This window comes from Podarcis muralis, chromosome 10 (assembly GCF_964188315.1).
Source record: "Podarcis muralis chromosome 10, rPodMur119.hap1.1, whole genome shotgun sequence".
Lineage (NCBI taxonomy): Eukaryota > Metazoa > Chordata > Lepidosauria > Squamata > Lacertidae > Podarcis > Podarcis muralis.
Genome location: NC_135664.1, coordinates 8,676,655 through 8,798,550, shown reverse-complemented (window position 1 = coordinate 8,798,550; position 121,896 = coordinate 8,676,655). Strand labels below are relative to the sequence as shown.

Here is a 121,896-nt window from a genome sequence, read left to right as displayed (position 1 = left end):
CTCCCAGATGTTGCGCCCGGTGCGGCCGGCCCCCCCTGCACCCCCCACGCTACGCCACTGATTCCATCCCCTATGAGGTGCCTCTATCACAGGTAAATCCTGGAGACTAGAATTTATCCGTAATAACCTTCAGCAAATTTTCACAAAATATTCAGGCTGAGAAAAGTTTGCCTTCTTTCCGGCGGTGATTCACTATTGCATTCTTGGAAGAACTATTAATTGAAGCAATAATTGAAAAGACCTTTGCAGGAGAAAGCTGATGGCGGTGTGACGAGTCAGGCTGCCCCAGGATCAGTTACTCATCCAGCTGGCTGGGCAATTAATATCTCTGAATTATGGAGAACACCTAAGGAAGCTTTTGTAGCAAAACTGAGAGTAAAGGAAACCTCTTCCCCCCCATTACTGTCTGTGAAGATTAAATAAATCCAGATGAGTTCCCTACTGCATCCAGGGTATGACTTAAAGGAGAATAGTGAAAGGAACTCTTTTTCATGTTCCAAAACAAATAGTCATCTCTGTAGCCTGGAGCAGGAATGAGGAATGCTTTCTTCTCCAGCTTTGAGGGACAAGGCAAGAGGGAGAATGTACCATATGACACTGCCATTCATTGCACTTGTGATATTTCTTTTGTCCTCTGTTGAAGCAGAAGCAGACCTGTTAACCGAAAGGATTGCTTCCATTAACTTTGGGCACAGATATGAATTTATTTAATATTTAAAGACTGCTACTCTGCCCGCTTTTTCACTACAGCCTCAAGGTGCCTGGCTAAGAACAATAAATATAAAAATAATCAAAATCAAATCAAAATCAGCAGTATCAAAAACTGGAAAACAACAGATAAAACACAAAGCAAAAGGGAGGTATCCACATAAATGGTTCCGCTAGGGGTCAGCCAACTTTTTCAGCAGAGGGCCAGTCCACTGTCCCTCAGACCTTGTGGGGGGCCGGACTATATTTTGAAGGGGGAAAAATGAATGAATTCCTACAAATAACCCAGAGGTGCATTTTAAATAAAAGCACACATTCTACTCCTGTAAAAACACCAGGAAGGCCCCACAAATAACCCAGAGATGCATTTTAAATAAAAGCTGTTTTGGAAGGATATGAAAGGAGCAACGCTGGGAAAGTGGTAAAGCAAAACGTGGCACATTGCCTTAAGAGAAAAACTTACTCAGATGCTTTGCTTATTAGAAGAACAAAAACACTTTGACATCTTTACAGTGGATTGGTCTGACTTTAGTGCACATATAAATAAGAAAGAATACAACAGAGGAGCGTCCTCACATTATGCAGAAGAAGTGTGGGACCTCTAAGTACCATTCGGGATGCCAGTTCTTGGCTTCGCTGGATAAAACTACTTTTCCAGACCAAAGAGAAAATAGGATAATAGAACTGTGAATGTACTTTTCTTCTGGTATTTATGGGTAATTTTAGTATACAGTCTTACCTCGGGTTACATACGCTTCAGGTTGTGTGTTTTTCAGGTTACGGACCCGCCGAAACCCGGAAGTACCAGAATGGGTTACTTCCGAGTTTAGGCGGTCGCGCATGCGCAGAAGCGCCAAATCACAACCCGCGTGTGCGCAGATGCACCACTGTGGGTTGCAAACATGCATCCCACACGGATCACGTTCGCAACCTGAGTGTCCACTGTACGTTAACTTTGTATTAAGTTTTTTAAAAAAATAAAATAAAGCATGTACTAACAGTCAAAGGGGGGGGGGGAAGCATCTGAAAAATGCTAGAACTTTAGGTAAAGGTAAAGGGACCCCTGACCGTTAAGTCCAGTCGTGGTCGACTCTGGGGTTGAGGCACTCATCTCGCTTTACTGGCCAAGGGAGCCGGCGTACAGCTTCCGGGTCATGGGGCCAGCATGACTAAGCCGCTTCTGGCAAACCAGAACAGTGCATGGAAACACCATTTACCTTCCCACCAGAGTGGTACCTATTTATCTACTTGCACTTTGACGCGTTTTCGAACTGCTAGGTTGGCAGGAGCAGGGACCGAGCAATGGGAGCTCACCCCGTCACAGGGATTCGAACCACCGACCTTCTGATCGGCAAGTCCTAGGCTCTGTGGTTTAGACCACAGCGCCACCCTCATGTACTAATAGTCAAAGGGGGAAAAAGCATCTGAAAAATGCTAGAATGTTACAGATGTGCTAATGCTTCCAAGTTTGTCAACATGGGAGATTGCCCTTCCTTTAGATGTCAAGGACATTAAGAACTATATAGCTTTTAGAAGACACCTGTAATGGGAAGTTATTAATGTTTGGTGCTTTATTGTTTTATATATTTATATATATATATCAGAGTGGTTGGGGAAACCCAGCCAGATGGCCTGGGTATGAATAATAATAATAATAATAATAATAATAATAATAATATGATTAAAACGCACCAAGTAGCCTTCCCACTAAGACTGTGTGACCATCTGTAGTGACCTTGAAGTGTTTCTGCCAGTCAGAATCTTCTATGTATTTTGGAAAGTTGTTTTGTTTGTTCACTATGCATTTGGAAACTGCCAAGAAAATTGTTCCCTAGCTTGGGTCTCTTCTTTTGGAAAGACGCTACTTCCCAGTAATTGGGATAATCTCATCGAGTTGAAGCACCTGTGTTCTCTGGGCTTCAAGGCCAGGGAGGAAGCCTACTAATTGGGGACTCATTTCTGTGGAAAAACAGTCTGCCCAAGTGCCAGAAAGTGCTTTTTACAATAAAGCTAGCTTTCGCCTTTGTCTCCTTTGTCTCTTACCTGTTTCTATGCAACCCCTGGGAGATTATATTTTTGTGTGTCACAGATTGATTCTTACACCCAACTGTCATTGACAACTGTATTTTAGATCTGTAGTTTTTGTGGGCCTTTCCGTCGCCTTACATGCGGCTATCTTTATTCGATCTTACTCCTTTCTTTAAAAATAAATCTATCTCATTTAAAACTGGCTTCCATTTTGGGTCAAGCCTTGGTACTGGGCCCACGTCTTCTAACTTCTTTATGATTTGTTACTGCGTAAGTTATTTACCTGAGTTTCAGGGAGACGCTAGCTCTTTTCTGGAATCTTAGGGGTGTCTGGTAAGGCCTGGGAGTCTCCTGTGTCAGGAGCTCATCCTACACTTGAGTAGGACCCTGGGAGAGACACACACCCGACTGGCATGTTCCCTCCCTCCTGGTCGATCATTCGGGAGCTTCATAAGCTTTCTTCAGCCCTACCATCACAGCGACCGATGCCAACCGACACCGGCACACTTAGGGATCCGCAGAGTTTGTGCATCATGCGCGTGACAGACCTGAGCGACTCAGCATATTGGCTAATCTACTTTATTTACATATAAACACACACGGAGCACTGCAACATGGCTCCCTCTCTCTCTAGCATCAGACAACAAAGAGAAAAAGGACAATAGTCCCACTTCAGGAAACACAGTAACACACAAACATCCTGTCTCCATCACTTTCCACTCTGTGGAGTCAAAACATACACCGTCATGTGATAGACAACAATCCCATTGCTGCAATCATGGAGCAGGAATTCTAACATCCTGGCCTAGGCTGCTTGGATTTGAGGAGTAGGGGCAGTGTGCTACCTTGCAAGGTCGGTACTAGACCCTGGACATTGTATGGCAGCCAAATCACCAAGGTCTGAGTTTTAGGGGTTTGGGGACAGAGGGGCCTTTCGCAGCCATCCCTGGAGATGTTGGGGGCTGAAACTGGGACCTTTTGTGTGCAAAACCGATGACCATTGAGCTATGGTATAATTGTATCCCCATTCCAATTAATCTTTGATTAACATCTTTCCCCTGCAATCCCATACCGCTGTGCTGCAACTCTAAGCTCAGCAATCAAACGTTTTGTTTTTGGAAGCTTCATAATTGTTTCCCTAGTGCTCCATATCTCTCTGTTCCTGTCCACTTTTGCCCCCCGACTGCATTGCGGCATCTACCGGAGAAGAAACCATGCTCTGACAGATATTAAAATCGTTCGTTATTCCTGCTTTTAAAAACAACCTATTGTCTTTGTCGAAAGACAGATCTGCAAGGTAGTGGATGAGTTCATGAATCATAGGCTGACAGTTAAGCAGGTAAGAAACAAAGATAATGGCAAAAAAAGAGTCATGTGTCAGTCAACTCCCCTACAGATCATTTTTCAAACGCTGCTGCTGGCAGGGTTTGAGGGGTAGATGTCAGGATGGCTGCTTCAAACTTTAAAATGTTCCTCCAAGTCCCAATGGGGTAACCTTGCTTCAGTGCCTGCAAGAGCTGCCAAACCAATCCAGTTTGCAGAAAGTTATAATGAAAGCCACAAATCTTGTCGGGAAGATCTGGGACCCAACAGCCGACACTACATGCCTGCAAATCTTCCCGGTAAACGAGCCAACAGTTCTCAGACATGGGCTATGAAGTCACTTACAAAAGGACAGCGAAACAGAAATGGAGAGGGAAGTGTTATCTGTACTGCTTTATTTAACATTTACAGCTTGCGGACAGCTAGAAGGTTAGGAACAAAGGCAGCCATGTTGGTTTATAAGGAGAAGGAAAATATTGGGCGTTTGTGGTTACGGACCTTTGCCTATCATTAAATCAGTAATAGTTCTCAAGATTACCTTCAAGGCTTGTTCTTAAATTCCAGCCTACATATCACATTGACTAGATACTTCCTGTTTCTAGATAGATAGCATACATCCCAATTTGTTTGTAGGGAGATTTGTTGTTGTTGTTTAGTCGTTTAGTCATGTCCGACTCTTCGTGACCCCATGAACCAGAGCATGCCAGGCACTTCTGTCTTCCACTGCCTCCCGCAGTTTGGTGAAACTCTTGCTGGTAGCTTCGAGAACACTGTCCAACCATCTCGTCCTCTGTCGTCCCCTTCTCCTTGTGCCCTCCATCTTTCCCAACATCAAGGTCTTTCCCAGGGAGTCTTCTCCAAAGTATCGGAGCCTCAGTTTCACAATCTGTCCTTCCAGTGAGCACTCAGGGCTGATTTCCTTCAGAATGGAGAGGTTTGATCTTCTTGCAGTCCATGGGACTCTCAAGAGTCTCCTCCAGCACCATAATCCAAAAGCATCAATTCTTCGGCAATCAGCCTTCTTTATGGTCCAGCTCTCACTTCCATACATCACTACTGGGCAAACCATAGCTTTTACCTTTGTTGGCAAGGTGATGTCTCTGCTTTTTAGGATGCTGTCTAGGTTTTTCATTGCTTTTCTCCCAAGAAGCAGGCGTCTTTTAATTTCGTGGCTGCTGTCACCATCTGCAGTGATCATGGAGCCCAATAAAGTAAAATCTCTCACTGCCTCCATTTCTTCCCCTTCTATTTGCCAGGAGCTAGAGTTGGAAGGGTTCCCCTCCCCAGGATCATCTAGTCCAGCCCCTGCAATGCAGCAATATACAGTTGTCCCATGTTGGGATCGAACCAGCAACCTTGGCATTATCAGCACCACACTCTAACCAATGGAGCTATCATTACTTTCCTCCTTGCAAAATGACCAATGAGGCAAGGTCTAAAGGCAGTTCAAAGTTCAAACACAGGCCAGGGATGGGGAACTTGTGTCCCTCCAGATTGTCTGGACTCCAGCTCCCAGCAGTCCTAGCCAGTATGGTGAGGGATCATGGGAGTCGTTGTCCATCAGCATTTGGAGGCCCACAAGTAGACGGCTTAAAAAATCATGACACTGATTGAAAAGACATGGTTCCACTGCTCCAACTGGAATGGAAGGCTTGTCAATCTAAGCCTTCATAGACCCACACAGAACACAACCGCAGGCTATCTGTGCTCCTGGCAGTTCTGGTCTGCTAATATGCAGTAGATTATTTATGAATACAGAGGACACTCAGGTTGCAAACTTGATCTGGGTTGCGAACGTGTCTGTGCATGCGATTCAGCGCTTCTGTGCATGTGCGACCGCCAAAACCCAGAAGTAACCAGTTCCGGTACTTCCAGGTTTCGCCGGGTCCGTAACCCGAAAAAACGCAACCTGAAGCGTCTGTAACCCGAGGTATGACTGTATCCCTTTACTCCTCAGGAGTCCTTGTTCCTCAGTGCGGTGCCAGTGTGGTGTAGTGGTTAAGAGCGGTGGACTCGTAATCTGGGGAACCGGGTTCACGTCTCCGCTCCTCCACATGCAGCTGCTGGGTGACCTTGGGCCAGTCACACTTCTCTGAAGTCTCTCAGCCCCACTCACCTCACAGAGTATTTGTTGTGGGGGAGGAAGGGAAAGGAGAATGTTAGCCGCTTTGAGACTCCTAGGGTAGTGATAAAGCGGGATATCAAATCCAAACTCCTCTTCTTCTTCTTCTCAGGATGCTAATTGGGCATCTGGTGGCTGACTGAGTCTGTATCTTTAGTCATTTGCTCTTCCTAGGGCTTCGTGGCTGCTTGACATTGACCTCCGATTCCAATAAGAGGTTATCTATGTCTTGAAGGGGACATATTTATTTGTACTGGATGGAAACTTAACTGCAGGGGTAGCCAATATGGTGCCTTTCTGATATTGTTGGGTTATGTAAAAAGGTAAAGGACCCCTGGATGGTTAAGTCCAGTCAAAGGCGACGATGGGGTTGCAGCACTCATTTTGCTTTCAAGCTGAGGGAACCAGCGTTTGTCCACAGACAGCTTTCCAGGTCATGTCGCCAGCGTGACTGAACCACTTCTGGCGCAACGCAACACTATGACAGAACCCAGAGTGGGTGGAAACGCTGCTTACCTTCCCGCCATAGTGATACCTATTTATCTACTTGCACTGGCGTGCTTTCGAATTGCTAGGTTGGCAGGAGCTGGGACAGATTAATGGGAGCTCACCCCATCGCAGGGATTCGAACTGCCGACCTGATTGCCAAGCCCAAGAGGTTTAGAAACAGCGCCACCTGCATCCCTACTATTGTTGGGTTACATCATTCCTGGTCCTTGGCCATGTTGTCTGGGGTAGATGAGAACTGGAATCCAACCATGTCCAGAGTGGATCACTTTGGCTACTCCTGCCAACCTAGCAGTTCAAATGCATACCAGTGCAAGTAGATAAATAGGTACCACTGCGACAGGAAGGTAAATGACGTTTCCATGTGCTCTGGCACTTGTCATGGTGTTCTGTTGTGCCAGAAGTGGTTTAGTCATGCTGGGCACATGACCCAGGAAGCTGTCTGTGGTCAAACGCCAGCTCCCTCAACCTGAAAGCGGAGATGAGCACTGCACACAAAGGCAAATTCGACTGGACTTCACCGTCCAAGGGTCCTTTACCTTTATGTTGGATAAATGGAGTGACATCTTTTCACATGTCAAAAAAGAACAATTTGCTTAAGTGGGCAGGTGCTAAATCAACTTTCACTTTATTTGAAGAAGAAAAAGGAAATCAGCTGATTCTCACTGCTCACTATGAGAGTGAACTCTGCCAAACACCCACGCCTTCAATCTGGTACAGAGGCTAAGGATAACTTGCTCTCCTCAGAAATCAGGCTAAATGCCTATAATTCAAAAAGGAGGGAAAGAAATAAAAATAGATGTTTAAAAATGGATATGCAGTAACAAAAAGGGGGGAATAGCCAAGGACCAAATAGGAGGACATTTCAGATGGCTTATGAGAGAGAGTGAATGGAAAGTGGGTTTTTAAATATCAATAAACACTAATTACACATTTGGCAGAAATTTCTTTTTTCCTAACATTTCCTAATAATGGAACTAACATCCTGCTCCAGCCAGACTGCCAGCCCATGGGATGCTAAGTAGGGTTTGGAGGTGACTGGCATTCATTCATTCATTTATTCGTTTTACTTGTATGCTCCTTTTCCACACACACAAATAATAATGCTCCAAGTGGCATGGGTTGACAGTTGCTCGTGCTCAAAAAGTCTTACAACAAAGAAACAGGGATCCATTTCAAGCAAACACTACAAATCTGATTTCATAATACAGTGATACCTTACAACCATAATCCGTTCTGGAGGTCCGGTTGTAAACCAAAACAGGTTGTAACCCAAGGCGCGCTTTCGCCAATGGGGCCTCCCCCCCCCCCCCAAAAAATTGGTTGTCATCCAAAAAATATGGGTTGTCAACCAAAAAAAGGGACACACACTTCAGGGTTTGACATGGTTGTAGTCCAAAACGGTTGTAATCCAAAACGGTTGCAAACCAAGGTACCACTGTATAGCACAGAAGGAAAACGATAAAAAGAGGACTAACCAATGGGAACCCAAGGGGCGGAGCTAACTGTGTATAAGGTTTTAAGCACAGAGGCTTTTTGGAGGGAGTTAGAGTTGTTGAGAAGACAGTGTAGAGTTAGGAGAGACAGAGAAGATAAATCTGCGGGTTGGGCTAGTCTGGTGTGAGAGAGGGAGAGAATTTGTTAAGAGGAGTCAGTCTTTTGGGGCTGTGTATGTGATAAAGGGGAGCCATACCGGGGTAAAGGCGTCTTCTTCTGTTTGTCCCCGTGTCAGTTTCAGTTTATTGGTTAATTTTTCTAGTAGGGCTGTTTCCCATACTATTTGGTACCACTGGTCCATGCTTACTCCTGACAGGTCTTCTCCAGTGTCTGGTTATGGTGTTTCTGGCTGCTGAACGTAGGTGGGTTATGAGCTCTTCTCACCACCAAAGAACAGCACCACAAATGAACAGCAGAGGACCTGCACGAGCAACACTGACACCAAACCCTACATACATTAAGCAAAATAGAAACATCGCCACCCGACCCCACCCCCACCCATCTTCCCCCCTCCCCCCTCCCCCCCTTCCCCTTAATGTCTCAACAAATGAAACTGATTTGTAAAAATGTTACATGGAAAAAATACGAGAGACATTGCACATACTTCTGTAGAACAAGAAAATCTTTAATAAAATAAATAATAACCTAAAAAAAAGAGGAGTCAGTCAAACAGTTGAGATAATCAGTCAGAAGGTATTAGGAAGGTATAGGCCGGTAAAGAAACTAAAGTTAAGATACTGACAAGAATATTATCTGAGAAACCATAAACTTGTTAAATAAACTTGGTTTTTTGGTTCACTTTTAACAGCTGACTGGACTTAGTGTTTTACCAGAGAGTAACGGGTTGGTGGCAGCGGGGAAGCGATCACAGTGGTGGCACAGGGATCAACAGACCGTTAAACGTCCGGGGATCCTGTGTGATCACCACACCTGGTATTCAGAAGCATACTACCGTCCAACAGTGGAAGGAGAACTTAGCCGTCAGGGTTAGTAGCCAATCTGGATTCAGCTGAAAGAAATATCTCCTGTTCCCCATCAGCTGAGCTGCTGAAGTTACAGGGCGATTCTAAAAGTGTGAACAATTACTGCTGTGTTTGCTATATTATAAGGAGAGATATAGGGATCGGTGGGGCTGTTAATAGGAAAGGATGCAGAGGAGGGAAGCATCATCGTCACAGTGGTAGCCAGCTATTAGTTTGTGTGGGTTGTGTGTGTGTGTGTGAATGAATGTATGAGTGGGATGTGAGTAGCAGCCGAGGGTAATATGCAATTAAAACCATGGTTTCCTGGCCAATACAGTGGCCATGGGGGGTCCCACTGAATAAGATTCTGCTGAATCATAATTCCTACGCTGATCCAGAATGGGGCTAGAGAGCACAGCACCCCCTCACTCCGGCTTTCATAAATGTGTAGCATTGAAATTGGATTTGTGACTATCTGCTGAATCAGAATTTCAGTGGTGTCATGCTCCAAGACATTTCTCAATTGGGGGTTCGGGAGGTTGTGTGCCATACCTTTTTTTGCTGAAGTACAAATAGCAGCTATTAAATGTACAGTGGTACCTCAGGTTACAGACGCTTCAGGTTACAGACGCTTCAGGTTACAGACTCCGCTAACCCAGAAATAGTACCTCGGGTTAAGAACTTTGCTTCAGGATGAGAACAGAAATCGTGCTCCGGCGGCGTGGCAGCAGCAGGAGGCCCCATTAGCCGAAGTGGTGCTTCAGGTTAAGAACAGTTTCAGGTTAAGAACGGACCTCCGGAACAAATTAAGTTCTTAACCCAAGATACCACTCTCCTTCGGTGGGTGTCATGGGCCCCAGTGTCCAGCAGCAGTCAAAATTCTGAGTCTGGGGTCAGCTAAGGAGAGTTACAGGGGTCTGATCCTGCTGCTGGAGATGAGGAAACACATGAGGAATACAAGGCCCTAGAACATGGGTAGGCAAACTCAGGCCCGGGGGCCGGATCGGGCTCAATCGTTTTCTAAATCTGGCCCACGGACGGTCCGGGAATCTGCGTGTTTTTACATGAGTAGAATGTGTGCTTTTATTTAAAATGCATCTCTGGGTTATTTGTGGGGCACAGGAATTCGTTCTCCCCCCCCTTCAAAATATAGTCCGGCCCCCCACAAGGTCTGAGGGACAGTGAACCGGCCCCCTGCTGAAAAGGTTTGCTGACCCCTGCCCTAGAAGAACCCCCTGGATCTATAGGGCCAGAGCCTGAACCTTCTCAGGCACCTTCCTCTGAGCCTAAAGAATTAACCCCCACACCCGCTGAGACCTCACCAATCCAGTGATGAAGGGAGGGCACCAGGCAGGAGGTTGAGAAGTAGAGAAGTCCCCAGCTCCGGGCACAGTAGTTACAAAAGGGTGGAAACAGGGAGGTGTTTTATGAGCAAAAGAGGCTCAGTGTGCGCTCAACCTGTCTTGAAACAAGTTGCTCACCTGGAGCTATCTGTGGTGCTGAAATTTCTAAGCATCCTCAATAATAAAATAATCCAACTGTTGTAATGTGCAGAACAAGGATTATGCTTAGTTTACTAAGATTGCACTATAGCACTACTGGGATCACTGGGTTTATTTCTTTGCAATAAACAAACGAATAAAAAATGGAGTCTTAGTAAACTGACTAGGTTGTACCCCACAAATTGTGATAATTGTATTGACTCTTGTTATAGAGCCCAGAAACTTGTTTCGGCTTATAAAACTGTTTCCTTTGGGAAGGATAACTTCCCCGGAGACAATCTCAATATGGGAACATTGCACCAAATGCCATTAGCTCCACCACCACCCCAGTGTGAATGTGTGGATCGTACATGTGAAGGAGCAAAGAGGATATGGGCACAAAGAAGGGATTGCAAAAGGCAAATGATATCTGCACACATCTGTGGGTCTGCAGCTATACAAAGATAGTGAACAAGTCAGGCGCTAGATCATAATATTGCATGTACTGTAAGATGTTATTGTCAGCTCACAGTCATAGTAAATGAGCAACTCACAAGGTTGCAGTCTTTAATAGTGTTATCTACCATTTCAGAGACATCTTTAAAAAAGCATCTTTAAAAAAGACATCTTAAAAAGCAGAGACATCACCTTGCTAACAAAGGTCCGTATAGTTAAAGCTATGGTTTTCCCAGTAGTGATGTATGGAAGTGAGAGCTGGACCATCAAGAAGGCTGATCGCCGAAGAATTGATGCTTTTGAATTCTGGTGCTGGAGGAGACTCTTGAGAGTCCCATGGACTGCAAGAAGATCAAACCTATCCATTCTGAAGGAAATCAGCCTTGAGTGCTCACTGGAAGGACAGATCGTGAAGCTGAGACTCCAATACTTTGGCCACCTCATGAGAAGAGAAGACTCCCTGGGAAAGACCCTGATGTTGGGAAAGATGGAGGGCACAAGGAGAAGGGGACGACAGAGGATGAGATGGTTGGACAGTGTTCTCGAAGCTACCAGCATGAGTTTGACCAAAGTGAGGGAGGCAGTGGAAGACAGGAGGGCCTGGCGTGCTCTGGTCCATGGGGTCACAAAGAGTCGGACATGACTAAACGACTAAACAACAACAACCATTTCAGATAGCGGATGGATTATTCAATAGGGGCAGTCTGACTTAGGCCCTATCTGCACTACACATTTAAACTTGCCACTTGAAATAGTTATAGCTTCCCCCAAAGGATTCTAGGAACAGTAGTTTGTTAAGAGTGCTGAGAGTTGCTATGAGGCCTCTTGTCCCCTCCCAAAACTACAATGTCCCAAGTTCCCTGATAAACAGGGATTATGCAACTCTATAGCTGTGTGTGGGGAAGAGATATGCGGATGAAGGGCGGTATACAAATTTAATAAATAACAACAATAAATAATTTGTAGTTTGCCACACAAAGGAGCTGCACACATACCCAGAACTTCAAAATAGGGAGGTTGATGGTGGAGGTTAAGGTGAGCAGGGCACAATTTTGGATGCAGAAATATTCCATGGAACACGGCATTGTGCTCAGTCTGAGATTTCTCTGGCATTGCTTCAAAAAGGCAACACTGCTTGTTTTCGTACGAGCCCTGGCTGATGTGCTTTTCTCATTGCAATTGATTTCCCAAGCTGGGGTGAACTTACCTAATGAAGTCATTATTCATGACTTCTAATGTTTATTACTTCTAATCTTCTGGTAATTCCAGGGTATTTAATGCATAGCAAAATAGATTTTCTTCTTCTATTTCTATGTAAGGAATTGATCTAAAGTTATTCACTCAGAATAATATTAAGCCTTCAAATAGGATAAACTTCAATGAAGAGAGAGTGGAGGGTGGGGAACACTACGGGTATATTGTGCTGGTAGGTTCTAAATATTATTAGAGTATAGGGATGTCCTACTTAAAATCTGGGAGACATCCACGTCTTGCCCTTACTGGGCTCTGAGCTCCCAAGGGAATGGGCTTTATTTGTGGTACCTCTTAATAGAATGGTGTTGCAGCAGATACAGTGCATTAAGGCCTAGGAGAGGGATTAATGCAGCCTCATTGACACAAATGCACTATAGTACAGTGCTTAGTCAACCAGGTTTTCAGGGGATGCGAAAACCAGTGGCATCTCGGTATGTGCTCATGAGTTATTGAAACGGCACCATCATAGATTCTGTGACTGGGAAGGAGGTTCCCCTCTGGTCCCTAGCAGTCCCATTACATTTACCAGGTTCCCAGCTAGGTGAAATTATAAATTCAAATACGGGGTGTTGGGCACATGGAACAGAGGTACAGTGGTACCTCAGGTTGAGAACTTAATTCGTTCTGGAGGTCTGTTCTTAACCTAAAACTGTTCTTAACCTGAGGTACCACTTTAGCTAATGGGGCATCCCGCCGCCGCCGCCGCGCGATTTCTGTTCTCATCCTGAAGCAAAGTTCTTAACCCGAGGTACTATTTCTGGGTTAGCAGAGTCTGTAACCTGAAGCATCTGTAACCTGAAGTGTCTGTAACCCGAGGTACCACTATATAGATGCTGGAGGTGTAAAACAAAAACCAGATGCAGCGGAAATGTATGGAGACTTACATTTTGGATAAGGCAATGACCCCATTTGGACCAACAGATATTGGTTTTAAGGTAAAAGGTAAAGGTAAAGGACTGATGGACAGTTAAGTCCAAAGTCAAAGATGACTATGGGGTGGTGGCGCTCATCTCTCTTTCAGGCCACAGACAGTTTTCCGGGTCACGTGGCCAGCATGACTAAACTGCTTCTGGCGCAACGGAACACCGTGACAGAAACCAGAGTGCACAGAAACACAGTTTACCTTCCCGCCGCAGCAGTACCTATTTATCTACTTGCACTGGTGTGCTTTCGAATTGCTAGGTTGGCAGGAGCTGGGACAAAGCAATGGGAGCTCACTCCGTTGCGGGGATTTGAACCGCTGACCTGATCGGCAAGCCCAAGAGGCTCAGTGGTTTAGACCACAATAGGTTGAAATACACATAAACCTTTTGGTTGTGTATGCTGCCCCTTCTTTCCTCCTTTTGTGTGTGCTTGAATGTAGTATTGAAGTGTTCAGTTCGCCATAGTTTCTCATTTACGGTAATTGAAACCAGTAAACAATGGTCACCAGGTTCTAACTAAGCCAGGCTCTTTTACCACAGCTACCAATGTGCAAGAAATGATGTCAATTATATGTTAGGTTTGTTATTGGCTTAATCCCTGTGGTTTGTTTGGGGGTAACAAACCATGGCCCCAGGCTCACACATAATACTAAACCAGACCGTGGTTTGACTCCCAGCAGCAGGAGTAGCAAAGTACTCACAATTTCAGTGGTGTGAACTAGCATGCTGCATATTCACCTATAAACCATAGTTTAGTTTAACTAATGTTTGAAATGGCGTATGAACATGCGTGTTTGTGTATGGGTTTCTAACGTTATCCAAGGATGTGTATTTCTGCATATATATATTTATTGCGCATTTGTAGGTCGCATTTTCTCTGATGAGTCGTACCCAAAATAAGTGATTAAGACAGAAATAAAACATGTATAAAGCAAAAGCATCAAAAAGAACATTGACACAGCAGTAAATTGCAGATAAAAACAAATAAGGACAAATTAAAAGTCTTAGCAGCCTATCTGCCAAACCCAAATAGGCTTCAAGTAAAAAAACCCAAACAAACAGAACAATAACTATATACTAAACACCCCCAAAGTCAAATAATTAGGGTGGACTTTTCATAGTGCTTAAGGCAAAATAAAGAAGGTGCCAGTCAGATCTCTTGTGCGAGGAAGTTTCAGAGAATAGAACATTAACTGGATTTTCTTGTATAAACTCAATATATTCTGTTCCAATATTAACAGACAAACATCATGACGTATAGCAGGCGTCAGCAAACTTTTTCAGCAGGGGGCTGGTCCACTGTCTCTCAGACCTTGTAGGGGGCCGGACTATATTTTGAAGAAAAATAAATGAATGAATTCCTATGCCCCACAAATAACCCAGAAATGCATTTTAAATAAAAGCACACATTCTACTCATGTAAAAACACGCTGATTCATGGACCGTCCGCGGGCCGGATTTAGAAGGCGATTGGGCCGGATCCGGCCCCCGGGCCTTAGTTTGCCTACCCATGACGTATAGATTCCACATTAAAAATATTGCACACATGAAACACTAGATGTCACTCTAAAGTAAGACATATTCATAGACACAATGAAGAGAGAGGAAATGTGTTAGCAGTAACTTATATATATATATTTAAGAAAGATAATATATTTAATTACCTTTTCCAAATTAATTCTTTTGCAGCTAAAACACATTCTACTCTCTCTCTCTCTCACGTGCGTACACACACACACACACACACACACTATATCTATCTATATATCTATCTAATTTTAAAATATCAAGTATAAAAGCACTCATAGTTCAAACTACAGTCTGATATATTGATATATCCTGGTTTAATTTTTGAGGGCAAACATATTTGTGCTTGCTTGCTGAAGTGACCTAATTGCAGCACATTGTACAGTACAAGGATTGTTCCCTGCAAAATAAAACCTTGCATTACTGCTTCCCAAACATTCCACAAGAGGTACTTAAACAAGCATCTTTATAGGAATCATTGGCTTAAGTGCTGTAAAGTCATGTTTCTCTTCCAGCGCTTGGACAACTCACTGCATCAACAATCTGAAATATGTCACAGATAGATTTAGTCACAGTTTATGGCCTCTAATTGTGAAACGAAGACAAGAGTTTCTTTGTGGAGGAAGCCTTATAAAATATGTGATAATGACAGAAGCAAAGTGTCCCACTTTTCAGAAATTAGAGGACGCCACTTATGCAACGGCGTTTGCACATTTAAGCAGTCATTAGCCATGTTTTCAGCTGAAAAAGAATCCCAAACTGTTATGTGCAGGTGGATTTCTCACAATCAGATGTCTTTAAAGAGCAGATTCATGACTTGGGCTAAAACTGCATTGTAAAGAAATAATCCAGAACTTTACATGCATCATGTACTTTGCTCTTTTCAGGAAACCAAAGCAGGGAAAATAGTGTATGATTGTAAATATAGGTATTTTTTACAGGTGATTTCCTCCTAGCTCATATTTTATGCTGCTAAATTTAGATCACTTTGTGACCAAAGTGTTACATTGCTCCCAGGTTTTGCAATCACACGCATACTATACCCTGGCTTTTGACACCTGAGATGTGTGTTTTCAAGGGCCAACCTAATACTGTGGTTGTAATCTGTTTCAACTGTTTTTCATTCTGAAATTTAAATTGCTGTAACCCACCCTGGGACCTGCTACGGAAGAATGGGACATGGGTGGCGCTGTGGGTTAAACCACAGAGCCTAGGGCTTGCCGATCAGAAGGTTGGCAGTTCGAATCCCCGCAACAGGGTGAGCTCCCATTGCTCGGTCCCTGCTCCTGCCAACCTAGCAGTTTGAAAGCACATCAAAGTGCAAGTAGATAAATAGGTACTGCTCCGGTGGAAAGGTAAACGGCGTTTCCGTACGCTGCTCTGGTTCGCCAGAAGTGGCTTAGTCATGCTGGCCACATGACCCAGAAGCTGTACGCTGGCTCCCTCGGCCAATAAAGCGAGATGAGCGCCGCAACCCCAGTCGGTCACGACTGGACCTAATGGTCAGGGGTCCCTTTACCTTGGGTTACAAACTTAATTTGTTCCGGAGGTCTGTTCTTAACCCGAAACCATTCTTAACCTGAGGTGCGTTTCGCTAATGGGGCCTCACTCTGCTGCCACGCCGCCGCACGATTTCCATTCTCATCCTGGGGCAAAGTTCGCAACCCAAGGTACTACTTCCAGGTTAGTGGAGTTTGTAACCTGAGGTGTTTGTAACCCAAGGTACCACTGTAATACATAAAATGACACCATCCCCCATAAAATGGTCTTTTATAAGAACCATAGAAGTAAATGGAGCCACACAAGAGCGCATTTACAGACCCTCCAAGTGTCCCTACTTTCCAGGGACAGTCCTGGATTTACAGAAGCCATCCTGGTTTCTGATTTGATCCTGGAATGTCCCACTTTTCCTTAGGATGTCCCAATTTTAATTGGAGAATGCTGGAGTATATGGAGTTATGCAACCTAAGGAAGTTAGATTGGCTTCAACCAGAGGCAGGGCCTTTTCAACTCTGGCTCCAGCCTGGTGGAACGCTCTGCCTCATGAGACCAGGGCCCTGCAGGATCTGATTTCTTTCCGCAATGCCTGTAAGACAGAGTTCTTCTGCCTGACCTTTGGCTTGGAGCCAATTTGATTCCCTCCCTCTCTTTCTTTTTATTTTCCTTCTCCTCCTGCGATGAGGCATTTTAATATTTTAATTTTTCAATATTTTAATGTTGTATTTTAATTTTGTTTTAAGTTGTAATCATTCAACTTGTTTTTATTATTGCTTGTTAGCCACCCTGAGCCCGGCCTTGGCTGGGGAGGGCGGGGTATAAATAAAAAATTATTATTATTATTATTATTATTATTATTATTATTATTATTATTATTATCTTCCGAGCCAATGAGATAAGTAACTATTCAACCTTTAGAGGACATCTGAAGGCAGCCATGGACAGTGGTACCTCGGGTTACAAACACCTCGGGTTACAGACCCCGCTAACGCGGAAGTAGTACCTCGGGTTGCGAACTTTGCCCCAGGATGAGAACAGAAATTGCACACCAGTGGGAGGCCCCATTAGCTAAAGTGGTACCTCAGGTTAAGAATGGTTTCAGGTTAAGTAAGAACAGACCTCCAGAACGAATTAAGTTTGTAACCAGAGGTACCACTGTATAGGGAAGTTTGTTTAATGTTTAGTGACGTTTTTATATATGTTGGAAACCACCCAGAGTGACTGAGGCAACCTAGTGAGATGGGTGGGGTATAAATAATGAAATTATTATTCTAATTATGGAATAGGATGTCTCTGTTTTCATTGGAGATATGTTGGAGAGTATGCATTTGTATTATTGCACAGCTTCTATTACTTGCACAGGACAACTTTCCAGACAACTGTGCTTTTACTTGGAAGTAAGTCCTATTGAACTTAGTGGGCTCCTCCTTCTGAGTAAGGAGTAGACATGTTTAGGATTGAGCTAAACACACAAACAGAAAATAGTGCTTAGGACTGGGGCAAAGTGACAGAATGAGATTTTTTTTTTTAAACTGGCAAAGTAATAATGTCATTGCAATTTTCTTGCGGGCAAGTATCCCAGCTTAATGTTTAGGACCATTGAGGCAATTACGGTATATAACATTAACAAACAGAGCTTTCATATTAAGAATTCCCCAATAGATTGGTCTTAAGATCAAAGTCAATAATATACAGACTCTTTGTTAAAAAACAAGCGAACCATTCTATGTAATATCTAGTCTATGGAGGAATATATTACAGAATATTAGCAGGCAAGCTCGTTCACATAAGAAAAATACAACAATAAGCCAACAATTTTTCTGTTCCCAAGTATAATCTGCTCCTCTTGATCTTTGATCATCAGATTCCTTGACTCCTGGACCGTCTGACCACTTGAACTGCTGTTGTCCGATCCTAGGACTGGACCTGACTCTGGATATAGACCCTGCGTGCAGGCAAGTGCCCCTCTGACACTCTGTTGGTTGGCTGGTTTCCCACTCCCCTTAGCTTGCTCGTTGTTTCTTCAGCACGAAATTGTGACACATTACACTTTACCCAACCCGCAATAGCTCCTTCAAATCCCCAGCACTGTTGCCAATCCTCATTCCCTACAATTTGCCAAAATTTCCCCACACTTCATCTATAAATTCTCCCTCCTCTACGCAGATTGGCCCAGGCCCAAGATCTCATGGCCACTTAAGGAGAGGATGATGAAGGGCAGAAAGTATTGGATGGATTTGCAGCTAGCCGACTGACCGAACCTAAAGAACGCTCACTAATGGTTCCTCATCAACTTGGGGAAAATGGACCCGTTGTTGTTCAATGTCTTTATAAATGACGTGGATGAAGGCATTGAGGGGATGCTCATCCAATCTGCAGATGACACCAAGATGGGAGGGTTAGCCAATGCCGTTGAAGACAGATGTCTCAACAGACATGCACAAGAATGCACACCTACACACACACACACACACACACACACACACACACACACTGATTCAGGTGTGTTTTGAACTTTCCCACAAATAAGGTATTGGGAACTGGTAACCAACTTCAGCATTGTACTGATGATGATGATGATGATGATATTTGTATACCCCACCCTTCATCCAAAAGATCACAGGCTGGTTCACAGCATAAAAATACAAAATGAGAATATAAAATATAAAATAAATGTTTACTTGTAGGTAAGTTCCACTGTGTTCAATGGAGTTTACTACCAGGTAAGTATGCCTAAATGATTTCAACTTAAAGATCTGAAATCACAACTTTGAACATGAACAAGGCTTTGTCAGCAGCCTGGATGCCACGTTCTATACCAGCTGAAACTTCCAAAGCCTTTTCAAAAGTCACCCCATGTATACCGTAATTAGTAGGTTCACCAACCCCCGGGAACAGGAGACTAGAGTTATGCACTGAAATACATTGTAATTGTTAGAAGGCCCAGGAGAAAGGTATTTAAATATTATCCTACGATTCTGGAAAAGCAGAGCAGCTCAGTAACATCTACATAATGTGTTCCTTGTCTTCTTTCCTGAATGCACCCGTTGTCCAGCATAACTTGACTTCTCATAATTACATATAATTAAATAAAGTAAAATTAAGTGTGACTGGCAAGATAGAAGACTAGGGTAGTAGCGGGAAAATGCACGGCCTCTGTATGTGCAAATGTGATATTCGCTTCAGAATATGTTGTTATTAGAGTGCAGCATAACGCGTACATTTGAATGGTCGCACAGGGGTGTAGGAAGGGGGGGCGCCCCAGGTGCCATCATGGGGGTGTGTGTGACAATTTGTCAAGGAACAATTACTGCCCTACTAGGGCGGTTCATAAAAAACTTTTTTTAAAAAAATGCCTGCTGCGAAGGTCTTATCTTACTACAGTATATAGCTATATATGAAATTTCATGCATATCAGTTAATATATTGACCCTCCTCCATGAAAATAGCTGTTTACTTGGCTGTTTTCCTATGTCGTGAAGGCTGAAATTTCAATTCAGTGGAGCAGGGTTGAGATATTAACTGATATGCATGAAATTTCAGATAGAGGCTTTGAGAGTATGTTGTCCCTTACTCATGAAAAAGAACAGAGACTAAATCTCAAACACCTTATCCCCTTTTGACATGCCCCTGATAGCCATACATAGATAATTAGTGGCTCTGATTTGCTTTTCCAGGGACGAGCAACGGCCAGTTATGCTGTTGTCAATGAAAATAACATTTCCCCATAATTTTTGCACTGTATTGCAGGCCCACTGTGCATGGAAAGAGGAACCACAATTCCCAAAGCCTTTTCAACACAATGGGGACATTGATGAATCATTGTATTTTAATATTCTGCTGGAAGCCGCCCAGAGTGGCTGGGGAAACCCAGTCAGATGGGCGGGGTATAAACAAACAAACAAACAAACAAACAAACAAACAAATATTATTATTAAGACCACCACCTGAAGGAAGGCAGAGGATAATTGGGGGGGAGGGAGCAGGACCACATCCCCTCCCATTTGTTTTCAACAATTGCTTTTTAAAAAAAAAGGACAAGGGGAACACAGATTTGCCGAAAATGTGCATACATTTGCTAACATACATACATATATGCACATTTAGAAATAAATGCTATAATTTAAATAGCCAAGTACATATATTGCATTTCTATCTGCTGTTTGGGTTTTGTTTGATTGGCAACTTCAAGACCTCTGCTCTCTTTTTGGTCCTAAGCTGGGACTGGAAAGGCCTTTAAACTGAGAACATCTTTAAAAAGAGGATTGTCCTTTGTACAGTAGGACATCTGGCCACTTTAAAACAGTTGTGTGTGCAAATTTTATACCAAAATTTGCAGATGGTAGAGAAGAGGAGGTGATGTAATTCTGTTTCCTCATTCAGTATATACATGGGTGGGGAATAGCTGAACAAGCTATGAGTTTACAGGGATTGCTATGAGTCACATTTTACTGTGTCATGAGCCCTCTGATATATTTACCAGAAAACTTCTGGTATCTGCTACAGCTGGATGTTTAATGTGAAGTATTTGTTCTACTAATAAGCTGACCTTAGAGCAAGCATAAAAAAGAAATCATTAGATGGGTAGACACTGTCCGCTGAAGACTGAACTCAGTCCCTTTTCTGCGATAGTTCTTGCATAATGACATCAGAAAATGAAAAAGGGTAATGCCTAGGACTTTCCGATCAGAAGGTTGGCGGTTCGAATCCATGCAGCGGGGTAATCCCTGCTCCTGCCAACCTAGCAGTTTGAAAGCACGTCAAAGTGCATGTAGATAAATAGGTACCGCTCCGGCGGGAAGGTAAACGGTGTTTCCATGTGCTGCTCTGGTTTGCCAGATGCGGCTTAGTCATGCTGGCCACATGACCTGGAAGCTGTATGCCAGCTCCCTCGGCCAATAAAGTGAGATGAGCGCTGCAACCCCAGAGTCGGCCGCGACTGGACCTAATGGTCAGGGGTCCCTTTACCTTTTAAGCAACTCTCTCTCGTGAAATGATATGTAATCTGATATCAAAGTGCAAAATAAATATTTATCCATCTAACACTCAGGATAGATGTATGTCAGACCCTCCAAGTGTCCCTATTTTTCAGGGACAGTCCTGGATTTACAGAAGTCACTCCCAGTTTCTGATTTGATCCTGAAACGTCCCACTTTTCCTTAAAGGTAAAGGGACCCCTGACCATTAGGTCCAGACGTGGCCAACTCTGGGGTTGTGGCGCTCATCTCACTTTTTTGGCCGAGTTTCACGGGAGAAATGTTGGAGGGTATGGAGTTATCTGACCCATTGCAGCCATCTGAAGGCAGCCCTGTATATGTTTTTGTGTGGTTTTTTTAAAAAAAGTTTTATTATGTTTTTATATATGTTGGAAGCTGCCCAAAGTGGCTGGGCTAAGTCACTTAGATGCATGGGGTATAAACAGTAAAATGATCCCTATTTTCACCAGAGAAACGTTGGACGATATGGTAAGGCCTTCTGGCGGTAGATGGCCTTCTCGGTAGTGGCACCCGCCCTGTGGAACGCCCTCCCATCAGATGTCAAGGAAATAAACTATCTGACTTTTAGAAGACATCTGAAGGCAACAATGTTTAGGGGAGTTTTTAATGTCTAATGTTTTATGATTCTTTTAGGTGCTGTGTGCCACCCAGAGTGGCTGGGGAAAGCCAGCCAGATGGGCAGGGTATAAATTAATAATAATAATAATAATAATAATAATAATAATAATAATAATAAGTGTCGAACTGGCCATGTCCTCCTTTGTACTACCATCCAAAAACCCCACTTCCCTCAGCTTCATTCCCGTCAAGTTTTGGCAACAGCCTACTATCATTTTAAGCTGGGTTTCCCAATGGTTGCCTTCCCCTCAGATAAGAGGCACTTGCTGACAATTTGGCGCAAAATGGAAAGAAGTCCCAGCAAAGGAAGACTGGATATAAAAACTTATGGAATATACAGAAATGGCGAAACTTACTGGAAAAATCAAAAATCAAGATAACCAACTTTTTATAAAAGAATGGAAATGGTTTATTGAATATTTACAGATAAATTGCAAACTGATAAAAACATTGGCAGGACTATTGTAACAACCGGCAGTTTCATTAAGAGCGTATATGTAAAGCAGATAATTAAACGAGCAAATTAAATGAATTTGGATATGCAGAAGGTATTAAAAAAACAAATTTAAGGACCTGCAGAAAGAGGGGAAAGGAAGTCAAGCTTGGAAATGTTAGAATGAGTGTAAAATGAATGAAATGTATAAATCTGAAAAGTGTATATATAGAGATAGAGGGGGAGAGAGAGAGAGAATTTGGCGCAAAAGACAACAGCCTTTTGGAGGAAAGGAAATTAATAATAATAGTAATATTATTACTATGACCGGGGATATTTTCCCCTCAGCTCGCCTTCGTCAACTCATTACCACGCTAATGATAACTTAAGTTGGAAATGTAAAGAGAAGGAAGGCACTTTTTTCATATGTGGCGGACGTGTCCCAAGGTGAAAGACTTCTGGGAAAAGATTTATAATGAATTTTAAAAAAATGTTGAAAAATACATTTATTAAGAAACCAGAAGCCTTTCTACTTGGAATAACAGGACCGGAACTGCCCAAGAAGGATGTCAGACTGTTTTTGTATGCCACTACAGCAGCAAGACTTTTATTAGCCAAAAATTGGAAATTGCAAGAAATACTGACATTAGAAGAATGGCAGATGAAGATGGACTTTTTGGAGCTGGCTGACCTGACTGGAAGAATCTGCGACCAGAAAGAGGAGGAAACACAAGAAGACTGGAAGAAATTTAAAGAATATTTAGTGAGATACTGTAATATAAGATAATTAGGAAATCCCTAGAAGTAACAGACTAAGGGATAGAAAAAGGTTAATAATAAAGATTATCATGGATGACAATTGGAAGTAAGGTTGAGAAGTTTGTTATGAAAGAAGATACTTATGTTATAAATATGAAATTGGGAACTGCTAAATATGTAATATGAAATCCAGATTGGAGGGTGTCGGGGAAGCCTTTTAGCAATGTAAATACACCAGGGAATAAGAAGAAAAATGTATTCTTTTATTTTGTGTGTTTTTATTGTTGATAATTTTTTATGTTGTGTCAAATGTAATGTTTTTCTTTTGTGTTTTTGTCTATGCATTATAAGAGAAAACGACTAAATTTTCTGGAAAAACAGAACAAAACTCTGAGGCGGGAGGGCGCCTCGAAACCGCCTTTTCCTCCCGCCTCACACAACCACGCCATGAGGTCGCCATTTCCCCCGTATCCCGCCCTCAGGAGAGCCGCCTTTTTTTTGCGCGGGCCAGGGCCACTTCGCCGCCCCCATCCCCTCACCCCGAGCTGCCCAGCCATCTCCCTCCGTAAAAATCCCTTTCCCCGCCGCTCCCTCGCTTTCGTTTTCGGCGCCTGCGCCTCCTCCCGCTTCCCTCCCCTTGACGAGGCTCGGGAAAGCGAAGCCGCCAGGCCGGCCGAGCTCATTTCCCGCCTCTTTTCTCCTCCCCGCCTCGAGCCCGGCGGGGCAAGCGGCCGCAACGAAAGCGCCATCTACGGGCATGGGGCGCGCACTGCCGGCTCCCTTCGCCGCCGCCACCCCTCCTCCTCCTCCGTCGCGGCCGAGCGGGCAGGAGGGAGCCTGCCGCGGGGCTGCGGGGTTTGTGAGGGGGGATCCCTCCGAGCTGCTCTCGCTGAGGGAAAGTTTGTGTCCGCCGAGGGAGACATGAGCGGAGGCCGGAGGGGGAGCAGCAGGAGCTGCCGGGGCGACGAGGCGGAGGAGAGGGAAGCGGCTCTCCAGAAGCTCATCGTCCGCCTGAAGAATGTCCAGGAAGGGAAGCAGATCGAGACCCTCGTCCAGATCCTGAGGGATCTCCTCGCCTTCGCCTCGTCGCCCAGCGGTAAACTCCGGAGAGCAGCCTTCGCCTTTCGGGGTTTTATTCTTGCTTGGCTTTCCGAGCTGTTGAGTAACGTGGCAATAACTTTTTCGCTCTCTCTCCCCCCCCCCCCCCCGGCATTTTCCTATTCCGCTTTTCCTTTTTATTTCTTTTCTCTCTCCCTCTTTGGTCTCGCTCAGGTCCTCCCTTGCTCGTCGGGAAGAACGTCCACGTGCCTCTGTTGTTGGTGCTGGCCTCGTACATGAGGGCGGCGAGCGTGCAGCAGGTAAATAAAGAAAAGCACGTTTAAAAGAAGAACGGGAAATGCTTGCATGGGTGAAAAAATGTGTGCGTTTCTAAAAAAAACCCGCTGGCAGCACTGAGATGATAAATTCAACGGTGTAGATCAGTTTTGATGGATGCAACACTGAATGGTTTCACGTATATAAAATAGGCAGGGATTTGTGGTATGTAAAATGAGAAAGAAGAAGGGAAGCTGTTGGTTTAAGGTGCTTTAAAAGAATACAGCGGTACCTCGGGTTACATACGCTTCAGGTTACATACGCTTCAGGTTACAGACTCCGTAACCCAGAAATAGTGCGGGATTTGTGGTATGTAAAATGAGAAAGAGAAGAAGGGAAGCCGTTGGTTTAAGGTGGTTTAAAAGAATACAGTGGCACCTCGGGTTACATACGCTTCAGGTTACATACGCTTCAGGTTACAGACTCCGTAACCCAGAAATAGTGTTTCAGGTTAAGAACTTGGCTTCAGGATGAGAACAGAAATCGGGCTCCAGCGGCAGCAGGAGGCTCCATTAGCTAAAGTGGTGCTTCAGGTTAAGAACAGTTTCAGGTTAAGAACAGACCTCCGGAACGAATGAAGTACTTAACCCGAGGTACCACTGTGTTCTAAAATGTAAATTAGAAAAACTTAATAAAAATCCTACAAAATAAAAAAGAAAGAACTGTTTGTTGGGTCGCAGAATTGAGCACTTGGAAGGGGACCCCCCCACCGGTCATCTCGTCCAAGGCAGGAAGAAGCAGGTGGCCCAAATGGCAATCAGACCCCTTGGCTTTATCAGCGACATGCTCTAACCCACTGAGCTATCGGCTCCTCTTTTTTTATACTTCTCCCACCCCTGCTCCCAGCCCAGCGCATAGAGAATTGTGGAGTCAGAACCACAAGGGTCGTCTCTAGGCCAACCCCCTGAGATGCAGGAATCTTTTGCTCGAACCCAGAACCCTGAGATTAAGAGAGTCGTGATCTACTCACTGAGCTATCCCAGCAGATGAAGAACAATTTGACTTTGTTTTCTCCAACCTCACTTTATTGCAGGGTGATGTCTACTGCAAAGTTTAATATGATATCAGGATATAGAAAGGGATGCCCAAATAGAAATCCTAGGTCCGAAGATGCTCTTTGTGGTGATTAGGGATGTCTCAACTCAATTTGTACCCATTTCTAAAGCAAATTTGGGTTCAGTTCATCTCTCTGAAAGGCGCATGTGTGAGTTACTTGAAAATGGGGAAGCAAGAAAAAACGTGCCATCCTGAAGACAAACTATTAGGCTCATGACATAAGCATTCATCCTTAAGGGGCCCTAAGACTTGATGTTTCAGCTGCTAGTGCATGAGACTATTATGTCTACCCTTTGAAAATGAGAGTACTGCAAAAGTAAGTGACTTGAATGTTCAAGTTCAGCCATCATTCCAGTTCCGTAAATCCAATTGACCTTGTCTTGAAGCTCTTCCCCTGGGGCATTTCTACCTTTTGTAAACCACCCTTTGATGCTTGAATGAAGGGCAATATAGAAATTTAATAAATAAAAATAATACATTTGAACAATTTGATGACTGGCAATGGTGTAACCCATGAAATTCTTGACATTATTTTCATGTCGGGAAAAATGTTAACTGTAAAATATGTGCTGCAGGTATAGACTTCAGCATGCTGTCTCATTTTGGTTAAGTTTAAAAGCAGCGCAAGTTGAAAGGAAATGAACCCATCTATTATATGTCTTAAGATTTGACCTGGATGTTCTAACAGGCTAGCCCACTTTAAAACAACAATGTGAAAAGTATTATTTAAAGGAGTTATTCAAATTTGCTTAATTTGCATGTATAATTTTAATTGAGATATGTAACTATAAGTATTTTCAAACAACGTTCTTAGGAAACATGAATACAAAATAGTTAGAGACTACATGTCAATAAATTTACATATCTGTTCCATCCGGCTGATATAAATGGTTCCTGCTTTAAGTGCATGACATATTGTATAATAAGCAGAGAATATCACACCTCAAGCAGTAATTTTAAATAAAGGAAACTTCTTGGAATGTGAACCATACATTTTAAAAAGGAAATTATGTGGGTGTGTTTAGTTATCATAATAATATGAGTGTTTTTCAGGCAGAAATGAACAAGAAGGCAGCTGGCAGCCTCTATGTCCTATCAAGTCTGGTTCTGCTTTTGTGGGAGGATACCTGTGAAGATCTCTCCATAATTAAGTTATCATACACTCAAATTAAATAAGAAGTGATTTCCCCCCCTGTTCTGTTCAGGGTTTGATCCTTCTGCATAGTCAAAGAAATGGATGCTTTGGACAAAGTTGATGATTATGGACTCTTTGCACTGCTGTGGCCTTTTTTCATCAGGGCAAATCAACATGCTAGTTTATTATTGGCTTCATGACTGCAATACAAGCAGTGGCTTGTGCCGTAAAGCCAAATGTGCATCCTACACAATGCATTTCTGGAAATAAGTGATTTGCTATGTTTTTATAAAATCTACCAAATCAAGTGGTTAAAGCTTTTCCTTCAAAGTGTGAGGGGAGGAGTTTTAAAGAATGTGGACGAGGAAATATTTGATCTTTGCACTCTTGGGGGGAAAAGTAGAATACAATGGATGCTTGGGTTGCAAACGTGATCCGTACGGATCTGCCTGAAATGGTAGATTCCATGATAATTCCTCCCATTTTGATTCTGCTGATTATTTGAAGTGGCTTTTAGTTATGTTGTCACTTGTGGAACAGGGCTGCCCTGAGGGCCCTTATACACAAGCACAAGGCATTTCTGGCAGCTCTTGTCTTTTCACTTTCATGCCACTCTCCAAAAGCCCTTGAAGCAACACTCCTAAGAGACGCAATGACTTTCCCCCTACTTGCTTGTAGTTCCATGTTCAATGCTTGGACTGTTGCTGGGTAGCAAAGCACCGGATGCTGCTGTCACTGTAAAGGATTGGATCAGGAGAGAAATAACAAGAAAAACTTGGGCCAATCTCATCATATTTTGTGCCTTGTTAACTTGTATGCTGCGTCCTATTAATTTGTTGGACTAGATGACCCTTGGGATCCCGACTCTACAATTCTATGATTCTAGGAAGTGAAAACCAATTTCAGATCATCATGACAGCGTTTTATCTCTTGAAATTGACAGAAGGAGAAGTACCGTATTTTTCGCTCCATAAGACACACTTTTTTCCTCCTAAAAAGTAGGGAATGTGTGTGCATCTTATCGAGCGAATGGCGCTGCACAGAGAGAGAGAGCTGCGCAGCGCCCCTTCAGCAAAGCGGAAGGGAAAATGGAAGGGGCTCCGTTCCTTCTCCCGCTTCGCTGGAGAGGCGCTGCGCAGAGATGGAGAGATTTTTTTTCTTGTTTTCCTCCTCTAAAAACTAGGTGCATCTTCTAGAGCGAAAAATACGGTAATGTCCTTAGGTGATTTGCCTTTACTATCTTAATGCCTTTAGGGTAAACTAGAAGTTTATATTTCAGACCTCAGTTTCTGAATTTGACTAAATAAGTAATACAGTTAAAATACAAATATGTACTTGTGTTGCGAATTGGTCACATGGCATGCATAAATTGGCAGGACGCCTCTGGAATCCTTTCAGATTACCACTTCAATGTTTATTCTGCAGAGATCTGACCTTTTAAGTGTGTATTATTCACAGTTGAAAGTATATTCCATGTAGTTTACCATTTAAATGGATATTCTTTGAACTGGAGTGATGTGGGCATTGCTTCCACATTGTCTGGACATGCAGTGCATTGATAACACATTAATAGACTGCGTCCACAATGCCTATCTCACTATGTATGATGCATACATTATCAGTGAATTACGAAGCTGAAGTCTCTCTTATGGAAGCTTGAGTAATGTTGGGAAATCCCTAAGCATGTGAATGAGGCTCCAAAGGTGTCTTGTGACAATAGCAGTAGCTGTCAACTTTTTTTTGACTGGCAGTTGGAATCAAATGCAGAATGAAAATACCCAAATTGTGCCATAGGAGGAAGTGTTTATGTGTATCTGTATTTAAATAGCAATTGTGTGTGAAAGAGAGATAATATTTTTGAAGCAAAAAATCAATAAAAATTCCCCTCAAACCAGTATACGTTAAAAACTAGTATCTCAATCTGAATAGTGTAATAGCATGTTTTGAAAGTTGGACTAAATCTGCCATTGTAACAGTCCATCCTCAGAACTTTGTAGTTGTAAAGTCTTGTGATGGTGCAAAAAAGAGCTTGATGTGTGCTTTGAAAACTAGTTGTGTTTTTTGCTTTTAAGGTGGGATGGTCGCTTCTTTGCAAACTTATTGAAGTTTGCCCAGACACGCTTCATGACTTAGCAGCTCCTCAAGGTGTTGGGAAGGATTGGGAAGTGCTTGGTGTTCACCAGTAAGTACATTAATGTTTTAAAAATAGTGTAATGTGTATGTACAATTCAGTGTTTCCACAAAATGGAAATACATAGAAATTACTATTATTACTGGAGAAATGTGATACTCTTCTCTAAACCTTTGTTAACTATTTCAATTTCTGGGCAAAATCAAGCAAGCCTTACTTTTATCACTGTTTTGGGGCAAGAGTTGTGGGGGTTGGGGTCTTTTTTACCTAATAATTTCCCATTTGAGATTGTGGGGCTGTTCGCTAGGTTTGGAAAGAAACAAAATATGGAAAGAAATTCCTAGAGTGGTGTGCCATTTTAGCTTTTCTAATGTATAAATGTATTGTTGTGTTTGGTTTGGTTTTATTCTTTTTTGGCAGGGTGACTTTAGTGTAAATGTTTATGTTGTTATGTTTAAAAGCTGTTTATCACCTAGTGCGTTTGTATTGTTTTAAAATATGTGTTTTGACAGAGTTCCCTGCAAGAATATTGATAACTTACACTAAAAACAAGTGAATAATAAATTGTCACTAACAGTTGGCAGAAGATTTGCTTCTTCTCCTTTGACTCAGTAACCAAATGTATGAATCGTTCTCAGAAGAGAAGAAAGAACAGTTGTAAATATAATAAGTTGGTGTTTAATTTTGCATGTTGTTACTATGGACCAGAATATAATATCTGATGTCGGGGATACCTGATTGTCTCAGCCTCACTATGTGAAAAACACAGGTTTAGACATCTGCCACCAATTCTCTCAGAATGTTTACAAAACCTGCTGGTAGCTAGCTTAGATGTGAAGTGGATGCCACCACTAGACAAAGGACAATATTTTAACTAAGATTGTTTTATTGAGTGGAAACTATGTACATAAGGAAGCAGCATTACAGTATTTACATTAAGGTCTTAAAAGTGCTTGACAAGAGTTTCTATAGCCTCAAGACAATGTTGCTGACCCCAGCCTTTTAGTGGCTTTTACCTCAGGCCAAATTCCATTATCTTCCACCCTAGCCACAACCCACCACTCCCACAACCCAGTCTAGCCGCTGCAGACAGTCTGCCTCCTAAATTTCCTTCTCTGCTTGTACAGTGGTACCTCTAGTTGCAGACTTAATCCGTTTTGGAGTGCCGTTTGCACCCCAAAAAGTCCGCAACTAGAGTGCCTCTTTCTGCACATGTGCGCTGCACAATCGATCACTTATGTGCATGTGCACGCCGCGTTTGTAAGCTGAAAGTCCATAACAAGAGCGGAACACAACTTGAGGTACCACTGTACTGGCTGCTTGGACAGGTTAGGCCACTTGTGTAATCTCAGGAGAACTTTTCAGCCCAACTCAATCACCAGGTCTTTTTCAATCTTGACCACACAAGTATTAACAACACACAAAGTATTAATATCCAGGCCTTAGCTATTCTCCTCAGCTTTTCTCTCTGCTCACTCCTTCCTTTTTTATTATGAATTTATTTATGATTTTCAATTTTACACATTTCAATAATTTTATAATCATTTTAACATTTCAAAACTTGTCTTCCTTCCCCCTCTTTCTGCAGTTCCTTAAATTTATTTTTAATATTTTCAGCATATCCAAATTAACTCAATTTACTCATTTGTTCATCTACTTTAAATATATACTTTTATAAAACTGCAGGTTATTACAATAATCCTGCCAATGTTCTTATCTGTTTACAATTTATTTGTAAATATTCAGTAAACCATTTCCATTCTTTTATAAAAAGTTGGTTATCTTGATTTCTTATTCTTCCGGTAAGTTTCGCCATTTCTGCATATTCCATAATTTTTTGTATTCATTCTTCCTTTGCTGGGACTTCTTTCCATATCTGGGCAAGTAATGTTCTTGCCGCTGTAGTAGCGTACATAAATAAATTTCTATACAGTTTGGGCAGTTCTGTCCCTATAATCCCAAAAGGAAATTGCTCACTCCTTCCTCGTCAACTCCTTTCTGTTCCACCTCCTCAACTGCTTTTCCTTAACTGACAGTTGACTTCCCTGCGACATATAACTCCCACCTGACTGGACCTTCAGCCAATCAGATTCTTTTCTTAACCACACCAGCCAGACTAAGAAGGTAAAGGACCCCTGCATGGTTAAGTCCAGTCAAAGGTGACTGTGGCGTTCTTCAGGCCCGAGGAAGCCTAAATTAACCTGATTCAGGACCCACTTAATAAAATCTGAGACTGGCTCCCTCTCTCCTCTGTTAGAACCAGTCACCAAAAACTGCTGCTACACAAGGCTGTGGCATCTTAACACAAGGGGTCCTGCCCAGATGGAACCACTGTTCAGATTATATTCCCCTCCAGTTTATATCATTTTCCTTCCAACAAGCCATTGTACTGCTTATAGGATCTGTGCATAAGCTTCAAAGAAGCAAATGGGTGGGGTATAAATATTTTATTACTATTATTAGGTTTCTTGCAGAGGAAATTGATTACAAATGCGTGAGGTTGGGTAGAGCTAATTTGGGCAACAACTTCTATAGCACAGAAGGGGCCTGGGTGGAAGGTTTGGAGAAGATGGGCTTTTTCTCATTACATTCTTAGTTTTACCTAAGTGTCTCTAGCTTTTGATGAGTTTTTAGGGTGGTAATAAGTCCATCTCTCTTTCTTATGAGCTGAGTAAAAAATCACGGAAATGTGATATTAATGCCTATTTTGTCTATTGTGTATATTTGTATATTAATATCAAGCGGATGGCCTGGATATGCTAAAGGAAATCTTAAAAATGTACACGCAACAGCAGTGCTGTAAGATGATTAAAACTTTCAGAAAAATATCTGTCCCTTTTTAGAGAACAGAAACTTCTGTAACTGATGAATTTTTCATGAAAGCTTTTGCCATAATGAATGTGTTAGTCTTTAAGATGCCACAGGACTCTTGGATGTTTCTGTTGTAGAACTAGGCTAAATCTGCCCAGACAGCCTACCTTGTCCCTTGGGTCTGATGACTAATGTTGTGGTAAATAGTACCGTAACCATTTTCAAGGAGGAAAAAAAGTAAAGTCTTCTAGTTACTTTCTGAATATTTCAACATCTGTTTTGTCACAGAGCTTTCAGGAAGTAGGGGAGGTGAAAACATTTCACTTCTGTCTTTAAACAGCTTTTGAGGTTGTGAATACTGGGAGAGAGGTTTCCGCAATAAGTTTTACTGTTGATCTGAGTAGTGAACTAATAATTTTCTGCGTGTGTTTTTTACCCCACCTTCGTATTGGTAGCTGTTTCTTACTATATTAGTTCATAGGCTTACACATATTTCCTACTCCTAATTTTCATGATGTTTGTCCCTTGATAAACACAGAGTTGGAGTTACATGTGTGGAGTTCTGCCTATTAAATGGGGTGTTGCAGCATCTCGATTTTGCCTTCTTCCTGTACCCTTAAACAATCTGCCTTAGGTAGGTGGGTAACCATAGCAGCAAGTGAAATTATACTTGGGGATGAGGGGGGTTTGGAAAAAATCCCCCCCCCCTTCTGTTCACAGGGGCCTCTTCTGGGCTCAAGCCCTTTCATCGGCAGGAGGACACTTGGATCCAGCCAAAAATGTTTTGTAAGGTCACATAAATGTATACTTCTCCAGAAATTGAGAAGAAAATCCATCATTTGATAGACCTGTCAAACTGTAGCAGGTTAGCTCCTGTCCCCTCCTGCTGTTTCCAGCAAATGGTATTCAGACGCATACTAGCTCCGGCCATGAAGGCAAAGCGTAACCATTGCAGCTGGTAGCCACTTATCTTCCATGAATTTCCCCAATCCTTCTTAAAAATAATCAAACACTACTACTGTACTTTTGGGAGTGAAATCCACAGTTTAACTCTGAATCTTCCAACACTCAGTTTCACTGGATAGCCCTGAGTTCAAGTGTTAATGAGAGGGAGAAAAACTTTTCTCAATCCATTTTCTCCACACCATGCATCATTTCACACAACTCTTTCTCCCCTTACTCACCTTTTCTCTAAAATAAAAAGCCGCAGATTTTGTAACCTTTCCTTATAAGGGAGTTGCTCCATTCTCTTGATCATTTTGGTTTCCTTTTCCCAAACCTTTTCCAGCTCTACAATACCCTTTCTGAGGTGGGGTGATGAAAACCGTGCACAGTATTCAAAGTGTGTTTACACCATATATTTGTATAATGGCTTTATGATACTGATGTTTTTATTTTCAGTTCCTTTCCTAATGATTCCTACCATGACACTTGCGTTCTTTGCAGCTTCCATGCACTGGCTCAACACCTTCATGGAGCTATATCTGACACTATACACTACAGTTCCAAGGTTTCACTAGTTTAGACCCCATGAGTGTTTGTGTGAAATTACAATTTTTTTGTCCCAGTGTGCCAACACATTGAATTGCATTTGTCATTGAAGTGCATTGTCCATAAACCCAGTTTGGAGATATCCTTTTGGAACCCTTCACAATCTCTCTTTATTTTAACCACCCTGCATGATTTAGTATCGTTGGCAAACTTTGCTATCTCAATGCTCACCATTGACTCTAAATAATATACAGCTCTAAGCTGCATATGTGGCATTAGCATTTAAGTTAAATTGCAGTACTTGAACACAGCATGTGCAACTGGGAAGATAAAAAATTCTGATGTTGATCTTAAGGAATAACAATACAGTATATAATATAAAAGCAGATGTGCCACATTAAGAAAGTGGGAAACCCACCTGACACATTAAGGGAAGAATAAGATTGACAGCAAAACCAGCTGTTCTCTGTGTGTTTGTGTTTATACACACATGTATAAACTGACACCAGGTAATTGCCTTGGTGCCTGCTAAAAATATTTTTGTTCAGTTCTATTTGATAAAAAAAATGACCACTGAGCATATGCAGAGTAACTTTCATCACTAAGAATACGTTGCCGTTGTCATCCTCTTAAAATTAATTATCCCCAGGGCAGACAGCAAGGATGTCACATAGATCTGAGCCGTCTTTCTTGTTAGAGATTAAGCACTGCTTGCCCTCCCTGGATTATATTCTGAGAGCAATCCATTTTTTTCTCTTATGAAACTGATAGGGCTCCTACTTTCACTACTACCAAATGACATGAAAGAACTTCATATCTGACTATATCTTCTTATTCTTTTATCGCTGTACACAGTTGAATTTGGGATGAGTTGAAGGTATACAGCACTGCTGCCTAAGACATTGTATTCCATAGCCTGTGGAGCCATTCTAAAAGTTTGGAGGAAATTTGCCCTATCCCTTCATTTCTGCATATCTTTGAAGCTTATTTACATGCACTGAATGCAAAGCTAATAATTAGACCCTTTGGGGAAATATCACCCTGGTATGTGACAAGGTTTTAAGCTGATTTGAATCTTTCCTTGGAGTCTGTCAGTGCAGAGTTTAATGATACAAGGCGGTTGCACAGGAGACAGTTGTGCCTTGGAGTACCCTGTGCAGCATAATAAATATTGACAATGCACCATGGCAGCTTAACAAGTATCATGCTTAATTAGTGTGTTAAGCTGAATCTTCCTTTCTAAATGTCTCAAACTTCTTCAACAACAGCTAAATCACTCTTCCTATAGTTAGTGCAAAAAGCTGAGGATGCTCTGTCTTATTGGCAGAAGTTCAACAATGATTTGAAGTCATTGCAGGACCATGTTTGTATCATGTAGATGCTTTCAGCTGCATTGCATTTCACCAGTGTACATTGGTACCTCAGGTTACATACGCTTCAGGTTACATACGCTTCAGGTTACAGACTCTAACCCAGAAATAGTGCTTCAGGTTAAGAACTTTGCTTCAGGATCAGAACAGACATTGTGCTCCGGCGGCGTGGCAGCAGCAGGAGGCCCCATTAGCTAAAGTGGTGCTTCAGGTTAAGAACAGTTTCAGGTTAAGAACGGACCTCCAGAACGAATTAAGTACTTAACCCAAGGTACCACTGTACCATAAATATCTTACGAATACTTTGCTATATGAGCACCTCCATGCATTTGTATGCAAAGGGGCAGCGGTCAAGGTCATTTGGTCATTGTTTGCCTATGAGCCTTGCTATATCCTCAGCAACAATGCCAGTCCCTTCAGCCAGAACTCATTTTGGTTCAAGTGTATGCACGGAGTGGGGAGAATGCATAGAACCTTCCTCTGATAATCCAGGAGATCCTTATTTATTTTATTACACTTGTATCCCATTCACATCCCCACCACCACCTTAGGGCAGTTCTATCCCCTTTTCATTCTTGGAACGCTTTGAGGTAGGTTAGGCTGGTTTGATAGTGACTGGCCTAGGGCTTTTGAAATTCATGGCTGAGTGAGTACTGTATTTGAACTTTAGTCTCCCCAATCTAACACTCTAACCCAGGGCAGTCCAACACGCAGTCCTCAAGCCCTTTTTTAGCAGCTCTTGGCAACATTTCATGCCCCTTACCCTCCTGTGAAGTGCTGGACTTTGGCAAGGAGGTGTGAGGGCTCTGACAGGGTCCTCCATCCTCTTTCCCCAAGCCTAATTCGTGCTTTCTCAGTTTTGGGAAGGAGGTGGGAGGGTTCTAGGACCCTGTTAGAGCCTCACGCCTCCTTCTCAAAGCCTGGCTCCTCACCTATCCAGCTTTGGAAAGGCAGTATGAGGGTGTGGGTGTGTGTCAAATTTTGACTGTGCTCCCCCCACCTCTGCACAACAAGGCAGTGTGCGGCCTGTGGGTTATGTGTCGAAGTACTTTTGGATCCCATTTGGTCTGAAAAGTTGGGCTGCCCTGCTCTAATCAATTTGGCTCCCTTTGATTATTTGGGTGATGTGAGAGGGTCCCTAGAGGTCTGAATGCTCAGTGGACAGGCAGATATTTGATGACAGCCACCTGATATAGATAGTGAGATTTGTGTTCAGAGGTGCATGGATATACATCTGGATAGTCATCCATGTTGTGATATCCACTCAGATTCCATTAGCTAGTTGTGTCTTTTGAAGCATATGTCCATCTCAATTGGTAGTTATTCGTTGTTGCACGCAACTAGAAGCATCTATGTATGTCATGTGATTTTTATTCACTCTGATGTGGAAGGAAAGTACTTGCTTTCTTGAAACTTAATGTGAGTGTTTTGTTCTGGTATCAAGTTCATTTTTTCTGTTTCCACTTCAGGCACATTCTTAAGATGCTTAAAAACCACAATGTGAACATACACCTTTCAACTGTTGGCCTCAAAGCATTAAATATGCTTCTCTCTTCAGGTATTGCCTTTTCCAAATGTTACAATTACTTAGGGTTAGAATACTGTACAGAACACTGCCAGTCTTGCATTTACCTTAACCTTTTACCTTTACCTTACCTTTAACAATTGGTCCTGGTGGCTGTTTAATCTATATTGCATTAGTTAATGCATAAGCACCTTCTATCCCAGGAGAAAAAAAGTGTGCATGTGTGCAATCAGTATCCTATTCCTGGATTGAGCAGGCAGCTGTTCTAGTGTGGCAGAAGCTGTTCAAACATAGAGCCAGAAGCATAATTGAAAATGGCACAAAACTCTCCTATCATTCTCCAACAATTATCTGTGGAAGCAGGGAGGTAAGCAGCCACCCACTTTATACTCTTAAGAGGGTGGGAGAGATTGATTGTTAAATCACATTTCGGCATGAAACCAAGGTGTCACCCTTCCTAGTAAAAGGATTCAAATTATTTTACACCATGAGAATTCTGGTCCTGGGGACTTCAAAGCAAACATGTTACCTGTTGCTTTGCTGAGGGACACAAACTTTACTTGTATTTTTTTGCACATCGGTAACACAATTATGTTTTTTGCTTGAATCTTGCATTGCCTATTATCAAATTATATGGATGCAGAAAATGTGTAAAACGGCTGCTAACACTTTTACTTTTGAGGACATTGCCATTTTTTATGATAACGGTAATGGATTGATAGTAGGATTAAGGATTAATGCTGTTCTAGTACAATATTTATTTGGAAGTAAGTAGAGATGGGGAAGAAATTCAATTCAGTTTGCATGTAAAGCTGAATTTATGTAATCCATAAACAGTGCTGTAAAATAATTCACACTTCTCAGAATTTTCCAGTGCCAAGCATTATGTACAAAAGTGTGTATACTAGGTTAAAGTGTGTGTATAATTGCATATGTTAGTGAAAATTACATACAAAATGCATTACAGCATGGGAAATTGCTTTACAAAATATGTGCACAGGCAAAATTGCACACAAAAATGTGTTTTATCAGGAGAAATGTGCACTAAAATGGTGATAAATTATCCTGGTTTTTATTTTTAATCACAAACTGATGTGGAAATGTGGAGGACTGAATTTAAGATTGGAAGAATCTGACAAATTGCCCATTCCTAGTAGGAAGTCATATCAAATGCAGTGCGTTGTACTTCCATTCTACATAAACATGCATCAGATTGTTGTGTAATTTAGGCGTGCAATCTACATGCATACCTGGGAGTAAGTCCCATTGAATCTTTGTGGCTTATTTTTGACAATCCAATTCTGAGATAATGTATTTTTAAAGTGGTTTGTGACTGCAGAAAAAAAGAAATATTTTGGTAAACCTGCAACTTCCCTCCCCCCCCCCCCCCCATTTGTAGATGTAATAACACTTCTTCTCTTGGAGGAAGGAACAGACGTATTTTTACTGATATTTGATGCCATGGACACATTTTCTGATAATGAGGAGATCCAGAAATATGGATGTAAAGCTTTGCACATGCTTCTTGAAAAAGGTAAATTGTGAGAACAGGTATTTTTTCTCTTCAAGTTCTTAGTGTTGCCTGATGAAACACGAAATATGTTTGTGAAATAAGGTGTTAAGGAAGAAAATACTTTGTAGTTAAATTCTCAGCTGAATCATTTAAATTACTCATTTTCCTAGCACTGTTTTGGAAAATAAAGTGACAGCAGTAGTTCTGGGTGGGTAGCAATGATAACCTGCAATTGTAAGCTGCTTCTTACAAGAAGAGTTAGCCAAGGTGATATTAATTAAAGAAACCACCTCTTCCTAAGATTGACAGCCGCAGGAGTATGTGGATATCTGCATCATCACTGGTGCAGGGAGCTGCAGACTGTCCAGTAAATAAGGACACATATCCCAGATCACTTGATGTTGAATTGGTACTTTTATAGTCTTTAATTAACCAGTCTGTCTACTGATTGGTGTCAAAGCAGATCCCACCATTCCTTTAAATACATTCCTTGCCCTGCCAAGCACTGGAAAACCCAAGGCATAAAAGAGGTGCTATGCAGTTGCCTTTAGTGCTCCTTTGCTTGTGTTTGGGAAATTTTGTGACTGCTGTGGCCAGCTGCAAATCTTCTGTGACACAGCAGCAGGAGTGGTAATGGCATACGGTCAATACACAAATGCTGTATCTGGATCATGGGTATCTCTTGGATCTTGTGGCAGAGCTTGGCCTGTTAAGCATCCACCCACAGTTTTTGTGAATTTAACATTTAGTTAATAGCACCAAAAACTGATCAGTTCATGCCGAAAAATCTATTTTAACCTTGGAAATCCTCTTCTGAAAATGGTACAGTTTTGTTTTTTAAAAAAATCATTTTCTGTAAGCAGATCGAACTCAATAAACTTGTTTGATGCCAAAAAGGTGTTACACATTATTCTTCCCACAATTTGCCATGTACAGTAGGGATTTCAGAACTTCCTAGTAGACTTTTATTTTTAAAATCTTATTTTCTTTGGAGATTGTCTATCTACTATCCTTTAATTATACAACAGTCCAAAGTCCTTTGTGTCTGACTTGTGTTTTGTTTGGAAGACGATGATAAAAAGAAAATTGTATAAAGTTGGTTCATCAGTAAGGACTGCAACTCAGTGATAGAGTGCGTGCTTAGCACACACAAGGCCCCAGGTACAATATCCAGAATCTTCAGGTAGGTCTAGGAGGGACCTTGGTCTGAAAACGTGGAAACCCGCTTCTAATCAGCATGGACAATACTGATCTAGATGGACCAGTGGTCTGACTCAGTATATGGCAGTTTCCTGTGTTCTGTGTTCAAAAGCCTCCTGCATGCTGCTATGTGGAAAGTAAATAAAATAAAAAGTCACTTTTGTACAGTGGTGCCTCGCAAGACGAAAACAATCCGTTCCGTGAGTCTCTTCGTCTAGCGGTTTTTTCATCTTGCGAAGCAACCCTATTAGCGGATTAGCGCTATTAGCGCTATTAGCGGCTTAGCGGCTATTAAAGGCTTAGCGGCTAAAAGGCTATTAGCTGCTTAGCGGCTTAGAAAAAGGGGGGGGGGGAGCGAAAAAAATCGCAAGACTTGCAAGACGTTTTCGTCTTGCGAAGCAAGCCCATAGGGAAAATCGTCTTGCGAAGCAACTCAAAAACGGAAAACCCTTTCGTCTAGCGGGTTTTTCGTCTTGCGAGGCATTCGTCTTGCGGGGCACCACTGTAGTTAATGGTCTTGTTTTTGTTCACCAGAGCTCATACCCAACAACTATTATTAGTATCAAGGCAATAGCTAGAGCTAGAAAGAATTCCTTAGGGAGGGGAGTTGAAATACAGTGGAGTAAATACATTTGGTGTGTACAGGAAGAATCAGGCATTCATGAAAACTATATTTTGGACCAGAGAGGAAATGGAAATGTGTCACTCTTCCTATTCCTTTTCCTCTCTATCCTGTACAAAATTCCTATTGTGCAGACAACCAGCACACATTCTAAACAAGGGGAAATAATTCTCTTCCTGCTGAACCCCCCCCCCCCCAAAAAAAAACCAAAAACCTGTGGCTTCCACTGCCTAGGAGATGTGCAGACTGTGCTCCTGTCCCGAGTTGGCACATCTCTCAGGTGGAGGAGATGTAGAAGTATTTTTTGCTAAAACAGAACCAATGAAGAAGTTAGCAGCAACCAGCTCACACACTCCCACCTTAGGATAAAGAGTGGGTAAGTAATCAAATAAAAATAAGCGCTCACACAAGTGGTCTGCTCACGTTAGTTGTGTAATATTGGAAGATTAAAATGGCACAGGTGAATGAAGAAATCCATTCATAAAAGAGGAGCTATCTTTACCAGTTCAGATGTGGAGGATCGGGATGGATGAAACTCGAAGTTGCAACAGAGAGGACGCCAAGAAGGGAAGTGGGTGAAGATGAAATAGAGGAAGTTTGGATGCTAAAGCAGGCTGGATGCTAAAGCAGGTACAGTGGAACCTTGGTTCCCAAACGGCTTAGTTTTTCGAACAAATCGGTTCCCGAATGCCGCAAACTCGGAAGTAAGTGTTCTGGTTTGTGAACGTTTTTTGGAAGCCTAACATCCGATGGGGCTTCTGCGGATTCCGATTGGGTGCAGGAAGCTCCTGCAGCCAATTGGAAGCCATGCCCTGGTTTTTGAATGGTTTCGTGAGTCAAACGGACTCCTGGAACAGATTAAGTTCGAGAACCAAGGTACCACTGTACTTCCTCTGGGCTTGGAAGTCTGTTTTGTTTTTCTTAACAGGCTCATGTCTCCCTAGCTTCACTCTTAATTTTTCTTCCCTATTGTTAACTCACCTGAATCATGATTCCTTCTATCATTTGCTCATTATACTTTAGAACAGTCAGGTTTGCTTTGGAAAGAAGAAGAAAGCATGGATAGTGGTCTGGTGCTGGTAGACTGCTCTTGTGTTGTCCCAGGTGTATCCTTAGTTTGCCTTCAGTGAATGAAAATTTACACATGTATTAAAGAGCTTATGTCTTTACGTCTTTATTTTTAAAATTCAGTTCCAGAGGAGCAGCTGATTGAATTTGTTGAGGACAAAGATCACATGATCATACTGAATGTGCTCAAAAAATTCCCCAAAAAAGAAAACTTAGTACTTCTTGCCCTGTTGTCTTTACATTCATTGGCAGGACCACGTAAGTATTGGTAGTTTTTAATACTTAGAGTGTGCATGGGGTGAGGGTGTGCCCTTAAGAATTAATCAGCAGTTCCTGTCTGGACTTGCAAATGAAGGGCAGTTCCTAAAAGAGAGATCATTGGTGTGCTCTGATCTGTATTTGATGTCTGAAAATTATTTCTGAACTGAAAGATGGGTGCTGCCTTTGTTTTGGCTCAATTCCTCAGTATAAGAGCTGTACTGAAATTCACATCCTCTTTGTGAAACCATTTGTGCTGCATGAAAACAGGAGTGAGTAGGGACTGACTATGTGCAAATTTCATAAAACTTCCTTAAACCTTTTTGGGAGTGACTTGCCTTACTTTATATGAGGTTTATAGGAGGTTTCTTCTCATTCATCTTTTCACTTTCTTAAAAATAATTTTAAAAGGTTAGCTGCTGCTTGTAGCAGTGACAGTGCTCCCCACAGCCTCCTGGCCATGTTTCCTGTACCATAACGCTCATGAGTATAATACTTAATAGGTTTAATCATGCCAGCCATATGACCTGGAAAGTTGTTTGCAGACAAATGCTGGTTCCCCATAGTTAAATTTGACTGGACTTAGCCGTCCAGGGGTCCTTTACCTTTACCTTTACCTTTACCTTTACCTTTACCTTACCTATGTTCCTAATGTAGAGATTAAGCAGGCAAAGCTTTTCCTGTCCTGGAGATATGGAGTGAAAAATTGGAAGTATAGGAAAGCAGTGCATGAAACGGAGCTAAGCACAACTGGAAGGTTCAACACAACACACTGAGATTCTTTTTTGGGTGGGTGTCAGCCTTTGAAATAGTGTCTGCTGGCACTCTTTTCTGCTCAGCCTACAGCTGGCATGCCAAAGCTAAAGTGGAAAACATTTGAAAATAAAGGTTTCTCAGAATTCTGTTCTGAACATTGTAACAGTACATTGAAACTATGTGTTTGCCTAAGATATTGTCAATGTTCTGTTCAGAATGCAGGAAAAAAACCATGCTTGGTCTAGCAGTAGAAATACGCAAGGTGATTTTGTTGTGCACACTTCAGTCTTACAATGAATTAATATTCCCATCAGTCAATTTTAAAAGAACACTTGTGCATGAATCTTTCTTCTTCTCTCAAATAAGTTTATTCCTTCTGTTGTGTTTAGCTAGCAATGCAGAAATTCTTATGTCTGGAAATGTGAGGTGTTACAATGTCATCGTTCAAATGATGAAAGATTTCCCCGACAATGAAGCAATTCAGGAAGTGAGCTGCTGCTTGTTGCACAAACTTGCATTGGGTGAGAACATGATCCCCTTTATTTAACATGGGTGATATTTCTAGAGTAAACTGGATTTATCTGTAGAGGAAAAATAGTAGTAAAAAGGGTGCATAAAGAGCTCCATGAATATAGAGGAGCTTCTGAAGCCCTTCTTTCTAAGAGAGCATGTTATGCTGCCTGGCAAGATTTCCTGAAGCTCAGGGGACTTTGGGGGAGCAGTCTCCAGTGCAGCAAGAGAAGCTGCAGTTGAAAAATAAAGCTGTGAAACCCCAGTGAATGCACTCACTAAAGATCCAAGGAGTTCTTTGGGTCTTGGGCACTTACATAATTTGAAAAGGTCTCATTTGTTCAGGCCTTTTCTCTTCTGGGTGTAGCTGCCTTAATCGTAGGAAGAACCCCCTTTTGTGTGAGAAGAAATTGAGGAGAGACCTGCTCACAGTTGTGTGTTTAGATTTGCTGCCTCACCAGAAAAACAAAACAAAACGCCACATTACTTAATGTGTCAGACTGGTACTGCTTGGGAGGGATTTTCCCGGCAGAAACATAGCTTTTGGTTTCAAGATTTGAATTTGACTCCTTGGGACTGTTTCCATTTTAAAGCAGGGATATGGAACCTGTGGCCCTCCAGATGTTGGAGACCAGCTCCTGTTAGTCCCAGCCAACATGATCAATGGTCAGGGTGTTCAGAAATATAGTCCAGCCACATCTGGAGGGCTACAGAGCCACAATTGCAAAACCAAAACCAATCTTAAATGCCTTTGAATAGTTGTGATTCCTCAGAAGGAACAGAAAGCAGGCAAGGGATTGGACGGAGCTTCCATCTATTTGACCTTTCCTAAAGCCAACAAGGTTTCCCCCTGCAGCCACTATCACCCCAGTTCATGTACCCCACTTTTGTAACTATGTACAGATAAAAACAACTCATAGTTGTTTCGAGAGGAGAATTTGGAGGCCGTTGATTGAAAAATTGTATTTACTTTTCATGAATATCTATTTTCTTATTCAGATGATGGCCATTGCTGCGCAATATGTGTGTAAAATGCACGCATCCTGTGTTTGCATGCGACTCAGCTTTTTTTAATCTCTTGTATACAGAAAACTTTTTCAATATCCTGGTATTGAATGATGTACATCAATTCATTGTAACAGCTGTTGGAAAATACCCTGCTAGTGCAAAGCTGCAGGCTGCAGGCCTCAGTTGCTTGGCTCTTCTCAGTAAGTAGCTATATAAGTTAAAGAAATTATGTTTCTCAACGCTCCTACAACTTGCTGATAGAATATTTTTGTCATATGTGACTGCAAAATTAAATGAACAACAGCTTGCTCAGTAAGGGAAAAGGTAGACCAGTCTTCCCCAATATGCTGCCCTTTAGATTTTGTTGGACTAAAACTCCCATAATCCCTGACATTTGGCCAAGCAAATAGGAGTTGGAATCCAAAATATTTGGACAGCAGCCGGTTGGGGAAGACTGCTCCAAAGGACTCTATAAACACTTTGCTGGAACCCCTCTGCCCCAAATCACTATTGTGTTTTCCACTTTTCTGAACCGATGGCCACTTTCTTTTATCCCCTTAGCAGCCCATTCATTACTTCTTGTTAGAGCTGATCAGCACGAGGTTCCTGCTTGCTGCTGAAAGCAGCCACCTCCTGTTGAATCATCCATGTTCTTCCTACAGGATGGAGGGGCTCCTGACCCTGTTCCTCACAAAATATTGCTGAGGTCCCCATGTTTGAAGCTAATGGAGACTTCCAACATGATAGCTGTAATTCATGTAATTATCCCACAAGTTATGGATGGAGCAGGTATTGACCACGAGGATGCTTTGGGCAATGTTGCTTTGGCACCTCATAACAGATATTCCAGTTCTTTGTTTCCCTTTTTCTTTATCCAGACTCCTGATAGCTTCCTCATCTCCAGTCAGGTTACCTGGCAGGCCACCAACATCCCCTGACTTCTTACGCAATCCTGTCAGCAGCACAGGGGCTTTCCTTTCTCCCTGAAATTTTCCTCAACCTTTGCATCTTACAGCCTTTCTATGTACACCCATCCTATGAGGTGGATCACGTGCCATAGAGTTTCTGTGCTTGTATTTATTTATTTTTTACCGCTCTGTGTGTTCTCTCTTGCTGGTGAGACACAGAGAAGCCACACTGTGTTTGGGACTTTTAAAAAGAGAGAGGAGAATGGCCGTCTTCTGCTTACCCTGTCAAGAGGGCAACCATTCCCATTCTGGCCTAAAGCAACGCATGTAGCTGAAAACCTGTAGCAGAACACCTGAGAAGGCTTAGTAAATGGTAAATCTCCAGAATTCTTCAAAGAAAAATCTTTTTTTTTAAAAATGAGGAAGGCAGAAGTAAGAGATGAATAAGCAGAGTGCTGGATAAAAATATATATGCAAAGCATCATTTTGTTTGCCTGGAGGAGCAGGTTGTGAGCATTTCATATGCTTGTGGTTGCAGAGTTTGGCTTCTCGTGGTCAGATAGGAAGGTGTCTTTGCAAATGAGTGTCATCTCCTTGAAGACAACATATTAGCTGTATTAAATAACCTCAAATCATCTTTGTTTGAGTGTAATACAGTGGTGCCCCACAAGACGAATGCCTCGCAAGACGAAAAACTCGCTAGATGAAAGGGTTTTCCGTTTTTTGAGTCGTTCCGCAAGACGAATTTCCCTATGGGCTTGCTTTGCAAGACGAAACTTCTTGCGAGTTCTTGCGAGTTTGTTTCCTTTTTCTTAAAGCCGCTAAGCCGCTAATAGCCGCTAAGCTGCTAATAGCCGTGCTTCGCAAGACGAAAAAACCTCAAGACGAAGAGACTCACGGAACGGATTAATTTCGTCTTGCGAGGCACCACTGTAGTTTTAATCAGTTAAGACTAAGACAGTCAAGCAGCTAAATACTTGGAATAGAAGACAGACCTAACACATAGTCTTAGCAGTCATAAGCTTGCTTTTAATTTTAAAGCATCTTATTCTGGCTGAAAGAAAAGCAAATTGTAGATAATAGGAACACACCATGGGGGTGGCAGCTGCCTCACCTAGATCAAGTAAATCAATAAAAACACTTAACTAACTGAGGTTCTGCTCCCACCCTAACATGAAGTCTGCCCCTCCTAACATGGAGCCTGCCCCCACCCCAAATCCTGGCTATGCGCATGGAGCTCACAGTCTAAAGTTTTAATGAACACCATTCTGTATCAAAATGCCCATTGATACCAGTGATGGGGTTTCAGCTTGAACAGAATTCAGTTGCTGTCTTAAATTCTTGAGTCAAATGGTAGCTTGCTGAAGCTTCTGTTAAAATGCTTCCGCTATAAATATGTCATTGTGCTTTTGGTTTTCCTAATGATAAGCAGTTTTTTGATCATTGTGTTTCATCACCTTCAGTAGTCTGTTCTAGAGTGTGAAAACAAGGGAATATTCATATTTTCAAAATGCGAATAAATAACTTTTTCCCCAAGCGGAAACAATATTTTTAAGCAGAGACTTGGAAGAGGAGGAGGTGGAGGAGGAAGAAAAAGAATTGTGTTGGCTGGAAGCCTGTTATAAAGCATTAAAATTGCATCGGAAGAATATAGATGTACAGGTAAGAAACTGTGGGTAAAGAATTGGGAAACATGAAAAGAGTCCTACATGATGTGCTTTATATAAATTGCAACCAGAGGAAACAACAATAAAATTGGGTAGAAATATTTTTCTTAAGCATTTATTTGCTGCCAATAATGTATTGCATTTTTTTAATATATTGCATTCTTAATTTTCAAATCATACCTTACAATCTTCAGTGTGTTTTATTCTCAGAAGTGGTTTTCCCCCCCCACCATTTCTCTGTTTTATTTCTTAGTTCTCTGTTCTCATTTCTCTGTTCTCATCTTACTGGAGAGGAACTGAAGCTCAGGGATAGTAGTTAGCATAGTTGGACTTGGCTTTACTATGGTTCAGAGAGCAGGGTCCAAGGGCTTGAAGTCTTGGGCTTGGGATGGAGGAACTTAAATGCTATGGCTTCCTTGATCCCTAACCTCTTGCTGCTTGACAATCTTGTTTGGTCCAGATTTTTAAGCAAGCAGATACATTTTGTACTTCCCAGACTAAGCCAGGATATAAAAGGCTGTTATATCAATTGTATCTGCTTGTCTTATTCTAATAGATGATGTCATTCCTTCTAATTTAGCCACAAGCCATATTTTATTAAACTTCTCTGTTCATGTGAAGAATTGTATGCTGTGATCCACATGACATCAAACTTGGAAAAATGTTTACATTACAGATTAAGCTCACATCGTTTATTAACAACAGTACAGTAATGTCCCTTGAGTCTCAGTTACAGTGGCCACTATGGAGAAATTGTCTTAGCACTTTAGATTGAAGTACATGCTGTGGCCATAAATTATATTGATTCTTCTTCTTGGAATAGTTTGGAAAGGCTTAATTGAATTTATTGACCAAATAGTTCCTTTTGTTGTTCCTTCCTTCACTAGGAGGCTGCATGTTGGGCTTTGAACAATCTGCTTATGTACCAACGTAATCTTCATGAGAAGATTGGAGATGGAGACAAAAAGTTAGTAGCCTGAATTGAGTGCTTGGAAATGTGAACCACTAGATTTATAGCCCAAGATCTGTTTTCCCCCTCTTCGATATCGTTTGTCTTAAGAATCTAAATTGGGAGAAGGAGACTGCCTTCTAGGGACACTGGTATTGTTGCTTCCTACGTATCTGTCTTGCATGGCAAAGAGGGCGGCCTCCACCTAGCTGCTCCCTTAAATACACCAGGGCCAGACTGGGTGCAGCTGTCATGCCCCTGTCCCCAATTGATCTTGTGGGTGAGGCGGGCCTCACCCGTAAGGTCCTGTGCGGCCAGAGGTAGCCCTTCCCCCGGCCGTGCAGGAAGACAACAGCCTCCCAGAACCAGCCGTGGCCAGTATTAGTGGTAAAACACAAAAGAACATAAGGAGAATCCCCTTGGACTAGGGTTTGTATGTAGAACTCTCTGCTTGGAGTGCTCTCGCCAGGGAGGTTTGTTTGGTGCCTTCATTATATATTTTTAGGTGCCAGGTGAAAACATTCCTCTTCAACCAGGCCTTTGGCTAATATTTTATAGTCTTTTTAATGTGTCTGTGGGGGGGGGGTTATTGTTTTGCTGTTTTGTTTTACTTATTTACTTGTTTTTATCTTGTATTTCATTCTGTGAACCACCCTGAGATCTTATGATGAAGGGCAGTATATAAATTGAAATAATAATAATGATAATGATTAATAATAATAATAACAACAACAATAACTGAAACCTTACAGTTTTTTTGTTTTCTGGCACAGTTTGTTCATTGTTAACCTTCAGAGCAGGGGTAGAATTGGTGATAACACTGACAAGTTAGATGAAAATCTGACTTTGTTAAATTATAAATAAAAATTACTCTTACGTTGCTTTTAGTTCCTGACTGCTTTGGAATGGCACTTTGGCCCAAGATGCATGGTGACAACTTGATGCTAGAATAGAACGATAACATTTATTGGCATCTCTTTTTGCTATAGCAACGTTTGATTGTTATCATATCCTTTTCTGTTTGCATTAGATTCCCAGCCCACAGAGAAATGATGCTATCCATGTTGATGCATAATTCTTCAAAAGAATTGTTTCAAGCTGCTGCAAATGCCTTGGCAACTCTACTGGAGCAAAGTGGTAAGGGATTGCTTAGCACTAAACCTGAGGATGGAGTGGAGCACAAAACCTGTCCTTGACACTGAATTTGTCAGATATAAACCCCAGTGATAATTTAAGATTTAACTAGAACCATAGGCGCCGACTCCATGGGGCTTGAGGGGGCCCGAGCCCCCTCAAAAATTCGTTTGGGGGGGCTCCACCCCCCCAATAATCTCCGGCGCCCCTCCAGCAGAGCGCCATCGCCGCCCCTCCCCCAGCCCAAAATGCACAGGGAGGGGCGGGCTGCATGCCTCCTGCCCTCCCTCCCGAGCAAAAGCTCCACCCAATTTCCTTTGGAGCTGATTAATAGGCGCAGCACGCTCTCCCCTATTCGCTCACGAGGAGGCGGCGCCACTTTATTTGCATATTCATGAGCTTATTTATTATTCATGAGCTTTCCCGGGCCCCCCCAATATTTTTTATAAGTCCGCGTCCCTGACTAGAACGACAAACAATTAACAATTTGGGGCTGTGAATATAAGTTGGTATGTTTTCCCCCACAAATTCTTTTAGATATGCAGCTCCCCAATATCCTCTGTGTCAACCAGACACATTGCTCCTTCCAATTATAAATAAACACCAATAACAAAAAAGTAAGGAGAAAAAAGGGAAAGTAAAAAGAACAAATAAGTGTTTCAGAATGTTCCACGGCATGATATGTAATCAGTTTTGTTGGTCTCTAGGTGTTAGTCTGCAAACAGCTCTACAAACCCATTCCAAATCTCAGGCAATTGTAAGGCTGCAATCCAAATCACATCTACTCTGGAGTAAATCCCATTAAATTCAACAGGGATTACTCCCAGGTAAGTGATGTTGGGATTGCAGCCTAAATTAGTTGCACGTTATGCCATTTATATCAATGGCACCAAAGTCATGTTGATTTCAGTAGTGCACCTAACTTAGACTGCACATCCCTTACATACTTAACAGAGAGTCAGTTGGATTGAATTCAATAGAACACACATCCGAGAAGACTTAAATCAGACTGCTCGTTTAGTCTACATCCAACCTGAAGTACTGTAGATTGTTACACGTGTCTACTACCTTTTGGGTAAAAATGAAAAAGTTAGGCTGGTGCTTGCAGCCAACATTCATGCTCTTTTTCATATAGTACCCTATTCTTATTGTAGTGAATATTAGAACAGTTCTGCTGGCAAAAGGAATACACATGAATGTGCTGGAGATTATGAAGAAACACTCCAACTCCCCGGAAGTTGCAGAAAGTGCTTGCAAGCTGCTGAACCGTGCGTTTGAAGGAAGGTAACGAAATGTAGTTCTGCGATAGGTACACCCAAAATCAGAACCATGATTTTGCAAATGTATCATTATATCCTAGAGCAAGTTTAAATTTTGCACTTCGTTCATTTGATTTGTATGCCACTTTTCCGGGGGGGGGGGGGGAATCACGCTCAAGGCAGCTCACAACAAAGAAACAGGGATGCATTTCAAACATGCTAAAAATCAATTTCACATTAATACAGCAAAACAGTAGCAAATAGAATAATACACCAAAAACACATTTTATACTATAAATATAAGAAGCTCACTTAAACATGTTATGCAGCATCCCATAGCAAACATAACAAGGGAGCTTCACAGTTTCACCTTAGTCCTAGAAACATCCCTCCCATGATGTTGCTTAGTGTCCCTCTCCTTCTGCAGCTTCTTATAAGGCTTTCAAGAGCAAGGTGTGTGGTAACTGGAAACACTCAAACCCTTGATGTTACTCACAGTCACTCTCCTTGCTTTTAACCCACCCTACATTGACAAACAATCGCAGAGAGAGGCGCAACAAAACAAAATAGTTGTGCATAATACAAAAACAGGAGCAAATACCAAATCAACACAACAACTAGTACAGCAAAACCATAGCACATAACCAGATCCTAGTACTAATTGTGGCGATCACACAGGGTCCCCGGACATTTAACGGTCTATTGATCCCTGTGCCACCACTGTGATCGCTTCCCTGCTGCCACCAACCAGTTATTCTCTGGTAAAACACTGAGTCCAGTCAGTTGTTAAAAGTGAACCAAAAAAACCAAGTTTATTTTACAAACATTAACAAGTTTATGGTTTCTCAGATAATTTTCCTGTCAGTATCTTAACTTTAGTCTCTTTACCTTCCTAATACCTTCTGACTGATTATCTCAACTGTTTGACTGACTCCTCTTAACAAATTCTCTCCCTCTCTCACACCAGACTAGCCCAACCCACAGACGTATCTTCCCTCTCTCGTCTAACACCAGATTGTCTTCTCAACCACTCTAACTCCTCTTAACAAATTCTCTCTGTGCTTAAACCTTATACACAGCTAACTCTGCCCCTTGGGTTCCCATTGGTTAGTCATTTTACAATTAGTTAACCCTTTCCCTATGAACCCAGTATGATGATGTCACACACCTAGGAGGGCAAACGCTACACTAATGCTCTACAAATGTCTGTGGAAAAACATTTCTTTCAAACATGTGGCAGATACTACTACATACCTCATGGGGAATGGCATTCCATTAGCAGGTGCCACCACTGAGAAGGCATCTCTCATGTTGCATCATAACAGATCTCTTATGCCTGAATCACAGGCAAGGGTCCTAAATTTCTGATCTAAGTCATGGGGTCTCCCACTACCCACCCAGGTTGATGCTGGATTTTATCATATTTAGTAGCTACCCGTGTGTCTTGGGCACTGCTCCCCACATTACTGCACAATCTCACCATGTGACAGCCACTGCTATGTAATGATTATAAAGTGGCTTTTCCACATAGCTGCATGTAAGTAGTGAAATCAAGACGATGATGATGTTGAAGAATACGTGGTTTGTGTATTTCTTAGTCCAAGCAGGTTTCAAAGCACTATGTTAGGTGTGCCCAAAGCATGACCAGTAGGATATTTGATTCCCTTTCATTGAGGAGCAGATTGCTACATGAATGGCAATCTGCTTTGGAGTGGAGAGGGGCTGGTGTTCAAGAAAGACAAGATTACAGCCCTTTTCAGTATAAGGAAATAGGTGTGTGTTATATTGGATCCTGGCCAGGATACATAAATAATATACAAAAATTTAGAACAGAATATGCAATATTTCATAATGTAAAAATGAATGGATATTTAATAAACAGATGTGTAATTGAGAATGTGATTCATTGATCCTGCAGTTTCCCCCCTCTGGATATAATGACAGAAGTGGCATCGAGAGTTGTAAAGGCCATGAGAAAGCATAAATCATCCCCAAGTGTACAGCTGGAGGCACTAAGAGTTATTTTACATTTTATGACTTCAGGTAAGAAAATGCATGAAGAATATTTGCTTACATCATAATCTAAATGAGCAACTAGAAATAAGGAGTTAATGAGCCTGCTGCCTAGTCATTTTGCTGTATGGCTTCTCAAGAAAGAGTGATGGAAATGAAAACTTAATCAGTTTCTGCTAATAGGAAGCCAAGTGATTTTATGCGGGGAAGGGGGACTTGTTGATGTAGGAAATTTACAAAGTTTTATATGTTTAGGTCCCATTGGTTTATGTGAGAAAGGTTTAAGTATGTGCTGTACTTAACTTTCCCATTGAAATTAACAGAAGTTACAGGTGTTTTGACTTTAGATGGATTCTGGTTGTAATATATACTTATTCAGAGTGAAAACATCAAGCCAATACATATAAATTCACAAATGCAAATTAATCCATAATGTGTCACATACCTGTTTTAGTTCAAGTTGCAAAGACATACACTAAAAATACACACACCAAGACACAGGAAATTCTGTGTCTGTGGTTCTATATATGTTTAGCGTAAGTGTCATTTCCACTTTTTCACCTGAAAGGGAAATACAAGTGTTTGTGTTTTGTTGCTTGCTTGTATGCCAATATTTGTCCAGGTTTGTGTGGGGCTTATGAGGTAGACGTGTGAAAGTTGTTGACTGAGGATGTAAGACTGAATTATGGGAGTGTTTGCAGAGCGTGGAGAGTGATTTGAGATTGGTTTAGACTAGAGTACTGATGTGTTTGACACACTTGCAACCATCACAAGTAAGGGTGTGCTTGAGTGAGATTGAATGGAAAGTATTCTTAGTTGTCGTTAGATTAAGTTTTGTGTATTGCAATACAGGAAACTGGGAATTTAATTGGATTGATTTGCTTAATAGTATGATTGATTAGTGTATGGTGGTTTGGAAAAGTGGTTTGGAAAAGTGAGTTGATTTTCTTTTGCCTAACAGTCAATCATGTATGTCATTTAAAAAGATGGAACTTAGAGCTCCTAGTTCATTTCTCATTTGTAGTATTTTACATCCTGACATTTAGAGGATAATTTGTTTAGCTGTTTATTGTGATGCACTATATTTCTGTACCCAGTATTTATGTGCAATGTTTATTTTGATACTAAAGAAGATACTCTGTTAAGTTGCTAATTGTGTTTGAATAGAATAGAAAGATTATGCTGTAATCTCTCAGCATGTTTTTTGGAAGTGAGTTTCACTGAACACAGTGGGTTATTTATGAGTAAACATGTTTAGGATCAGGTTGTTTGGGTTAAAAAAAAATCCAAAATGAACTTGGTAACTATCTGGTATAGATACCTGCAGCTTTTTCCATTTTGAAAATAGGAAATATTCAGTGGTAATTTATCCCTTGCAGTAGCTTATTTAGCCTGCATTTTTAGTGTGGCATCTTTTCTCATGACTGAGTCATGAGAATGCTCTAAATAAAGTAATTTAATTTAACAGTCATTGATTTTGGCATATTACAGCCAGTGATGGGGTTTGCTTTCCTTTCCTTTATTCACTCAGTGTATGACTTGCTAGCTGAAGATCTGTTTTTTTAAAATGCTAACATTTTGTAGGGTATAGAATGTATGAAATTGAACACTAATGATCTGATCCTGTGAGTATTTATAGAGAATAAGATGCCACTGGTTTGAATGGGACTTGGGTCTGCAAAAGCATGTTTAGAACTAGGCGCACCTAAATCAGAAGTGAGGCTATGGTAATTTACGTTCCAGGAAATAATAATAAATTTGTAATAAGTTGCCGAACTCCCTCCTCACAGAGTTGCATCTGGCACCTTCATTATATAGTTGACTTGCAACTTGTGCAAGTGTTAGGTTCTGGGTATTGTGTGTAAAGCTGAAATTGTGTATAGCAAGAGGAACCGCAGAACCACCACTATGTGGTCATCCCTGCCTTTCTGAAGCTGTTTAGAGACCAACTAAGTTTGTTCTGGGTATAGCTTTCGTGTGCATGCACGCTTCTTCAGATACGTGTAACACTTCAGATACATTTAAGAATGGTATCTCAAATGGCTCTCAAAAAAGACCTTCCCAGAGTCCAGTAAGTTAGCCATAGAGCTTTTAAGCTCTCCACCTTGTTTAATTTGTGCAGTTGCATGCCGGCCAGCCACCATGCACATAAAGCATTAAACACAAGTTGAATGCAAGTTGCAAGTCATCTGTGCAGCTTTTGGTACGTGCTGAAAATGTACCTCTTTATTCTGGCTTTTGACACTTGAGGTCTATGTTTTAGGACCCTTCTTATTTCTGTGATTTAAGTTACTTTGAATGGTTTTTAATACTGTGTTTCAGTAGCTGTAAACCACCCTGGGAGCTTAGGATGAAGGGCAGGTTATTAGAATTATAATAATCATTAATAATAATACTGTCTATTGTCTTCCCCAGCATACCATAAGGCACTGATAGATTGACCTTCTTTTTTACTTTTGAAGATATCAGCAAAATAAAATAACAGATTGCAAAAATTGTTATATAAAAAGAAGGAGGGAGAAACAAACAGCTGATTACTTGGTCTGTAGTCATACTCAGAGAAATTTAAAGTGAAAATATTGGGCTGTAGATTCATTCATATAGATAGATAGATAGATAGATAGATAGATAGATATCATTGACTCATTTTAACTAAGTATTTCTTTTTACAAGGAAAATATTTTGGGGTTTTTTATGTTACAGGCGTACTGAAAAAGCAACCAAATAATTCTGACTTGGGAGATACTGAGTTGGCGCTAATGCTGAAAGTGATAAAAAACCAATGTTTGTTGCAAGGTGCTCACTCATTAGTCCTTGATGCTCTCAATACGGTATGACTCGATTTTTCCCTCCCATGGCAAATTCCCTCTAAATAATTTCAGTCTCGTTTTCCTTTCAAATCAAGATTTCTTCTGTTTCTCTCTACTCAAGTTGGAATATTCTGTCCATATTTAAAGTGTAAAACATAAATTGTAGCCTTGTGTATTGAAATGTAGATTTATTCAACTACACGGCATAATTGTCATTTAATCATATCGGTCACTTATTTACCCTGGTTATTTGAAGTCCCTAATTCTCATCTGTCACTTGGAGCTCTCTGAGGACATGATCCAGAGCTTTAACGTACTGATGCACACATTTCTGGCAGTGCAAGCAGCATATCACCAACACACCCCAACCTCTGCAAGGAGACTGGATGCTGCCGGGCAGTTGTGCCAAGTAGTATTCCATCTCTTAGGCATGTCTAGATTTTGCCAGTGCTTGCCTTCCTGTGCTGGAGCTGAAGGGCATTAGCGCAGTGATGCAGTGGTTATGAATCTCAGTGAGCATTGAAGAAGTCTTCCAGAATAATAGATGTTTTTAAATGTAACATCTGATCCTGCATTAATTACAAAACTTAGTAGAAATAACTTAACAGTTTGTTTTTGCTTTTTCCATATAAGATAACCATACTTTACGTGCATGTTTTTGTTCCTAGTTTATTGGAAATCCTGGTATTCAGAAATGTGGATTTCAGGTACTTTCTTCTGTTGCGGAATGTTCAGGTGCGCTAGAAATGTTGACACAGCAAGGAATGACAGATACCGTACTCCATACGCTACAGATGTATCCTGATGATCAAGGTACAAAGCACTTAATTGCATCTTGCATAACTTAACTGCATCTAACCCAGTCCTCCTGCCCTAATGCAGGACACCCAGTGGCTGAAGCATATTTGATTGTTCATCCTTGCTTGAAGGGCAATTTAAGGCCTATTTTATCAGCTGCAATGAGACAAATGAAACAAAAGCCACCCAAAACATCAGTCTAGAAGCATGTTTTTAACAACAACAGAAAACAGAGTTTCGGTTTACTTTGTTGTGTTAAGGGCTTTCCATGTTCCATCAAGCTCCTAAATGTTGGGAAATTACAGCTGTTAAGGACCATGCCCTGAACAGCTGTGTTGTTTAGGCAATATTTATATGGCATGGTACCCTATTACTTGGTTAACTCCAGCTTTATCACTACCTTGGAGCTGGATTGCTCTCTATGCCAGAGTGATGAACCCCAATCCCAAATATGTCTGTTTACTGGGATAGAAACATGAATTCTATGTGCAAACTGAAAGTACCATTCCACATTAGAAGTGGCCCTTAACAGCTGTGATTTCCTGGCACTTTGGAGCTTGAATGGAGCCTTAATATGCTTAATCAACGGGTTTTTTTGCTGACCAGATTTAATTATCTTTTTTTTTAAAAAAAGGGAATGGAGCAAGAGAGGAAGAAATATATTTATTAATAAGAAATCACACACCATTTAGAAGAAAAGAATTCACATTCAGCAGATGAGACACACACAGAGCCACATGGTTTGCCCAAAAATCTCCCTCCCACTTTCTTCTGAAAGGAGCTCCTGTGTTTTCAAAGCTGCACCTCTACCCTGCAGCCACCTGCGCATCCTCTGGAGGGTTGGAGACCCTCTGGAGCAGATATGGGAGGAATGTGGGAAGAGAGGAAGGGGAACTCCATTGTGTGTGCAGAGTTCCACTTGTAGAATGTTGTGTACCGCCCTCTGTGCAATAGGAGCAAATAGGAAAGACACTATTCTGTGTTCAATGCCATGTATTTATTTCAATATTCCTGACCTTCCTTTCCCTTTTCTCTTTCCAGAAATACAGTGCTTAGGCTTAAGTCTTCTGGGATCCTTGATTACAAGAAAGATATTGTGCATTGCAATTATACAAGTTTTGGCGGCAATCTTGGTTTCTACTTTACGGCGCTTTAAGGAGGTTGTTGAAATACAGGCACATGTATGTAATGTGTCTGGTATAAAAATCCAGCACTTTTCTGTTTGGCTGGGAGGCTTCTTTGGGGAAGGTTGATTTCTGAGATGTATTTTCATACTAGGTTTTGAATGTAACCACTTTTAGTGGGCTGTAATTCTGTGCCTCACTGCTGGTTTACTCATGACACTAGGTCATATCAACTCGAAACTTATTTTGCTTTAGATCTTACAGCTACATCTCAAATCCCTGTTGTAGCCCTTCTCATTATAACATGCTCTATAGTTGTTTCATGCACAAGTTGAACCCACCTCTTTTTGTGATCACCACCCATTGCCCCTTTCCCTCAAAACTCTTTTTTGGCCATATTCTTCTGTCTCTGAGAATATCGTTTCTCCTGAAATACTTTCAGTTGTGACTGTGAAACAGCTAAGACAGTTTCATATTTTACATGCCACACAAATGATTGCTGCTTCAAATGTTGGTTTAAATTTACAGTAATCTTGGTGATCTGCAATTTCCCATTAGTATCTCTGTGAGAAGCATGTTTTCATGGCTCTCTTCCTGGGGTATATAGCCTCTCATTCACTGATACGTATGGCATTTCCAAGAGCATGAAAACTGCATCCTGAGAATTTTGTGCAAATGCAGAAAATTCATTAACCAAACTAAGTTACTTTTCTGGAAGTGGATGTATACCACAAGCATGTTTGCTTGAGAACAGGTTCCATACCTTCTACATTCATTTCCAAGTAAGTATGCTTAGGATTGCCACTGTGTCGTTGCTGTCCAGCTGCAGTATACCAGTGCATAGATTCGAAGTGTTGTCCATGCATGTATGTACCAGAATTTAGGTCTTCTCCATGAGGGATTACCTAAAAATTTCCTTCTGGTGGATGGCAAGTGGTACTAGAAAGTGAAATGGAGGAGAGGTTGTATGTCTTGTCTTATTAAGACCATATTTTTTTAGAGCTGAGCCGAAATATCTCAGAAAACATGTTGTTGACATTTCTTATCCCCCCTCCCAAAAAAAGCCATTGTTGTTTGGTTGTGGTTGTGGTTTCTCTTGTGAACGTTAATCTGCCATCATTGTGGGTGTTGACTGACACCTGGTGGTTGAAAGCAAAATTGCTGTTCACGGGAAAGCTTCCAATCTCTCATGAGCTCTCACTTTTGATTTTGTCTTCACCATTATCATTGATTTTCAATAGTTATCAGTATCTCCACTTCTTACATGCTTGTTTCCCTAGTTTGTTAGCCCTGTTTTGTCCTCTGTTGTTCCTTAATAAAAAAAGAGGCTCTTCTTCCTCTGCTCCTTACTCAGCATTGCCCCTTCAAACTGCTAATACTTCCTATCATTCCACTGCATGAGCTGGGAATCTCCCTCCTATTAAAAAACAAAAAACCTACAGCTGCTCAGCCACGAGGAAGGTAACACAAGATTCCTCCATTTCCCACAGTTCCCAAGAGTTATTGTCTCCCTTGCCAACCTTGCAAGCTTTCATTGGAAGTAAAAAGTTGGGGAAATTGCAAGAGCAACTACTGTAATGCAGCCTAAGTCTCAGGATAGGACCTCAATGTCAGCTGCAGGAGGGGCTGGAAATGGAGTCACTTCAGTGGACCCCTCTAGCCCTTCTATTCAGTACTTCACTTATTTTGGGCTCGGGTACCAAAAGGACCACCTCCAGTGTGCCGGGCTCCTTACACTTCAGCTTCCCTGAAATGCAGGTAGGAGGAAGAGATGAGAAAGGGGGCTCCAGCCCCACCTCACAAGACAAGGAATCCTCTCAGTGTCTAGCACACATATATCAGATGGCTCAAGAAGGACGAAGGGGGATAGTCCCTAAAAGAACTGAGGACTATTTTTACTGCCCAGACCTTTTCTGGGGGCTTCCAGGGGGCTCAGAGCATTTCAGATTCCTAACCTGACTTTATCAGTTATTACTCCCCTGACCACTGCCTCCCAGCTTCCAATGCAGGAGCTGCCCTTTGCTCACCAGCTCCTAACCCTTCCCTTGCTGCAACAGCTTAAGGCAGTGGTTTTCAACCAGTGTGCCCTGGCCTCCTGGGGTGCCTTGAATGATGGTCAGGAGCGCCACGGGCAACACTGGCCTCTGTCCCCCTTTCCTTCCTTCCCTCCCTCCTCTGATGCCCTCTTGCGTGTCGCCTGCCAAAGGCTTGCACAGCTGTTTGTTGCAGCAGGCTACAAGCTCCCCAGGCGAATGGTGGCTCGGGCTGGCCAGAGGGTGCTGGTTGCCAGGAGCTGAGGCAGCCTTGGAGTAAGCAAGCAAGTGGGTGAGAGAGCGCAGCCCGCCAGCCCTTGCTGTTGGGAATGGACAGACAAGTCCCAGGCCCCTGTGGGGCAGTGTGAAGAGGCAGCTCTCTTTGGGGCAGGGGGAGGCAGCTCAGAGACCAGGGCAGCAGCAGCGGCTGCCCAGAGGACTCCCAAGGGAGAGGAGAGGAGACCCACAAGGGAGGGTGTTTGAGAAAGGGTGAGAGGCTGCCAGATCTGCAGACAAGGGGTGACATAACTGGGCTCCTGAGCCCCACAAGGCTGCCTCAGAAAGAATGTACAGTGGTGCCCCGCAAGACAAATGCCTCGCAAGACGGAAAACCCGCTAGACAAAAGGGTTTTCCGTTTCTGAGTTGCTTCGCAAGACTATTTTGCCTATGGGCTTGCTTCGCAAGATGAAACGTCTTGCTAGTCTTGCGATTTCCCCCCCGCTTCCCCCCCTTTTTTCTAAGCCGCTAATAGCCTTTTAGCAGCTTAGCCGCTAATCCTTTAATAGCCACTAAACTGCTAATAGCGCTAATCCGCTTAGCCACTAATAGGGTTGCTTCACAAGACGAAAAAAACGCTAGATGAAGAGAATCGTGGAACGGATTCTTTTCGTCTTGCGAGGCACCACTGTAGTTGGTCAAGGGAGCCGTGGACTCATAAAGGTCGAAAACTTCTGACTTAAGGAGGTTTTGCTGTCAGATTTTGCCACGGAGCTGGCTTCTCATCTTTCTCTGATTCCTGCACTGGCTGTTTGTTACTTATAACCCAGCTCTTCCTTCTTCTGTGCCTCAGCAGCAGCCCACTTTGAACTCTGGTGAAATAGTCCCTCCAGTTTCTCTGCCCATAAAAAAGGTAGAGGATTTTGAGAGGCCATTTTACCCAGCTTTAATTTTTCCTCCTATGCTGCCTGTTTACTGTTCAGTGTAGAGAAGATACCTAGCTGGAAAATATTTATTCTGTAGAAAGAGTAATCGAAAGATGATTTTTTTTTTTAATGTGTAAAAACTTCCATTCCCCCCCCCCCCCCCGTTGTTTATGGAAGCTGCAGTTTCACTTCTAATTTGTTAGAATTCTGATGTGAAAGATAACAACATCTTTGACGTGCCATGGTATTCTGTCTTGTCAGTGCAGGAATCTTCTGTTCGTGTGCACCAAGGCTTACTGTTCAATTCTGCCCTGTGGCAAAATTGAACAATATGATCAAGGGCTCATCTAACATTTCCCTTTGCACTGCGCTTTCAAGCACAGGTCTGGGATTTCCTGATCTGTGTCCAAGTGGTTATTGCCATTTGCTCCAATTCAGCAGTAAAACACTCTTGACACGGACTTGGAAACTGCAGACCTGTGGCCAGAAATGTGGCACAAAAGGAATTGTGGATGAGTACCAAACTATTTTTGGTCCTATTTGTCATTTGGTCTGAAGGTTTGCTGTTTTCTTGAATGTGTTTAGCAATATATTATTGACTGTTGTCCTAACCATTTTGATTTCATTTTATCTGTAGGGATTTAATGTGATTATAAAAATACTTGACCTGTCACCTTGTTTTGCAAAGCTGTTAATACAGGAGTCATTTGATACAGCCATTTTTTATCAGATGTCCATGTGTTTCACTGAGCAAAGAGACCAGCAGGTATCTCAGCTTTCAGTCTTCTCTTTTCCTCTGACCTTCTCCCTGCTCCTTCCCCAGAACATTTAATACGACATGCTCTGGAAGATGTTCACCCAGTTTCAATTGCATGTCTTCTCAATTTAGTTTCAGAGTCTTTGTTGTAAATGCTTTGCTAAAATAGCTGACAACGATGATTTAAAAAACCTGATGTTGGAGAAAGCCTGTGCTGAGTATAATACCATTATGGTTGAATGCTTACTCTTGCTGGGAGCTGATGTGAATAAGGAGACAAAGAAAAACTCTTTAATCTATCAAGTACGTATGTTAAAATATAATTTTTTGCATCAGTTTGAAATATGTATGCCTGGCCTTTTTAAGAAAAACATCCTGCAAAAAGAGCTGAAACACAGATGCATCTTACACCATACTGAATACACAAGAGAAAAATTCTTAATAGTTAATTTAGAGGCTGCCCTTTAAAAACCGATCACTTGACTCCGATCATGTCAAACATCCTAAGCATGCATGAATTGCATATAAGTATAAAGCAAAGTCAGTTTCCAACATTGCATCCTATTCCTCAAACCTTCTGTCACACTTTGGTGTGACCATTGACTAGAACTCAGAATGGTGCTACGCAGGCAGCAACAAGCTTGAAAAATCTAGAGAAACACTAAAGACAATGAACAAGCATAGCTCACAACTCCATAATGTTCTGGTTTACTTTCCAGTTCATTCTCCTATTTAAGTGACTGCCTTTCATTTTTATAGAGGACCACCATTGGATTACTCTTAAATGCACGATGGCTGGCTCAGCCATGGCCAGAAGGGTTTCCCAGAGGCTCTTTAACAGTAAAAACCTTACTATTGCATAGTCATGTGGGTTTTCTGGAAAATTACAGTAATTTTGCATAGTTAAGAAACTGAAAACTTTGAAACAGGCATGTTTGCCTAATATTAACTTGCATTTGGCATGCATGGTTACTTATGAAATGAAAAATGTTGATGGAAAAATAAAACACTAGAAAGCAGGGGTGCCAACTTGACCTCCACATTGAGGAGGCACAGTCATGTGATGTGTCACATGATGCTTCTTGGCATGCACCAGGCAGGGGCAGGCTGCACAGAGGGTGATCTCTGCACTTGCTCATCCCAGCCTCATACCAGGAGCCAGGCAGCGGCTGGGACGCGCAAGCGCAAAGGTCGCCCTCCATGCTTGTCCCAGCCGCCGTCTGGTTCTTGGGATGCCGGGTGGAGGCTGGGGCCAGGGTACGTGGAGGGCACCTGGCAGCAACGGGGGATAGCGGCTCCCTCAATATTGGGGGGCAATGCCCCCTGCCAAAATATATTGGGGGAATTGAAGCCCCCTTTGCCCCATATACCTGCTGCTGCTGCTAGAAAGAGAGTGAGAAAGAAAGAAAGAAAGAAAGGAAAGAAAGAAAGAAAGAAAGAAAGAAAAAGAATTGTAGGAACAGGAGACACACCCACTAGCTTGCCAAAATTATGTGCCATTTGCATTAATCATCTATTTCTCTTTCATAGATTTGTGAAAAAGGGAGCAATCCTAAGTTGGTAGAACTGCTATTAAACGGCGGTGCTCGAGAGCAGGATGTCCGGAGTGCTCTCACAATCAGCATCAAGAAGGGAGATAGCCAGGTCATTAGCTTGCTCTTAAAAAAGCTTAGTCTGGATTTGGCCAACAGCAGCATATGTCTTGGCGGTTTCTGCATTGGTAGAATTGAACCTTCCTGGCTGAGCCCCTTGTTTCCAAGTAAACAAGGATCCTTCAAGAAACAAAGTAAGTGGCTGTAGATGTTCATGTTAAAGTATGTATTGTGCTGTTGATACCTGCATGGCCCAACTACATGTAATTTTCAGCTTGTTTAAAGCTAGTTCCTTCAATAAGCAGTGTAGGCCCCTGATTTTTCTTTGCCATTGATTTCATCTGTACATATTGCTGGAACTCAAACATGATTTGTAACAGGCCATGTTTTACCTCCAAAGTTCTGCCCAACCTAAGTTTCCTGGCTTTTTATGTAGGAGGTTAATAGTTCCAGGTATGTTCTTTATTCACTGTATTGTAGCAACATTGGTGCATTCTTTCACATTGTGCTGGTTCAGACAATCGTAACTTGACTTAGTAAGCCAATAGATGAACAAGCCTTTTGCCCGTAAGACTGGGAAACAGTGGTTATCAAGTCTGGAACAAACCAGAATATTGACTCAAGTTCAGATTGTGGTTTAATGTTTGGGAAAGGGTCAGAGTGGCAGAACATCTGCTTTGTAAAAGGCCCCAGATTCGGTCCTCGGCATCTCTAGGAAGGACTGGGAGAGACACCTGCCTGAAACCCTGAGAGTCACTGCCAATTGATATAGACAACACTGAACTGATGGTCTGAGTCCGTTTGAACCAGCTTCCTATATTCCTGTATGACTTGTTCTAAAGCTGGAGTAGGGTGAGGCTTCAGGGAATACGATCCCTCCCACGATGGGAAGCCAAGAATTAGATAAACAAGAAGAGTTCTTACCAAGTCTTTTATTCAATATTCACAGAGAGAGGCTTTGAAAAGTGCCTCTCTTGCAGTAATAGCATTGCTTCGAGTAAAGCCCCACTCCCTCTGTCTCTCCTATGTATTGAACATCATCCCTACGTTGGCTGATCTGTGCTTTCTGCCTATGAGCTTTCTGTTCTACTATCCATGCCTGCTGGGTTCTGGGAGAAGGGTGGGTGGGTCTGGAATGCTTTCTAAAGACACTGAGTTTGTCAGATGTCTCTCCCCTGGTGCTTTTTCTTCTTCTTCTAACTCCTCTCCTGATATTTCCCAGCTTCTCCCCTTTGCAGGCTCTGAACTATGACCTTTTGCAAACCACTGTTGTAAATCTATGCTGTCTTCCTCTTCTCTGGGGGGGCAGTCTCCACCATTCCTCCTCAGACCAGTCCCTGGCAAGTAGTAACTATAATTTCCTGTTTGGGATTAAATGGGGAACTGTGGTTAATTAGAGACTTCTTGGTTTAATCACAGTTCACACAAAGGGCAAAAGACCAGTGCATATCTCTGCTTATTAAGCTGAGATAAAATTGTCCAAATGCAACTATTGTATATATACTCTGTCCAATGCAAGTTTTTTTTGTTTCCTGTCCATCAGATGCAGGCTCTGCACTGGCCAGAATGGTGCTTAGATACCAAAAGAAAAGCAGCTATGAGGACCAGTCAAGTTCTAGTTTTGAAGAGAATACTGATGAAAATATAAAGGAGCAGCTTGATGACTGGGAACTTCTTCCTGACCATTTAGTCGACAGTGTTTTCTGCTTGAGTGATGGTATAGATAGTGAAGGTATATTTGCTAGATTAAATGAAGGATTTGCCACTCCATTACTTCTTTTTTCCAAATAATTTTTATTGGTTTTCATGTGAATACAAGAACAACATATAACTACAGTAACTTTTCCTGTGTTACATTCTTAGTAAGTTTCATATGCAGTACACAAGTAATACCTTTATTTATACATTGTCAGTTCAAGTATCCTCTCCACAGAAATTCTTGTGTTGTGGGTGGAATAAAAGTATCTTCTGTCTCATTTATAAAACAAAAGAATGGAAGCCAAGTCTCACACAAAGTGTCTATCTTTGAAGTGCCTTTAATTACCCTTCTATGGCGAGTAAGGCATTCTGATAGAGGCACATTCCAAATATTATTTACCCAGGTTTCAATGGAGATTTCTATAGGTTGTTTCCAGTATCAGGCTATTGTCTATCGGGCTGCTGATAATAGAAAAAAAATACTAAGTCCCTGCATTTAAGATTATTTAAATTTGAATCTAAAGATAACAAGGCAAGAGCTGAATTAGGTGGACGGGATTGCTGCGTAATTTTGGAAATAGTGTGGAACACCTTTTTTCCAAAAGGAGTATACCAATATGCAACTCAACCATGGATGAAGATATGAGCCTATCTCTTCAGCCTTTCCAGCACAGGGGAGAGATGGTAGTGATTATTTTGGCTAGACATGATGGAATCCAGTGCCAGTGAAATATAATTTTAAGAGAAGCTTCCTGCAAACTACTCCATTACAATCTTAGCCTTCAATTTGTAGCCTTAACCTGACCTGTTTGACTGTTTGGCACAAGTGTACCTAGCTACCCTGTATACAGAGGTCTTGCATAGGGCTAAGGCTCCTAGTAAGGGAGCATGTTCTTGCAGTTATCCATTTGCTGCTGGCCATGGTTAAGAGTGCAAGGACGCGGGTGGCGCTGTGGGTTAAACTACAGAGCCTAGGACTTGCCGATCAGAAGGTCGGCAGTTCGAATCCCCGCAATGGGGTGAGCTCCCATTGCTCGGCCCCAGCTCCTGCCAACCTAGCAGTTCAAAAGCACATCAAAAAGTACAAGTAGATAAATAGGTACTCTGGCAGGAAGGTAAACGGCGTTTCCATGCACTGCTCTGGTTTCGGTGTTCCGTTGCGCCAGCGCCCTAACCCCAGAGTCGTCTGTGACTGGACTTAACTGTCAGGGGTCCTTTACCTTTAAGGCTCCTAGTGCTACACCCTCCCTTCTTTGACAGTGTTCTATGAACACAGTCCCTTGTATTCGCTTTTATTTTCTATTTGTTGAAATAAAAATGAACTTAAAAGCACAAATGATTTCTGTGTATGCACACATATTCACACATGTACACCTGAGTTGAATGTGCAATGTAGAGGGGGGGGGGCGGAAGGTGGGTGAGAATTATGCTTCTGTAGAAAATAAAAAAGGAATGACTGTTCGGATGGAAAGATAAATGAACTGGACTTGTCCCTTGTGCACCTCTTTATTTTGTTTGACCTTATAATGCTGCTGCTGGCAGAACTGAATCCCACCAGAGAAAAGTTGCTAAAATATAAAGTCACTTCCAAAGTTTAGTATTTGAAATGGTGACCACAAGTCAAATTGCCCTGCATGGAAAGGATGGCAGGAAGGGGAATCTAGAAAGTGACAGCAGCGTGGAAAATCATGAAGTTAAAGACTGTGTTAAAAGGAAGCTTTTTGAGAAACACTGAAGGATAGTAGATTCTATCCAATAAGGAAAAAAAAATAAGAAAAAAACAGCAAAAGAAACAGCAGGATGTAGTCAAAGAAAGGGCACGGGGAAAGAAGAAAAGGAAAACAGTACAGTTGTACCTTGGTTCTTGAACGTAATCTGTTCCAGGAGTCCGTTCAACTTCTGAAACATTTGAAAACCAAGGCACGGCTTCTGATTGGCTGCAGGAGCTTCCTGCACTCAAACAGAAGCTGCGTCGGACATTCGGCTTCTAAAAAACATTCGAAAACCAGAACATGTCTGGGTTTTCGGCGTTCGGGAGCCAAAATGTACAAGTACCAAGGCGTTTGAGAAGCAAGGTATGACTGTACAGAGAAATAGTATCTGCTGTATGTGTAAATTAGTCTTCATAAATGTTAACATTTATTGTTATTTTATATCCTGCCCTTCCTCCCAAAGCAGTCCAGGGTGGCAAGTATCAGTTCCTGCTCCTGGTGTTGTGCTGGTGACATTTCTGGCATTTAGGCTTCTATTTGTTTGAATTCTTGGCTTCAGTTTATGTAGCCATTCTTGCAGTCTCATTTAACCCGCCCGCCCCTTTTTTGCCTCAGGGAGTGAAAACTCAATTATCGTGAAGAAGAAATCCAACTCCGTGGCTGTTGCAGACGTCCACAAAGACAGGGCCTTGCAGATGGGTTCTCAGACCCTGAAAAGGAATTCCAAGTCTGTGGTAAGAAAAATAATCAAATGGGTGTAAAGTCACATTAGATGGTTTATGTTGTAAACCGCCCTGCAGTTTTTTGATGGTGGGCAGTATGTAACTGAATGAATGAATGAATGAATGAATGAATAAATAAATAAATAAATAAAAGGTGTATCTGTAAGTGGTAAAGGGACTTCTTTAGCTTTTTGTCTCTTGACTCCTTGTCTGGGGAAAGGGCAGGTTATAAACAAATATCATCATCTACATACATAGCAGAAAGAAATGCAATAACTATAGGATAACAGTGCATTGCAGCTGTGCAATTTCTATAAGAAATAGCTCCTGGACCACATATTCTTCTTAAAGCCCCTTTGTCCACAGTGCTAATCACATCAAACAATCTGCACTGATTTCTCATATGCTCATTAAGTGCACACAGGGCAGTATTCAACTAAAATAATTGTGGGAACACAAGGAATACCACTGGCGCAACAGGACTAACCTCTCTGTTCACCCACGTCCACCCCATGCCATTCCCAAATCTGCTCTAGAGGGTTGGAGGTGGTCAGTTAATGGGTTAATTCTCCACAAGTCAGCAGAGATTACTCATTTCCCGCAGTACACCTGCAGGTATCTTGTGATTCTCTTATCTGGCAAGTAACTTTGTATATAAAAGGGCTCAGGTTACAGCATACTGTGTGTTTCTGAAACGTAGGTTGCTTTGTTAATGCTGATACCGCAAGCAAAGCATAATAATTTGATCATCCACTCTTTTTAAATGCATCTAAATGTTCATAAGGGGACGCGGGTGGCGCTGTGGGTAAAAGCCTCAGTGCCTAGGGCTTGCCGATCGAAAGGTCGGCGGTTCGAATCCCCGCGGCGGGGTGCGCTCCCGTTACTCGGTCCCAGCGCCTGCCAACCTAGCAGTTCGAAAGCACCCCCGGGTGCAAGTAGATAAATAGGGACCGCTTACTAGCGGGAAGGTAAACGGCGTTTCTGTGTGCGGCTCTGGCTCGCCAGATGCAGCTTTGTCACGCTGGCCACGTGACCCAGAAGTGTCTCCGGACAGCGCTGGCCCCCGGCCTCTTGAGTGAGATGGGCGCACAACCCTAGAGTCTGTCAAGACTGGCCCGTATGGGCAGGGGTACCTTTACCTTTACCTTTAAATGTTCATAACTGCAACATTTAAGCTTTCGCTGTTTTCCAGGGACCTGGGTCACATCACGAACCATTTAAGAATCCAAGAAGAGGGCAAATGTCTTCTGAAGAATCACACAGTAAGTGTAAATCTACAGTAGGTTTTTAATTAAAGAAGTTCACATCATTCTGTATTCACTTAAATTCTACATACAGTTACCATTCTTCATAAGAATATGTGTGTAATTTAAACATCTAAGAAGTAGACTACATAGTACAAACTGGTATAGAATTGTGCAATTGGAGAAATAAAATGCCCACCTAATTAAATTTCTTGCTACATCAGTGGGTAAAGTCCCATCAACACATTCTATGCCCAAGTCTTCTACATGCCTAGAGAAAGTAGTTGTAAAGAACTATGCTTGTAAAGAACCGGGTCTCTGGCCTGAAGCAAAATTCCTTTTTCATGCAAAATAAAGTAATACAGCCAAGATCTTGAGCATATGTAAAAACATTTGTGCATTTCCTCATACCTTGAACAACAACATCATAGTATAGCTTGTACCTATTAAAGCTGCAAGAAAGAGAATAAGCATTGAATACGTGGAAGCTGTCAAGTTGTTTTTGGTCCGGCTAGCTCAGTGTTGTCTGCTCTGGCTGGCAGAAACTGAGGTTTCTGGAGGTGATATTTCTAACTCGACTTCCTGAGATCCTTTAGGTGAAGATAGGAGCATTTGAACTGGGACTGTAGTTGTAAAGCATGTACCTGGTTTATCTATAAAATATTTGTATACCAATTTGTCATTAAAAAAAATCAAAGGGGTTTGCAGCAGTAGAAACATAAAATCATACAAGAAAAACTATAAGAAAATTAAAATCAGACATCAATTAACCATTCTTGATTGCCTGTCTACGCCTGGTGCAATAGAAAAAATTTCAGCAAACATTTAAAAGTTGGCAAAGAAGGCCGCTGAAGATGGAGGGGAAAGTTTCCTTATTTGTTTAAATTATTTATTTATCTATTTGTTTTCCAAAAATGTCCGTTGCACAAAAAATACAGTGAAGCAAAAATTATATACACCTGGCTATCCTGAAGCTTACCATTCCAGAGCCTCACAAATAAAAACCATATTTCTATAAATTTATTTGACTGTTGTTTCTTACTCATTCTTCTGTAATGTTAATTTAAATAAGACAACTATTTTCCATATTCTGCTAAAGCTGTTTGGTAACACTGGGACTGTGCTCTTTTTTCCAATTAGCTGCTATAGAAATCCTAGTAGTGATAAGAAGATTAATAACCATTTCCAAGTTAACGTAAATAATTAAGTCTTTTAAATATCCCAGTAATTATACCTTTGGATCTAGTGGTAATAAGTAACCAGTCATTTGCCTAATTAGACTTTGAATTGTAATCCAGAAAGCCTGAATTATAGGGCATTTCCAGAATGTATACAAAGGAATGTCCATTATGCTTTGCACTTCCAAAAATGACTCTACTGACAAATAAATCTTGCTTACTCTGTATGGTATTAAATGCCATTGATACTGAATTTTAAGGAAATTTTCCTCTGATATCAAGCTGTGTAGTATCTTGTTTCACATCTGTTGAAATTCTCTGATATTTCTGCCTTAGGTTTCTTACCCTTTTCATCCTAAAGGTACCTAATTTCCCCCCAAGTAGAATTCAGCGTCATACTATTACAGATATTCCAGCTGCGCAGTCGTTGCAGTTTGCCAGTTGGAGCAATTGGCCACCTCCCCCTGAATACTGTAATGGGGGTTCCCCTCCCCCAGAGCCAGGGGGTGCAGGGCACAAGGGGAGGAGAGGGGGGAAAGCCCCATTGCATGAAGGAATCCTTGCTCAGGCTTCTGCTTAATGAGCTATGTTAGGTGAATCCCGCTCAAAATATGTATTTTGCCTATGCTCATTATATTGACATTTTGGTAACACTATGGCAGAGAAATGTATCTCTGCAAATACATTTCCATATAAATCTATTTGTTTTCCTCTTTACTTCCATCCAAAATGGTAGATCCCGATGGTTAGCATTTTGAGGCAATTTCTCAACCATGTGGCAAACCAATCAGGAAGTTCTTAAGTGTTCATAACTGCTGGTCAAAAAGAAATGTCATTTATACTGTAGCAAGCATTTCCTGATAAAGCTAATGTTTCTGCATTCATTCATTTATAAAATAGACACCCCAAATCGATTGGACAGTTCCTCTTCGTCAATCCCTGACAGGGAATTTATTAAATCACTTGATCTTTCATCAAATGAGCTGGAGAATATAGATAGCATCAGTCAAAGCTCTTGCTTAACTACTCATTTGGAACATCTTGAGAAATTAGAGCTTCATCAAAATGCCCTTCCATGCATTTCTGAACAATTGTGTGAGGTGAGTCTAACACAGTGCTGGAATATATATTTATGTCATACTATCAATGTATTTACTGTATCATAAAATAGTTTAAAGTGCCCACTAAAAAGATCCAATTCATCCTTCTTTCTTCCAGAGCTTGAAGTGTTTAACTTATCTGGATCTGCACAGTAACCGTTTTAAATCGTTTCCTCCATACCTGTGGAAAATGCCTCATATAGCACATCTTGATATCTCCCGCAATGAGATTGGTCCTTCCTTAATCTTGGATTCAAAGATTGTCTGTCCATCTCTAAAGCTACTGAATTTATCATACAACCAATTGTCATGCATTCCCGAATTTCTCTCCAATGTTGCACAAAACCTGGAGCACCTTATATTAGAAGGGTAAGAACAGGTCGTGGTGATTTTGATATATGGTTCTCAAGGGTTGTTGGCAGCAGGGAATTGAAAGATGAGGAAAGGACCTGTAGGTCCCTCCATATGATGCTGGATTAAAACTCCCAGCATCTCTGACCACTGGAGACCAACATTTACAGGGTCACCCCTGCCCTACACGAAAGTTCTGTGGCTGTGTATGTCCCAGTTCATCATTTTATGAAACCTTATTAACCCCTCCACCACCACCCAGCCATACAGAAGGAGGAGTTGGGAGCATGGGAGCCTGAGGTTTCCTTAGCCCAGGGGTCTGCAACCCGCGGCTCCGGAGCCGCATGTGGCTCTTTTACATCTTTGCTGCGGCTCCGGGGAGGATACTAGCGAGGGGAGGAGGCGCATTGTGCGCCCCGACACTCCTCACTGTGGTGGGCGCTGTACTGGCTGTGACGTCGCATGGGGGCGGTGCGTGCGTTAGTCATGCACCGTCCCGACGTCACCTTCCCGCCCGCTGTCAGATCGCGGCTCCGGAGATATATTTGTTTTAAATGTTGCAATGGTTTTGCGGCTCCCAGTTTTTTTTCCCTTCGGAAACGGGTCCAAGTGGCTCTTTTTGTCTTAAAGGTTGCAGACCCCTGCCTTAGCCCATTCCTCCACATGATGTTAAACTGATTTAGCATGACATGCAAATGTGGCCAATGCACTGCAGCCCAAAGTGTGGGCTGCAGACCTCTAGCATCTTTCCATATGCATCTTTTTTGTGTATGCTACTTAGAACTCTTATTTGGTTTTCTTTTTTCCTAGTAACAAGCTTTCAAGTGTGTGCTCACCGTTATGTTTGAAGGAACTGAAAGTGTTAAACATTAGTAAGAATGCTGTATCCTTCTTGGCTGAGAATTTCCTAAAAGACTGTTTGAAGCTGGAGACACTCAATGCTGGAATGAATTCACTCGGTGAGTGTATGAAGTGGCACAATATTATGGCTGTGAGGCATGGGAGCAAGTGAAGTGGGGTGTGTAGGAGGAGAAGGGAAATGATGTAGTTAATATTTGTGCTATTGTTTGCTGTCTACTGCAGTGTATTTATAAGACTAGTACTGTCATGAGTCACTTTTAGTGTATATAAGTCCTTGGTTTTTGTACTGTATGTTTTTTTAAAGGTGTACGTCACCTTGGATGCCTTTAGGCAGAGAGGTGAGTGGGAAATACTATAAATTAAATATAAAACCAAGCTGAAAAATAGAAAGCTTTAGTAATTGCTATGCAACTGTAAAAGGCCTTACTTTCAAGTATTGCTCTTAAAAGGAGAAAGCCATGATTTTCGCAAATGTGTGAACAATAAATGGGGGTTTTGTGCTCATACATCTGCACCTAAAAGAGAAATGTCTTGTTGGAAGTGGCCCTAATATTGCCATATTATAAGATGGGAAATTGAGGTTGAGAGATGATGACCTGCACAAAGCCGCTTGTCAAATTCATGACTAAGGTGTGATTTTTAGTCCCATGCCATCTTTACACGTCTTTTCCAGGCTGATTAATTTTATAGCGCAAAACATCCATAGCTGCTGCTAATTTGTGCATTAGGGTCCAGACATCTTCCAAATTTCATGTCCAGTCCTGATGAGGCAGAACCCGTGGGCGGATTAGGGAAATGGAGATCAGACAAATAACCTGAGGCAGAGGATGTTGAAACACGAAGTGTTAGGAAAGCAAAACAGTAGAAGTCTCTTATTTCAATGGTTGGCATCTGTCTGTCTCAGGAGACAATGGAAGAGTGTGCCTTCGAGGGTGAAGTCAAACCGTTGGAGAGTTATAGCGCCTGCTGTGGCTGTAGAAACCAATGCAGGAGTCTTCTTTAGTAGTAGTAAATTTAGGCCTTCCCTTTGTCAGTTTTCTGAACAGAAAACAATGCCCTGCTTGCTGCATTTTAGTCTGCAACAGAGGGAGAGAGCAGACAGAGTTCAGTTCTGGATCAGGGTTCCAAAAACAAGGGCACACAGAGGCAGAAGAAGAAGAGTTTGGATTTGATATCCCGCTTTATCACTACCCGAAAGAGTCTCAAAGCGGCTAACATTCTCCTTTCTCTTCCACCCTCACAACAAACACTCTGTGAGGTGAGTGGGGCTGAGAGACTTCTAAGAAGTGTGACTGGCCCAAGGTCACCCAGCAGCTGCATGTGGAGGAGCGGAGATGCGGATCCAGTTCCCCAGATTACGAGTCTTATCGCTCTTAACCACTACACCACACTGGAGACCAGCAAGCCTCCTTTTCCAGGAGCACCTTCTGTTCTGGAGTTATTTACTTTCCCCATGCACCCAAGGCTGTTTAAAAAGTTGCTAGAAAGGTTTAGTTATTTCTGTAGGAAATAGTTTGTTGTAAATAAAAATATATGCCCTTTTCCCTTATGGGGTATCCAAGAGCCCATATAGAGTCCTTACATAGGTTCCCTATTGGTAGGAGAAAATAACAGAGGCCAACCAGAGAATATTGAGAAGCAAAGCAGCTAGTAAGCTTGATCTTTATTGATCTGTTGCAACAGGGTGCTCCCCTCACACGCAGGAGAGGAGGAGGACCCAGAAAGATGGTGTGCAAGAGCTTATAAAGACTTTTGAAATTCCCATTATCTAGATCAAGACCACCCCCAGAAACATTATGCATACATCACAGAAGGGGTGTAATCTAAGACCACCCCTCAGATACATCCCACCTACATCACAGAAATTTAAATGTTGTTTTTCTCTTGTTACAGTTTATCTCCTGTCTGGCAAATTACTTGATTGGATTTCCCGGGGAGCCTGGCCATTCTTTTGTAGTGGTAAAATACTTATTTCCTGGGCCAGGTCACAGGCTCACACCTTATTCAAACAGACATATCCTTGAGACAGGGTTTGTGAGGAAAGAGACAATGGGGAGGCTTTTCCAGTTTAACCTTGCAGAGAAAGGATTTGGTCAGTTTGGGAATCAAAATGGTTCCAGGTTGGCCTTCCTGTGTTGATCTATGTATGTGCGGTTATGAACATTGCCATATATCTAAGACCATAAAATTCCTATCACATTATCCCCCCTTTGGGGCTAGAATTTTTCTTAAAAATTTTTGCCCCACAAATAATAACATCGTATGTTGTAAATGGATGCCTTTGTATAAATATATCATATAAAAATAACACATGTTGCATTTTGTTACTAAATTACTTGTGGCATTCTAGCTCTTGGGAGAAACATTTTCTCAATAGTGGCTATGCTTTACATTTAGCAGGAAGGTCCACTAATGACTGAAAAATGCAGTTTTCTTTGTTCCCCGCCATTTTTGTGTTCTCAGGTGTCAAGGTAGCTCTTCTATGGTCTCACACCAGCATGGTGTCACAGCAGTGGCAATCCCTGGTGAATCCACTTAGGGCTTTCATATTAACCGTGTTGTCTGGCACTCACCACAGCTGGCACAGGTTTGGGCACGTCCTGAGGGAAATGTCTCCGCCTTGGCCAGTCTATGGGATTTTATTATAGGCTGTGGTCTTGCACTCATGGGAAGTTGCTCACTTGCACTTAAAGGACCAAAAAGCTAATTGCAGCCTGGATACACTTGCCCAATTCAAACTGAGTCCAATTTGAATTTTTCTTGCCCCATGGTTCTCAACTCTTCAAACCAATCTGTTAAAAGAAAACCATTCTTAACAAGGGCAGTTGTCCAAATAAGTTAATTTAACTCTATAAGGGATCATTCCTGCTAAATCAAGGCATATACACTTTTCTTGTTATCTAGGCTTTTATGGATCTTGAAGCTTCTCCTTGGTAAAATCAAAATTCGGCAGAGAAGAGCAAGCACACAATTTGGTTGTCCAATTGAGATGAAAAAATGAGAGCAATTATGGGGAAAAACCTTAAGATTCACGGTGTGCAATCTGGGGGAAAACTATGAAAATGATATGCAGATGTTAGCAAAATAAAATAAAATAAATAATGTCTTGGAGATATAAACAAAGTGAAGGAACCTTATTCCACGTATGGTGGACGTGTCCTTAAATAAATAAAATTTGAGACATGATCTACACTCATTTCCATTTGGCATTCTAATCAAAACGTCCCAAATAATAATAAAGAGTGTTGTTTCAAAACTTCCTGATAAAATATGGTTCCAAGAATAATACTTGGTTGTGGTTAGATTAATTTCACAGCTATACGGGAAATCCAAGATGAATAAATAAATACAGAACAATTGCTACTTAAAGACAGTACTGAATCTGTAAGAGATACAGAAGTCATAGAAGAGATTCAAAATAGTTTTCTGGAACAGAAAGAAAGTGACTGCAAAGAGAGAAAGAAATAGTAAAAAAAAATAATTTCTTTCTGGGAACTTCGTGTATAGAAAAAACAAATCACTATTTGTGTCCTTTGAATAATAAAATAAATAAATGAATGAATGAATGGGCACACTGCAGAGTGCCAGGTGGGACAAGCAAATATGATCATCAGTTAACTTAATCTAAATATAGCCTGCTCTATCGGAAAGCATGTAATATAGGAGAATCCTCCATGAAAAAAAACTTGGGGTGTAAGCCAAACCCTTCTGTTGTTCATAGTTATGCACCCTACATTATACAGAAACAATTACACACAGAAATTTTGTCCCCCCTTTGTGGGGGTAACACACTATCAGACACATTTCAACATTCCTACGTAATAACACATAATACAAAACAAACTAATTAAATATCAGTTGCATATCTTGAGATAATTGTGATCTTCTCAATCCTGCAGCACAGTCTTTAAGGTTCAAAAATGAGAAAATGTCCTTGCAATTCAACTCCACCCCCCTTTGTCAGCCCCACTCCCCCGTCAGTTTATATCCTTTGAAAGAGATAGGTGTGGGCACTTTGAAAACTTTGGTGTCTGTTGTTGCAGCCGGTGGCGAAGCTTTTTCATCATAGGTCTGTAGTAACACATCTGTAGAAGTGACATCCTGTAAGGGGGCAGGGTTTTTAGGGACTTAAAAGACAAGAGTTAGAAAAAAGAAGGGGCAAAAGCCCCCTCCCCAAGAAAATCTTGAGTTATTAGCTGCAAATAATAAAATCTTAGCATGTTAAGCATTTTACTCATTTTAATATTATCACATTTTCATATAATTACTGTTATTATCTGCTAAGTTTGTTTGCTTTCCTTCACTTAGTTTTTGTTGTTTCCCCCCCATATTATTACATAAAAAATTACTCCACGTGTATAGAAAGAGAACTGTAAAAAATACAACAAAGGTTAAAAAATAAAAAATAAAGCAAAAAAATTAGATTACCAGTCAGATGAAAACATACTTGACACAAAGACATCAAATTTAGAAAAGAATTATTATTAAATAATAATAAGATATTATCAAAACCACACAGATTACCACTGGACTGAAAAAAAATGGGAAAACAATGGAAAAAAGGTTCAAATTCAGCATGTACTATCTGATAAGTAGAACTTGATGAAAATGACTTTCAACATGTGATGGACATGTCCCCAAAGTAAAACACACACAATGACCTATGAGGAACCAAAAATAAATAAATGCTAAGACACACAATTTGTTTTGTTTTGTTGTTGTTGTTTTTTTTGTTTTTAACCTGAAGTCACCTGAAGTAACTTGTTTTGGCATTCTAACAACCCAATGAAAACTGATTAATAAATGAAAAACAGATTATTTGTAACCTAAAAAAGTGTCAGAGATAGAGAAAAATCAACTAATATAGCAGGGCTTCAGACTTGTTTTGCTGAACAGAAAGAAAGTGACTGTTTGGCTTTAAGGGAAGAAAGACAAAAGAAATACAAATACAATTACTTTTTATAGAGTATTTAAATCACTGTTTGCATCCCCTCATTATCATTTGTGCTGTGGGAGAAAAGAAAGGACACTCTGTTAAAAGGGAAAATTATTTCATGTGAGAGGTCTGTCAGGAAATGCTGTTCCTAAAATGCATAGGCATATACACACACACAAACTTATAAAATTTAAATCCCATGGGGGGGGGGGAGAAACTACTCAAGAGAGGAACTCACAGTGGGAGTGCTTTGATATTTACCTGTGAAAAGAATTTGGCATGTCCAGTACTTAACTCTTTTGTCTTAAGTAGCCCCTGGAGCAAAAGACATTAGGGGTGATTTACCTCAATGGTTCAAAGTTTTACATAACGAAATTTGGATAGGTTTCACATTCTCCAAACCTTCCCTCTCCCCCCTCCTTTCTCTCACTCTCTCTTTTTTGTAAGCTGATCTAGCCTCTGTGCATGTGCAGAGTTCATGTCTCAGCAAACCTTTTATACCATTGAAAAATGTTGCATCTTTTGGCTAAATTAGAATAAGGAAGGGAAAGGTAAGGAGTAGATTTTAAAAATAGGGTTAGATTTTAAAACAAAAAAGAGAAACTCAGCAATTTAAGTATTCACCAAAGCTAGCAATTTCAGCCCAAGCAAAAGGAGTGCTTCCTTTATGTACAGGAAAGGGCTATCATTATTGGTCATTTTATCTGGTCATTCGCGGAACAATCAACCGCTCTCTTATTTATGAGTAAAAATGGCCAGAGAGTTAGAATTCATAGGATTTTTTTTTTTTTTAACATTCTCAGTCATTTCAGCCTTACCATTTGCAGACAAATTTTACTGCCCTTTATTTACAGGATTGGTCAAGGCTAATTCTACTTGATTATTCATTTGTATGTGCTTAAACTTTGAGTAGACTTTTAAGTCTGATTTTTGTAAATAATAGACAAAACGATAAACACTGTAATCACTTAAATGCCTGATATCACCAGTTCTGCTTCAAACATCATGGCTTCACCTCACACCTTTTAAAAAAACAAAGAGCAAATCTGGGCTGAATTTCAACACATCACCTCACCAGAATTTAAGAATTACCCTCCAAAGCTTGCAAACACATGGCCTTCCCCACAGCCACAAATTGGGAGAGTTGAAAGGGACCCTGGGGTCATCTAGTCCAACCCTAAAATACAGGGTTCATAGCAAGATTTGTACTACCAGAGAGACACACACATACTTATGTACACAGACACAACTGGGGAAGAGATCACAAGCCATGCGCCTATCACAAACCATGCGCCTATCATGTACTAAGGAAGAGGAAAATAAAAGTACCCATAATTAAAACAGCCATAGATTTGATTTAAAAGGAATACAAGAGTGAACAATTTTTCCTGAACTTGCAGAGGAATAGTAAGCCTAATCTATACCCCCGCCCCCCCTTTGCAGTTTCCTTTAAAGGAAGCTTACTCGGGAGTAAATTTACCTGGCACAGAATAAGAAGAAGGAAAAAAAAACCTGAAAAAGACAGAATGAAACAAGGGGGGGCATTTTCTAAGAAAAGAGGCCAGGACGTCTTATAGAGACTGATATTTGGACTGGACTCATAGAATTTTGCTGGCCATGGAAGCCTCTACATTTAATAACAATTTTCTTAGAAAGAACACCATACTTTCATAGGCATGTGCTTAATGAAATACATACACTGCATTTTAGCTTGAGACAGCAATTTTGCTCAACTAGGCTTTTGCAGCAGAAACATTAGGTTAACTTCGCGTTCCAAAATAGACTGGAACACAGGTGTACTCACAAACTCAAAAGTTACAACACAACATCATTTACCATTAGACTTAAAATCACTCTCCTCACTTAAACTAGAGGAAGGAGGTGGGGTAATCCTCCTTTCAGAACACAAGTAGCACGTATACAGGATTTTACCACTTGGGAGAAAAACTCTTTTAGAGCCTCTCTCAAATAACAAACATTTGCACACTTCATTCTCAATTTTTGTCTTGTTTAAGATTGATAACGTTCAACATGGCTTTCTTAGATTTAGAACTTGGAGCAAGCTTGCATTTTTATTTTAGATGGCACATTCAAGATAAGCAGCTGCTGGATGTTACCTAAGTACAATTTAAACACAGGAAAAACGTTTCTTAAACACAAATTGAAGGGGACCGTCAGAGTCCAGGCGGGAAGTAAGCACCAACTGGGCTTCTTTCCCAGCAGGAGTCTGTGGGTTCATTTCTTTTGATTGAGGTGCACCCATTTTATTAAGAATTTTTAATAGCGCTAGCTTTTACTTTTATACTGCAGTCGGGGTTTTATCCCCACTTTTCAGGAAACACAATAAATAACCCACAGTACACTCAATTTGGACAACTCCGAGAATTAGTACTGTGACACACCGCCGTTCGTCTGGCCTGACTTACTAGGCTGGTACAGCTGTTGGCCTTTCCTGGCTACTAAGCTAACAGTGCGGTCAGCGATCTCAACCCCCCCCCCTTTGGTCATTTCTCAGCCAGGGAGCCCACAGCAACCTCCTGCCTCTTACAATCTAACCTGAGAGTTCCCTACTGGACGCTTGCGTAGCGCAGTGCCAGATTGGGACTCAGAAATGACAAAGAAGGAAAGGAATCAGGTGCCCTTGCTTTCTCTGCTCACAGGTCATCTCTAACAAAGATCGCCATGGCAGAGGTGCGGCTGCACCTGGGAGTTATAGTTTTCAGTACAGAAGAAAAAGCACGACCTTTTTCTGGGCAAAACTCCGAAGGAATAGGTCAGCATAGAAGGGAAATGAAAGAAGTCACACACAACTTTTGCCTGGGCATACTCCGAAGGGCTAGGGCTGGTGTTGAGATCGAGGGGACAGAAAGGAGAAGGCAATTTTTAGATGAGGAAAAAAGTAGAAATTTTAGAATTGAAGGGAAAAGGAAGAATTAAAGAATTTTGGTTGCTGTGGTTTAGAGAACCCAACCCACTACCCGTGTTTCCTACTTAATACTCACTTCCGCATGCGCTGTTCCTGGTGATCCCACGATCTCTTGACTGGTTGTTTAAGGCCGGCCTGATCAAGCGTTGCTTCCTCTGGTTAGCCCCGCTGAACCTCCAGTTATTTCCAGACCCTGGGATTGATGGAAGACTGGTTATTCCTCCTGGCAAACTGCCTGGTGCGCGCTGGATAACCAGTCCTTCCTCGCTTCCAGAATCCGGGTAACCAAAAGTCCCTTCGTGCGTGGTCTCCATCTGTTGTAAATAAAAATATATGCCCTTTTCCCTTATGGGGTATCCAAGAGCCCATATAGAGTCCTTACATAGGTTCCCTATTGGTAGGAGAAAATAACAGAGGCCAACCAGAGAATATTGAGAAGCAAAGCAGCTAGTAAGCTTGATCTTTATTGATCTGTTGCAACAGGGTGCTCCCCTCACACGCAGGAGAGGAGGAGGACCCAGAAAGATGGTGTGCAAGAGCTTATAAAGACTTTTGAAATTCCCATTATCTAGATCAAGACCACCCCCAGAAACATTATGCATACATCACAGAAGGGGTGTAATCTAAGACCACCCCTCAGATACATCCAACCTACATCACAGAAATTTAAATGTTGTTTTTCTCTTGTTACAGTTTATCTCCTGTCTGGCAAATTACTTGATTGGATTTCCCGGGGAGCCTGGCCATTCTTTTGTAGTGGTAAAATACTTATTTCCTGGGCCAGGTCACAGGCTCACACCTTATTCAAACAGACATATCCTTGAGACAGGGTTTGTGAGGAAAGAGACAATGGGGAGGCTTTTCCAGTTTAACCTTGCAGAGAAAGGATTTGGTCAGTTTGGGAATCAAAATGGTTCCAGGTTGGCCTTCCTGTGTTGATCTATGTATGTGCGGTTATGAACATTGCCATATATCTAAGACCATAAAATTCCTATCACAAGTTCATTTTGTATAAGGTGTTACAGGTATCTTTTGAGATTGCGTGTCACATCATTTCCTGGCTATGCTGGCTGTGTGTGTGTGTGTGTGTGTGTGTGTGTGTGTGTATCAGTGTCAGAGAGAGAAGGGGAAAGAGAACTTTTTAAAAAATCTGCCCTCCCCCTTTGTGCCTCTACAATGTTGGAGCACTCGGCCAACAATACTTTAGATTATTCCAGTTATATGATAACTGCCTTCCTATATTGTGTGTATTATTTAACAATTTTACTAACTGGTAATGTAATTGCTTTTCTTTTTTCTGTTTTTAGAGGCCACACCTGATTTGCCGCCTAACATAACTACATTGAAATTATCTCAGAATAATTTTTCTAGTATTCCAGAAGCAATTCTTCTTCTCCCACAGTAAGTTTCTACAGTATTTCCCTTTCTGAATAATTGCATGCTCGTGTAGCCAGTGCAGAGATTTGAGGATCAGCAACATGTGTTGCTGCCCCACTAAAACAGCCCGTCAGTGGCTTTCTGCATCAGCTGCAGAAACCAAACAGTCTTTGAAGTTAGCCCCACATACAGCACATTGCAATGCTCCAATTGTGAAGTTGCTACAGCATGGGCTGCTGAAATCACACCATCCTGCTCAAGCAGTGGCTGTAGCTGGTGAAGCAGCCATGCTGGGCAAAGGCACTTCTCAAGACTGAATCCACCTGGCACTCAAGTAACAGGGTGGAACTGAGGGGTGTCCCCAAGCTACACTCCTGTTCCTTCCACAGAAGCGCAATTCCATCCAGAACAGGCAGTTTCCCTAAATTCTAGACCTCAGAACCATGCACCCACAGCATCTCCCATCTTTTCAGGATTCAGGCTCACTTTATTGTCCCCATCACTGCCTCCAGACAGCACCTGCACAGTCTCGATCCTGATTCAGATGGAATGGAGAGACAAAGCTGGGGGTTCATCAGCATATTGGTTACACTGTGCTCCAAAACCTGAAATAAAGTCTTTCAGAGGTTTCATATAGCTATTAATTAGCATTGCTTCCTTAGGGGCAAAGCCCTTTTGGGAGAATGTAAGGTGGTCTGCCAAGTCGAACTCTGACCCACGATCATCCAGGTTCTACTTATGCATAGACTTTGGAAATCCAACTGTCTGTATTCGAAAGACTTAACATGTATGTTGCTTCAAAACTGCATTTTCTGTCTCTTTCTTGAAGCTGAATGTCCAGCAACTCTGTCACAGTTCGGCTATATTAAGTCTCTCATAGACTCTCCTATGACTTTCTTAGTTTAAGAATGTCCGAGGATCAAAGCAGTCCTAGTCCATCTATCTGATCAAGACCACAATGAGTGTTCTAACAGATGCCACTTAGGCTTTATTAGTACAGAAACAGAGATAAACAGGTATCAATTGGCTTAATCTTCAACACGGTGGGTAAAATAAATATGCCTGTTCCAGGGTAATTTTTTTAAAAAATGTATAGTTCTTTGAAATAATCCTCTCATAACAAGTTTGCATATTCCTCATTTTCTTTTTAGTCTGAGATCAGTGGATTTAAGCAACAATAAGATTACAACTCTGCCTGGGCCAGTTCATTGGAAAACGTCTAATTTAAGGGAGTTGCTGTTTAATCATAATCAAATAAGCATCCTGGATCTGAATACAAAAGCTTTCTTGTGGTCTCGGCTCGAAAAGCTTCACCTCTCCCACAACAACTTAAAAGAGGTAAGCTGTGAGCTTCACTATTAATAGGGTGGTTGCTCTTAAGAATGATATTCTTACTTCACCACAGCACAGTTCTATAAAAAAAACCCAAAAAACTGTTTGATAGAGACAAGGTTTTTCCTATGATTTCTTGTTGTTGCTTTATTTCAAAATTACTCTTTCAACACCAATTTCTTTGGATGCCTGAGTAGCAAGGTGACCTTATCACTAAACAACTGTGTAGGGTAGCACTTCTGCCACAGAAGCCAATGGGAAAAATTGTGCTGTGGAGGAACCACAAGAAGACAAAGGAAGAGCCACAAACTTGATACAGTGGTACCTTGGGTTAAGTACTTAATTCGTTCCGGAGGTCCGTTCTTAACCTGAAACTGTTCTTAACCTGAAGCACCACTTTAGCTAATGGGGCCTCCTGCTGCTGCCACGCCACCGGAGCACAATTTCTGTTCTTATCATGAAGCAAAGTTCTTAACCTGAAGCACTATTTCTGGGTTTGCGGAGTCTGTAACCTGAAGTGTATGTAACCTGAAGCGTATGTAACCCGAGGTATCCACTGTACTATAAGTATGCAAGGAAGGCTGAGGTAACAGGCAAAAGACTCCCCAAAAACAGTTTAAAGAGGATCAGGCTGTATTTCATTATGCCAACAGCTGTGTGTGATGGATGGACAGTGGCTCACTAATAAGACCCAGTGAAGTAGTTGCCCTGGAAGGGGTCAGTTTACTGGCCTATTTATGAGAAAAGAGTTACAGAAAGCTCTGCTTAAGCTTAGCAAGCCAGTGAACACAGTCAGTTTGGTGAGACTCTTTAAGAGGAGGGAAGCAGAGGGACATCTACTCAAAGAGCCTCAAATGGTGAGGAGTGCAACTTTGATTAATCATTTGCTCCTTTTCAGAACCCTGGGTTGTATGCGTGTTGGTATATGTAGATTCATATTTCTTTGGTCTATAAATGTTTTCAGAGGAATCACTAAGAATGAGTCACTAGGTCCAGGATCTGTAGGGTGATGTCTGAGCAGAAACAGAACACCATTTTTAAATAGCTCTCCAAGGGTATTAGCATGCCTAAAGTCAGTTTTGCAAAGGAGTAATATAGCATTTCTATAGAAGGATGCATTGCTACTGGAGAAAAATGATTTATTCTAAATTAATCATTTGTTCCAAATTGCAAGCTATCCACTGTAGATAAAATATGTTGTCTATGTTGCAGATATTGTAGAATAGTAAATGAAACAAGGGATTTGCTATATTAATTATTATTTGTTCATTTTAGCTGTTGACATGCTTGATCTTGCACAGATAAATTACTCTATCCTGCCCCCCAATAAGGATTTTTGTTAATATGCTTCCTCTCTCTCTCTAGATTCCTCCTCAGATTGGGTTCCTTGAAAACTTAACATCTTTCGATGTAAGTTACAATCCAGAATTAAGAAGCTTTCCTGATGAAATGGGAAAGTTATCCAGAATATGGGACCTTCCTTTGGAAGGGTTAAATCTTAACTTTGACTTCAAGTATGTGGGATGGAAAGCCAGGGACATTATAAGGTTAGTTTTCTCAACATTCTTATGGGTGGGTGTGTATTGACTGTTTAAAAACAAAACAATACCAACAGTATACCTATCAATTCAATTTAATTTGTATGTTTAAAAAATGGACAAATTGTTCAAAACAGGAAGGCTGAAGTGGCAAATCTGTAAGAATAAATTTGGCTGCTTTTTTGTTAATGTTTTAGAATTTGCTGGTATCAACAGGATCTGTCTTAACAGGTAAAACTGCTAAGCTGCAGAACAAAACTATGCAATTGGAATAAATAAAAAATAAGGACAAATTTTTACATAAGTAAAACTTTGTGGGATCATGGGCAGTGACCAGTGATGGTCACTGGCTTTAAACAAATAACTGAACTGAGCTGAAATGTAATGTAATGTAATGTAATTAGTCTTAACTGGTGGTTAATTGAAACAAGCCATAGAATCATAGAATTGTAGAGTTGGGACCCCGAGTGTCATCTACTCCAACCCTCTGGAGCAATGCAGGAATCTCAACTAGATCATACATGACAGATGGTCATCCAACCTCTGCTTGAAAACCTCCAAAGAAGGAGAGTCCACAACTTCCTGAGGGAGACTGTTCCACTATCAAGCAGCTTTTACTGTCAGAAAGTCATTCCTGATGTTTAGTCAGAATCTCCTTCCTTGTAACTTGAATCCATTAGTTTGAAGTTGGCTTTTTTCAACTAACTATAGGTAAGATTAGCCACAGGTTGTCCACATTCAAACAAAACACTACTGTAGTTGGTCTGAAATGAAAACTTGGTCACAACCTCCTGCTGTTCTGATGGGGAGTGTCTCCTTCTCATAGCAATAAGCTGTACATAATGCTAACATTAATGTTTTGCAATGTATAACTTGTTCTGCATGGTTCATATGAAGGGGGTTTTTTTAATTACAATTTTCTTACGAAGGTTCCCTCCCTTACTCAAGGTTTCTTCAACAGCGTCTAAAGAAAGCTGTCCCTTATAACCGGATGAAGCTCATGATAGTTGGAAATACAGGCAGCGGTAAAACTACACTGCTACAACAATTAATGAAATCCAAGCGACAAGACATGGAAATTCCGAATGCGACAGTTGGCATTGATGTGATTGACTGGAGGGTTACAGTGAAGAGTAAAACAAAGAAAGAGCTTGAATTAAGTGTCTGGGATTTTGGAGGTATCTTGTCGTATTTACATTTAACATCAAACTTGGCTTATGCACAGTGGGGAGATGGATTCCATCTCATCAGTTGTGCCCCCATTACATGTTTTTTTAAGGTCCAGTTGTGTAGTCTTAGTGGGACGCGGGTGGCGCTGTGGGTAAAAGCCTCAGCGCCTAGGGCTTGCCGATCGAAAGGTCGGCGGTTCGAATCCCCGCGGCGGGGTGCGCTCCCGTTGCTCGGTCCCAGCGCCTGCCAACCTAGCAGTTCGAAAGCACCCCCAGGTGCAAGTAGATAAATAGGTACCGCTTACTAGCGGGAAGGTAAACGGCGTTTCCGTGTGCGGCTCTGGCTCGCCAGAGCAGCGATGTCACGCTGGCCACGTGACCTGGAAGTGTCTCTGGACAGCGCTGGCCCCTGGCCTCTTAAGTGAGATGGGCGCACAACCCCAGAGTCTGTCAAGACTGGCCCGTACGGGCAGGGGTACCTTTACCTTTTCCTTTACTGTGTAGTCTTAAATGGCATAGTTGTTGTTTCCTATATTTTATGTAGATTAATAACTGCATGGCCTTAGTCTGTTTGGTTCAGACCTATGCACAAGGCAGCCTATGAGAGTGAACAGACCTGGCCAGTGGCTGGTGTAAGGCTCAGTATAAATGTGTGTTATGAACTTCCAGTCTTGTCCAAATCCAGCTTGCAATGATTCATCAAAACAGTCTTAGGTTACATAGTAAATATTGGGTGTCTCATAACATTTTAGCAGTGTGAAAATGCAAGTGGTCATTGAACGTTTGTAATGAAAGTGTTTTGTCAGCCTTGATAGGTAAGGTGTTCGGTCTGGTTTAGTAGTCATAGAAACAGATAATTGCAGCCTGCTTATTTATTTATTTATTTATTTATTCAATTTATATACTGCCCTTCATTCAAGGATCACAGGGTGGTTTACAGTATAAAAACACAAAAAACATAGCACAATAAAAAACAAAAATACCTCACCCACCCATGGACACACACACACACACACACACACACACACACACACAGTTTAAAAGGCCTTAGATTGTTTAAAAATCTGAGAGAAAATGAATGTTTTCACCTAACACCTAATGAAGGCACCAGGCAAACCTCCCTGGGGAGAGCACTCCACAAACCAGAAGTGACCGCAAAAAAGCCCGTTATGGGGTTGCCACCCTCTGGACCTTTCCCTTTAGTTAATTTTGTTGCAAAACGTATAATATCCTTCCAATATTAAAAGCAGTGGAAATTGTTGCAGAGAAGAAAGAAACTGGAACTCTTCTCTGGATCCTGTCAAGCATAAAATTGCTTCCAAATTTCAGGGTTCTTGGGAGTGTGGTTACCTAATTTGGACTCTCCTGACGTGTTTGTAGGGAGCTTTTCAGAACAAGGTGCCTCTCAAGCTGTGCAATGTTAATTTTTTCTTAGCCTAAAAAGATTTGAACTCTGGGGTTTTTCTGTAAGAACTGGAGGTTGTGCAGATTACAGCATAGGAATGTTATTGTGGTTTTCTGTGACCTAGAGGAAAGAGAAAAAGCAAGCGCATAACACAAAAAAATGATGTTGTTATTTAGGCCAGGAGGAATTCTACAGTGCTCACCCCCACTTTATGACCCAGAGAGCTCTGTACCTTACTGTTTATGACCTTAGCAAAGGAGAGGCTGAAGTGGATGCTATGAAGCCGTGGCTGTTTAATATCAAGGTAACTTTATCAGGATCTTGATATCTGTTTAATATCAAGGTAACTTTATCATAGGGATGCGGGTGGCGCTGTGGGTAAAACCTCAGTGCCTAGGACTTGCCGATCGTATGGTCGGCGGTGGGGTGAGCTCCCGTCATTCGGTCCCAGCTCCTGCCCACCTAGCAGTTCAAAAGCACCCCTAAGTGCAAGTAGATAAATAGGTACCGCTTTATAGCGGGAAGGTAACGGCGTTTCCATGCGCTGCGCTGGTGCTGGCTCGCCAGAGCAGCTTCGTCACGCTGGCCACGTGACCCGGAAGTGTCTTCGGACAGCCCTTGCTCCCGGCCTCTTAAGCGAGATGAGCACGCAACCTTTACCTTTACCTTTACCTTTAACTTTATCATACTGGAGGTACCCTCAGTAAGGTGGGTCCAAAGTTTGCTGAAAACACATCTGTTTGCTCAGGCTTTTCCTGACAGTGTTATCGGCCTGTCTTAGATACTGTTATTTTTTCTTCATATTTTCTTTAGAGTTTATTAAATTATGAATTTAATAGATATAGTAACAATAACATGTTTTGTACTATGCTCATAAAATGTTATGTAAGATCATAGGTGGACAAATTTTCTATATTCGTTTTTCAAGTCTGCATATAGCATTACGTAGTGTCCCAGTTTGCACGTAATGCTAAGCCAAACCATGATTTAGCTTCAACAATCAAGATTCCAGACCAAAGTTCATGGCTGTGCAGTGCTCTTCCCCTAATCTACCTGAGGCTAAGTCCTGGTTTGGTTTAGCATTATGTCCAATCCTGGGCTCATAGTTTGTCTCGGTTCAGAGAAATCATAAACCATAAACCTAGAACAAACCTTGAAGTGGTGCATTGACTGTTGAATATCCAAACTATATGTGATGCACTTTATGGGAAATACAGTGTAGGGGCAATGACTGACTCAGCAAAACCATCCTAAAAGCTGTATATTATGTACTGGATGAGAATCTTAATCAAGCACTGTGATTATCTGTTCTTTGCAGGCCCGAGCTTCATCTTCACCTGTGATTCTCATTGGTACTCATTTAGACATCTCTAATGACAAACAGCGTAGAGCTTGTGTCAACAAAATTACCAAAGAACTGATGAATCAGAGGGGATTTCCAGCAATCCGAGATTACCATTTTGTGAATGCTACTGAAGAGTCTGATGCTATGATGAAACTTAGAAAAACTATAATAAAGGAGAGTCTGAATTTCAAAGTAAGCCATGCCATTCATATAGATACATGTTCACATGCAGGAAAGTTTACTGTAGCACTTTGTTCTTTAAGGCTTGCAAAGTTGAATCAAAGCTTATGGTGCCATTAATCGGAACTACTACACAATCTGCAGTATTGTATCTCCTTAATGAGCCAGTGTGGTGTAGTGGTTAAGAGCGGTAGACTCGTAATCTGGTGAACCGGGTTCACTTCCTCGCTCCTCCACATGCAGCTGCTGGGTGACCTTGGGCTAGTCATACTTCTCTGAAGTCTCTCAGCCTCACTCACCTCACAGAGTGTTTGTTGTGGGGGAGGAAGGGAAAGGAGATTGTTAGCCGCTTTGAGATTCCTTAGGGTAGTGATAAGGTGGATATCAGATCCAAACTCTTCTCTTCTAATGTGCAAAAAACATTTTACCAATCCTTATATCATAACCTTACAACAAAAAGGAGTTCATAAGTTATTCTCATTGCATAGACAGTGACTGTAAAGGCTTCAGAGAAATTGTAAATAATGCAAAGTATCCCAGTAAAGCCACCGTTGGGCTCCATTGTAGGAAGGTGTGGGGTATAAATCTAATCATCAGGAGAAGGGAGAAGAGATTTGGAACTAGAAGTCAAGGATTATGCACAGTGTCATGTGAATTGTCAGTCGAGACAATAGAAATAAGTCAGATGGATTTATACATTTCTATGTCTTAAAACACACTCTCTTGTTTTCTCTTAAGATTTGTTGTGCTTGTTTTTGCTTGCCTTTTCCCCAGAGTGGGACTCAAGGTGGCTTGCACAAATTATCATGAAAAAATACAAAGGTAAAAAGATAAAAAAAGACAATAGTTTAAAAGTAATCAAATTCTAATAGAATTAAAACAATATGAAAACAAATCTATTAAAATACTGGTAATAAAAATAGCACGACACTTTTAAAAGCCCTCTCCTTAGACTGTCAGTTCCAAATGGCCTGTTGGAATAAAACTGACTTCACCTGCTAGCAGAAGGACAAGGAGTTTTGGCAGTGTAATAATAGGAGGAGGTCTCGTTCCTCCACTGTCTTAGCACACTGCTTTGACTGAGCCAGCACTGCTGAGGTCAGTAGCATTGGGGAAACCACCCCCTGCTCTGACAGAGTACAAGAGCAGGGGGTGAAGAACTTCCCATCTTCTTCCACCACAGCAGCTGCCCAGGCTACTGAATGGGCAGAGTGGAGGCTGGCCGACCAGGATTTGGAGTTCCATTTCCCATGACATCATGGTTATGATGGGGTCCAGTTTGGCCTAGAAATGGGCTCAGACTTGACCAAACTGTCCCCCAAGTTTTAGGATAAATTATTTAGTTTTCCAAACCTGAGTAGGGAGGTTTGACCCATCACTAAAGAATTCATAAAAAGGTCTAGACAAAGCATGTTTGTTCTACAGATCGGAGACCAGCCCGTTGTTGGGCAGTTAATCCCAGACAGCTACTTGGAACTTCAGAAGAGAATTTTAGAGGAATGCAAAAATGTTCCCGCTGAATTTCCTGTGATTGACCACAAGAGGTTGTTAGAATTGGTGCAAGAAAACCAATTGCAGTTGGATGAAAATGAGCTCCCACATGCTGTTCACTTTCTGAATGAATCAGGTAACATGCACATCAAAATATGTTGTTCTTAGCTTTTGTGTCCTTTCCACCCTCCCTCTCCCTCCATTTTTTCTTACAGCTGGATTCTTATAGACTCATACCCTTAACTAGGAGAGAGACGACCGTGAGGAAGGTATTTGTAGGGAGAATAGATAGGCAAGAAAAAAGGTAAAGTTGACACCCATCACTGCTCCTCTGTAAATGCCTCTCCTTGCATTTTAGCAAGTAGAAATGTGTTTAGGAAATGTGTTTGCTGCAACAATGTATATTTCTGCCTTTCCTCTAGCATAGTTTGGTGCATGAGACTATTTTCAAGAGAATTTTTTAATGATTGGAAGCCCCTTGCTTACCTGCAGTACTGCCCCAAGATTTTAAACAATCTATCCATGTCTGAAAATGTACTACAGTGGAACCTCGGGTTATGTACCGTCCTCCTTACAAACGCTTGTAAGGAGCTCCACTAACCCGGAAGTAGGTGCTTCTGGTAGCGAACTTTGACCCAGGATGCGAGCGGGAGTTGTGCACAGTGGCAGCAGGAGGCCCCATTAGTGAAAGCACACCTCAGATTAAGAACGGTTTTGGGTTAAGAACGGACCTCCAGAACAAATTAAGTTCGTAACAGGAGGTACCACTGTATGTACCTTTCTGTTTGTTTATTTCTGCTAAGAATAGCACACTTCTAGGTATAAAAGTTTTGCTATTGATAATAATAATAATAATATTGATCTCAAGTAGAATATCTTCATTCTCCTCTAAAATAAATAGACAACTGCTGAGATTCGTATTGTTGCATTAGTGAAAATTGCTTTGCAAAAATGGGTATATTGGGAGAAATTTGCACTAAAATGCTGGTGAATCTTATTGAAGATCTTTTGAAGAAAATAAAATCACAAGCTGATGTGGAAATGTGAAGAAGTGAACATAAGATTGGAAAAAATAGAAAACAAAACTGACAGATTTCCCCATCCCTAATCCAAACACACTGTTCCATCAAAATTGTCTTCTTCCTTTAAGATTCAGTGGAGTCTTGCTCTTGGCTGTTTTGGGTCCAACCTACCACAAGAACCAAGCAGTGCTAATATCTACAAGTACAATATGTGTTGATTAAAATATTAATATGTTCTGCTCTTCACCCAGGTGTTCTGCTCCATTTTCAAGATCCGGCACTTCAGCTAAGCGACTTGTATTTTGTGGACCCTAAATGGCTATGTAAAATCATGGCACAGGTGAGTTTTCAGATGTTTTCTTTTTTTGTGACCAACTGAGTTCACATCGACCTCTTGCCTTCCTGCTTCAGGCCCCACTTTTTTTTCAAGAACTCTGAGTTTTGTTTCTTTTCCCTAGATCTTGACAGTGAAGGTCGAAGGCTTTCCTAAGTACCCAAAGGGAATAATAAAACGTACCGATGTAGAGAACTTCCTGCTAAAGAAAAGCAAATTTCCTAAGGTTTACATGTGTAAATACTTCAGGCTTCTGGAGAAGTTCCAGATAGCACTGCCACTAGGAGAAGATCAGCTCCTTGTTCCAAGCAGGTAAACAAAAGGCTTGAAAGCAGGTGCTGTGTTAAGGAAATGTAGTGTTAGAACTTAATGACTTGTTTTGGTCTTTTTAGACTTCCCACTAATCAGAACTATGAAGAACACCTGAGAAAGAGACTCATTACACATTCTGGCTACTTCTAACTCCTGCTGTCAGTCTATAGGAAAAAAATAAAATCAGAAATATTAAGAGCAACTTTACTTTTTCTTCCAGCTTGTCAGATAATAGGCCTGTGATAGAGTTACCACACTGTGAAAACTCTGAAATTATCATAAGGCTGTATGAAATGCCCTATTTTCCCATGGGATTCTGGTCCAGGCTAATCAACAGGTTGCTAGAAGTGTCGCCGTTTATTCTTTCAGGAAGAGGTACATTAATTTTCACATGGCTCCATTATTGCTCTCCTTGGCTAAAACATGATTAAACATAGGGAGTTTTGGGTGGGAGAGGGGACAGTATCCCAATTGAATGTTGAAAGTAACTCAGAACTCTTAATATTGAAATTGCTGACTTCTTTTTGTTTCCTTTAAAAAAAATCTGTTGGGGTTTTTATATTTTCTGTTTGATTTCTAATATTTTTACATGGCATTAGTAAGGGGAAGTGACCATAGCCCCTAGGATCTCTATTTAACAGAAATGCCTCTGTTGCTGGAAAATTGCTGCCAAGTCAGAAATAAACAATAAGGAATTAAATGGTAGTCGGATCCAATATAAATCAGTATTCTGAACTGGTATAAATCAGATTCCTGATAGAGTAGTATGTTATTTACAAAATTACAAATTGGGGTGGGCACGGAGGAGGAAAGGTTGAAATAAATAATGGAGCTACTTCTTTTGCTTACTACTGTATTTTTCGCTCTATAAGACGCACCAGACCACAAGGCGCACCTAGTTTTTGGAGGAGGAAAACAAGAAAAAATATATTCTGAATCCCAGAAGCCAGAACAGCAAGAGAGATAGCTGCGCAGCGAAAGCAGCGAGCCCTCTTGCTGTTCTGGCTTCTGGGATAGCTGCGCAGCCTGCATTCGCTCCATAAGACGCACACACATTTCCCCTTATTTTTTAGGAGGGGAAAAGTAAATCTTAAAGAGCAAAAAATGCTGTAATTTTTAATGTATTATAGTTGAACCCTAGCCTTTGCTGAATCAGTATTTCATTATTTCAGTTTATCTTTCTCAACTGATTCATGACATGTTATACATGTTCTGAGGCCATACTAACATGCAAATATGCAGTTACTTACGTGTTTATGCTTTGCACTTTCATGCGGTGATATAAAATCATGGCAATATATAGCTAAGAGGTGGTGTGCTTTGTCAGATAACCTGTGTAGACTTATAGCAGGAAAATAGTCTTTGCAAAGCCATTTTTTTCTTTCTCTGCAGAACGAGCTCTTCGTCCTAACAGGATGTATTGGAGGCAAGGCATATATCTGAACTGGTCGCCTGAAGCCTATTGCCTGGTGGAATCGGCAGTTTTTGAAAACAACCCAAACAGTTTCCTCAAAATTACTGTGCCTTCTTGCAGAAAAGGTTAAACTTACACCAGAGTGAATATTTGGGGGAGGAGAATGCTGTTGGGTTTGCACTTTGTAGCTGTAGCACACCACGGTCCGAATAACATTTTCTTGACTCTCATCCAGGTTGCATCCTCTTGGGGCAAGTTGTTGATCACATTGATTCTCTTATGGAAGAATGGTTTCCAGGCTTGCTAGAAGTGGATGTTTGTGGTGAAGGAGAAACACTCTTGAAAAAATGGGCTTTGTATAGCTTTGAGGATGGTGAGGAGCACCAGCAAATATTACTTGATGACCTTCTGAAAAAAGCAGAAGAAGGTATCTAGTGCTTTAACAAAGCTATCCTAAAATACCTTTTCAGTGTGCAAATAAATGTATATCTGTTCTCATCAATATACTCGTATTTTAGCACAGATAGCCTAATTCACAGGTAGGGGACCTTCAGCCTGGGGGGTGGGCGTGATTTGGGACTGCCAAGGATCCCAATTTGGTCATGAGACTGTTTTCCCCAAGTCCCACCAAGATGTCCCACACCTAACATCGTTTGATATCAGGCGTGGAGCTTATGCAGCCATGACTGCAAAAGAACTATTGTGAGCATAACAGTGCGCTCCCAATTGTTCCTCTGCAAGCAAAGCTTGCATTTGGTGCCAAATACAAGGCCCACTGCGATTGGTTCCACTCAGGAGCCTCCCAAGTGCAGCCAATCCGTCAGTGGCACAACTTGGTTTTTTTACTGAATTTAAATTCAGCACTGAATGCAAAAACCGCTGAGATCAGCTACACTCAGGAACTCCTAGGATCAACTTCATCCCAGATGGTAAACTCCAAACAGCTTCTGTTAACTGCCAGAACAAATATAATACGGACTGCAGCTCTGGATATCATTAGATTTATCACTTCTCTGGTTTCTGTATGCTTCTATTTGGCTCCCAGTACAATGCTGCATTACACAAATATATATATATCTACAGCTATAAGCCAAGATTTTGCACCTTCCAGAATAACAGAAGTTTCACAGTGGTAATAAGCAGTTTGATTTGATCTTTCAAGTTACAGAAACCCTCTGGCCAGAGGACCTTTAACAACAGATCAGTGTTTTCGTTTTGTGCTTCACAACAAATGATGCCATTTAACCTCTTTAAATACATGGCATTTATTATTCAAAGGTACATAGAATTTTATATGTATCCTAATACATATATGCATGGAATAATGGATACCATGCGTATTTGCAGGGGCCAGGTCCTGAGCGCAGTGAGGAGTTGCAGAACCAGGCCCTTGCTGTTTTTTGTTTTGGGGGAGTCGGGTGCAGCCTGGCAGGTGTGGCCAGATCAGGAGATGCATTTTCCCCTGGCTCTTTGCCACAGCAATGTTGTTTATTCCCAGCTGTTGCCAGTTCCTACTTTCGCTCCTGATCCTGCTTTATTTCCTGATCCAGTTCCTGATCCTGCTTCAGCATTCCTAGCCTTGCTCCAGTTCCTTCTCCTCCTCCAGTTTCTGTCCTCCATTGAACTGCTACCATTGTTACCATCTATAGCCTGGTCCCAGCGTGTCGGGTCTGGACTGTTGCTGCCAATGACCCAGACTGTGACAATCTCTTTGTTCAATCTTTTGTATTTTTGTTTCTCTTTATTCATATAGGTGACCTCTTGGTGAATCCAGATCAGCCAAAATGTACTATTGCAATTGCCCGAATTGCTCCAGACCTGATACTGGCCGATTTACCTAGAAATATAATGTTGAAAAATGAGGAACTAGTATTTTGCCAAACACCAGAATTTCTTCTAGGTAACTATTATTGTTGCTATAGCTGTGAGACTGCCAGCTTGTATAATTTTCCAAATTGGTATACATTCCTTGAATCAAGAGGGGCATACTTATATGAGAGTAGGCCTATTGGCACTGAACACCCTGATTACCCTAGTACATAACATTTTAACATTTATCCATTTTATTCTTAGTTGAATAAAATAGATTAACTGTGCAAATTGATTGATAAATTATATGAGGCCTAATTTAACTTGTTCATTGACCAGTTCTTGAGAAGTATAGGGAGCACCTATATTGTAGAACATACAAAAAGGAATTCTTTGTACTGTATATTTTAAAGAACAGGCCCTGGCAAATGTGGGATGGATTACAGTCTATATATTTTTTACATTGTGTTCTGTTTTCTTTCGGGAAAGGTGATGGTGGATTTGGATCTGTATACCGTGCTTCTTACAGTGGAAATGAGGCAGCTGTAAAGATTTTTAATAAGCACACATCTCTTAGACTTCTAAGACAAGTAAGTCTTTGAAGAGCTTGTTTGAGAGAAGCACCCATTCTAAAGGTTTCAGCAGATTAAAAGAAGAAAAACTCACTTTCTAAATATTGTGAACCACTTTTTGAATGCCTTGAGGGACTGGGTGAACAATTTAAATCCAGATAAGACAGTAGTACTGCTAGTTGGGGAAACTGGTTATCCCCAGGTTTTTGTATCCCAGGGTTATTTTTGTGTTTTTGTATTTTTTATGTTTATATTTTAATTGCTTGTGGATTTCCTCTGTAAAAGAAATGGGGGCTATTAATATTTGAATTGCCTTAACTTTTAAGAATTTGTGTTTCTGGCTTATAGGGAAGTTATTACAAGTTAACACAATAACATGTCGTATAACATTGGCAAAGTAGAGATTTAGAAGCCCTTCCCAAATTGATTTCCGACACTTTTTGCATACAAGATAGAGTTGGCTCCAATAATCTACTTGACCTCCCACCCACCTGAGCACAGAACTGCCACTGAAAAACAAGTGCTTGTGCTTCTGTTGTTTCATTTTAAATTTACATTTCTAGGAACTTGCAGTGCTTTGCCATCTTCATCACCCTAGTTTAGTGCTCTTGCTGGCTGCAGCAGTGCGTCCCCGAATGCTTGTCATGGAATTAGCACCAAAAGGGTCTCTAGATCGATTGCTGCAACAAGACAATGCCAGTCTAACCAGAACACTCCAGCACAGGATAGCTCTACATGTAGCCGATGGCTTAAGGTAAAACTATCTTTAAATGTTTGTTTCAGCACAAAAAAAATCAAAATGGATTTCCCCCCATTGCAATACATGTTTCTGAATATTCTATTTCTGCTAAGTAATATTCATTTATACTAATGGATTTCCTAAATTTGATAAATCTGAAGTGTTGTGCACTCTGTTCACATATGACTAGATGTTTTGAAGCTGCCTGGCACTACTTCTCATTTTCAATATTTCCAATACATATATTTTTCTCACAGGTATCTGCATTCAGCAATGATAATCTACCGTGATCTAAAGCCCCACAATGTGCTTCTCTTTACACTGTATCCCAATTCAGCGGTCATTGCAAAGATTGCCGATTATGGTATCGCCCAGTATTGCTGTAGAATGGGGATAAAAACATCTGAGGGCACACCAGGTATGAAGGTCTTCATATTTAATCAAATCAAGGTATCACATGAGTCTCTTGTAGTGTAACAAGGTTAACATCATGACTCATTTGAGAAATGTAATTTAGAAGAACTAAATTTTCCAAAGCCAGTGACCAGCCTTACTCTCCCCATCCTAAGGGGAAATGGTTTTAAAGTAAACGATTACTCTCTTCCATTTGGGAACACAGGGTTAACTCCTCCTTCCTAGAACCCTGTCAGGGTCCTGCAGGTAGTGATGGCAATTTTTCATCTTCATAATCCTTTCCTTGAACATACACAATTGCTTCTTTTCCTATGTCTCTGTAAAACCACTGAGCAGGACTGTTTAGGGATACAGAACAAGATGTTTCAACATGTGTTATTTTAATAAGCTGGCTTGCGGTGGAATCCTAGTCATGTCTACTCAAAAATAAGTTCCATTGGGTTAAATGGTGCTTACTTAATGTATTTTTAATCTTTGTTGGAAGATGCCCATAGTGGCTGGGGAGACCCACCCAGATGGGTGGTTGAAATATACTCAGAGTCGCAAAGTGATTTCATGCTCTTTATTCAGCTCATAGTGGTGAGGAGGAATGAATGAAAGTCCCCTCAAAGTATCTGCTTTATATACATTATTTACACAATGGGCTGCACATGATTGGCTAATTCCAGAATTCTACTGTAAGCCAATCAGGTTGTGGATTCACTTCTATCTGGAGCATGATTGGGTAGTTCCTGCCAACCAATCATGCTGCTGCATTGTTCTAGGACCAATCAGACTGCTGCATTCTGAATCCTATTGTTCTAGGACCAATCAGACTGCTGCCTTTTGGATCCTATTGTTCTAGGACCAATCAGACTGCTGCAGTTTGGATCCTATTCAACTCAGTACATAACAGCGGGGTACAAATAATAAATTATTATTATATTACTCTCAGGTAAGTAGTGGTGGGGTTGCATCTTAAAACAGGCACAGAATCTTTATTGAATTTGGAAAACAAAATCTGCTTTGCATGCAGAAGGTCCCATGTTTAATCCTGAGCATATCCACATTTGGCTGAGAGAATCCCCTGGCTTGAGAGCCATTCAGTGTAAACTACTGAGCTAGATAGACTAATGTTCTGACTCGGTATAAGTCAGATCTCCATATTGCATTAGTATGGGGCAGCCTCTCATGGCCAAAAGTTTCAATTTACCTTTTTGGGGTTGTTGCTTGTTGACTCCATAGCCAGCTTGGACTTTGAGTAGATGTATGAGAGCCTGTGTATAAAGTCTTTCAGTGACTTTCTTATTCTCCTTAGTATATTATGCTTCTGTGGAAAGAGAGACAGACAGAGTGTAAGAGATGGTTTTTCTTATTAACGTTCATGATTGCTTTCTGGAAGCTCTCGGCTCTTTTTAGGCCCTAAATAGTTGATGTTCGTGTGAAGTTTCTTATGTCGCTTAACATAACTTGAGATTCCTAAATTAGAACAACAAATACAGCAACAGCATGACAAGAAGCATAACAATTAATGACTTGGGTATTATTTTTTAGGCTTCAGAGCACCAGAAGTTGCAAGAGGAAATGTTATTTACAATCAGCAAGCTGATGTTTATTCATTTGGCTTGCTCCTGTATGACATTTTAACAGCTGGTGGGAGAATATTAGAAGGCATGAAATTTCCTAATGAATTTGATGACTTAGCTATCCATGGAAAATTGCCAGGTATGTTTACTTCTCCTAGTGTTCAATACAGTGGTTGTTGCATGAGCAGTAGACAGTACTGAAAGCCAAAAAGGCAGAAGAGGAAAGGTTTGGAATAAAGATATCAAGTGGCCTGGAAACTGAAGGCACTGCAAACATTCGGTGCACAGTGTTCCATTAAAACCAACAGAAATTCAGGGCAGCTAATATTATCTGGCTCAACCACTGCCATGTAAGTTTACAGAATACATTGTGCCTCCTTAGTTATGTTGATATACTCAGGTTGTTCACTGGTGGTTTATTTTTCATTATTTAATGTCCTCATATAAGATGGTATGTGTAGGACATTATGTGTACAGTGGTACCTCGGGTTAAGAACTTAATTCGTTCTGGAGGTCCGTTCTTAACCTGAAACTGTTCTTAACCTGAAGCACCACTTTAGCTAATAGGGCTTCCCGCTGCCGCTGCGCCCCCAGAGCACGATTTTTGTTCTCATCCTGAAGCAAAGTTCTTAACCTGAAGCACTATTTCTGGGTTAGCAGAGTCTGTAACCTGAAGAGTATGTAACCCGAGGTACCACTGTATTATGTGTGCACACAATTCTGCGTGGGTGGGGGTGGTCCATTCTAACATTAAAGCAAGGTTAAGGAAATACTTGTGTAAGCAGCAAATAGTTACATTGAAGAGAACAAGGTTACAAAACAGTATTAAATAACAGTGTACCATCCGCTGCTTGGAGTTCATGAGGACCAATATTTTAAAATTTGTAATTTGTTTAATTCTCTGTGTCTTGACGCTGAGAGTAAATTTTCGGCTCTTTTGTGAAAGAAACAAGACTTAGCAAAAAACCTCGTCTTATACACAGAAAAATAAGGTACTTATGGGAGGGATTTACATTCTTTTCAACCCCATTTTGACTGAAGGAATTCTTGCAGTAAGCAAGAATTTAAAAGCAATTGATTTTACTATAAAAAGGTAAAGGACCCTTGGACAGTTAAGTCCAGTCAAAGGTGACTATGGTGTTGCGGCACTCATCTCACTTTCAGGCCGAGAGAGCTGATGTTTGTCCACAGAAAGCTTTCCGGGTCATGTGACTAAACTGCTTCTGGTGCGCAGAGGACTGTATACTTAACACTGGTCTGTGTAGTTCCTTTTATTCATCTGAAACTCAAAAACTTAAATTCTAGATCCTGTCAAAGAATATAGCTGCACCCCCTGGCCAGAAGTTGAAGATTTAATTAAGAAGTGTTTGAAAGAAAATCCTCAGGAAAGACCTACATCTGCTCAGGTATGGCATTTACTGTGGGTTATGTGTTTATAAGTGGAAAAGACCATCTGATCTGCTGTATAAATGAATGTGTCATTAAATGCCTTTCTAAACAATACAGTATATGCAGTATTGGCAGTGCATTTTATTACTGTGGTGTAAGGAACATAATGTATAAGAAGGAGCCATTACTCACTGTTGCTACTAATGTGCTATTTCTGCAGGTTTATGATATTTTGAACTCGGCAGAACTTGTCTGCTTGATGAGATACATCTCAGTACCCTCTCCTTTTGGAGCAGATTGCATGGTTGCTGCAAATCCAAGTTGTAAGAAGACAGGAATCTGGATAGGTAGCGGAAACTTAGAAGCAGCACAGATCTCATTTATTGATTTAAATTCAGATGGACACAGGTGTCAGGTAGGTGTAAAAGCTGGTTCTTAATACAAATGCTTCAGTCCTGGTAGATGCAATACTTATATAATAAACTTCATACCTTAGTAGAATCTCAAAGGGCAGTTAATTCAGCATGTATATATATTTGCATGCCATAGAAAGGTTTGTTTTGTTTTGCATTTTGTAATGGAGATTTCTTTTACATCTCAGATCTATCAGTCTCATAATAGCATTCAATTACATACTCAATGGGTGTTGTTGTTTAGTCGTTTAGTCGTGTCCGACTCTTCGTGACCCCATGAACCAGAGCACGCCAGGCACTCAATGGGTAGAGGAACAATAATTGTTACCATAGCTGTTACAGTTTTCAATGTTAGCCTAGCAACAGTGAGTCCTATCTTTTAAACCTCTTTATGTGTCAATAAGTGCTATAATCTTACAGGCATATAAAACATTAAATAAAAATGTATGGAAGGAACCCTGACTTTAAAAAAAAAAAAGAATAATAATAATAAAATGCAACCTTGAGAGGTTTGGTTGTTTTTTTAAATTGTTGAGAGAGAAAAAGAGGACAGCCCAAATGAGATAATAGGAGGTAGGCTCAATATGTCTTTTCGCTGGAAAGAAGTCATAGCCCTGAACTGGAACAAGGGTTCTGGTTCAAAATAAAAGAACAAGTCTTCCAGGACCACAGCCAGCAATCATGCAGGAGAGCCTAGTACAGTGGTACCTCGGGTTACATACGCTTCAGGTTACATACGCTTCAGGTTACAGACTCCGCTAACCCAGAAATATTACCTCGGGTTAAGAACTTTGCTTCAGGATGAGAACAGAAATCGTGCGGTGGTGGCGCGGCGGCAGCGGGAGGCCCCATTAGCTAAAGTGGTGCTTCAGGTTAAGAACAGTTTCAGGTTAAGAATGGACCTCCGGAATGAATTAAATACTTAACCCGAGGTACCACTATATTCAGGTGGTAGGCTTTTCGAGCTGCTGGGACTTGGCCAATGGAAGCTGTGCAGGGCTTTCTTGGTCCTCAGAGGAGATGGAAGTCTATCAGCCTTCATAGATAAAGGTACAGTCAGACATCGGGATAAATACGCTTCAGGATAAGTATTTTCGGGTTGCGTTCCGCGACGACCCAGAAGTAACGGAGCGTGTTACTTCCGGGTTTCGCCACTCGCGCATGCGCAGACGGTCAAAATGACGTTGTGCGTGGAAAGCCACTACCGACATAAGGGGGGTTGCGGGCTCACGCCCCCATCTACATCCTCGCGGGGCGGGCTGCAGCCCCGCGGGACTCAGGGATTCCCGGGTCTCATTAATATTCATTATTCGCTCCGCCAGCCAATCGGCTGGCGGTGGGGGCAGGCTTACTAGGTGACATTTAAGGTGACATTTAAGGTCGGGGCAGCCCGTGCTCGCCCCTTTCTTTCTTTTCAGCAGCTGCGGTTTCCCACCCACCCACCCTCTAGGTTTGCATTTGGACTTTGCTATGGGCTTCGGCTGGTCGCCACAAGGGGCCTGGTAGGAGTTTTTCCATTTGGCTAATTGGCTGTATTTTGGAAGCCACATGGTTTTTTCGCCTACCTCATAGCAAAACGTCACAACACCTTTGTTTTTGGCGGTTAGGCATTGGCAGGGGTATTATTATGCAAATGAGTTGGGGGGGAGGAACGCCACCACCTCCCCCAAATGATGAAGGGTAGTTCGTTAAAGGACTCCGGGGGGCGTCGCCTTGTCCAAAACCTATGGAGGCTAGGGCCCCGAGCGGTAACCCCTCGGGGAGCGCCTAGGGATGTGCATCTCGGGGGCTCCCCCTGTTGGTGCTTAACTCTTCCCGGTTTTATACCGGTTAGTCTGATAGGGCCAATGCCTAAAGCCAATACCGCTCTTACCTCTAATCAATAAAGTTGTGGCCATTTTTCGCCCATTAACCTAAATTCTGGTGTCCGGTGTCTTTATTTATTCCATCTGTGGGAGGGGGTGGGAATCGCCACGCAAGTAGCGAAACGTGACCTGCGCAGTCACGTCTTACGTTCTGTTCAGGATGCGAACAGGGCTCCAGAACGGATCCCGTTCACATCCCGAGGTACCACTGTACTTCCTGTGAAGGCTGCATGTAGAATCTGGTGCTTTGTAGGCTTATTCGGGATGGGCCCAGTGAGTGGATTCATTTCCTCCTTTGAGCTGCTACTCCTTGGACCTTCAAGAATCCAGGTTCATTACTACTATGAGTAAAGGAAGGGCAGCAGGGAGCTGGTCACTTAATCTTTGCTCCTTAATGTACTGCTGCTTACAAAAGTGTAACGTTCAGAGGAAGGGGAAAGTGGACCCGACCAGCTGTCCTTAGAGAAAAAGAAGCATTTACATGTTCCATAGCCCCATGGTAGCTACTAATTTTGGAAAGATAAAGTAGTCAGTCGGATGGATCTTTTCCTAGAATTCAAGGGAATGATAAGATTAATATGTGTTTGTGTAATTGTGTCCAGATGTTTACTATATATATTGTTCCCCACCAGGAAATTGCAGATAACAGAGTATTGTGTATGGCCTTGGTAACTCTTTCTGCAGAGAAGGAGAACTGGATTGTAGCAGGAACTCATTCTGGTTGTTTGTGGGTCTTTCACGCAGAAGAGGAGAAGCCCAGGCACCAACTTCAGAAGATGTCGGATTCTGTCACATGTCTTTACTGCTACTCTTATGCAAAGCAAAAGTACGGTTGTATCTAAGTATAGATGAAATTTCATAATAGATTTATAGTTAGAAAAGTACAAAAAAAATGTCCACCCAGAAATAATTTTACATACCTGTGCATCTCATATCTACATATTCAAATAGCTTAAATGGGTGTTGTGAGAATTATTATCGCCTTTGTGCAGGTGTCTAATTGCAATATGACTTGAAGGGTAGACTTTTAAAAAATGAAGTTGAATGCTTTTGATTTGTGCTTCCAGTCATAATATTGCACACGTATATTGGTGCATCTCACTAAAAATTATGCTTGTGTAATAGTTCATTTAGTATGCAGTGAACGGTTATTTCTATAAGAATCATGCAGTGGTTTAGTAAGATATATATAATCAGTTTATTTCAATGATATAATTCCCTGTTTCATTTCAGCAAACAGAACTATTTTTGTGCTGGTACAGCTGATGGGCAGCTAGCTGTTTTTAAAGACACAGCAGTGAAGGTACATCTGCAACACTATCTTCCAGTAATTCTGAAACACATACATAGTTTTTGATGCACTTCCCCCTTTTCATTTGTGTTGAAAGTTTAGAGGTCTTTCTAAAACTCTTTGACAGCTGATGTTATTGAAATATCACTGAATAGGGAAGCCACATAAAGGCCCCTTTCACACATTATGGTAAGCCATAGCCTGAAACAAATTATGGGTTACCACAAATGAGCAGTGGGCTGGTGCACAATGATCAAATCATGGCTAACTTGCTCCTCTCTTTCCTTATAAATATAGTAAACTGTACAAATGGCTCAGGAATTTTAATCAAAATCCATTTTATAAACAATGTTAATTTCATTTATAGCATTACAGAAGAATTGTGGATCATACACAATGAGTTTCATTCCTTCACTTGTCATGTTTCCCTCTTCAACAATTGTGTCTCCTCATATTTTCTCATTTTCCGTAATGCTTATGAATGCATCTTGGTTTATATTTAAGTTGTTTATGCTTATATCTTTTAGATTCTGCATATCATATAAATGGTATCCCAGTATTTTTTAATGTAATTATTTTTAGGTTTCAAACAGGTTTTATATATGTATATAGTTTTATCAGTGTTTAATTGTTTTTAATGATTGTTCCCCCTATTTTTTTAGCAGTTCTTAATTTTATTTGTAAGCTGCTTTGAGTACCGCCAGGGGAAAAGGCAGGGTATTTTGTTGTTGTTATTGTTGTTAGTATTGAATGACCATGCAACAACAACAACATTTAAAGTTATGTATATCAGCAGGGACTGGTGTTTTATTCATGCCTGGAGATTTTTCTCACCGATTTTTTTTTTGCTATACTTCCAGTGCAAAGATGCTGCACCTTTGAAGATTTTACAACTTGGAACCCGCAGCACCCCACTTATGTGCTTAAGAGAATCTGTTTATTCATGTGAAAAAAATACAATCTGGGGAGGCTGTGGAACAAAGATTATATCATTTTCTAATGACTTCTGCGTCCAAAAAATCATTGAGACAAAAACAAGCCAAATGTAAGTTCATTTGTTTTAATTTTCACTACATGCCTTTGTCTCTTCTGGTTGTGTTCTTTAAAATGCATCATTTATTCTTTAAGTATCTTGCTTTTCTTTTTGCCTGGTACTTCTCTTTACCCTATCTGCATCTTTTTGGTGGGATGAGGAGAATAAGATTCTCCTCGCCCAACCATGAGAAACCTTATTTGGCCTTATCACTTGTAAAATCTAAATTGTGCGATTAACCAAACTGTTTACAGTTTCCAAACAAATGCTGAGTGTCTTCCATTCATATGACTGAGGGTCAGGGAGTCCCAAGTACTTTCACGCTTGCATAAATGCTGCACACCTTTGTCAGATGTATTTTTCCATTTATTTCTATTATGCTGATCCATGTGTGTTTCTTAGAAACGCCTTGGAATACATTTCTGTTCGAACTCCCACTGATTTTTTCCTTGTGAACTTTGGACGCCCAGAAGCTCATCTGAACAAATCCATGGATGTCATGGAGGTAGTCTTAAGTGACATCAATTGGCAATAAATCAAGCCCATTATCTGCACGTATCTACATCAGAGTTGGTCATGTGATGCCCTCTAGATGTTGTTGAACTCTTAACTCTCATTGGCCCCAGCCAGCATTTTCAATGTGCAAGGATTATAGGAGTTGCATACCCTTCAACTTACAGATACTAGGCTGGATATAGAACCGTGGTTCCCAACGTGGGGCACACACCCCACAGCAGGGCAATTTGATTTTTAAGGGGGGCAATTTAAGAATGTGTTATTAACAGTTAATGTCCTTCTATGCTTCCTCCACGTGAATAGTTCACTTTTTGAATAGTAATAATTATATGTCACGGGGGCATCAGGGTTTTAGAGATGCTTAGGTTTGGCATGGCCAATAAAAGGTTGAGAACCACTGGTATAGAACATGAAATACACCACAACAGAACAATGAAATTCAGAGCAAAGTCAGCTCAAAAAGCAGAGGAGGCTAAACAACCATCAGCTAAACCAACAACTATTGGGGGGGGTTAATATGGCACTAGAGTGATGACAATATTGATGCCAGTCAGACTTGTGGGAGGAGGGCATTCCACAGCTGAAGGCTCTTAGTTTGGACACGCATTAAATTCAAACACGTAGCCACTGAGGATAGCTCTGAATATTGGCCAGTACCCAGAGATTTCCTTGCAGGAGCAGAAAGTACTTACCTGTGTGAGCTGGTGCTGGGGAAGGGAAGTATCCTCTCCCACTGTGGCACACATTTTTTTGAAGGGTACTTCAACGCCTAGGAGCAGATTTTCAGGGGAGGTGAACAGCTCTGGATGTGGAACTTCTGCAGGTAGGATCTAGGGATGGGGGGAGTCCACCAAGCTTTTCAGAGGTGTCTATTGTAAACTTCCCATCTTTGCAAACACATGTTATATGTTCTGTACCATCATATATCATTCTGATTTTTCTTTTCTGCCCCTCAGATTATGCCACAGGGCTCACAGTGATGCCAATATCATTTCCATAGCAGTAGACAAATCCATCTACTTGGCAAAGAAAAATAGCTATTTTGTGGAAGTTTGGGATAAAAAGACAGAGAAGCTTTGTGAACTAATCGACTGCATGCATTTTCTAAAGTGAGTATTTTGTGTACAGCTGTCACAGAGAAGTCAGGGATATCATGGGTGGTTAAGCTGATTTTAAAAATGTGTTCCACAAGCGAAGCTTTAATAGTAAAAAATAAATAAAAAGGCTTCCAGATGACCTGTTTGTCCTGATTGCACAGAGGTTATACAGTGTGGTAGTTATCTGATACATTCCTATGCTTTTCCCCATCATTTTTCTTTCTGTAATATATTTGCCCATTTAAAGTGGATTTGTAGCTCAAGAGCGCAGTAGAGATTTTGCTATGTATTACAATGCACAAACTTTTCTTGTAGGTTTATTATGAAGGCACACTTTATTGCAAGAAGCACATATGTTGGCAACTACTCAAACTGGGCAGTTGTTCTCACAGGCAGGAAGTGACCAGAGATTGCTAGGCTTCTGCTTTTAGTATTCTAAATGATAGTGCAAAGAGAATAGGAAGTCAGTGTAGCTTAAAGCATTTCTGTCCTTCTTTCAGTTAAACAAATGGCTGCTTAATGAGATGCTTAGGTGAAAATATACGGGAAACGAAAGGAAAGGCATGACCCATTGCAACGTTAACATACAATGGTATCATATTGTTTTAGGGAGGAGGTGCCAAACCTGAATAAAGAATCAAAACAAGAAGTTGCTATTTTGGGAAGAGTGAAGAGCATCTTCCTGCAGAAGAATACAGCCCTTTGGATTGGCACAGGGGGAGGACATATCTTACTGCTTGACCTCTCAACGCGTCGGCCCATAAGAATAATAAGGGATTTCTGTGATTCTGTTAGATTCATGATGACAGCCCAGTTAGGTAAGTGAAGGCTTCACAGGAAATCATCATAGTCCCAGGAATGAAATGTATTTATGTATGGCTTATCCTTTGCTTCCTTCAAGGAACCGAGCACACATGTTTACCATTTTCATTTTTACTTTACACGCATATGTGTTCAGTTTTTAACATCTGATCCATGGCCATATTGAACCATTTCGAAAGTACAGTGGTACCTCGGGTTAAGTACTTAATTCGTTCTGGAGGTCCGTACTTAACCTGAAACTGTTCTTAACCTGAAGCACCACTGTAGCTAAAGGGACCTCCTGCTTCCGCCGCGCCGCTGGAGCACGATTGCTGTTCTCATCCTGAAGCAAAGTTCTTAACCTGAAGCACTGTTTCTGGGTTAGCGGAGTCTGTAACCTGAAGCGTATGTAACCCAAGGTACCACTCTACTGCAGCAAATCTACCCTCATATACCTTTTTCACTAACCTCCATTATTAAAATTAATGTGTGTTAGTTGAGCAAGACCACTTTGCTTGTGGGAAACGCATCTGCAGTCTCCAGTTCCCAAGTTAGAGATTAATAAAGATCTTTTTCATTGCTCTACCCACATGATTCTTACAGTGTCATCCTATACATGTCTCTTAGAAAGTAAGTATTGTTTTCAGTGGAACTTACTCCCGGGTAAGTGTTTCGACTCAAAACGAAAAGTCTGAACATTAACTGCAGTTGGTAAGGCTTACTGTAGCTTGCTGCATGAGCTAAAAGTCGAGCTCCGAAGTCTCCTCCTCTTGATTGTAAAAACTTGAGTATGGAATTTAGAGCAATAGTAAAAAGGTAAAGGTACCCCTGCCCGTACGGGCCAGTCTTGACAGACTCTGGGGTTGTGCGCCCATCTCACTCAAGAGGCCGAGGGCCAGCGCTGTCCGGAGACACTTCCGGGTCACGTGGCCAGCGTGACAAGCTGCATCTGGCAAGCCAGCGCAGCACACGGAACGCCGTTTACCTTCCCACTGGTAAGCGGTCCCTATTTATCTACTTGCACCCGGGGGTGCTTTCGAACTGCTAGGTTGGCAGGCGCTGGGACCGAACGACGGGAGCGCACCCCGCCGCGGGGATTCGAACTGCCGACCTTTCGATCGGCAAGCCCTAGGCGCTGAGGCTTTTACCCACAGCGCCACCCGCGTCCCAACAGAGCAATAGTACTATTTGTCATAATTCTACAATACGTGCTGTAGTTTATTTTTGCCCTCTGCACTTTCCTGATTGTTTATTTTCTTGGCAGCCCTCCTCAAGTGCAGCCTTAAATTATAATACTTTGTCAAAGTACAGGGCCTGAATCTAAAGAAGCCTCAGTTTGCTTCTACTTACACAAAGAAGCTTTCCTGCTTTCCTCCCAAAGCCCCTGTCAAAGGTTTGGGGGTGGCATTAGAGACTACAGTCAAAGGGATAGGACAATCCCTGCCGCTGCTGCCAATGCACGCATTGAGATACTTTCCATTTGCACACAGAGGGGGGGGGGGGGCTGGATCCAAGCCGATGTACTTTTAATACTGAAACTGTTTCGTTACTAATTAAAGTTTAACTTTGGATACTGGATTATATCTTACTTTTGTTTGTTTGGTAAAAGGGAGCCTGAAGAACGTAGTTCTCGTGTTGGGCTACTGCCATAAAGGTGAAAGCAAAGACAGCGAATACGCCACAGGTAAGGATTAGTGCCTTCTGCATTAAACATTTTAAAGGGAATCTGTACAGCTTTTGTGAGATCATGCCATGATAATATTTTCACCGCTGTTTATTCACTCTTCTGCTCCTGCTGGCTCTTGGCAAGTTTATGTTACACGGCGTCAATCATACACAACAGAATGCGATAATACACAATAGAAAGCCCCACATAGTCTTTCCGGGTACCATTTCCGTCTACCCAAAGTTTTAATATGCCACATAGCATGCTGATTAACTAGGAGTGCAGTCCTTTGCAGACTTATTTCCATGTAAGTGTGTAGGATTGCAGTTTACTGCTTAACTTGCTGACTAAAGCATTCTGATGGATAGCTATTGTTAGGTCCACCAGTCAAAGACCAAGGTCCAGTTCCGATGTAATGGGAAACCTTGGTTTTCTGTTGTGAAGCACAATTGTGCAGGGCTCTTCATACATGTTTCACTACTCTTCAGTGAATCAAAAAAGGGGATCTAAAGCTCTCACTTCTGCTTTGAAACTTATCTCAGTTCTTGATTATGTCCAGATTCAGGCTTCGTTTATAAAAGGCACAGAACAGGAGACTGTGGTTTTCCATTATGTTTGAATCAGGCGTAAATAACCACATACAGTATAAAGCTCCCTTGTCAGGCTGTAGGTTCATCCAGCCCAGAACTTGGCAAATTCCTGCACAGAATAACCTGATACCCACCTCTTGGACTAGTGCAGATCAGAACTTGGCTTTGCCCTTGTCTGAATATTGTGATGCAGTTCATGTAAGCATGCAAGATGCTCATTTAAATAATTGCTTTGAAAAGATTTTAATTTAAATGTTCACAAATTAATGCAAAAATCAAATGGAACTGTGGGTAAAAGCACGCAAAAGTGATTCAGGCCATAAATGCAGAGTTGCCCATTACTGCTCCCAGGCCTCAGGAGGCAGAGGTCTCTCCTACCTTCTGCATGCAACCACGTAAAAGGCTGGATCTGCCTGGTTAAAAGTCAGGACTTTTCTCATGTGAGTCAACCATGATTAGTATTTCACTTACAGATACCATAGAATTTTGAGATCAGGAATCCCGCTCACGTGTGGGTCTCATATATGCAAGATTTTCCTTTCTTAACCAGACTGATGAAAAATAAGCTTGGAGATAAATTTTGCCCACATGAGTCTGCTGCCATTATGGCTAGCTTGTCCCTTTCTCACACTTGGGCTACATGGGAACTGTGGTTTACCTATCACAGAGCTACATTTCCCAGCACCCTTTGCAAACGACTGTATCCAGGAATTTTTGCAGAACTGAGGCTGGGTACACACCGTACATTTAAAGCACATATTGCTAGCCATTAACAATGCAATCCTATGCCTGTCTACTCAGAAGTAATCTTATTGAGTTCGATGGCACTTTTCCCCCAGTTGTGTGCATAGGATTTCTGCCCAAGTGACTGTTTCAGCTCCTATTTCTAAAGTTTCTAAAGTCCTATTTCTAAGTTGCCCAACAGCTGGAAAAATGCTTGAGATATATTTCCTGATTAATATCTTCAACCATATTTCCCTCAATTTGTTCACAGGAGTACAGTCATGTTTGACTATATGGGACATTAATCTGCCACATGAAGTGCAAAACCTGAGAAAACATATTGAGCTGAGACAAGAGTTAGCAGAAAAAATGAAGAGCATTTCTTTGGATTAACTGGCTATGAAAACACTTATCTCACTGGGCTCATACGGGAGGGTTCTGTGCTAGCTCCATTGAAATATGCAATGTAAATATTTCTCAGGAGGCATCAGCATCAGTTATGTTGAAAATATAGAGAATATTATTGACTGGGCAGTGCCTTAATTTTCCAGTGGTGAAAGGTAGGTAGGAAACCTAGCTGTAACATGTAACCTGAACTTTCATCTGGTTTTCAATGTCTTTTATACCACTCCATGTTTAGAGTAATTCCACTATCCCATGCTGTATTTATGTATGTATATTTAATCAAGCAATATTTTTATACTTTGTAACTTTTTGAAGCATTATGATATAAATAAAGACATGTTATAGAGCAGGAGTCGGCAACCAAAGGCCCATGGGCCACAAGCAGCCCACGGGGTCATTTTACCGGCCCACGAGCCACCTCCGAACCGAGCTACCTGCTTGGCGAGTCCCTGCACGCTGCGCTAAACCGGCGTGGCACAGAGACTCACTTCAGCGACACCGGAAATCACATCTGTGCAGACGCCAGCACCGGAAATCGCTGTCGGAATAACTTCATTGGACACAACCACATGCCAGGTCAGCACTAAGTCCAACTGAATTAAATGAAATTTACTCTATGGTAAATGGGGGCTAGATTACAGCCCAGCTTTGGTCCCGTTGAGATCAATTCAACTTACATAATCCTGTTTGCCTCCAACCTGTTTTAAGCACTTTAGATTGCTATTGTTGTGAATGTAATTATGATTTCATGGCCTCATTTCAGTTTGTGGGGCATCGTATCTGATGGAATGGGTGTTCACTCTGTCGCGAGACACTAGACAAGAGCAGACTTGCGGGAAGTTGGCTGGACTCCCTCTGTTTTTCCTCCTGTCTAGACGCACACAGTACGTTCCTCCTGACTCACCTAAGTTTTTTACTAGATTATGAACCGCCTTTTTTTCTTTAGATTTCCTTTAATGTTGTTTTTGTTCTACAGTTCTTTGTCCGCACATTGTGTTTTTCCCCACAAAAAAAGAAAACCCTTTCCATTGCTCTTTACGTTTGGTCATCCCGCTAATTTGCTTATTTAAAAACGGTTTGGCCACCTCCCAGTTTGCTGTTTTGACACTGGCAACGGAGTGAGCGTTCCTATTACATCCCTGCCGGTTCGCTTTGGCAGAGACATAGTGCCTGCCCCTTGTCCTTATCTTCCTGGTCGGTGGTTGTCACAAGGAGAGTGTGTGTAGCTTCTGTTTTCCCCCATTCCAGGTCCACAGCGTGGCAAATGGAGTGTGTGGTGTGGTGTGAAGCTTTTGCCTGCTTTTTTTCCTGGTCCACGGTGTGGCAAATGGAGTTGAGTATTTATTTGGTGAAAATTTGAGTCTGTCTCTGTGTGTGCGCACGTGCACACACACACGCCTCTTTGCTGTCTTAATGGCTGCTATGGAGGACACTTGCGGCTTAAGCCGCCCACCTCTGAAGCAAAGCAAAAACTGAAGCACTTAATGTCCTATAAAGCCGGAGGACGTGCTAAGACTGCTCCCCCGGCTCTTCCAAGGAAGCGTCTTTCTTCCATAATTCTACCCCAGTCCCAAGCTCACAATACAGAGCAGGCATTAGCTCCTAAAAGTGCTTCCACTCAGTTGAATGCTCAGACTATACCACCACCTGCTGATTTTATTACAGAAAATTGCGGGGAAGGGGGAAGTAGGCAGGTTTTTATTTCTCCTTAGGGACTCTGTCAGTACTTTCTGCTTGGTGAATCCGGAAATCTGAGGGAGTCCAGCCTACTTCCCACAAGTCTTTGCTCCAGTCTAGTGTCTCCATTGGATACAACGCCCCCCTCTCAAAACGATACTTCAGATGAGATCAATTGTTCTTTCTATGTTGAATGCCAGTAGCATATTCCTGTCAGGATGCTCCTTCCCCTTTCCCACATTCTCCCTTGGCAAAATTGTATTTAATTCTGATATTCCAGGAGATGTTCTGTTTGCTCTCTCACACCATTCACCTTTCCCTTCTAACAAGCTGGAATTATAGTGGGAATGTAAAGCAAGGTGATTTAAGGCGGTTGCTGATGACTCGAAGGGGTTTGGTTAGGACCCTCTTCACATGACAGAGGCAGGAGAGAAAAAAACTCCATCAATGGAGTGATGGCTCCTTACAGGATGAGTAAGTTACCACTCCAATGTGTCTAGAATCTTAACTTTACTACTGTGTTCTACAAGGTCATGTCTACTTTAGGTTTGGCTTCGCAGAAAGACAAATCTGCTGAGGCCTCAACTACTAGTGATATTTCTTTACTGACTGATAGCCGATAACAGGCCATTTATATTAAAGAGGGTGGCTAAGACTGAGCTGGATGTTCCTCTGAAGTTTAGAAAGGGCACCAATTTGGCAAATAAGATTTATTTTCTGGAGACTGATTTCATGGCTTATATTAAGACTCTTTCTGTGGACTGTCCGGACGCCATTCTTTCCTCTTGCAATTTATTGAATCAGGAAGTTGATGCGCAACTGAAGGAGATGACGGATAGGCATTTGGATTTTGCCTTGCATAAGGTGCATGAGGCCACAGCATTGTCTAAGCGGGCGGCTTGCCCAGCTGCCTTTTATGCAAGGGCATGCATAGTTTGGTTGGAGGACTTACTGCAAAATCCACCGCAGGATATTGTAAGGCTGAGGCAGACCTTAAATAAATCACTGAAGGCGCAAGCCTTTACGGCTCATGCCACCTTGGGTGTGACTCAGTTTTCTGCCAGGGCAATGTTGGCTCAAGTCAAGGCATGCCACACTTTGTGGTTAAAAAATTGGTGGGCGGATGCAGCATCAGAAGTCAATTTGGCCACTGTCCCATTTGTGAGGGGAGTCGCTGGTTTGGGGATGGGTCCCTGAAGGATGTGCTTATTGCATCTAAAGATAAAAGAAAGGTGCTGATGACAGCGACGGAGCAAGCTGATCGGGTGACTGGGGCAGCACGCATGCCCTGCGCCCGGGGGTGCAGGCACCCACCCACATGGGCACCACGGGGCACTGAGGAGTCTGCCTGCCTCCTCCCACTCAGCGCGGAGCCTGCGGGCGCCCAAGCCACCGCGTCACTCCCAGGAGGGACACGTGGCTCAGGCGCGCTGCAGGCCCTGCGGTGAGTGCCACCCACCATTTTTTCACACACCCCTTAGTGGGGACACCCGGGGCGAGCTGCACCTACTGCACCACCCCTTGCTACGCCCCCTGGCTGATGAGTCAGAAGGAGCATAGGAGATATGCCAGGTGTTACTCCCCAGTCCTTTTGCACCTTTCATAATCAATACAGGCAAAGGGACTTTAGGTTTAGACCACAGGGGTTTAAGCCTAGATTCTGTTTTTTTATTATTATCAAGTTCTTTTTTGAAGACATCCATATATATTTTCCATCCTTAAATTGAACTATACCTAGGAATAAATAGTTACATAAGAAAAGAAATACAGGAAAAATTACATAGCCACTAGATTCTAAGCTAGACAGGGTTCCCAGTGTTTCCCAAGTGCTGCTGGTTCAAAAAAAAGTCCCCCAAGAACCATAACCAATGGTGGGACAGCCAGCCAAGTGGGGCGTTGACTGCAAGAAATTATTCCTGCTTGGGTGGAGGAGGCAAAACCGCTTGGGGTGGCTGGGTGGAACGGGACAGAAGATAGTTTAATAAAAATGCTAGTTTTGAGGGCTGGCGATGAGGGGGTTGTGGCCTTCTCTTTTGATGTCCTAGGATGGTGAGTTCTCATTTCTGACTTACAAGACCAGTGCTTTAGGTTATTTAAGCTATTGGGCTGGTTATCATTTAAGGAGATCGTTTTTTATTATAGCGGCTATAGGTATGAGGAGAAGAAAGATTGTGAAGTAGAATGTTGAAACTAATTGGCCGATAATAATGAATGGGTGTTCTCCGGGTTGGCCCCCAATTCATGTTAAAATGGTGATGTCTGAGATTAAAAGTCAGAATAGTATCTGGACGCTAGCAGTAGGTGCGTTGTTTTGATAGATGAGTTATTGGCATAATAAGTAGGATGAGGATTGAAAATAAAAGGACTAGGACGCCACCCAGTTTGTTAGGGACTGAGCGAAGAATGGCATGGGTGCTAAAGACTAATTTACTATGGTGGATGATGAAGCCACTGGATTGGATAATTTCTCACCACGTGACTGAGGCAGGAGCAAAGAATTGTGGGAGGCAGGCTGAATCTCCTCAGTTTTTTCCTCCTGCCTTGATGGAACAGTTCGTCGTCCCCGTCCCCGTTCCCCCCCCCCCCCAGCATAAAACTTAATGCAAGTCCCCTATCCAGCTTCATTCCATCTCCAATTCCAAAGCACCCAGAGAGTTGAGCAGCAGTTGAGACTTGCATGCCTCACCTACTAAACATGGGGGCCATTGGTACCCTCCCAGCGGAGCAGTGATTTCAAGGACTTTACTCAATCTTTATAATAATAATAATAATAATAATTTATTATTTATACCCCGCCCATCTGGCTGGGCCTCCCCAGCCACTCTGGGCGGCTTCCATAAAAACCAAAAATACAATAAAATATCACATGTTAAAAACTTCCCTGAACAGGGCTGCCTTAAGATGTCTCTTGAATGTCAGGTAGTTATTTATCACTTTGTGGTCTTTGTGGTTCCAAACAAAAGGCCACAAGAAGTGGAGGCCAGTGTTGGTTCTCAAATTCCCCAATCGCTGGATAGTTTACAAGAAGTTCAGGATGCGCCCCATTCGACTCATCAGCAACCTATTAAAGCACCACTTCGGGTAAGACCAATTGTCCTTTCTCATATAATGTCTTATACTTTTAAACTGTTTTTCTCTTTAAATAAAATAATGTGCTACCATTTTCTGTTTTTTGTCTATTTGTAATGTTACGGCTACATGCAGATTGAGGATTGTGAAGTTCTCTGCTTTAACACATTCTTGTTGATATACCACAAATTTTCTGTGTATATACAAATGTATAATTTGCAGACTGTACATGACCTTTATGTAATAAAAATAAACATTTTTTTTAACTTTCACACAAATTTCATTTTATAAGTCTTTTGACAGGTACTACACATAATTGTAAGCTGAGTGAAGTTTTCTGTTGAAATCAAATTGTTCTTGGTAATTAATCAGTTACATTAATGAGATAATATCACTTGAAATACGTATAAAATTTTATTCATTACGTATGATGTATCTGAAATGAGGTGAATTGGAGTGATCAAATTACGATGCCAGTAATCCCCTCCCCCCAAATAAGATCAGGACCTCCACAAAGCCACACATACAGCTGCTTCCTTTGGGGAACTCTGATGATGGAAGCACGGACAAGAAGCCTTGCTTCTCCCCTAAACTGCTCTCATCACAGATTCTTTTACAGATTTATAAACTGCCTTACAGCTAAAAGCTGCTGGCAATGGTGTACAGGAAGATAAAATACAGAAGATTAAACTCCAGTCAAGTAATGTGTACAAAATGTATATTTAGGGTAAAGTGTGCCTAAAACACATAAATTAGTGAAAATAACATACGCAAAATGGCCTACTGACTGTATTCTAATTATCTTGGCAAATGTGCACAAGTCCCTTTGAAACTATCAAAAGTTCCTATGAAAGGGCTTCAGGAATTTGGAAGGTACTACAGGGGTAGCCAATATGGTTCTCTCCAGATATAGCCCCTCATTGGCCGTGCTGGCCAGGCTAATGGGGGTTGGAGTCAAAATATCTGGAGGGCACTGTGTTGACTACATATATTGGATACAGAGGGTCTTTGCTTTAATTCTCAACATCTCCCGCTAAAATTTTTGTTGTAGGTCAAGCAACGATTACATCAAACATTTAAAGAAGTTGCTGGACCGTATTGATCTAACTACCCACAAGCAAGCTTCATGTGATCACACAGAGGTTCAGTACTTGAAAAAGAGCTTTAAAAAGTGCTCTCCTGCCAAGGACAAGTTCTGGAAAGTGACAAACCCGTGTTCTGATTGGCATTTTTATTCTGTACTTGTTTATTGGACTTCCTAGATTGTCGATGCTCAAATAATGACAGGAGCAAAGGGACACTGGTAATAGCATTTTGCCAACTTGTGACAGAACAGTGATGAATCAGAAGCAGCTGTGTACTCATTGAGATTGCCCCAAGAAGTAACAGCGCCAACCTTACAGGTTCTAGTTGAACTTTGTGGGGGAGATCCCAGTTTTTCCTTTAGGCAAATTAGCTGTTTATTCAGCTATCACTATTGTGGATATCAGCTTATCACGGAAATAAGACAGAAAAACAAGAGCAAGTAGTAGATTATAAAAAGCCAGATGATGATGGAAATATTAGTCTTCAGTGGCAACCACAAGTCACCATTATGAAATGGACAGTGCTGTACCAAATTCGGATGATCAGCATTCATGTCAAAGGTAAGGGAATTTCATTAAGACATTTTGGGAGGGTGCTTCGTTTTCCTTTTCCACCCTTCAGATGTTGATGCTTACAAAGCATAAGGCAATCATGAGTCTTACCACGTGTTCAGGTTTCATATGCTCATACAAAAGTTCAGCACCACGAAAAGAGGTTTAGAATGTGCTCCACTGAGGATGAATTCCTGAACTTGCATGAAATCTTACAAGAATAGCTCAGGATACAGCTGTCACCATTAAGTGCAACAGTAATTTTTGACACATCATGGACTGGAGCAACTGACTTTAGCTGATTGACTGCTAGCTTGTAAAATAAGGATGTTGTGCTTGTAACAAACTATCCATATGACTGATTGAGTACAATCTTGTTTTAAGATGAGAGCCAAACCATATAAATAGTTGTACATGGAAGTGGGATAGGGGGGAGGTGTTAATTCAGCAAAGGCTAAGCATGTTTGGTGATTATTGAATAGTGACTGTTGTGGTAGCAGAGACAGAAAATTAGGTGGGAGTACAGGCAGAATGGAATATCCTGGAGTGGGGAGTGACTGACTTACTGGAACACTGAGCATCATCAGAACTCCACACTGCAATATTTTGTTGCAACTCAGTCATTTGCATGCAGGTATCAGTATCAAGAGCCATCATGTGTGTGTTTTTCTCTTTTTAAGTACAATTTCAGAATGGTACCCTTGTTCTAGAAGATGGAAAGTACATGTTTATTAAAGATCCTGGAAGCTCTCAGTGTGAAACTGACAAGCAACCATACACAGTGTACACAATTGGGCTGTACTTGATACATACATGAAATAACATTGATCTGGGACACAAATAGCAGTTTCTATTATAATGGAGCCAAACTGGAAGGTAAGCACAATGTAGATAATTTAAACACTTAACTATTTTTACGTAAGATTTTTGTTTAACAGTAAATTGTGCTTGATCATATCCCTGGCAATATAAATGCAAGCAGAACCCTGCTTCTTATATCGTTACATCAACTTCTTACATCATCTTCATTAGTATTATTACCCCAACAACATATGTAACCTATAGTCAGGCTTCCTCAACCTCGGCCCTCCAGATGTTTTGAGATTACAATTCCCATCATCCCTGAGCACTGGTCCTGCTAGCTAGGGATCATGGGAGTTGTAGGCCAAAAACATCTGGAGGGCCAAGGTTGAGGAAGGCTGCTATAGATTCTTATTTATACCTCAGGAGCAGACCAGAAGAGAGCAGTTCCCTCTCTGGTCCACACAAAGGGTCTGCTCCCAAGGAAACCTACTGGTGTGGCCAATTCCCTCCTGGGGTAGGGCCCAGGATGCAGCACAGCCAAGCCTAGGAGGTGCCTCACCATATCTTTCTGCTTGCAATACAGAGACAACTATGTGGAAATCGCAGTGGAAATCTTCAGGACGAATTCACCACTAGGCATGGTTCACTAGCCACCAGACCGATGGAGTTTGGCAACAGTTGAAAGACAAGCTTTGCATGTTGGGACACAATAGCCGAGACTTACCCATGTGATGCAAATGCATACTGCAAAGAGTGGGCCGAGAAAAAAATGCAAAATTATTAGAGGCTGTAGGTTCAGAGCCTGTCACAGCCAGGTAAGCCTTTGGAAAGAAGATTTGCTCAACACTTTTATGCATAAAATCCCCAACAAGACTTTGGGGTGGTTTAGACAATAGCCTGGTAAGGCCCTATATGAGGCAGCCACTATGTTTCGGTCTAACCTACCTCACAAGCATAGTAGTAGTAGTAAATAATAATAATATCATTTATACCCCACCGAATCTGACTGTGTTTGCCCGGCCACTCTGGGCAGCTTGGTCATATGGTGGAGAGCAGACACATTCCCAACGCCATGCTGGGCAGCGGATCTTGGCGCCTGGCTAAGCAGTGGAACCGCAGACCACCCTAACAATAATGGTACAGTGGTACCTCGGGTTAAGTACTTAATTCGTTCCGGAGGTCCATTCTTAACCTGAAACTGTTCTTAACCTGAAGCACCACTTTAGCTAATGGGGCCTCCTGCTGCCGCTGCGCCCCCAGAGCACGATTTCTGTTCTTATCCTGAAGTAAAGTTCTTAACCTGAGGTACTATTTCTGGGTTAGCGGAGGCTGTAACCTGAAGAGTATGTAACCCGAGGTACCACTGTAGTTCAACAACACCTTCTCCTTAGGTTGAACTCACTCCATTTCACAAGGCTTGCATTGAAGAAGCTTGCGCCTGCACCATGGAAGGGAAGTGCCTTGGGCTCTGTACTGCTGTTGCGATGTACGCAGAGGCATGTGCAGCAACTGGCATCTGTACAGCGGCATACCCCAAAACTTCGCCGTAAGTGAAACATCTACTAATTCAGATGAACGGTTTCAGATAGTGTTTTAGACAGGGCTTGTGAGCTTGTCTCTCTCCAAGTGTTATTGGGATGCAGTTCCCATCATCCCTGACCATTGGCTATCAGAGCTGGAGTGCATCAGCATCTAGAGGGCTTCAAGTTCCCCATCCCTGCGCTAGAGAATCTCTGCTTCTCTTAAAACAGGGTGGGCCTTAAAGTGCACTCCCAGAGGTCAAGGCAAGGGTGGATTCAGCTGTAGCACCCATCAGTTGGTGGCTGGGGAAAGCAAAGCCACCCATCAGAGTCCCCTTGGCTAGCAAAAAGCAGTCTCCCAAAGGAGGCTGAGACAAAATCATAAACCTGTAACACAGACAGGGGGAAACATGAGACATGTATCTGCTTAATACGGCCATTTGGGAAGCACCAAAAACAAAAGGCGGAGATAAAGGGGCTTTTAAAAACACTGCAATGGGTTTGGAAGTTACTAGAGTGTACAGATTCTGAGGCCTCATTCACAGCATGCATTTAAAGCTCCAGGATACCACTTTACAACAGTCACAGCTCCACAAAAATAATTCTAGGACCTGTAGTTTGTTAAGGGTGCTGAGAGTTGTTAGGAGACCCCTATACTTCCCCCCCCCCAAAGCTACAATTCCCTGGGAGGAGGGATTGATGATTAAACCACTCTGGGACCAGTTGCCTGAATTTCCTTTATACCTTCTCCCTCCTGGTTATTATCTTTATCACAGAAATTCTACCCAGCAAAGACAGTTTTAGTTTTTCCCATCTTAACATATCCTTTTTTATTTCCACCCACGTCATAACAAAATTATTTTGAAACAACATACAATTCATATTTGTCATAGTAATACCAAAATACTCTATTTTTTACCCTTTTAAATCCAGAGTCTTTTACTCTGCTATATTCATTTTGGTTTTCTGATGGTTAACCTTAAAACCTGCTAGCATGCCAGATTCATTTATCCAAAAATCCTCCTGTCCAATCTTCTTTATTTTCCAGACCATGTGTCCTCTCTCATCACTTATAAACTATTGTCATGTCTATAGTCTGATATCAACACAGTTCACAATGTTGGAAATTTATGTCCAGTCCTCTCGTAGTCTGTAATCCATTTTAGAAAAGGAATTTCAAGCATTACACAAACATCCAGGTTTCCTTTAATAGACCTCACTTGTGATCCTTTTATTTCTTTAAACCAGATGGGGTAAGTGTTAAGTCCTTGCAGACTTTAAATAATAATAATAATAATAATAATAATAAGTTCCCCTCTCCTCTTCTCTCCATTTTTAATCACGGCAGGACATTCAAATTTCATCCCTCCATCTCGATAGTCTCATTCAGATTGCAGCTCACTGTCCACATTTCCTCTGGAGGCGCCTTTAATTTTGATCCAATATATCAAGAGGTGAAGGAGCTTTGCCTCTTGCAATGGCAGCCGTGGAGCCTACCTCAGCGGCGCAGGGCTTGAGACCAGCAGGAGCAGGCACAAAGACGTCCACAGGTGCCTTGTCCCCCGACTGCCTTCAGGGGTTTTTAGAGGGTTTTACAACCTCAGGTAACCCCCTCCCCTCCGTCTGAGTCTGGTGCCAGAAGGGAGAGATGTTTCCATGGCAGAGACCAGAACCGGAAACCCTACAGATCTTCGACAATGATGTCCTCTGGGAGAGAATGGAAATGAGAGACTGAATTAACAGCCTCTCTCAAGAAAGCCCTCTAAACATTACCCAAATCCAAGGGTTCAGCCACCTCAGCTTTTGTAGCTGGAGTCACTCAGGGCCCTGCCTATGAGGTGAAGTGAAAAAGGCCAGCAAGGCACAGCAAATGCAGCAAGAAGGCCTGGGAGGTCTTTCTCGGGCATGAACCATAACGCCATAAGTGAAAAGTCCCCAGGGTGTGGAGATTTGTTTACCTTCTTCAGGAGCTGGCTGAATACAGGACCGGTGTCGTTGGTCTATTGCCTTCTGCAGAGGAAAGAGAAAGCTGGATCAGACGCCATACACGTCCCGGTCAGGGGGTCCAGGGGCATGACTAGCTGCTGCAGGAGGAACAACGCTAATTTCAGTCCTGTTATCTGCGGAGCTATGAAGCCTGCTTGCTAAGCCATCGCCATCTTGGAACCACTAGAAATGCTTCCTCTCCTCTCTCAAGTCAGTAGCATCTTCATCAGCCCCACTAGGGTGGGTTTCCGGGTGCTGGACCAGATGAGCCTTGGGTCAGATCCCGCAGTCTGGCTCTTTTGGGGGTTTTTTACTAGCTTCCCCCCCCCCCCCAAATCCTATACCCTGAGCTGCCCCCCTAGCCTATTCCTGCCTTGCCTTCCCAAAATGTTGCAGGGGGGTTACTTCCTCTCCTGGTGTCACAGGCTCCTCCTTGGGCTGCAGCGGGGCCACTTTATTGCTCCTTTTCACCTGAAGAAAGCTCACTCGCCTGAGCCTAAAAGAGGTGATGCAGAAGAGAAATACGTTTAGCCTAATAGAGAATTGCCAGCACATTCTTCCCTCTTTCTGCAGTTGAATAAACTGTAGGACTTCATAACAGCTGCAGAGAGGCAGCCAAGAGCATTCAGGGCTTGGAGAGAAAGGAGGTACCAGCTCCTGCCATTCCAGGACCGAGAGAGCCTGGCTACCATAGTTCAGGCCCTGATTGCTTCAAGACTGGATTGCTGCCATGCACTGTGCGTGGGGCTTCCCTTGTGCTTGGAAGCTGCAGTTAGTGCAGGACGCTGCAGCGTGAGTGCTGACAGGAGCAAGGCCTTGTCAACATACATTGTTCACCCTTCAAAAGCATGTCTTCAATTTGGTACCTCGTCAAATACATTAAAACATTAAAAGGAAGATATTTGTAATCCAATTTGCATTCTTCTTTTTCTGCCGCTTGTCGGCTTAATCCACTGGTGACCTCTGAAAAGCGCCACAAACTCCAGCAACAATAGCGAACAGGGTTTCCAATGTCTTCCTCCTCAGGAAACAATGCTGGTAAGGGGGTGAATTTTATAAGTCCCAGCGCCAAAATCTCCCTTCTCCAACACTGTCTTAAATCACCCAACAAAGTCCGCTTATCGGCTTAGTCCACTGGAAGCCTCAAGAAAACACCATGTACTCCAAAAGTAATCAGGAATGGGCTTTCCGGTGTCTTCCTCCTCACAAAGTAATTCCTTGCTCCTCCTGCAACCTTCCGCCATATGCCATCTTTTCCCAGCTGCCGGGACGGACTCCCTTCCTGCGCCCCGAAGAGCAGGAGAGCATGACCGGGCACCGCCAGGTGCCAAATCCCCCAAGATAACCTCTTGAGGTTCCAAGGTCCGCGTAGCCTTCGCTGAACCTCTAAAAAGCCCCCGCGTTGCTTGAGATTCCATGGCGGGCTATCTCGTGATTTTTTCAATGGCCGCGGCTCTGCCAGAAGTTCCCTGAAGCTCATTCAATATCTTCGACAATGATGTCCTCTGGAAGAGAATGAAAAAGAGGGACTGAATTAACAGCCTCTCTCAACAACGCCTGCCAAACAATACCCAAACCCAAGGGTCCAACCACCTCAGCTTTTGCAGCTGGAGTCAGTCAGGGCCCTGCCTACTGAGGCGAAGTGAAAAAGGCCTGCAAGGCACAGCAAGAAGGCCTGGGAGATCTTTCTCAGGAATGAACCATAAGGCTACTAAGTGAAAAGTCCCCAAGGTGTGGAGATTCGTTTACCTTCCTTAGGTGCTGGCCGAACACGGGACCGGTGTCGGGCCATTGCCTTCTGCAGAGGAAAGAGAAGCTGGATGAGACACCTTTTGTGACACTACAAAACCCACCATTGACGGGTGCAAGGGAGCCCACAAGGAGGCCCAAGCCAGGAAAGACTGGCCTCCCTCAGGCTTGGGCCCAATCCCTTGCCCCAGAGGACCTCCATGGGCCCTGCAGCCTCCTGGGCAGAGGTGGAAGGGCAGCACCAGGGAAGAGGGCAGGACATGCCTCTGGCATCATCCTGACACCCCAGGGACACACGCCACTGCAGAATTGGGGGCAAAGACCACAGTCAGCGGGCAGAGGGTCTGGGGGATCCACTCCCTCCTCTTTTGTTTCCCCCAGTACTAACGTCAGGCTTCGGAACAGTCATGAAGAGCTTTGGCACAGCTACAACAAGAGAAGGACATGGGGACAGGTTAGTTCGTCCTTTTGCAGCTTCCAAGATTGTTCCAAGAATCTTCTCCTTGATTTCCCTGCTTCTACACTCCTCCTACAGGGGTGGCAAACCCCAGGCCTTGGGGGCCTGCAGAACCCGAATGCGGCTCACAAGAGAATGTGGCCCTCTAGCTGACCACTGTCCCCCTGCCCTGTCCTATCAGCTGCCTCGGCCTCCTGCCAGATCTAGCAGTCTGGCTCTTTCGACTTTTTTTCTTACTAGCTTGCCCTCCCCCACAAATCCTATACCCTGAGCTGCCCCCCTAGCCTATTCCTGCCCTGCCCTTCCGAAAATGGCGTGGGGGGGGGTGTTATTTCCTCACCTGGAGTCTCAGAAGGCTTCTCCTTGTGGTCCAGCGGGGCCACTTTATTGTTCTTATTTATGCTCATGAAGGCTCTCAGTCTCCTGAGCCTAGAAGAGGTGATGCAGAACAGAAATACCTTTAGCCTAATAGAGAATTGCCCATAAGGGTCACCCCTATTCATGGAGGAAGAGGGGAGTATCTACGGTTATGATCTGAAATAGCTAGAATGAAACGAGCATTAGAGAAAGGGAGGGTCGGGTGGGTGAAGCTCTGGAGCCAATCACATGGTTGCTGCCAGCTCCGCCTCCTATTTAAGCAGTCTGGCCCCGCCTCCCTGCAGGGCTGATTGGCTAACTGAGGTTTGGCGGGAACCTCCAATGACTAGCACAGGGAGGCAGGCCAGCCCAACCAGCTGATGGGTCCCAAGTGGGCCGAGGTGCTGTGCGCGGTCCCTCTAAGGAAGGTGTGAGCGCTCACTGCGTGCCCAGGCGGAGACCCCCCCCCCCGGCCCCCAGAGACCCACCAGAAGGAAAGATGACTCGTGAAAACGTGTTCTGGAATAAAAAATTGGCCACAAATTTATTAAACCTTTCAGATGTAGGAAGACCTTGGCTTAGGCATTGGGCGTGTCTCCCTCATAGCCCCCCAGCCGGGGGGAACAGGGGCTCCTCAGGGTGAATGGGATATGGGAGGAAGCACAGCAAGGTGTTTGTGCACGCTGGCAGCCCACCCCCATATCCCTGCAGCGCAGGGGAGTTCACTGACAACCTTTCAGTGTATGGCCAGTAACTCCCATATACAAACCCCTTTAAGAGGGGACCCTGGAATCGCCACCAGGGGGGGGGTGAGTCACTATTTCAGCCCCCCCCCCCCCAATTTAGGGAAGATAGACTAAAGGATTCTGCGGGCAGTGCAGCTGTCCCATACAAGGACCGAGCCTGCAACCTTGGCATTATCAGCACCACGTGATAATGAACCTATGGGAATAATTCTGGGGAGAAGGAGATGGGGCAAAGAATAGGATGAGGCCCCA

The 121,896-nt window shown here is 42.0% G+C and overlaps 1 protein-coding gene across 4 annotated transcripts; it reads left to right on the top strand.

The window, feature by feature from the left end:
• The first annotated feature begins 23,272 nt into the window (after positions 1 to 23,272).
• LRRK2 (leucine rich repeat kinase 2) lies at positions 23,273 to 107,988 on the top strand. 4 transcript variants are annotated; one of them, XM_028745830.2, is made up of 51 exons: positions 23,280 to 24,188; positions 24,365 to 24,450; positions 28,730 to 28,839; positions 35,930 to 36,018; positions 37,385 to 37,519; positions 40,512 to 40,646; positions 41,792 to 41,923; positions 43,001 to 43,120; positions 45,366 to 45,490; positions 46,383 to 46,462; positions 47,475 to 47,581; positions 48,733 to 48,862; positions 50,756 to 50,880; positions 53,554 to 53,681; positions 54,329 to 54,473; positions 55,500 to 55,639; positions 59,396 to 59,524; positions 59,648 to 59,818; positions 61,046 to 61,301; positions 62,651 to 62,839; positions 65,133 to 65,251; positions 66,432 to 66,501; positions 68,562 to 68,761; positions 68,880 to 69,130; positions 69,923 to 70,071; positions 79,143 to 79,236; positions 80,364 to 80,550; positions 81,910 to 82,091; positions 83,031 to 83,260; positions 84,833 to 84,960; positions 85,975 to 86,193; positions 87,607 to 87,808; positions 88,946 to 89,034; positions 89,153 to 89,340; positions 89,561 to 89,715; positions 90,733 to 90,879; positions 90,990 to 91,181; positions 92,508 to 92,654; positions 93,053 to 93,153; positions 93,699 to 93,889; positions 94,132 to 94,292; positions 95,822 to 95,992; positions 97,159 to 97,259; positions 97,463 to 97,657; positions 100,153 to 100,346; positions 100,754 to 100,823; positions 101,672 to 101,856; positions 103,317 to 103,469; positions 104,067 to 104,275; positions 105,868 to 105,942; positions 107,509 to 107,988. In XM_028745830.2, the coding sequence occupies exons 1-51, from the start codon at positions 23,432 to 23,434 to the stop codon at positions 107,628 to 107,630; spliced, it is 8,166 nt and encodes a 2,721-aa protein (XP_028601663.2). In that variant the 5' UTR covers positions 23,280 to 23,431; the 3' UTR covers positions 107,631 to 107,988. The 4 variants fall into 4 exon arrangements, with proteins under 4 accessions (XP_077791928.1, XP_077791926.1, XP_028601663.2 ...); XM_077935800.1 differs by lacking the exon at positions 90,733 to 90,879 and having other exon boundaries at positions 23,278 to 24,188; XM_028745833.2 differs by lacking the exons at positions 23,280 to 24,188; positions 28,730 to 28,839 and having other exon boundaries at positions 24,364 to 24,450.
• The last annotated feature ends 13,908 nt before the right edge of the window (positions 107,989 to 121,896 follow it).

Excerpts from the sequence above, each read along its gene's own strand:
- LRRK2 (XM_028745830.2), top strand. The coding sequence starts at position 23,432 with ATGCATTATAAGAGAAAACGACTAAATTTTCTGGAAAAACAGAACAAA. Across the intron at positions 53,682-54,328 it reads TCCTTGATGCTCTCAATACG|TTTATTGGAAATCCTGGTAT; the intron begins GTATGACTCGAT and ends TTTTGTTCCTAG. Across the intron at positions 82,092-83,030 it reads AAAGCCAGGGACATTATAAG|GTTTCTTCAACAGCGTCTAA; the intron begins GTTAGTTTTCTC and ends CCCTTACTCAAG.